Source organism: Ranitomeya imitator, chromosome 3, assembly GCF_032444005.1.
Source record: "Ranitomeya imitator isolate aRanImi1 chromosome 3, aRanImi1.pri, whole genome shotgun sequence".
Taxonomy (NCBI): domain Eukaryota; kingdom Metazoa; phylum Chordata; class Amphibia; order Anura; family Dendrobatidae; genus Ranitomeya; species Ranitomeya imitator.
This window is the reverse complement of record NC_091284.1, coordinates 709,125,286-709,232,874: the sequence shown is the minus strand read 5'-3', so window position 1 is coordinate 709,232,874 and position 107,589 is coordinate 709,125,286. Positions and strand designations below refer to the sequence as shown.

Sequence of the window (107,589 nt, the reverse complement as noted above, 5' to 3'; positions counted from 1 at the left end):
TGGATCGGAACGGCAATTTTGGAGGCTTACCGGGTCAAGAACAGAGTGCCCCCTCTTGGGATAAAGGCTCACTCTACCCGGGCAGTTGGTGCCTCCTGGGCGGTACACCACTGGGCTTCCGCCCTACAGCTTTGCAAAGCGGCAACCTGGTCTTCCATCCACACGTTCACCAAATTTTACAAGTTCCATACCTATGCTTCGGCGGACGCCAGCCTATGCAGAAGGATCTTGCAGGCTGCAGTGGTGAGTCCTCTGACCTGATGGAAGTCTGTTTTTCCCACCCCAGGGACTGCTTTGGGACGTCCCATGGTTCCTGTGTCCCCCAATGAGAGGCGATAGAGAAAACAGGATTTTTGGTTGCTTACCGTAAAATCTGTTTCTCGGAGCCTTCATTGGGGGACACAGCACCCTCCCATGTTATTCATTTCCTGTTGTTCTGTGTTCTATGACTGTTTCTCATGTTTACAGTTCTCATGTTTGTGCGCACCTCTATTTTCTACATTGTTTCTGATAAGGTCGAAACATAACCCTGAAGCTGGAAAGCGTTCATCAGCCACTCCAGACTACGGGTGCTCATTCAGAAGAAAAAAATGTATCAAACTGTAAAAAGCATGAAGAAAAAGAAGAGCACTCACCGTCCGTACAAAAGTTCCGTTCTTTATTTATTTATGGCTTCACAATAAAATAGCAGCACATGGCAGGGAGAAACAGTGGAGAAGGACGATGGCCGTTTCGCGCTCCTGCGCTTCTACGGGTTGTACGGACGGTGAGTGCTCTTCTTCTTCATGCTTTTTGTTTTCTCCTACTGCTTTCTGACTAACTGAAGTGCATTATGCCAGTCGGTGGGGTGTACACTACAGAGGAGGAGCTAACTTTTTTCGTGCATAGTGTCAGCCTCCTAGTGGTAGCAACATACACCCATGGTTCCTGTGTCCCACAATGAAGGCTCCGAGAAACAGATTTTACGGTAAGCAACCAAAAATCCTGTTATTTGCCACCTCGCACAACAAAAAAGTCAACAATATCTGCTCCCTAAACCCAAGAACATCCTTTTGCAGTAGATGCCCTGCTAATACCATGGAGGTTCTCTCTGGCCTACGCATTCCCCCCGATAGTGATGATTCCAACAGTAGTCCGGAAGATGAGAGAAGACCGAGTAAAAATAATACTCATAGCTCCATTCTGGCCAAGAAGGCCATGGTTATCCCTTTTAAGGCAGATATCCTTAACAGACCCATGGATTCTGCCTGAAATTCCGGACCAGTTAACCCAAGGACCAGTGACCCACTCTTAGGTGAAGGGCTTCCATCTGGCAGACTGGAATTTGAGAGGGCGTTACTGAGTCGCCAGGGATTCTCACCAGGGTTAGTCTCCACCCTATTGAAAAGCAGAAAGCCTATAACATCTAGAATCTACGGTAGGACATGGAAAAAGTTTCTTGACTTCCTGGGTGAACCGTTGGGGGATGTAGCTCCAGTGGGACCCATCCTAGAGTTTCTGCAGGCAGGGTTGCAACTCGGGTTAGAGACTAGCACCCTTAAGGTTCAAGTTTCAGCCTTGGGGTCCTATACAACGGCAACCTAGCATCAAATAGGTGTTTCACGATTCATAAAATCCTGTGGCAAGTCTAGGCCGGTTATTATCCCAAAAATCCCTCCTTGGGATCTAAATTTAGTCTTAGAAGCCTTAACCAAAGACCCTTTTGAGCCTTTGCAGGAGTTGTCACCTAAATTACTCACCCTGAAAACAGTTCTACAAGTAGCCTTATCATCGGCCCGTAGGGTAGGTGATTTACAGGCCCTGTTGATATGCCCTCCTTATACTCAGGTTTTTGATGACGGGATAATTCTAAGACCAGACCCGGCATATCTCCACAAGGTGGTCCTAAAATTCCATAGGAGTCGGGAGATTACTTTACCTTCGTTTTGTAATAATCCTAGAAATCCTGGGAAACAAAAGTTCCATATGTTAGATTAAGAAGATCTATGTTACAATACATGACCAGTCAGGGGAGGAAAGACCAAACCCTATTTGTAGCCTTCCAGGGTAGTAAAAAAGGGTGCGGGGTTGCTAAAAGTACCATTGCTAGATGGATCAGGGAGGCCATTAGTCTATCCTACTCTGCGAGCGGCACTGCGGTTCCTGATGGCATCAAGGCTCCCTCCACCAGAGCCGTGGCTACCTCCTGGGCAGAAAAGGCTGAGGTATCGATTGACCAAATTTGCAAGGCCGCTACCTGGTCCTCACCCTCAACTTTTTTCAAACACTACCGGCTGGACCTTTCCTCCTGCTGACCTAACCTTTGGTAGAAGGGTACTTCAAGCGGTGGTCCCTCCCTAAGGTTTCATTCTACAAAAGTCTCAGGTGTGCTTATCATGGGGGAAGGGAAAGTGCCAAGGTTACTTACCGGTAGCCGGTTTTTCCAGAACCCATGACGGCACATGTATATTCCCCCCCTTTTATCACCCCTTCGGTGTGCACTATAATGTTGGGTGTTTTTAGTTCATATGATGTGGTGATGGATTTGCCATGTGTACTAACCAGGGGGGCCTCTCATGCTCTGAAAACCTACTGAAACGACAGAGAGGTACAGCCCTTTTATTTTCAGTAGGTTTTCCTGTCCTGACTGGGCGGATCATCTCTCTCAGGTGTGCCGTCATGGGTACCCTAAAAAACGGCTACAGGTAAGTAACCTTGGTGTTTTTCATTGTTAGATCGGGTGATTCTGAACACGGCGGTACCAAATATGACCTAAAAAATTGTAGAATACACCAGTGGCTTTAACCCTTTCCCGACATGCGCCGTACTAGTACTGCTCTGCGGGAACTGAGTTCCCACAAACCGCAGTACTAGTACGGAGGCACGATCGCGCGGTCTCAGTGAGCACCGCGGCGATCGCGTGCGGGTGTCAGCTGTATGTGACAGCTGACACCCCGCAGCAATGCCAACGATCGGCGCTAGCGCCGATCGTAGGCGTTTAACCCCTCTGATGCCACTGTCAGTGGTGACAGCGACATAGAGGGGGGCATCGCGCAGGGACGGGGGCTCCCTGCGCTCTCCCACCAGAACAACGCGATGCGATTGCGTTGTTCCGGAAGGAGTCCCTGAATCCAAAATGACCACTGGGCTCCTACCGGGTCCTTCACTGAGGTGGCTTGCCGGTGCCGGAAAGCCTCCTGCACTGCCTGTCAGATCGCTGATCTGACACAGTGCTATGCAAAGTGTCAGATCAGCGATCTGATGAAATATAGTGATGTCCCACCCTGGGACAATGTAATAAAGTTAAAAAAAAATCCACAAATAAAAAAAATCCATTTATGTAAATAAAAAAACAAAACAATAAAAGTACACATTTGGTATCGCCGCGTCCGTATAACGCTCTCCCCCCCCCCTTCCCCCTAAAACAAATTCATGAATTGTTGGTTTTTGTTCATTCTGTCTCCCAAAAATCGGAATAAAAAGCGATCAAAAAGTCATGTGCCCGAAAATGGTACCAATAAAAACGTCAACTTGTCCCGCAAAAAACAAGACCTCGCATGACTCTGGGCCAAAATATGGATAAATTATAGCTCTCAAAATGTGGTGATGCAAAAACTATTTTTTGCAATAAAAAGCGTCTTTTATTGTGTGACGGCTGCCAGTCATAAAAATCCGCCAAATAAATGCTATAAAAGTAAATCAAATCCCCCTTAATCACCCCCTTAGTTATGGAAAAATAATAACATTTTAAAAAATGTATTTATTTCCATTTTCCCATTAGGGTTAGGTTTAGGGTTGGGGTTGGGGCTAAAGTTAGGGTTAGGATTACATTTACGGTTGGGATTAGGGTTAGGGTTGTGGCTAGGGTTATGGTTGGGATTAGGGTTAGGGGTGTGTTTTGGGTTAGGGTTTCAGTTGGAATTGGGGGGTTTCCACTGTTTAGGCACATCAGGGGCTCTCCAAACGTGACATGGCGTGCGATCTCAATTCCAGCCAATTCTGCGTTGAAAAAGTAAAACAGTGCACCTTCCCTTCCGAGCTCTCCTGTGAGTCCAAACGGGTTTACCCAAACATATGGGGTATCAGCATACTCAGGACAAATTGGACAACTTTTGGGGTCCAATTTCTCCTGTTACCCTTGGGAAAATACAAATCCGGGGGCTAAAATATTTTTGTGAGAAAAAAAAAAAAGATTTTTTTTTATTTTCACGGCTGTGTTATAAACTGTAGTGAAACACTTGGGGGTTCACAGTTCTCACAACACATCTAGATAAGTTCCTTGGGGGGTCTAGTTTCCATTATGGGGTCACTTGTGGGGGGTTTCTACTGTTTAGGGGATCTGCAAACACAACATGATGCCCGCAGACCATTCCATCAAAGTCCGCATTCCAAAACAGCACTCCTTCCCTTCTGAGCTCTGCCATGCGCCCAATCAGTGGTTTACCCCCCACACACGGGGTAACTTAGGACAAATTGCACAACAACGTTTGGGGTCCAATTTGTCCTATTACCCTTGAGAAAATAAAAAATTGATCATTTTTTGTGAAAAAAAATTATTTTTTTTTTACGGCTCTACATTATAAACTTCTGTGAAGCACTTGGAGGTTCAAAGTGCTCACCACACATCTAGATTAGTTCCTTAGGAGGTCTACTTTCCAAAATGGTGTCACTTGTGGGGGGTTTCCACTGTTTAGGCACATCAGAGGCTCTCCAAACGCGACATGGTGTCCGATCTCAATTCCAGCAAATTTTGCATTGAAAAGTCAAATGGCGCTCCTTCCCTTCCGAGCTCTGCCATGTACCCAAACAGTGGTTTATCCCCACATATGGGGTATTGGCTTACTCAGGACAAATTGTACGACTTTTGTGGTCCAATTTCTCCACTTACCCTTGGTAAAATAAAATAAATTGGATCGGAAGTAAAAACTTTGTGAAAAAAAAGTTACCGTAAATGTTCAATTTTTTTTAAACATTCCAAAAATTCCTGTGAAGCACCTGAAGGGTTAATAAACTTTTTGAATGTGGTTTTGAGTACCTTGAGGGGTGCAGTTTTTAGAATGGTGTCACTTTTGGGCATTTTCTGTCATAGACCCCTCAAAGTGACTTCTGTGTGAGGTGGTCCCTAAAAAAAAAAAAATGGTTTTGAAAATTTTGTTGTAAAAATGAGAAATTGCTGGTCAACTTTTAACCCTTCTAACTTCCTAACAAAAAAAATTGTTTCCAAAATTGTGTTAATGTAAAGCAGACATGTGGGTAATGTTATTTATTAACTATTTTGTATGATATGACTCTAATTTAAGGGCAAAAAAACTAAAAGTTTAAAAATTGCAAAATTTTAAAAATTTGCCAAATTTCCGTTTTTTTTTTTTTTTTACAAATAAACGCAAGTCAAATCGAAGAAATTTTACCACTATCATAAAGTACAATATGTCACAAGAAAACATTCTCAGAATCACAAGGATCGGTTGAAGCGTTTCAGAGTTATGACCTCACAAAGTGACAGTGGTCAGAATTGAAAAAAATGGCCTGGCCAGGAAGTTGAAAACAGGCTTCGGGGTGAAGGGGTTAAAAGATAGGGGACAGAATTAGGAGTGTTAAAAAGCTGCTGGCAGGCATTGGAATCTGTGTGGATTCCAATGCTGATACAACAGAAAGTAAACAGTAATTATGAAATCTGTCGTGCTAATTAGCTTTAGTTGTGAATTCCTAATAAAATGTAATAGTCATATATTAGCATATCAAATCCTATAGTGATATTGTTAAATCAATGTCCCTAAATAGCATACGAACGTCGCATTTTAATGACACCAACAAAGTTTCAGATTTAGGAAATGATATGCAAAAGATGAAATATTTGTGCCACAGGTTAAATAAAATATTATACTAAGTAGTCTTACTATTAAGTTGGAACTGAAGGTTCTTACTGCTGCTGCTGACCAGGAACTTCCGCTTCACACTCGTGTCAGGCTGATATTGAAGGTGCCCAGTGCTGCCGCTATCAGGGACGATGTAGACCAGTGGTCCCCAACTCCAGGACTCGAGGGCCGCCAACAGTGCAGGTTTTCAGGATTTCCTTAGTATTGCACAGGGGTTGGAATCATCACCTGTGCAGATGATCACATTACCACCGATGCAATACTAAAGAAATCCTGAAAACCTGCACTGTTGGCGGCCCTCGAGGCCTGGAGTTGGGGACCCCTGATGTAGACACTGAAGTTCTATATAGGCACAATGATAGCAGTGCTGTCCGTCCTACGTTCAGTCCAAGGAAGTGGGGGCTCAAATCCGCACTGCTGTACTGGAAGCGCTCTGGCCGATAGCGCTCCTGGATGCCAGGCGGGATAATGGCCGCTGGTGCTCGGAGAGAGCTTGTGATGTCACAGAAAAAGTACGGAGGCCAACAGGGATCAAAAAGTTAACCAACGCGTTTCGAGATCGCGGCTCCTTTTCCTCAGGGTGTCATAGACAACAAACATGTCTAGGTTCTTTTTTTATCTAAGTGGTCAAAAAAAAATCCAAACTTTGTTAAAAAAAAATAAAAAATAGGGCTATTTTCAAATACCCATAGAGTCTCCATATTTTGTGATGTCAGGTAGGATGAGGGCTTATTTTTTGCGTGCCGAGATGACTTTTTAATGATACTATTTTTGTGCAGACACAATCTTTTGATTGCCCGTTCTAGCATTTTAATGCAATGTCGTGGGGACCACCGTTTAGCAATCAGGTCAATTCTTTTTATTGATAGATCAGGCGATTCTGAACGCAGCGGTACCAAATATGTGTGTTTGATTTTCGTTTTATTTTGAATGGGGCGAAAGTGGGTTGGATTTAACATATATATATATATATATATATATATATATATATATATATATATATATATAATGTATATATTTATTTTTGAAACATTTTTTTTTTCACTTTTGGCATGCTTCAATAGTCTCCATGGGAGACTAGAAGCTGCCATAACCCAATCGGCTCTGCTACATCCAGGCGATGATCAGATCGCCTGCTTATAGCTGAATACCTCACCCGATGGTCGGCACTCATAGCAGTCTGGAGGTGACCATAGGTCTCCAGGAGACCTCTGGTTGTCATGCCAACCTATCGGTGACCAGCGATCATGGGGGTCAGCGGTGCATCGGCATGACAACCAGAGGTCTCCTTGAGACCTCTATGGTTGTTGATGCGATCTGAGCATCGCCTCTATGTAGCACAGCCGATGAAGTTATGGAAGCTTCTAGACTCCCATGGAGGCTATTGAAGCATGCCAAAAGTTAAAAAAAAATGATTAGAAATATGAAAAAAAAATAAAAAAAATATAAAAAGTTTAAATCACCACCTTTTCGCCCCATTCAAAATACATAAAACAATAAAAAGAAAATCAAACCTACACATATTTGGTATCGACGTATTCAGAATCGCCTGATCGATCAACAAAAAAAAGGATTAACCTGATGGTTAAACGATGTAGCGAGAAAAAATCAAAACACCAGAATTACGTTTTTTTGGTCGCTGCGACATTGCATTAAAATGCAATAACAAGCGATCAAATAATTGTATCTGCACAAAAATTGCATCATTAAAAATTTCAGCTCGGTACGCAAAAAATAAGCCCTCACCTAACCCCAGATCAGGAAAATTGGAGACGCCGCGGGGTTTTTTTTTTCACTACTTAGAAAAAAAAGAACCTAGACATGTTTGGTGTCTATGAACTCATAATGACCTGGAGAATCATAATGGCAGGTCAATTTTAGCATTTAGTGAACCTAGCAAAAAAGCCAAACAAAAACAAGTGTGGGATTGCACTTTTTTTTTTTTGCAATCTTGCCGCACTTGTAATTTTTTTCCTGTTTATGAGTACATGACATGCTAAAACCAATGGTGTCGTTCCGCAAAAAATAAGCCCTCACATGGCCATATTGATGGAAAAATAAAAAAGTTAAGGCTCTGGGAAGGAGGGGAGCGAAAAACAAAAACGAAAAAAAGCTCAGGTCATGAATGGGTTAAACTGAATGTAAACAGCGGGTGCTGAACACAACTCATCATTTTTGCCTGGTGGCGCTGATCTCAGGGAGATCAAGCGACAGTGATGAGAGCTGTCTTCAGAAGCTGGCATCTGGGAACAGCGCAAACTGTACCGCTTCTTCCCAGGCGCCGGTATGTGTCATGCTGATGACAAACAGATGTCATCCATGTGTCACCAGTGTGCAGCATGCATTTTGTTCATACTGAGCGAAAAACCTGACATGTCTGCGGATTTTTCACAGACACATGATCCATGTGAAAAAGCCGATATGTGCGCACCACTATTGAATACAATGGGTGGGTATGTCAGCATTTGTGGTCCTTAAAAAATGGACGTGTGAAGGGGCCTAAGATAAACTGAATAGCTGAGTTGTCAGTATGTGGGTCCAACCTGCTGGGGAGCAGTCGCCTTTTTTTCCTAGTTGTAATTCTTAGTATCAGCCTCCTGGTGGCAGCAACGTACACCTGTGGTTTTCTGTGTCCCCAATGAAGCGATTGAGAAAAATTAATTTAAAAAAAGTAAAACGTGTTCTAATGAATCATTTACATTTTAATGAATACATAAAAAACTATAGAATTTGTGAAATAAGAACTAAAATGCAATCTCTTGTGTACAGATATCAAATATGAATTTGCACTATAATAAAATATAATCCAGGACGAGCATGTTCTGTTCAGGCACATTTTTGCAGATGTAAAAAATGATCATGAATAAATGAAATAAAACGCTTTTTTTTTAGATTAGAATAACAAACAAAGGTCTGTCTTGTTGTACAGGGCCCTTGATCTTTATTGCCTGTAGTCTTGATGATTCTCTGCTGTTCATACATTTTACAGAAATAATGTTAAAAGCATAGCATTTATAATGCAGATCTTTATGGCACTCAGAAGACGTCTTGCATCGTGGATCCCACCGTCTATACGGTCTGCAGCGTTCGCCATTTGCATCGCAATCCAGTCTTCAAAATTTTCTACTCGTGTGTAGACACCTGGATATTTGGCCTCAGCACAACCATATCCAAAGCTTGTGATGCCAAACTGGTAGAAGCGCTGAACCTCCCCTATATAACAGACGAAAGGTCCTCCACTATCTCCCTACAATATAACAGTGAAAGTTCAGTGTTACCCCCAGTGACTGAATACTCAGGTCCTATACACAAGCAAGCAGAGCTGAACTCAGAGGACAGTGCTTCATAGTGCTTATACACACGGCAATGTCAATCACACCAAGGTGGTTTTACTGGGAAAAATAAGGTGTTCACACTAGACATGTAGGTTCCTGGCAAACCAGAGATCGCCTTGACGTTGGCTGCTGGGCAAAATTGCCCAAATGATGTGCTAAGTATCTCCATTTTTTCTTATTATCTGGAACAGTAATCCTATTCATATTTACATGCTTCAGCGCTACAGAGTACAACTTTATTTGATTGTTATGTACACGGATGGCTACGCTTTGTTTGCACCTGTGCACACCAGTTTCCTGTTTTGAAGTGCCAGTCAGTCTTTTGCTATTTATGGCTATATACAAGGTTTGCTATCTCGGAATGCAAAAAGAGTTCTCATTCACTGACATCAAACCTACATGAGACTGGTTAGGTAAAACAATTTATTTCTGCACTGACGTTACATATTGTGTGTGATCTGTCAGCAGTTTGTTGGAGTAGGTAGAGCTAAGCCGATTTGTATTATTTTCGTTTAAATGCCTCCTTTTTATATGGACAAAGCCAGTCGTTGGTCTACTTAAGTCAATCAATATCTACAGTAGTGTTCAAAATAATAGCAGTGTGTTAAAAAACATGATTTAATCACAAAATCTTAATAATGGTTTTTATTACCAGCATTGGGAACATTGCACACTGTTTTCTAATTCAAAACATGAAGAAAAATGTACATAATTTTAACTACTTTACAGAAAATAAAAAATGAACATTGGGCTGTTAAAAAAAAAAAAAAAAAATAGCAGTGTCTGCATTTGTCTTTAAAAACTCACACTATGTACTATTTTTTTGGAGGATTGAGCATTCACTAAGGCTAGGTTCCCATTGCGTTAATGGGAACGCGCTAACGGACAGCGTTGCACGGCGAAATTAACGCCGTGCAACGCGTCCGTTAGCGCGCCCATTCACGGCAATGGGAACGCGCAGCGCTAGCGCGTGCCATGTTCGGCACGCGCTAGCGACGCGCCGGTGTTTTGTGGCGCGCCGCGGACGCTGCTTGCAGTGTCCGAGGCGCGCCCGCGGTCCGTTCCCCGCTCTCGCAGATCGGGGATCTGCGAGAGCGGGGACGTTACCGCGGCCCCGGTAAAAACATTGCGTTAGCACAATCTGCTAGCGCTAAACGGATTGCACTAACGCAATGTGACCCTAGCCTAACCTAATATTTAGTTGTTACGCACAGTCTTTTAGAACTGCCTAACATCTATGTTGCAGAGAGTCGGCCAACTTCTGGCACCTGTCAGCTGTTATTCCAGCCCAGGATGCTTGGACTACATCGCACAATTTTTGGGGCATTTGTTGGCTTTGCCTCAGAAACTACATTTTTGATGTCACCTCACAAATGTTCTATCGGATTAAGGTCCGGGGATTGGGCTGGCCACTTCATTACCTCAATAAATTTGTAGGACTGGAACCAAGATTTTGCTCGTTCACAAATGTGTTTACGGTTGATATCTTCTTGAGACAGCCATTTCTAGGGCATATCCTCATCAGTGTAAGGCAACATGACCTCTTCAAGTATTTTAATATATGCAAACTGGTCCATGACCCCTGGTATGCGGTAAATAGGTCTGGCACCATAGTAAGAGAACCATGCCCATATCATGATGCTTGCTCCACCATGCGTCACTGTCTTCAGAGTGTACTTTGGCTTGAATGTAGAGTTTGGGGTCATCTGACGAACAGTCTGCGACTCTTGGACCCAAAAACAACAATTTTACTTTCATCAGTCAACAAAATGTTTCTCCATTTCTTTCTAGGCAAGGTAATGTGTTCTGTGGCAAATTTTATCCACTTCTGTGCATGCCTTTTTTTTTTTTTACACAGTGGGACTTCTTGCTAAGAGATTACCTTCACACAGGCGTCTTCTAACTGTCACAGTACTCACATTGCAAATTGAGATTCTGGTTTGGCTTAGTCATGTGACAAGGCTCGTTAAAGGGTCGACATTGACTGTTAGGATTGCTACTTTCAATAGGTGGCACTAGAGTTCTAGCCCTCTTCCTCTCTGATGAGACAATTTGCACAGTACTCACAGGTAACTTGAGACGGTCTTTCATCATCCTGGAGCTGATCACTGGCTGAGCCTTTGCCATTCTGGCTACTCTTCCATCCATTCAAATGGTAGTCTTCAGTTTTCTTCCACGTCTCTCTGGTTTGGCTTTCCATTTTAAAGCATTGGAGATCATTTTAGCTGAACAGCCCATCATTGTCTTGCACTCCTTTATAAATTTTACCCTCTCCAACTTTTTAATAAAAGAATGCTGGTCTTCTGAACAATGTCTCGAACGACCCATATTTCTCAGGCTTTCAAGGAGAAATGCATCTACAACATGTCCTGGCTTCACCCTTAACCCTGCTGTTCTGTTCGGTCTGGGGAGACCTATTTTGAACTTTGGTATTTTTTGGGGTGTTCAAGATGCGGTTCTGAAACTTGTGGTTGATTGACTTAAATGAGGATAGGTCGGTCGGCCACGGGTTTCAGAGCCGCATCTTGAATATTTTAAAGAATATTGAAGTTCAAAGTCGGTCATTTTTGACCAACAGAACAGCAGGGTTAAATAAAGACCACCTGATTCACACCTGTTACTTCACAGGATGATTGACCTCACTAATTGAACTCCATACTATTATTTTCAACATCTCACTTTCAATTAATTATTCTGATACACAGACTCAAAAACATACAGCTCATGAATGCTAAGTCTGTTGGTTTTCTTAGAATCTACTGCACCAACTGGTAAATTGTTTGAGATGTGGTAATATAATTTATACCAAGAACAGTGATTAAAATGGTTAGTCATATTGGACTGCTATTATTTTGAACTCTGCTATAAGTATTCAGTCATAGTACGCACGGGAGTCTTAAGCCACATACACATGTTGTGTATTTGGTGAGGGTTTTTTTTACCTCAGTATTTTTAAGCCAACATCAGGAGTGCAACAGTCAGAGGAAAAGTGTAGAAATGTGCACCATTTCAATATTTTTCACCCACTACTGGTTTTAGCTTTTGTAAAGGGATGGCGCAGGAGAGACCACTCAGATACCTCCACTGCTACCAATTGATTGACCAGGAGGGTCATTACTGAACCACCCACGCTGTTATCTTTTTGTCACAAACAGCCCTCTGCTGTAACCTATCGTCTGGACAATTACGCAATTGACCAACGTTTAACGGAGGAGGCTATGGCTGTTTCCACTCAGGCCGGCTATTGGGAAACTAACAGTGAGCGTATGGTTTATACACTTCCGATTCCCATGCACGGAATATGCGTATATCTACTAACTCCACGATAATCCAAGAACTACTCACTGCCACCACCGATTGTTTTTTTAAACACAGGCCGACTGGACACCTGGTTCTGGTAGTGTATGACTTCGGGGGGAGGTTTACAGAACAAAAGGAAGAGAACTATTACATTTTATTTTTAATCCAGAATGAGAGGCAGTGTTTATAAAAATATACAATAGATTTTACAAATGGGACAAAACAATACATTTTATATAAAATAAAATGGATTACGGATGGAAGAAAGGCAATTCCGAGAGCTAAACAGGAAAGGGTTATTTACAGTTAGATCAGTCAGAAGGTGGAATGCCCTACCACAAGAGGTAGTAGTGGTAGACACTATAACAGCTTTTAAAAAGGGCTGGTTGATTTCCTCAGTACACATAACATTGGGGGTTATAGTTAATTTAGTGACAAAATGAACAATTGGTGGAGAAAGGCTGAACTTGAGGACCTAGGTCTTTTTTCAACCTATGTAACTGGTCACAGAAATGGCTTAGGTAGCAGATGGAAGCAATCTGACTGAAAATGTCTGGTTAACGTGGATCAAGTCTACATTAATATATATATATATATATATATCTTCCTTGGCATTAATCACAATTCGCCTTGACCTTTTATCAGCACCTAAGTTACATCCACACACCCGCCCGTCTTGCTGACCTCACATGGGCCGGGTTGTGGGATTTTATGAAAATAAAAGCCCTTCAGGATTTTATGAAATTCCCAACATTAACAATATCTTCACTCCTGAAGTTCAAGATCGTCACCATATTTTTTATCTGGATTTTACCTTTACCCAGAGACCAAACTTGACATGGCTGTTGTCAGTGATCTGGCCACTCCTGATTTGGAGCTTATAGGCAGGTGTCACTTTTTATGAAAAAATATGCATATTCTTCACCGATTAGTCGTGAAATTGAAAATGTATCATGAAGGTATAATCTAGCTCAAAACAACAGTTCTTAGTCTTTCATGCAACTGTTGTTCGAAACGCGTCTGCCCACATTACATTCCCATATGGAGGTTGTTATTTTTTAAGATATGCAACTTTTTATGAAAGATATTTTTCTAATAAAGATTTTAAAAACATTTTTAAAGGACCTTTCTGGGCTGGATTATACCTTCATTATTCACTTATTCCTGCTACACTGCAGCTTCCTTGCTTGGATACTGGGACCGATAGATGGGTGAGCTGACTTTCTATATTTTTCTTATTGAAAATGTATGTCCCATTAATATCAGATCTATACATACCCCAATATTCAGAACTTTCCTCCAGAGACACAAAGTCTGGGGTGGAAGTTCTTTAATTATAGCAGCTCATTCTGGAGAGAGCATCCTGCCCCTTCTCTAATCAAACACCAAACTTCATCACAATAGGTATCTTGTCTTCATTACCTGTCCCCAACATGGAGTCTGGGCTTCAAAAGGAATTTTAATTAGATTTGTCACTTCCCAGCTATACGAAATTTCCTACTTCCATATGTCTATTGTGTAATTCTACAACCAGGAGGTTTAGAATGTAAGCTCTTTTTCCTACTGGAAATCTTGTGAAAGAGGAGAAGGGAGGGAGGTGAATGCCCCCTCAATAGCATGGCTTTAGGGATTTTAATGTTTTCTATGACAGCTTACAAATACTGAGGTAAGAAACTCACCAAATACTCAACGTGTTCACGTGGCCTATAGCATAAAAAAGTGGTTAGACTAAAGGCCCCTTCACATTTAGCGACGCTGCAGCGATACCGACAACGATCCGGATCGCTGCAGCGTCGCTGTTTGGTCGCTGGAGAGCTGTCACACAGACCGCTCTCCAGCGACCAACGATGCCGGTAACCAGGGTAAACATCGGGTAACTAAGCGCAGGGCCGCGCTTAGTAACCCGATGTTTACCCTGGTTACCATGCTAAAAGTAAAAAAAAACAAACACTACATACTTACCTACCGCTGTCTGTCCTCCAGCGCTGCGCTCTGCTTCTCTGCTCTCCTCTTGTACTGTCTGGGAGCCGGAAAGCAGAGCGGTGACGTCACCGCTCTGCTTTCCGGCTCACAGCCAGTACAGGAGGAGTGCAGAGCACAGCGCTGGAGGACAGACAGCGGTAGGTAAGTATGTAGTGTTTGTTTTTTTTTACTTTTAGCATGGTAACCAGGGTAAACATCGGGTTACTAAGCGCGGCCCTGCGCTTAGTTACCCGATGTTTACCCTGGTTACCAGTGAAGACATCGCTGGATCGGTGTCACACACGCCGATCCAGCGATGTCTCCAGGGAGTCCAGCGACGAAATAAAGTTCTGGACTTTATTCAGCGACCAACGATCTCCCAGCAGGGGCCTGATCGTTGGTCGCTGTCACACATAACGATTTCATTAACGATATCGTTGCTACGTCACAAATAGCAACGATATCGTTAACAATATCGTTATGTGTGAAGGTACCTTAAGGGAGCATGTAGGAGTCAGACTAGTGATGAGCGAGTGTACTCGTTGCTCGGGTTTTCCCGAGCACGCTCGGGTGACCTCCGAGTATTTATGACTGCTCGGAGATTTAGTTTTCATCGCAGCACCTGAATGATTTACAGCTATTAGCCAGGATGAGTACATGTGGGGATTCCCTAGCAACCAGGCAAATTGTTCTCGTTGTTCGGCCCAGCCAAGGTGTAAGAATTGGGTGTTCATGTAATGCTGCATGAACCGGTTGGCAGCCTAAGTATGTAACAGTACAGACATAGAGGGCTATTAAATGCATAAAGCATGTGAGAACATGATGCGAGGAACCTGGTTATAGTGAAAAAATTTGAATGGGCAACACAGGGAAACTTAGGTTAATGTGTTGAGATGGCAAGTGAGTCTGCACAAGTGAGTTTTTAGGGCACGGGAGTGGGAGGTTCTAATTATGGAGGATGCTAACCTCAGGTCATTAGCAGAATAAAGGGCATGGGTCGGGTGGTAGACTGAGACGAGGGAGGAGATGTAGTGTGGTGCTGAGCCATGGAGTGGTTTGTGGGTGAGGGTAATAAGTTTGTACTGGATTCTGGAGTGGATGGGTAACCAGTGTAATGACTGGCACAAGGTAGAGGCATCGGTGCAACGATTGGTGAGGAATATGATCCTGGCTGCAGCATTCAAGACAGATTGGAGAGGGGAGAGTTTGGTAAGAAGGAGACCAATTAGCAGAGAGTTACAATAGTCCAGACGAGAATTAATAAGAGCAACAGCGAGAGTCGAAAGTAAGAAAGGGTTGAATTCTAGAAATGTTTTTGAGGTGCAGATGAGAGCCAGTGATCAGATGTGGGGGGTAAATGAAAGCTTGGAATCAAGTATGACCCCAAGACAGAGGGCATGTTGCTAGGGAGTAATGGTGGAACCACACACGGAAATGGCAATGTCGGGCATAGGTACATTAGAAGAGGGAGGAAACACAAGGAGTTCAGTTTTTGACAGGTTCAGTTTCAGATAGAGGGAGGACATGATGTTAGAGACCACGGTAAGACAATTACTAGCGTTTTCTAAAAAGGCAGGCGTGATATCAAGAGAAGAAGTATATAATTGGGTGTCATCAGCATAAAGATGGTACTGGAAACCAAATCTACTGATTGACCAATAGGGGCAGTATACAAAGAGAAGAGAAGGGGCCCTAAACCGATCCTTGAGGAACCCCAACAGTAAGGGGAAGATGAGAGGAGCCAGCAAAATATACAGTGAAGGAGCAGTCAGAGAGATAGGAGGAGAACCAGGAGAGAACTGTGTCCTTGAGTCCGATGGAGCAGAGCATAGTGAGGAGGAGCTATTGATCCACAGTGTCGAATGCTGCAGAGAGATCCAAGAGAATTAGCAGGGAGCAGTGACCGTTAGATTAAATGTTAGTAGATCATTAGAGACTTTAGTAAGGGCAGTTTTGGGAAAGTGTAAAGAGTGGAAACCAGATTGTAGAGGGTCGAGAAGAGAGTTATCTGAGAGATAGCAGATAAGATGGTAGTGGACTAGGCGTCCCAGGAGTTTAGAGATGAAGGAAAGATTAGAGACAGGTCTATAGTTAGCAGCACAGTTTTGATCGAGGGATTTTTTTTTAGTAATGGATGTATGATGGCATGCTTAAAGGGAACCTGTCACTTGAATTTGGCGGGACCGGTTTTCGGTCATATGGGCGGAGTTTTCGGGTGTTTGATTCACCCTTTCCTTACCCGCTGGCTGCATGCTGGCCGCAATATTGGATTGAAGTTCATTCTATGTCCTCCGTAGTACACGCCTGCGCAAGGCAAGATTGTCTACTATGGAGGACAGAGAATGAACTTCAATCCAATATTGCGGCCAGCATGCAGCCAGCGGGTAAGGAAAGGGTGAATCAAACACCCGAAAACTCCGCCCATATGACCGAAAACCGGTCCCGCCAAATTCAGGTGACAGGTTCCCGTTATATGAGGGAAAGATACCAGAAGAGAGAGAGAGGTTGAATATTTTTGTTAGATGAGTGGTGACAGCAATGGAAAGAGACTGGAGGAGATGTGACGGAATAGGGTTACTGCCTGGTGCAAATGGTCGGGCTTTTAGACTGGATGCAATTTTTGAATCCTTTTTTAAGTGGTTTTGCAGAGGTTTTCGAAGTTCCTTTTTCCACATTTTTTCTGTTTCAAGTTTCAAGCTGATCTCATAAGGAAACATTAATCAAAGAATCATTTATTTTTTATTGAACGATGCAATAAAAACAAAGAATCTCACAAAAACTTACTATATAAACAGCAATTTAGATTTTCCGTTGACAAAACATTAAGTACTCAAAGAAAATCCACAGCAAAGAACTTAGTGTGAACATACCCTTAGGTTTCTATTATACAGTTTTGTTTTTATTTTGCAATCTTTTCTTTCTGGATTATAAAAACTATGATTTTTATGCATTTTTTTCTTTCACAATGGAATCCTATAAAAAATACCACCCCTAGAGCATGTTGTGTGTAGGAAAAAATGCCACTGACCCAAAAAACACAGTGAGGGCTTATTTACATGTAACATTTTGTGTTTTTCATACAAAAAAATGTGTATTTTACAGTAAGAGCAAAATAAATGAGATTTATAAAGTCTCATTTACAGAATGCATTTTTTTTTACCTTGAGATTTTTTGTGTTTTTTTTTTTAAATGCAGCATGTCAACTTTTTTTTCTATACTGCATTTATTCCTATGGAGATCAAAATGTGTTAGCACAAAAAAGTGTGCAAACTGCAAATAGAGAGGAGGAGGACTTGAACTCTAGTGCCACCTATTGGAAGTAGCAGTCCAAAGTCACAATGCAAGGCTCGTTAAAGGGGCAATACTGACTAAAGGTACCTTCACACATAACGATTTTGTTAACGACATCGTTGCTTTTTGTGACGTAACAACGATATTGTTAACGAAATCGTTATGCGTGACAGCGACCAACGATCAGGCCCCTGCTGGGAGATCGTTGGTCGCTGGGAATGATCAGGACCTTTTTTTTGGTCGCTGATCACCTGCTGTCATCGCTGGATCGGCGTGTGTGACGCCGATCCAGCGATGTGTTCACTGGTAACCAGGGTAAATATCGGGTTACTAAGCGCAGGGCCGCGCTTAGTAGCCCGATGTTTACCCTGGTTACCATTGTAAAAGTTACCAACAACCCAGCATAACCAGCCACTAGACTCTAAAACTTAACATTTAATATGTATACCTCTAAAATTATGTGTACTTTAAAAACAATTTGGTGCTCATGTTTAAACGTGCACTAGACAAGAAAAATGGCATGATCTCACCCAATTGCTGACTCTCTTCTTGTTATAGATTCCTGTGCTTATTGAGAGCACGGCATGGGACGGAGACCAATAGACCTTTTCCAATGGGGGGGGGGGAGAAAAAAAAAAAAAAAGATATAGGTAGGTGGGGGGGAAGGGTTTGAAGCTATCTTCCCTGTCGTGCCCCGTGTATAAGACTCCCGCCCTAACAAGGGCAGTCCCCAAGTTTGAGCCTACTTAGTGAAGCCCTTTAGTTAGTATAACCACCCTGGATGATATGTCCTCTTTCTCTTACCAACGCGTTTCCCTCCCCGTTATGGGGGTTCATCAGGGGAATAAAATGTCCATGTTAAATGTCCAGGTTAGTGGAGGTATTCTGCAGTGGCAGACATAACCTCATTCAGCGGTGTCCTCCATGTGAGGATAAGGCAGTCCCTTTATCCCAGGACTGCCTTATCCTCACATGGAGGACGCCGCTGAATGAGGTTATGTCTGCCACTGCAGAATACCTCCACTAACCTGGACATTTAACCTGGACATTTTATTCCCCTGATGAACCCCCGTAACGGGGAGGGAAACGCGTTGGGAAGAGAAAGAGGACATATCATCCACGGTGGTTATACTAACTAAAGGGCTTCACTAAGTAGGCTCAAACTTGGGGACTGCCCTTGTTAGGGCGGGAGTCTTATACACGGGGCACGACAGGGAAGATAGCTTCAAACCCTTCCCCCCCACCTACCTATATCTTTTTTTTTTTTTTCTCCCCCCCCCCATTGGAAAAGGTCTATTGGTCTCCGTCCCATGCCGTGCTCTCAATAAGCACAGGAATCTATAACAAGAAGAGAGTCAGCAATTGGGTGAGATCATGCCATTTTTCTTGTCTAGTGTACGTTTAAACATGAGCACCAAATTGTTTTTAAATTACACATAATTTTAGAGGTATACATATTAAATGTTAAGTTTTAGAGTCTAGTGGCTGGCTATGCTGGGTTGTTAGTTAAAAGTGGTCAGACGTGATTAGGAACGATACGTTCTGGTTTCTTTCTTTTTTCCTGCTGAATTCATACATTGTAAAAGTTAAAAAAAAAAAACAGTACATACTCACATTCCGGTGTCTGTCACGTCCCCCGGCGTCAGCTTCCCGCACTGACTGTGTCAGCGCCGGCCGGCCGTAAAGCAGAGCACAGCGGTGAAGTCACCGCTGTGCTCTGCTTTATGGCCGGCCGGCGCTGACACAGTGCAGGGAAGCTGACGCCGGGGGACGTGACAGACACCGGAATGTGAGTATGTACTGTTTGTTTTTTTTAACTTTTACAATGGTAACCACGGTAAACATCGGGTTACTAAGCGCGGCCCTGCGCTTAGTAACCCGATGTTTACCCTGGTTACCCGGGGACTTCGGCATCATTGGTCGCTGGAGAGCTGTCTGTGTGACAGCTCTCCAGCGGCTACACAACGACTTACCAATAATCACGGCCAGGCCAGGCGTTTAGTGTACGGTACCTTTAGGATTGCTACTTCCAATAAGTGGCTATTTGCATATTTAATTTCCCAGAGGAGCTTGCAAGGTGTTTAAGTCTCCTCATACTGGCTTGCCAGACCTGGCATGTCACTCTACATAAGGGGAAAACCTACCCTTTAGGTCTAAAGAAAGTGTGTAATTTACACTATGGTCTTCTGGCCAGTAGAAATACATCTAAATGTTACGAGTGAAAATACCCTAAGGCTATGTTCACACGATGAGTATTTGGCAAGTTTTTGATGTTGCAGATTTTCTTCACTATTTCTCTACCTATTGGATAAATTAAGTTACTTGTGTTTTTTTCATTGCATTTTTTCATGTGTTTTTATCATGTTTTTGACAATGAGGTTTTATTCTCTTTTTGGTATTACATGTTTTAAATAAAAAATAAACAAAAGAGGTTGTGCTCTGTAGTGCTAAAGCATGTAAATATGAAATATATGAAATATGAATAGCAATACTGCTCTGGATAATAAGAAAAAATTGAGACACCTAGCACATAGTTTGCCCAATTCATGCATGCCCAGCAGCCAAGGACAAGGCGGTGTCAGATCTGCTGGGAACCTACGTGTCTAGCATGAATACCTCTCGAGGCTGAAGTCTGATTTTTTGGGTAGATATAAATACTTCTATTTATTTCTTATTATTCAGAGCAATATTGCTATTCATTTATCTCATTTGTCCAATTCATGCATGCCCAGCAGCCATGGACAAGGTGGTCTCAGATCTGCTGGGAACCTACGTGTCTACATGCAAGTCGGATAACATTGAGTAAACAAAAAGCAGAGAGGGCATGAGATTCTATAAATCCCATCCACTTTGCTGGGACTGTAAGACACTGGACAGCGTTTTTGCTTAGCGCAAATACTTAGTGTCAAAAATGCACCAAAAACCAATCACGGTAATGTAGCCTAAATGTATGAAAAAAGCATGCAAAAAACACCTGTGTGTTTCATGAACCACAGAACATTTCTTATAACTAGTGTGTCTGCCAATGTTGATGACACATTTGCATATATACCCCACAATTTGGTATTTTTTTCAGCACTCCTGTACAACATAGAATGGGAACTTTTTCTCGGGTTAATAGGGGTTGACTTTCTTTTACTATTTGCACCAGATTTTGTCCTCTTCAAAACAATAGATCAGTGAACTTACTACTGGGGTTTTGGGGATCTGACCTCACTGCATTCTACCTACCTGGCAAGAGTCGACTCCTCCGGACTCAAAACCAGCACAAATCATATTGTTGGTAAGAAACCCTCTGTACCATCCACTACTGTTACACAGTGACATAGGAATCCTATCGATTTGTGCCTCCTGCAGAATTTCTGATGGTTTACCTGCAATGTAACACAATTAATTTACTTAAGTTACATTTAATAACATAAGGGTTCCTTTAATAAAGGGGTTGTACAGAACTAGCGCCATGCCTATTCTTTATTGGCCAGATTTTAGTGCAAGTTAGGCACATCCACGAGAACATACTTGAGTTGTAATACCAGCAGAGCATAAGGAAAAAAGCACAGCGTTATTTACTGAGGGTGGCTTTTTACACTGCATTTTTGCACCATGAATTCTGTCTTTTTTTATTTAAATTTTAAGCTGTAACATACATTAATCTGTCATATACATTACACTCCCCCCCCAACAGAATATATGGCCATGAAGAGCTTGGAATTACAAGATAATGGGTACCCCAAATGAATGGTCCTAAAGCTCCAGTGCAGAGTAATCCCATTCTGAATGTATATGCTAATGAGGAGGCGGGCTGGTATTTTTAGGCTGGGAAGGGCCCAATAACCAGCGTAAATCCCCAGATCTACATCTGGGGCAGCACGGTGGCTCAGTGGATAGCACAGCAGCCATGCAGCGCTGGAGTCCTGGGTTCTAATCCCACCCAGTACAACATCTGCAAAGAGTTTGTATGTTCTCTCCGTGTTTGTGTGGGTTTCCTCTGGGTACTCCGGTTTCCTCCCACATTCCAAAGACATACTGATAGGGATTCTACATTGTGAGCCCCATCGGGGACAGTGATGATAATGTGTGCAAACTGTAAAGCGCTGCGGAATATGTTAGCGCTATATAAAAAATAAAGATTATTATTATTACATCCTTCTAAAGAACCTAATAACTGTAAGATACAGTGTGCAGAGGCAGTATAATGCTCTCATCACGTGTATCCAGACCTCTTTTAAGGTACCCCATGATCCTGTTGGCAGCCACTGCCTGGCACAGGCTGCTCCAGGTAAGTTTATCACTAACTAGGATCCCCAAGTCCTTCTCCATGTCAGATTTACCCAGTGGTTTCCCAATTCAGCTTTCATTCTTCCCATGTGTATAACCTTACATTTATCTTTAAACCGCGTCTGCCACCTCTTGCCCCAAATTTCCAACTTATCCAGAAACATCTGTAGCAGAATAATATCTTAGGTTAATCCATGTACAATAAGCTAGACACGCAAGGCAATAGTTATGTATTTCACAGATATCTATCTACAGAATCTACCCCATATCTATCTATCTAGATCTTTGCACATCTTTAACACCTAAACATCTGTCATTTCTATTCTGTATTCTATTCCGATAGGAAACACAGAGAGCACACAGATGTCAGACTTTATGTCATCCGTTTGCACATGTGGGGTACGTATTGACATCTTTGCTGCCATAAAAAAAATGGACATGTCCACATGTCAATCACACAAGCATGTGGGCAGCCCCATAGAATATAATGGGTATGGGAGTGTGTCCCCGGTACATGTGGAAAATTACACCACTCGTATCAAAAACACAGATGTGTGAAGGGCGCATCAGTCTGTGAAAATCGGACCATATTCGGATGTCATCTGAGAATGGTCTGATTTTTTTTCACGGCCCCATAGTCTTCCATTGCTAATTTTAATCTGACCAATCAGATCAAAATCGGACATGTCTCTGCTTTCTTCTGTGGGCCATTTGATCTGAGGAAAAGAAATCGGACATGTGTATAGCCCTATAGAGTATCATAGGTACGAGTGCTATCTGTGGGTAACAATCGTTTGAGATATCAGTTGTGGGCACGAGCCCTTAATGTATTGCTACATTTGTTAGCCTTCAGGATACTCTAGGTGTGGTATTTTTTATACGCTTATTTTTTTAAACTAAACAGCAAAGTAATGTTATATGTTGCCAAACAATATACATGTACATTCTCACAGCTAGGCATGTACTGTATACCAGGCACATCCCTAAAGGATATACACAATCATTCTTGGTGCAACATTTTTTTGTGCTGGTAGGTTTTATGTGATATGAAAACTGGTTTATGTGCAATATTTAATGCTTTCATGTCTGTTGTTTATTTGAAAAAAAAAAAAAGGAAATGATAAAACCGTTTTCTGCTGCATTTTTCTTCCTAAGGAGTCATTCCCAGATGTCAATGAAGTCTGAGTTTCATCAGTGTTTTCATTAGATTCCCATCAGATTTTGGTCAGTGTTGGGCTCAACATCAGAGTTTACCATATAAAAACAACTGATAGAGGTTTCAGAAGCTTTTCCTATCAGTGTGTGAAAAGCAGACAGCACAAGGATGGCATCTGAATGCGTTCTGATTTTTTTCATGGACCCATACACTTATGTGGTGCCCCTGAGGGTCCAGTTGCCACACAAGTACTGCACCTCAGTCAGAGGTGTGGTACTCCGCTCTCGGGTAAGGAGGGGATACTACCCAGAACTCGCATCCAACACCAGAACTCTCAGGTGCAGGAAGGGATTGGGTAGAGGGTGTGGGTGCAGAGAGTGTCAGTTGTGAGGAGTTGTCAGGGAAACGAGAGGGAGGAGTTAGTCAATGAGTTAGAGAGTCAAGGAGTTAGAGCTGAGGAATCAAGGAGTTACATAGTTACATAGTTAGTAAGGCCGAAAAAAGACATTTGTCCATCCAGTTCAGCCTATATTCCATCATAATAAGTCCCCAGATCTACGTCCTTCTACAGAACCTAATAATTGTATGATACAATATTGTTCTGCTCCAGAAAGACATCCAGGCCTCTCTTGAACCCCTCGACTGAGTTCGCCATCATCAACTCCTCAGGCAAGCAATTCCAGATTCTCACTGCCCTAACAGTAAAGAATCCTCTTCTATGTTGGTGGAAAAACCTTCTCTCCTCCAGACGCAAAGAATGCCCCCTTGTGCCCGTCACCTTCCTTGGTATAAACAGATCCTCAGCGAGATATTTGTATTGTCCCCTTATATACTTATACATGGTTATTAGATCGCCCCTCAGTCGTCTTTTTTCTAGACTAAATAATCCTAATTTCGCTAATCTATCTGGGTATTGTAGTTCTCCCATCCCCTTTATTAATTTTGTTGCCCTCCTTTGTACTCTCTCTAGTTCCATTATATCCTTCCTGAGCACCGGTGCCCAAAACTGGGCACAGTACTCCATGTGCGGTCTAACTAGGGATTTGTACAGAGGCAGTATAATGCTCTCATCATGTGTATCCAGACCTCTTTTAATGCACCCCATGATCCTGTTTGCCTTGGCAGCTGCTGCCTGGCACTGGCTGCTCCAGGTAAGTTTATCATTAACTAGGATCCCCAAGTCCTTCTCCCTGTCAGATTTACCTAGTGGTTTCCCATTCAGTGTGTAATGGTGATATTGATTCCTTCTTCCCATGTGTATAACCTTACATTTATCATTGTTAAACCTCATCTGCCACCTTTCAGCCCAAGTTTCCAACTTATCCAGATCCATCTGTAGCAGAATACTATCTTCTCTTGTATTAACTGCTTTACATAGTTTTGTATCATCTGCAAATATTGATATTTTACTGTGTAAACCTTCTACCAGATCATTAATGAATATGTTGAAGAGAACAGGTCCCAATACTGACCCCTGTGGTACCCCACTGGTCACAGCGACCCAGTTAGAGACTATACCATTTATAACCACCCTCTGCTTTCTATCACTAAGCCAGTTACTAACCCATTTACACACAATTTCCCCCAGACCAAGCATTCTCATTTTGTGTACCAACCTCTTGTGCGACACGGTATCAAACGCTTTGGAAAAATCGAGATATACCACGTCCAATGACTCACCGTGGTCCAGCCTATAGCTTACCTCTTCATAAAAACTGATTAGATTGGTTTGACAGGAGTGATTTCTCATAAACCCATGCTGATATGGAGTTAAACAGTTATTCTCATTGAGATAATCCAGAATAACATCCCTCAGAAACCCTTCAAATATTTTACCACCAATAAAGGTTAGACTTACTGGCCTATAATTTCCAGGTTCACTTTTAGAGCCCTTTTTGAATATTGGCACCACATTTGCTATGCGCCAGTCCTGCGGAACAGACCCTGTCGCTATAGAGTCCCTAAAAATAAGAAATAATGGTTTATCTATTACATTACTTAGTTCTCTTAGTACTCGTGGGTGTATGCCATCCGGACCCGGAGATTTATCTATTTTAATCTTATTTAGCCAGTTTCGCACCTCTTCTTGGGTTAGATTGGTGACCCTTAATATAGAGTTTTCATTGTTTCTTGGGATTTCACCTAGCATTTCATTTTCCACCGTGAATACCGTGAAGAAGAAGGTGTTTAATATGTTAGCTTTTTCCTCGTCATCTACAACCATTCTTTCCTCACTATTTTTTAAGGGGCCTACATTTTCAGTTTTTATTCTTTTACTATTGATATAGTTGAAGAACAGTTTGGGATTCGTTTTACTCTCCTTAGCAATGTGCTTCTCTGTTTTCTTTTTGGCAGCTTTAATTAGTTTTTTAGATAAAGTATTTTTCTCCCTATAGTTTTTTAGAGCTTCAATGCTGCCATCCTGCTTTAGTAGTGCAAATGCTTTCTTTTTACTGTTAATTGACTGTCTTACTTCTTTGTTTAGCCACATTGGGTTTTTCCTATTTCTAGTCCTTTTATTCCCACAAGGTATAAACCGCTTACACTGCCTATTTAGGATGTTCTTAAGCATTTCCCATTTATTATCTGTATTCTTATTTCTGAGGATATTGTCCCAGTCTACCAGATTAAGGGCATCTCTAAGCTGGTCAAACTTTGCCTTCCTAAAGTTCAGTGTTTTTGTGACTCCCTGACAAGTCCCCCTAGTGAAAGACAGGTGAAACTGCACAATATTGTGGTCGCTATTTCCTAGATGCCCAACCACCTGCAGATTTGTTATTCTGTCAGGTCTATTAGATAATATTAGGTCTAAAAGTGCTGCTCCTCTGGTTGGATTCTGCACCAATTGTGAGAGATAATTTTTCTTGGTTATTAGCAGAAACCTGTTGCCTTTATGGGTTTCACAGGTTTCTGTTTCCCAGTTAATATCCGGGTAGTTAAAGTCCCCCATAACCAGGACCTCATTATGGGTTGCAGCTTCATCTATCTGCTTTAGAAGTAGACTTTCCATGGTTTCTGTTATATTTGGGGGTTTGTAACAGACCCCAATGAGAATTTTGTTACCATTTTTCCCTCCATGAATTTCGACCCATATGGACTCGACATCCTCATTTCCTTCGCTAATATCCTCCCTTAAAGGGGACTTTAGACAAGACTTTACATAGAGACAAACCCCTCCTCCTCTCCGATTTTTACGATCCTTTCTAAACAGACTGTAACCCTGTAAGTTAACTGCCCAGTCATAGCTTTCATCTAACCATGTCTCGGTTATTCCCACTATGTCAAAGTTACCTGTAGATATTTCTGCTTCTAGTTCTTCCATCTTGTTTGTCAGGCTTCTGGCGTTTGCGAGCATGCAGTTTAGAGGATTTTGTTTTGTTCCAATCTCCTCGCTGTGGATTGTTTTAGAAATGTTCTTACCTCCCATCTGAGTATGTTTTCCTGGGTCTTCTTTGTTCAAGTCTGTTTTTCTTCCCGTCCCCTCTTCTTCTAATTTAACGCCCTCCTGATGAGTGTAGCGAGTCTTCTGGCGAATGTGTGTTTCCCATGTTTGTTGAGGTGTAGTCCGTCTCTGGCGAGGAGTCCATCGTACCAGTAATTCACACCGTGGTCCAGGAATCCGAATCCTTGTTGTCTGCACCATCGTCTTAGCCAGTTGTTTGCATCAAGGATCCTGTTCCATCTCCTGGTGCCATGCCCGTCTACTGGAAGGATAGAAGAAAAAACTACCTGTGCATCCAGTTCCTTTACTTTCTTCCCCAACTCTTCAAAGTCTTTGCAGATTGTCGGTAGGTCCTTCCTTGCCATGTCATTGGTGCCAACATGTATCAGAAGAAATGGGTGGACGTCCTTGGAGCTGAAGAGCTTTGGTATCCTATCGGTCACATCCTTGATCATCGCACCTGGAAGGCAGCATACTTCTCTTGCAGTTATGTCTGGTCTGCAGATGGCTGCTTCTGTGCCTCCCAGTAGTGAGTCTCCCACCACCACCACTTTTCGTTGCTTCTTGGCTGTACTTTTTGCTGTCACTTGTTGCTGTGTGCCCTTTTCTTTTTTGCTTGCTGGTATTGCTTCATCCTTAGGTGTGCCATCTTCATCCTCTACAAAGATTTGATATCGGTTCTTCAGTTGTGTGGTTGGTGATTTCTCCATGGTCTTCTTGCTTCTTTTGGTCACATGCTTCCACTCATCTGCTTTTGGAGGTTCTCTGACACTTTTTTCACCCTCTGTGACCAGTAGAGATGCTTCTGTTCTGTCTAGAAAGTCTTCATTCTCTTTGATGAGTTTCAAAGTTGCTATTCTTTCTTCCAGACCCCGCACGTTTTCTTCTAAAAGGGCCACTAGTCTACACTTCTGACAGGTGAAATTTGATTCTTCTTCTGGTCGATCTGTGAACATGTAGTACATGCTGCAGCTCACCATGTAGGTTGTCACATCTGCCATGTTGCTCCTAGATCCTGCTGACTTGCTGTGCGTTTTCCTTCTTGTGTAATCTACTCAGACAAGCTCTCTTGCGTGGTTTGGTGATGCTTTCCAAGCAGCTGGTCCCGGCTGTACCCAACGATCTTCTAGCTTAGGGAGACTCTTCGCTTTTCCCAGAAGGCACCTGGAATATGCAAATTAGCCTCCTCAAGCTTGAATCCCTGGTTTGGTGATGCTTTCCAAGCAGCTGGTCCCGGCTGTACCCAACGATCTTCTAGCTTAGGGAGACTCTTCGCTTTTCCCAGAAGGCACCTGGAATATGCAAATTAGCCTCCTCAAGCTTGAATTAGTGATGGGTAGTTCGTGAGTGAGTAGTTCAAAATGAACTAATCTTCAGAGTGAACTAGTTCATCTAGTTCACCATCCTGACAGAGATTAGTTCATTATGAACTAAACAGCAAGTGGGAGGAGACAGAGAGTGATCCCTCACACAGCTCCTCACACTGAAGATCCCTGGTCTTACACTTGCTCTTTATAGCTCCTGATGCTGGAAAAGAAGGTAGTAAAACACTATACCACACATCAAATAGTAAATACAAATATAATAGTAATAATAAAAACTGAAATTGTACAGTAGACAGACACAGCTAATGTGTGTATGAGAGTGTTCTGTAGTGGTTCATGCCCCTCACCAGTCTTTGTGATAAGATCCGCCTCCTGTAGAGGATCAGCCTCAATACAGAACATCTAGTTCAGCAGTTCATATAGTTCATTTAGTACACATAGTTCATTTAGTTCACAGGTCACATGACATGATGCATTCCCTATCAGCTCCTCCCAGGATAGGGTGGAGAATTATCAGGCTGTCTAATAGAAACATTTTCTTTGCCCCATAGCAACCAATCACAGGTCAGCTTTCTGATACTGCAGTAGTGCAGTGCTCTGCCAAGTGAAATCTGAGCTGTGATTGGTTGCTATGGGCAGCAAAAGATACATTTACTGTTCGGCAGCTTGGTAAATCTGTAGTTCTGTGTAGTTTCACCACATCTCTTCCTTTTGCCACCTATTGCAGTGGTGTGAAATGAATACTGTCTGACTGCTCAGTGCTCAATACCAGAGACTGCAAGTGACCATAATGTATGCTGATAATACATTGAAGAGAAAGAAGCCAGGTATGGAATCATTTCACACTTAGGCTACGTTCACATTTGCGTTGTGCGCCGCTGCGTCGGCGACGCAACGCACATAAAAACGCACCAAAACGCATGCAAAAACGCTGCATTTTGCGACGCATGCGTCCTTTTTTGCTGAAATTTGGACGCAAGAAAAATGCAACTTGTTGCGTTTTCTGCGCCCGACGCTTGCGGAAAAAAAAACGCATGCGTCGCACAACGCATGTCCATGCGTCCCCCATGTTAAATATAGGGGCGCATGACGCATGTGTCGCCGCTGCGTCGCCCGACGCAAACACGCAAAACACTAATGTGAACGTAGCCTTAGTGGAGATCAGAAGAAAGCAAAATGTTCCTACTGCTCAAATGTGATAAGTGTAGCTTGCGGTTCTGTGGGCAATCTGTCACGCCATTTAAATAATATTAATAATAATAAATATTTCACAAAGAAAAAAAAAATTACTAACTTGAATAAATAACTTTTGAATTTTTTTTTTCTCCAGACTGAGTACCCCTTTAATAAGAGTTTGTTATGTAATGATCAGATGTATTAACTATTTCTGATCATTTTAACAAAACTATAACTCATCCTAGGAGCCACAGCTTCTGTGTAATGAACTAGAACTGATCCATCTCTTCTCAGCAGAATCCAGAGAAATACTGAACTAAATGAACTAATGAACTAATCTTTTGAACTAATCTTTTCAGTGAACTAGTTCATGGTGAACTAATCACCAAAATGAACTAGATTTCTCATCACTAGCTTGAATCCCTGGTTTGGTGATGCTTTCCAAGCAACTGGTCCCGGCTGTACCCAACGATCTTCTAGCTTAGGGAGACTCTTCGCTTTTCCCAGAAGGCACCTGGAATATGCAAATTAGCCTCCTCAAGCTTGAATCCCTGGTTTGGTGATGCTTTCCAAGCAGCTGGTCCCGGCTGTACCCAACGATCTTCTAGCTTAGGGAGACTCTTCACTTTTCCCAGAAGGCACCTGGAATATGCAAATTAGCCTCCTCAAGCTTGAATCCCTGGTTTGGTGATGCTTTCCAAGCAGCTGGTCCCGGCTGTACCCAACGATCTTCTAGCTTAGGGAGACTCTTCGCTTTTCCCAGAAGGCACCTGGAATATGCAAATTAGCCTCCTCAAGCTTGAATCCCTGGTTTGGTGATGCTTTCCAAGCAGCTGGTCCCGGCTGTACCCAACGATCTTCTAGCTTAGGGAGACTCTTCGCTTTTCCCAGAAGGCACCTGGAATATGCAAATTAGCCTCCTCAAGCTTGAATCCCTGGTTTGGTGATGCTTTCCAAGCAGCTGGTTCCGGCTGTACCCAACGATCTTCTAGCTTAGGGAGACTCTTCGCTTTTCCCAGAAGGCACCTGGAATATGCAAATTAGCCTCCTCAAGCTTGAATCCCTGGTTTGGTGATGCTTTCCAAGCAGCTGGTCCCGGCTGTACCCAACGATCTTCTAGCTTAGGGAGACTCTTCGCTTTTCCCAGAAGGCACCTGGAATATGCAAATTAGCCTCCTCAAGCTTGAATCCCTGGAGCTCGTCCTAGCACGAAAGAAGAGAAAGAGAGAGAAAGAATAAGGAAGGCAGAGAGAAGCTCCAGAGAGAGAGAGAAGGGGTCCTAGGGGCACGGGTAGGGAGGAATCCACCCGTCTGACCCATATCCACGCTGACTGTAGTTGGGTGGAGGGACCAGGTCGCAGTGGGGGAACCGGCCCCCAGACTAGTGGAGAACAACAAGGGTCAGCTAGCCAGCCGGAGGCTGTGGTATCTGTAGGTGCCACAGCCACAACCATGCACATTCGCTGAAAAGGCAGCCATATAGGTTCAAGAGGACATCACCTGACAGGATCCGAGGCTGCTGGCTTGGGACACTGGGACCAACGTAGTGAGACAGCGAGGGAAGTAACATCTGAAGGGGTTCTGACACGGTGTACCCCAAATTACCTGAGAGCTGACTGGACCACAAACCTGGAGTACACAGCACCAAGCAGGGATTGCATGAAGAACTGTGAATAAACAGTGGAAACTGCACCCTGCTGTGTCCTCTGAATTATTGCTGCGTCACCTGCCCTGCACTACGACCACCATCACATTTAACACTTTCACCGCCCTAGGGCCTAGCTTAACCCGTGGAGAGCTGTACCAACTCTGCTGTGTCACCAATGGCCTCAACTGCACCGCAGCGTCGGCCATTTTCCCTTTGCCGAACACCATGGGTGATGTCACAAACTAATTCCCCATAAACTTTATTCCCCGTTAATTTCACTTTTATTGTACGCCCAGGGCCATGGACCGGGTCAGTGCTGCCATGACTATCCCTTTAAGAACCGACGGACCCGGCCCGAGTACCCCACAGCCCTAGTGGGCGCCCCACTTACATTGGTGATTTTGATCCAAGATTCTGAGAAAAAGTGGTAATTTCTCCTTAACTCTCCATGGGCCAACCACTCTGCAAAACTACATAGACGCCCATAGACTATAATCAGTGCAAGTTCTATCTGTGAAAAACACAAATGCAACTCTTGATGGAAGAGCACTGCGGTGGGAGGTGAGTATACACAGTTCTTATTTTAATAGGGGGGTCTTTAATTAATGGACAATCCCTTAAAGATTTTACTTGCAAAGCAACAATGTAGATTAGATTCTGTACAGAAGATTGCAACACAAACTCAGTGACTACAGGCGAGTTAGGCTATATGCACACCTGCATTCTGATTTCTGTTATTCTGTACAGTATTAGGAATTTATGACATCCGTTACCTGCCGACCATCACACAGGAGACACTGGGACTGGTGTATATACATCACAAAGGAGACACTGGGACTTGGGTATAAATATCACATAGAAGACACTGGGGATGGTGTATATACATCACATAGGATACACTTGGACTGGTGTATATATATCACAAAGACACATATATATATACCAATCCCTGTGTCTCCTATGTGATATATACACCAGTAATAGCATCTCCTTTGTGATGTATGTACACCAGCCTCAATGTCTCCTTTGTGATGTATATATACCTACATCAGCCTCTATCACATATGAGACACTGAAGTTGGTGTGTATACATCACAAAAAATACACAGACTGCTCCTATTACATAGTTGACACTGTATCTGCTTTCATTGTCGGGATGGGAGTGCAGCCCCCTAACTCTGCCAACAAAGTATATCCTGATGCTGGAACTGGTCATGATCGGGACGTAATCAATTGTTGCGTGCTACGTAGTGAATTCTGCGTGCGTATACTAACTGTCCAGGGAGGAATTAAAGGGATGGCGGGGCAAAAGAGGGCTGGTGAGTTAAGAATCAGGGACTCGTTCTCTACATCATGATTGTCTCAGAAGGGTTAGCAAAAACCTGGTGACAGACTCCCTTTAATTATGCACCCACTGGGCGACCTCCCTCAATACAGACTGGTGGTGAAATACATGAAGGAGATGCTGTCCGATTCAGTCTGCATGCGTCTTACATCCAGAAAATGCCAAATCTATGGCAGGCAGGATTATTCTGTCCCCAGGGCTTGTGGCTGCAAATATGGCTGTGAGATGCTGAATCTCTTCACCCTACTTACAATTGGCGATGGTCGCAGATATATGTAAAATGTCTCATTCATGGGACATAACACTCCCCATCTGAAATCTTTAGATTTCATAATTCTTATGATGTCCTCTGGGGATGTCACTGTAGCCATGAAAAGCAAAAGGAAAATAAGCATGCAAGTAACAACAACAGTTGTAGTCCAATTGGCATGGTCCAATCTTCAGTTGGAGGTATGGAGTCCTCAACAGCAGGATAGTCCGAGTGCAAACGTAAACCCATCTTCAGATTGGGGAAGCCGCAACATGCAAACACTTCCACCAACCCAACAATCCGCTGAAGAAAGTTCAAATGTTCGAATGTTCCAACACAGCTGGAGGAATATATGGCGGTAGGCTCCCCACCGTGAGCTGTGTCCATAAACAATGACTTTCATGTGAGTTCCTCCTTTGGTAAAAGTAACAAGCTCAGTGATTGGACGGAAGAAAATACGAGTTGAACCGCCTTTCGTAACCTTCTACCTTACGGATCTTCCCGTCATTGCTTGGTGATAAGACCCATTGGCCAGACGTTGCGCTGAGCTTCTTTATCTTTAAGGAGGACGAGGTCTCCCTCTTGGAGATTAGGTTTTGCAGTCTGCCATTTATGATGGCTTTGGAGCAAGAGCAGGTATTCAGTTTTCCAGCGGTACCAAAAGACATTGGACAAGTGTTGTACCTGTTTCCACTGACATCTGTAAATGTCCCCGTCCACAAACTTACCTGGAGGGATTGCGGCAGCTCCAACCTTCTGAGTATGAAGTGTAACAGGAGAAAGGATCATTGGTGCATCAGGGTCCGATGTTACTGATACCACTTTACTGTATGTGTAGAAGATAAATGAATCAATAGCAATGTCTTATTTCATCCTTTATAGCTTCAGCTAACTCCACTGCTAGAATGGCGGCACAAAGTTCGAGTCTTGGAACAGAGTGAGCAGGTTTTGGGGTTAGTTTTGCGTTACTGAGGATGAATCCACAATGCACCTTATTTTCTTCCAATGTCTTCAGGTAGGCTACGGCAGCTATAGCGTCTGTACAAGTGTCGGAGAAAATGTGGACTTCTCTTCTGATGGCTGAAAGGGTGCCTGAGGAATAACATTGTGGGACTTGGACATGCTCTAAGACCTTCAGAGACTTCTTCCACGCCTCCCACCTTTGTTGTTTCTGGGATGGTAACAGAGTGTCCCAATCCGTACTCTCGGCAGTCAACTGTCTCAACAGTATCTTGCCTTGGTAATGGATGCGATAAACCCAAGAGGATCATAGATGCTGTTCACAACAGATAGGACTCCTCGTTTAGTGAAAGGTTTATCACAAGCTGACACCTGGAAAGTGAATGTGTTCTGCTTAATATCGCAAAGCAGACCAAGGCTACGTTGCATGGGAGGAACGTCAGAACCCAGATCAAGATCCCTTATACCAGCAGCGTGATCCTCAGATGGAAATGCTTCCATCACCTTTTTACTGTTGGAGATGTTCTTGTGGAGTCTAAGGTTTGCTGTTGACAGCATTTCCTGAGTCCTAGAGAGCATATCGATTGTCTCTTCACTTGTGGGAAGAGACTTAAGCCCATCATCTACGTAGAAGTTTCTTTCCACAGACGAGCATCAGACCCATACTTTCTCTCACCTTTCTGTGCTGTCCGTCTTAGTCCATAGAAGGCCACTGCAGGCGAGGGGCTGTTCCCGAAGACGTGCACCTTCATCCTGTAGTCTATAACCTTGTTGCGGACGTCGTTGTCTTTGTGCCATAGGAATCTGAGGTAGTTTCTGCTGTCCTCTCTCACGATAAAACAATGAAACATTTGTTGAATGTCGGCCATTACTGTGACAGGTTCTTGCCTGAAGCGAATCAGTACTCCTATAAGGCTGTTGTTTAGATTAGGCCCAGTGAGCAGCAGGCTATTTAGGGAGATGCCTTCATACTGAGCACTGGAGTCAAACACCACTCTAATTTGGTCGGGTTCGCGATGATGGCAGACACCAAAGGATGGGAGATACCAGCATTCTTCACCTTCTTTTAGTGGGGGTGCGGGTTCTGTGTGACCTCTGTTGAAGATATTCTGCATGAAGTCAACAAAATGTTTCTCCATCTCTAGCCTTCATGGCTTGCCCTCCTGAAAATCCTTCTCATCTTGATGAGGTGCAAACATTGCTGGATATTTCCTGTCCAAATAGTAATACAACACAATTGCAGGATACTGTTAGTTCAGCTCTCCCCTTTAAGGGTGGTGTAAAATCAAATTTCGTTCCCCCACTACACCAGGCAATGTTACTGATTTGTTTCATGAATTAGTAGTCAAAGATGTAGAAGCTTTGATATATCGTAACCCTACAAAAAATCTCACACATCAACAGCATAATGCTTTAAGAGAGATGCAGACCTGGAATGACGTGGTGTTCCATAATGTGGATAAAGGTGGTAATATAGTCATACTTGATAAGGCCTATTATATAGAAGAAGCAATGTGCCAAGTTAACCAAACGGAAACTTATGTACGGTTAAAAAATAATCCCACTCCTAAATACAAAAAAATTTTAAGGACATTTTTACGTAAAAATGTTGAGAATGGGATTTTAACCGTGAAAGAGGGTGAGAAATTGTTACCGGCATTTCCTTGTATTCCATATTGGTATACAATACCGAAAATACATAAGTCGCTTTCCCAACCGCCCGGACGCCCTATAGTGTCCGGTTTGAATTCTATTTTTTATCACAGAATCGCTTTCACAATATTTGGATTGGTGTTTAAAACCATTGTTACAGCAAATTCCTTCTTTTGTGCATGATTCTGGTGATTTCCTTAGAGTTTTGCAATCAGTTGAATGTCAATCTAATTATGCTTTAAAGGGACACTGTCACCTGAATTTGGAGGGAACAATCTTCAGCCATGGAGGCGGGGTTTTGGGGTTTTTGATTCACCCTTTCCTTACCCGCTGGCTGCATGCTGGCTGCAATATTGGATTGAAGTTCATTCTCAGTCATCCATAGTACACGCCTGCGCAAGGCAAGATTGCCTTGTGCAGGCATGTACTGTTGTGGATTCTGTTTTTGGGCTCCCTCTGGTGGGCTCCCTCAGTGTGTCTTGTTTCCTCTGCTTCCCGCTTCTGTATTCTTCAGGACAAGCTAAGTTTTTGATTTTCCTGTTCCACGTTTTGCTTAATTTTTGTCTTAGTCCAGCTTGCAGATATGTGATTCCTTTTTGCTGGTTGCTCTAGTGGGCTGATATTACTCCTCATGTTCCATGAGTTGGAACATGAGTTCAAGTAATTTCAGGATGTTTTTTTGTAGGGTTTTTCGCTGACCGCGCAGTTCACTTTTGTATCCTCTGCTATCTAGCTTTAGCGGGCCTCATTTTGCTGAATCTGTTTTCATAACTACGTATGTGCTTTCCTCTCATTTCACCGTCATTACATGTGGGAAGCTGCTATTTCTGTGGGGTGTTTCTCTGGAGGCAAGAGAGGTCTGTGTTTCTTCTAATAGGGAAAGTTAGTTCTTCGGCTGGTGCGAGACGTCTAGAATCATCGTAGGCACGTTCCCCGGCTACAGCTAGTTGTGTATTGAGGTTCAGGATCGCGGTCAGCTCAGTTTCCATCACCCTAGAGCTTGTTTTGTTTTTTGTGCTTGTCCTTTTGTGATCCCCTGCCATTGGGATCATGACAATGTACTACGGAGGACAGAGAATGAACTTCAATCCAATATTGCAGCCAGCATGCAGCCAGCGGGTAAGGAAAGGGTGAATCAAAAACCCCAAAACCCCGCCTCCATGGCTGAAGATTGTTCCCTCCAAATTCAGGTGACAGTGTCCCTTTAACATCCATTGACATTGATAGTCTGTACACCAGAATCCCACATATTCAGGGAATTGCTGCAGTAGAGAGGATTTTACACAACTCAAATAAATCTTCCTTGTTTATTTCTTTCATATTGGAGGGTCTTGATTTTGTCTTGACCCATAACGCATTCAAATTCCTTGACCAATGGTTTCTACAAGTGGTCGGAACCGCTATGGGTACTCCAGTAGCATGCGTTTTTGCTAACTAATTTTTGGCAGCATTTGAGGAGAAATTTATTACAAGTGAAAAAAAATCCTTTTTTGAAACATATAAAACATTACATTAGTTATGTGGATGATATTTTTATTATTTGTGATGGTGACCAATTGGAATTTGAACAATTTGTAGCATATTTAAATTTTACCAATGATGAAAATATGCGGTTTACATCATGTTATGGGTATGAAAGACTTAGTTTTTTGGACATCGATATTACAATTTGTGATGGTACTATCATAACAAAGGTACACAGAAAATCTACTGCTTCCAATTCAGTGTTACATTTTAATTCTGCTCATCCTTATTTCACGAAAAAGTTTGCCCTATAGCCAGATGTTACGATTAAGAAAAATTAATAATGACGACACCTGTTTTCAGCAGCAACTGGATGATCTAATAACGCGCTTTGTGAAAAGGGGTTATCCCCCACAGTTATTACATGAGTCTGAACAGCGTTTTAAAATGAAAACCCAGTCTGATCTTTTGAAGAAGAAAAAATCATGCTTGCTGTCGTCACGTTCAGATTTGTCTACACAGAAAAAAATTTTAAATTTCTGTTTTAAACACACTTCTTTGGATTCTGTTATCCATGCGTCAATCCGTAAAACATTGGCATATTTTGGCCACCGACAGTATTTTGAATAAACGCGGTGAAATTATTCCTCGTTTTTCTAATAAAAGAACAAACAATTTATCGGACATGTTAGTGAAACATCGCGTTTCTTAATCTAATACCAACTGGTTGACTACTAATACCCCGAAAGGGAATTATAAATGTGGGGCTTGTAACTTTTGTCAGTATCATTTAACGGGGAACTCTTTGCAGATCGGCTCTATACATCATAAAATAAGAGACTTAATTACCTGTAGAACTAAATATGTTGTGTACATTATTTTTTGTCCATGTTCATTTTGCTACACAGGTAAAACCATACGTTCTGTTTTTGTAAGATTTAGAGAACATTTTCATTCAGTTTCTACAGGCAAAGGCTCACCCAAATTCATTAAGCATATCCAAAAAAAACATGATTCGAACCCCCGCTGCCTGCGGTTTGCAGGCTTGGAAGTAGTCAAATTACCACCTAGCGGTGGGGATCATAATAAAATCCTTCTAAGGCCGGCGTCACACACAGCGTATGAAAATACGGTCCGTATATTACGGCCGTAATACGCTGAAAAGTCCCGAAAATAGTGGTCCGTAGCTCCTCCATAGGCAGGGTGTGTCACCGTTTTTTGCGCATGGCATCCTCCGTATGTAATCCGTATGGCAGCCGTAATGCGTGTTTTTAGCGCAGGCTTGCAAAACCCACATACCGCTATACAAGGGATCCATGTGTTAAAAAAAAAAACATATATACTGTCTCATATATATATATATATATATATATGTCAGTAGACACATATATGTATATATATTATTGCTTCATACAGGGCGAGATAGCAGAAAGCCGGTAATTCAATTACCGGCTTTTGCTTTCTCCTTGCTAAACCCGACATGATATGAGACCTGGTTTACATACAGTAAACCATCTCATATCACCATTTTTTTTGCATATTACACACTACTAATGTCAGTAGTGTGTCTATGCAAAATTAGGCCGTTCTAGCTAGTAAATTAAAGGGTTAAATGGCGGAAAAAATTGGCGTGGGCTCCCGTGCAATTTTCTCCGCCAGAGTAGTAAAGCCAGTGACTGAGGGCAGATATTAATAGCCTGGAGGGGGTCCATGGTTATTGCCCCCCCCTGGCTAAAAACATCTGCCCCCAGCCACCCCAGAAAAGGCACATCTGGAAGATGCGCCTATTCTGGCACTTGGCCACTTTCTTCCCATTCCCGTGTAGCGGTGGGATATGGGGTAATGAAGGGTTAATGTCACCTTGCTATTGTAAGGTGACATTAAGCCAAATTAATAATGGAGAGGCGTCAAATATGACACCTATCCATTATTAATCTAATACTAGTAAAGGGTTAAAAAACCACACACACATTATTAAAAATTAATTTATTGAAAATATCACAAAGGCTGTTGTATTAATTTATTCTACTCTCAATCCACTCACTAAAGACCCTCGATCTGTAAATTAAAAAAAAATAATAAACCAACAATATACATACCTTCCGAGGATCTGTAAGGTCCAACGATGTAGATCCATCTGAAGGGGTTAAAATATTTTGCAGACACGAGCTCCGCTAATGCAGGCTGCTCATTTCTGCAAAACTCCGGCGAATGAAGCTAAATATAGATCAATGAGCTATATTTAGCTTCATTTGCAGTGAGGCGCCCTCTGCTGGTTGTCCTCATATGAACTCGAGCCAGGGAGCTTTCAAGGAAAGTTCCCACGATCTAGGAACAGCCAGCAGAGGGCGCCTCACCGCAAATGAAGCTAAATATAGCTCATTGATCTATATTTAGCTTCATTCGCTGGGGTTTTGCAGAAATGAGCAGCCTGCATTAGCGGAGCTCGTGTCTGCAAAATATTTTAACCCCTTCAGATGGATCTACATCGTTGGACCTTACAGATCCTCGGAAGGTATGTATATTGTTGGTTTATTTTTTTTTTTTAATTTACAGATCGAGGGTCTTCAGTGAGTGGATTGAGAGTAGAATAAATTAATACAACAGCCTTTGTGATTTTTTCAATAAATTAATTTTTAATAATGTGTGTTTTTTTTAACCCTTTACTAGTATTAGATTAATAATGGATAGGTGTCATATTTGACGCCTCTCCATTATTAATTTGGCTTAATATCACCTTACAATAGCAAGGTGACATTAACCCTTCATTACCCCATATCCCACCGCTACACGGGAATGGGAAGAGAGTGGCCAAGTGCCAGAATAGGCGCATCTTCCAGATGTGCCTTTTCTGGGGTGGCTGGGGGCAGGTGTTTTTAGCCAGAGGGGGGCCAATAACCATGGACCCTCTCCAGGCTATTAATATCTGCCCTCAGTCACTGGCTTTACTACTCTGGCGGAGAAAATTGTGCGGGAGCCCACGCCAATTTTTTCCGCCATTTAACCCCTTATTTTACTAGCTAGAACGGCCAAATTTTGCATAGACACACTACTGACATTAGTAGTGTGGAATATGCAAAAAAAATGGTGATAAGAGATGGTTTACTGTATGTAAACCATGTCTCATATCATGTCGGGTTTAGGAAGGAGAAAGCAAAAGCCGGTAATTGAATTACCGGCTTTTCTCTCTAACAGCGCTGTGTATTCCTCGCAAGTCACACTGCTGGTCCGTGTGGAATCTGTATTTTTGGGGCTTCCATAGACTTTCATTGACGTTTTATTTGCGCAATACGGTGACAAACGCAGCATGCTGCGATTTTCTACGGCCGTAGAAAGCCGTATAATACGGATCAGTTTAATACGGCAGATAGGAGCAGGGGCATAGAGAATAATTGTGCCGTATTTTTTGCGAGTTTTACGGACGTAGTTTCTGCGCTCTTACGTCCGTAAAACTCGCAAGTGTGACGCCGGCCTAAGACAGGAGGCAAAATGGATCATTATCGCTAATGCGCAAGGTCCGCTTGAAGTAAATGAAAGGTTGGACTTCTCATGCTTTTTTATAGAATCTGTTGGGTTATTGCTGTCTAAATATTGTTGTCTAAGTTTTGCTGTCAACGCAATTTGTTTTAAATGTTTTGTCATTTTGTATGCATAGTTTTAATCGAATTGTTCTTTATTTTAAAACACTGTTCACCGTTCACTTCATGCAAATATTGTTACAGGTGATGTCTAATGATATGCAAATATCAACATGTTCGTTGGTTTAAAGGAAATGACATTCCATTCTCAGTATCTGGACCCGTAGAAGCGTGCATAACGTGAAATGGCCGTCGTCCGGTTCTTTGCATCATTTGCCCTGTACCTGCTTGCATTACTTTGTCCATGCAATTCGTTTGAAATAAAGGACTAAGGTTTTTTCGTCACTGGAATTTGAAGTGTTGCTGCATTTTTTTTTCTCTCTTCTATTGGATTTCCTCATGTGCATTTCATGGCATGCACCTTCAACACCGTGACTCGTATTCCTGCATTGATGCCTGTGATTCAGAGTCCACTCGACCATACCAGTGAGTCAAGCACGCTACTCAGTGCCGTTTGTCTTTTTTTCTTCTTTTCATTTATTGTATTATTGTTAGCCACTAAAAGGTATCATAACTACAAAATTATTATTTTAGTTCTCTCACTGAGAGAAATCAATCAATCACAGCTCCATGTATGACACTTTTAGTTTGTGCCATAGATGGGGTCAGATCCCTCAGCCTATAATTTCAGCAGTTTACAAGAATGATGGTAACATGCTGCCCCCTAGTGGCATCCTCATTAAGTAGCAGGAAGGGAATGTATCAATTCGTATAATACAAATGCATTATTTCTAAGGGTGGTTTCACACTTGCGTTTTTGTCTGCAGCGTTTTTTACCAAAAAAACGCATGCGTTTTTTTTCCCTATATTTAACATTGAAAACGCATGCGTTTTTTGGTGTACGCGTTTGCACGCGTTTGTGAACGCATTCGTTTTTTTACTGCATGCGTTCATTTTCTAAAATGCAACTTGTAGTATTTTGAGGGCCGTTTTTTTTCCCCAAAAAAACGCATGCGTTTACATGCGTTTTTTTTTTTTTGACAAAAAATGCTTTGGAGTCAATGGGGACGCATGCGTTTTTTTGGACATGCGTTTGCATGCTTTTTTTGACGCATGCGTTTTTTTTGGCACCATTGAATTAACTGTAGATAAGGATGTCTAGACACTGATAAGCCTCCCCCATAGCAGCAGGGTTATAAAAGGAAGGTTGGGGGAAGTTTCTGGTCACTTCTCATCAGACTCCAAAGAAGACAGCACCCTGCCCGGACGCATTGTTGGACAAGACACAGAGCAATGTAAGTATATCCTAGCCAATGCATTCATTTTCAATTTTTTGGATCTACATGTCCTAATTTCTTCAATTTTTTTCTTTCAACACGCATCAGAATGTCTTCTCCGGTTTCTTCGTCTGATGAGGAGTTCCAGCCACGGCAATCAGAAGTGGATCACGTGAGCGAGGTCATTTTTTTGTCCGTCAGCTTGGTAAGTATTGACTGTCACATCGACACATGAGGCAATTTTTTTTTTTTAATTTTATAGAGCACTTCAACTGAGGGACAGAGAGGTACTGAGCAGCGGAGTCAAGGTCCAGGTGGAAGACGGCAGCGGGTATGTATACCAGGCAGACTGTCCTTATTGTAATATTGTTTCCTTTTCTGTACCCTTGTTTTTCTTTACATTTTTCTTGTATCATCCTTTTCTGAAAGTTGTCTTTCATATTCCTGCCCTTTCTCATCTTCGTGTCTTATTTTTCCAAATGTGGTTGAGCAAATTTAAATGATTTTCTTTTAATTTTAGGTTTCACAACGGGACGACGACCGGATTGATAATGACCTGCTGATCAGTCTGGTCCAGGAGCGAGTCCCGTTGTGGGACAGCCGGGATCAACAGCACGCCGTCAATAGTGTTCTCCGTCGTTTGTGGAGTGAGGTGGCCCAAGCGTTGTGGGATGGCTGGGAGAATTCCCCGCCACGGGTCCGTAATGCATTTGGTAAGTATTGCACGGTAGTGTGAAGCAACAGACCTTGGCCATGCTCTCTTGACTGTGTGTGATGAAAGAAACTTTTCGTAGTTTCTGTCATCACACACAGTCACGAGAGCACGGCCAAAAGTCCTTATTCTGACCATTATATTTTATTGTTATTTCACAGTGGACAAAGTAAGGACACGTTGGCGTTCCATGAAGGACCGCTTCAACAAGGACCTGCGTGCAGAGAAGAGTGCAGCTAGTGGTTCCGGAGCAAGGCACCGGCTCTACAAATACCACCGTGTGTTGGCCTTCCTGAGACCGGTCCTTCTCATGAGAACGTAAGTATTTCTCACATGCCTCTGGTTTTATTGCATAGACATAATCTGTCATTTTTAATTCCACAGGATGTACCGTCTTGTTATAGTTTGGTATTAATTTTCTGTTTTCTTTTTTCACAGCACACACTGCACGACTGTCGCCACAGGTTCTGGAGCGGTCCTTCAGCCGGCAGCCACGGACCCGTCCCAGCCATCCAGCAGCGCAGCACCAGGTGGGTCTTCCACACTCACTGGAGACCAGGGGGCTGGCCCATCAGGTCTTCCCCTTTCGCAGTCCTCTTTCGCTGCACCCATTTTTGCGGGCTCATCCCGGCAGCGACAGAGGGCTTCGGATAGGTCCCTCATGCCCGAGTTTTTGCACTTGAGCTCGGTTTTACACAAAGCTATCAAGGCTTTAGGTGACAGAATGGATGTGTCCCATAACCTGTTAGAGTGCCGCATCCAGGATGTCGCCAAAAGCGTTGATCAAGTGAAAGCCGACCTCCAGAAGCCAGCTCATCATTTTTTTAATCAAATCGAACAGGGCATGTCGGAACACCTTAGCCCTGATCTCCAGCTGAGTGTGATGCAGGCCTGCAATGTTGCTTTTGTGCAGGCTATGCAGCAGTCAGAGTTGTAATGTGGCGGCATATCCAACTGTGCCGTCACTGTCACAAGTAAACACTATTCCTACCTCTGCTGCATACCACTGCACGGCCACCTCTATTCCCTCTACAGGTGTACTCCACTACAGCGCCAACACGATGACGAGTGCTGTTGGACATCCCACCGCCACCACCGTGACGACCGCTGCTCCGGCTTGGACCTCCTCCGCTCACACCACGATGACGCAGGACCCTGGCGTGGCTTATCGGCCCGGCACCCTCCCGATGCAGCAGGACCCATCCATGCAATATCGGACCGGCCCACTCCCGATGCAGCAGGACCGAGGCCTGGCATATCGGACCGGACCCACCCCGATGCAGCAGGACCGAGGCGTTGCTTTCCGGGCAGGACCCACCCCGATGCAGCAGGACCCATCCATGGCGTATCGCACCGGGCCCCCCATGATGCAGCACGACCAAGCCATACCTTTCCGGACAGGACCCACCCCGATGCAGCCCACCCCGATGCAGCAGGACCCATCCATGGCTTTATGTTCCCCCCCCCAACGATGCACCAGGAACCTGGGAGGGTGTTATGTTCCCCCCCCAACGAGGCACCAGGATCCTGGGAGGGTTTTTGTTTCCCCCCCCAACGAGGCACCAGGACCCAGGCGGGACTTTATCTTTTCCCCCATTGGACTCAGACATTGCCGAGCGCTCCACAATGGAGACTGACTGTTTAATTGTGGAGCCGGGTCCTGACGTGTCTCCCGCCTACACTTTACAACCTAGCCCCAGAAGACTTCCCCCAACCCGGAAAACCCAACGTAAAACTGGCAAAACTCATAAAAAACAAAAAACTTTGATTATTCCTCCCCCATCACCTACCGATGTGTCTCAACCTTCCAGTGTGTCTCAAGCCCCTCATGTTTTAAGCCCCATCCCCGAACTTCCAGACCCTTCAAGTTTTCTTGCCCATTCTCCTGCCACCTCTGCCTCCTCCACAGTGAGCCAGGCTTCAGTTCTGAATACCCCCCAGTTACGTCACTCAACCCCAAGCCGGCGTGGTTCAACCCGGCGCGGTACCAAAAAATAAATTGTTGTTTTTCCTCAATAAAAAAAAAAGATTATTTGCAACAATTATGTTTGGTTTATTGTGTCTTTCACCGCTCTCAATACACACCAATAAAGTTCGTCACACACTTATTCTTTTGGCCTACACATATCTCCAGTAGTATAAAATACCAGACATCTATATGTGTTTCTTTAGTATACAGATATGAGTTGGCCAAAAAAATAGCAGTTATTTCCATACTCTTATTTTTAATTTTTAACTAGTGTAGTGTCACTGTCCAAAGAGAAAATGGTGGCAATCAAGTTCAGAACTCAACTGAACCGGTCAGATGTCAAAATAGACACCTGACCTGTTTAGTTGATTACTGACTTGTATATTCACCATATTCTATATAGCACATTATGTGACAATTTTTGTCAAACTGATGGGACAATGGTTGGCACACGCAAACTATCTATCCTCACCTGGGCAGGTGTAAGAAATTTTGAATTCATGATCATGTATATGTTCATCATGAATTCATTATTTCTTACACTTGACTTGACGGGTATAGAGAGCGTGCCAGTCTTGACGCAATGACGTCAAGAAGATTACCAATAAATAAATTTAAATCTGGTTACATTATTATAAGTATGCGTGTTTATATCATTCTTTGTAAACCAAAATAGGGAGTGCAACAGAGGTCAATTATGATTAAAAAAATCTAATTATTACCTCATCAACTATCACCCACTCCTGGTTTTGGATTACAAATTATGATATACATATCTACTGCCCATCTTTGTTCAAACTTTTTTTAGAGAGGAAAAAGACAGGAGACCTGGTGAACACAAAAAAGTTTATTAATTAGAAAAATTTGTATCAGTATTTAATAATTGGTAAACATTAACATACAACAGGACATTTAAACAACATTGTCCTGCCATGAAACCCGTCCAATATCGGACACAAAATAGGCCGCAAATTGGTCCCGCATAAGACCAACGGCTGCAGTTGACCGCATCGGGTGATGCTGAAAATCTGGCAATGGGTGTGAAACTGGTTCATCAAGTTCAATGTGGGGTCGCTCCTTAGCCATTATATAATTGTGTAGAACCACACAGGCTTTGACCACCTCGTCCACAGTTTCCACTTTTAGATTGATGGCTGTTGCAAGAATGCGCCATTTAGCAACCAGAATGCCAAAGCTGCACTCTACGGTTCTTCTGGCCCTGGTCAGTCTGTAGTTGTATATTCTGCGTGTGTGGTCCAAGTCCCTACTAGAATAGGGCTTCAGGAGATTTTCACACATCTGGAAGGCCTCATCCCCAACCATAACAAATGGCAGCGGTGGGCCTTGAGTGTTGGGGAGAGGCTGTGGAGGGGGAAAATTAAAATTGTTGCCATATACCCGACGGCCCATATCCGAGCTCTTGAATGTCTGGGAATCATTGCCACGGCCAAAAGCTCCAATGTCCATGGCGATGAAGCGACACTCCGCATCCGCTATTGCCATGAGCACTACCGAAAAATATTTTTTATAATTAAAAAACTCAGATCCGGTTCTGGCAGGTTTAACAATGCGGATGTGCTTCCCGTCCACCGCCCCTAAACAGTTTGGAAAATCACACACGTTCAAAAATGTTTTTGATATTTTCCGCCACATGTCCACGGTGGGTATGGGTATAAACTCCTCACGGAGTACATTCCATAACGCACGACAGGTGTCCACAACAATTCCGGACAGGGTTGAGATTCCAAGGCGGTATTGGAAGTGCAGGGAAGATAAACTCTCTCCTGTGGCCAGAAATCTAGAAGAAAAGGAAACAAAAAAAAAATTAAAATCTGCTCTTAATGGTGTTTTTAAATAAGAAAAAGGTAAAAAAAACAACCCAAAATACATGTCAAAACCAAAAATTTGGACTGTCATTGGTTTAGTTTTGGAACGTACCGTAATGTCACTAACAGACGTTCCTCGGGTGGAATTGCTCTACGGAGCCGTGTGTCCTGTCGCCGTATGGAACCTTCTACACGAGACAGTAAATCCCGGAAAGAATCCTGAGACATTCTGGTGTAATCCTGGAATTTCTCCGGGTTGGCATTCAGCTCCGCATAGAGCGTGTGATATGCTCCACGGGTCTCACGCACTTCAATGATGGGGTGCCTCCAAAAACGCCGACGCTGTCTCCTTCTCCATCTTTGGCGGTTTCGGTCTTGCTCCCAAGCAAAAACACAGGCAAGGAAAATCTTGAAGCTGAACTCCAGTTTGAAATAAAAGTTCGCCATTGAAAGATCCATCATGACACCGGAAACAGTAGCAAGCTCTGAAAATTTCTGTTCCCCTAGGGTCTATATATTGATTGCCAATCATGTACGCCCTCTCTATTCCCATTGGTTGTGTCTGGTAACCTTTTTTTTTATTTTTTTATTTTTTTTTTAAATCCCCAAAAAAACGCAAACGCATGTAAACGCTGCGTTTTTTTGACGCACGCGTTAAACGCGTGCGTCAAAAAAACGCAGCGTTTACATGCGTTTTTGTACCATGCGTTTTTTTTTAAATACGCATGCGTTCAAAAACGCAAGTGTGAAACCAGCCTAATGAATGGATGGATTAAGCTGTGATCTGAAATTAGCTTTGGACTGGCACAAAAAGCATCATAAGTACAAGGTGATAATACAAGCTAAATAGCATCTTATGTGGACTGGAACTGTGAAATACTGGTAAAAAGAGTGGTGTGGCTTGAATGTTAAAATGGTTTTCCAGTTTCAGAAACCCCTGTGCCCTGACAGCAGATTATTTAACAAGTTATGCCTTAGTCACATTCCCCATGTTTGGCGCTGGGTCTCTGACGCTGCTTTGGATGTTTGTTATTTTCTGAATTGCTGACATCACATTGACATCACTGCAATCAGTGAGGTCAGCAACTTCATGAGTTGAGGTGCCGATAACTCATGAAGAGCCACTAACTTAGTGATTAGTGGCAGCAGTGATTAGTGATCTCAGTGATTAGTGGCAGCACTGACAATGTGACATCAGCCCTGCAGACAATAAGGCCGGAGTCACACTACAGCGAGATACGGCCGAGTCTCGCAGGTTAAAAGCAAGCTCTGGCATCGGGACTCCGGAGCGGAGCGTGCAGCTCCATGTATTGCTATGCGGCCGCACGCTCCGCTCCGGAGTACCGGAGGACTCGGCCGTATCTCGCTCTTGTGTGATCCCCCTTACAGACACTGGGAGCAATGAAGGAGACTCACCTCTGGACCCGTGGAGGGGCAGCAAAGTGCATATCTTTTTTTTAAACAAACCAGCCGTGGAACAGGGGTTTTCCGAGTTCGTAAAACCCTTTTAAGAGAATTGCAGCTGTGCCAGTTCCAGTGGTCATTCAATGTATGCCGTTAAAGAACCAGCAGAACTTTCAGAGTGTATTTTACCAAAGTGTTTGATACCGTGCCACACAAGAGGTTGGTACACAAAATGAGAATGCTGGGTCTGGGGGAAAATGTGTGTAAATGGGTAAGTAACTGGCTTTGAGATAAAAAGCAGAAGGTGGTTATAAATCAGGGGTCCTCAAACTACGGCCCACGGGCCACATGCGGCCCGCCAAGGACAGTTATCCGGCCCCTGCCGACACTGAACTTCATTACGGGCCCTGTAATCACGGGAATTCCTTGCCTGGGGAGGTGGTGATTGCAAACTCAGTCGAGGGGTTCAAGAGAGGCCTGGATGTCTTCCTGGAGCGTAACAATATTGTATCTTACGGTTATTAGGTTCTTTAGAAGGACGTAGTGTGAGCTGTCGAGTTCCCACCACCACACATGGGGGAATCTCAAACTGTGTCCTCTGCGGTCTCCCATTCTTCCCCAGCCACAGTAGAGTCTGCTCAGCAGAGACGTCGGTCCCAGCGTCTGGCTCAAGCTGATACTGTGCAGTTGGTTATGGCTGCTGCCCCAGGTTCAGCCTTTGTAACCAGTGGCGAGCAGACGTTCCAGGGACTAAGTCCTGCTTTTCCTCTACTGAGCATGCCTGTGGGACGACCTGTCATTGGAGGTCGGAGGTCACATGCTCAGGTCCTATAGCGGCTCTGATTGCACCACTAGGAAGGTCCCGGAAAGCTACATCTATAAAAGGATCGCATGGCCGCTCGGCTATGTGTTAGTATAAACCTGTAATCGTGTGTGTGTGGTTGTATGCCTGTTCTGGCGATTGCTCCTTAATCATTCCCATTCCTAGAGTTGTTGAATGTTTGCAAATGTTGGAGTTACCTAGCGCCTGACAGTGCTATCCTTAACACAAGAGCCCGATCCTTACTGCGCCTAACCAGCAGCGACCGCCAGTGCGGCGCCGTGCGCAATTAGAGTGCTTTTCTAACCCTTCTAAGGGTGGTTAGTGGCCACTAACCACATTATATTCAGTATGTAAGATTTGGGGCAGGACACTGAGGGATTAGTGACCGGCCATAAGCCATCAGCATGAATACCCAATCTGAGTACCACATGAAGACCCCCACAGGTTGCCCTGGAGCACAAGCATATCATTAACTCAAAACTGAAAATAAAGATTAAACAAGAACCACAAGACGGATTTCATCAACCAAGTATTATTATAATCAGTATAACGGCGCCGACCTGACACTGTCTGTTGGTTACTGTGCACAATCCTGCTGACAGGTTCCTTTTAACAGTCAGAACATAACTAAGGTGGTCAGAAAGCAAAAAAACTAAATCCGCCATTGACTCGTAGCAGGAGAGCAGTGAGTGTGATTAAACCCTTCAAGACATTGCCCTTTTCCACTTTTGCGTTCTCGTTTTTCGCTCCCCTCCTTCCCAGAGCCAAAACTTTTCTATTTTTCCGTCAATATGGCCATGTGAGGGCTTGTTTTTTGCGGGACAAGTTGCACTTTTGAACGACATCATTGGTTTTAACATGTCGTGTACTAGAAAATGGGAAAAAATTCCAAGTGCGGTGAAATTGCAAAAAAAAAGTGCAATTCCACACTTGTTTTTTGCTAGGTTCACTAAATGTCTAGGTTACATTTTATCTAAGTGGTAAAAAAATTCCAAACTTTGCTAAAAAAATTTAAAAAATTGTGCAATTTTCCGATACCCGCAGCATCTCCATTTTTTGTGTTCGGGTGAGGGCTTATTTTTTGCGTGCCGAGCTGACATTTTTTATGATACTATTTTGGTGCAGATACGTTCTTTTGATCGCCCGTTATTACAATTTAATGCAATGTCATGGCGACCAAAAAAAGGTAAGTCTGGCAATTCAAATTTTTTTCTCGCTACGCCGTTTAGCGATCAGGTTAATCCTTTTCTTTGATACATGAGGCGATTCTGAACGCGGCGATACCAAAATATGTGTAAGTTTGATTTTTTTTTTTTTATTGTTTTGTTTTGAATGGGGGTGATTTAAATTTTTATATTTTTTTAATTTTTTTCATGTTTTTTAAAACATTTTTATTCACATTTGCCATGCTTCAATAGCCTCCATGAGAGTCTAAAAGCTGGAATAGCCTTATCGGCTCTGCTACATAGGAGCGATCATCAGATCGCCCCTATATAGTAGATTTAATGCATTGTTATGAGTGCCGACCACAGGGTGGCACTCACAGCAATCCGCCATCAGCAACCATCCTCAGGTTGACGACCTCAGGTTGTCATGCCGGCGCATTGCTGACCCCGATCATGTGACGGGGGTTGGCGATGCATTCATTTCCGGCCCAATGGCCGGAAGCGGTAATTAAATGTCGCTGTCAACATTTGACAGTGGCATTTAACTAGTTAATAGCAGCGGGTGAATCGCGATTCCACCCGCTGCTATTGCGGGCACATGTCAGCTGTTCAAAACAGCTGACGTTCTGGATTTGATGCGGGCTGACCGCCGGAGCCCGCATCAAAGCAGGGGATCCGACATCCGCCGTAATAGTACGGCGGAGGTCAGGAAGGGATTAATGTAAAGACCCATCACTATGAGGTGCGAAAGGAACCTCTTAAGGTACCGTCACACTCAGCAACTTTGCAACGATCACGACCAGCGATACGACCTGGCCGTGATCGTTGGAAAGTCCTTGTGTGGTCGCTGGAGAGCTGTCACACAGACAGCTCTCCAGCGACCAACGATGCCGAAGTCCCTGGGTAACCAGGGTAAACATCGGGTTACTAAGCGCAGGGCCGCACTTAGTAACCGAATGTTTACCCTGGTTACCATTGTAAATGTAAAAAAAAAAAAAACACTACATACTTACATTCATGTAAGTATGTAGTGTTTTTTTTTTACATTTACAATGTAAAAAAAAAAAACACTACATACTTACACTCATGTAAGTATGTAGTGTTTTTTTTTTACATTTACAATGGTAACCAGGGTAAACATCGGGTTACTAAGCGAGGCCCTACGCTTAGTAACCCGATATTTACCTTGGTTACCAGTGAACACACGCCGATCCAGCGATGTCAGCAGGTGATCCAGCTCCGACCAGCGATGTCACAGCAGGATCCAGATCGTTGCTGCGTGTCAAACACAACGATATCGCTATCCAGGACGCTGCAACGTCACGGATCGCTATCGTTGTAATGTTGTTCAGTGTGAAGGTACCTTTAGTTAATGTATAAGTATAGTACAGTGCCTTGCGAAATTATTCGGCTCCCTGGAACTTTTCAACCTTTTCCCACATATTATGCTTCAAACCTAAAGATACCAAATGTAAATTTTGGTGAAGAATCAACAAGTGGAACACGATTGTGAAGTTGAACGAAAGTTATTGGTTATTTTAAATTTTTTCGGAAAATCAAAATCTGAAAAGTGGGGTGTGCAATATTATTTGGCCCCTTTAACTTAATACTTTGTTGCACCACCTTTTGCTGCGCTTACAGCTGCAAGTCGCTTGGGGTATGTATCTATCAATTTTGTACATCGAGAGACTGAAATTCTTGCCCATTGTTCCTTGGCAAACAGTTCAAGCTCAGTGAGGTTTGATGGAGATCGTTTGTGAACAGCAGTTTTCAGCTCTTCCATAGATTCTCGATTGGATTGAGGTCCGGACTTTGACGTGGCCATTCTAACACCTGGATACAATTATTTGTGAACCATTCCATTGTAGATTTTGCTTTATGTTTGGGATCATTGTCTTGTTGGAAGACAAATTTCCGTCCCAGTCTCAGATCTTTTTCAAGAATGGTCCTGTATTTGGCTCCATACATCTTCCCATCAATTTTAACCATCTTACCTGTCCCTGCTGAAGAAAAGCAGGCCCAAACCATGATGATGCCACCACGTTTGACAGTGGGGATGGTGTGTTCAGGGTGATGAGCTGTGTTGCCTTTACGCCACACATATCATTTGGTATTGTTGCCAAAAAGTTTGATTTTGGTTTAATCTGACCAGAGCACCTTCTTCCACGTTTAGTTTGTCTCCCAGGTGCTTGTTGCAAACTTTAACCCCTTTCTGCCATTGGACGTACTATCCCGTCCATGTGACCTGGGACTTACTATCCCGTCCATGGGAATTATGTCATAGGTGATCAGGGAGCGCAGCCCATCGCGGTCGGGTGTCAGCTGATTATCACAGCTGACATCTGCACTATGTAAACATGATCGCAGCATTCCGGTGGCATAGGGAAGCATCGCGCAGGGAGGGGGCTCCCTGTGTGCTTCCCTGAGATCCTCGGAACAACGCATTTTATCGCGTTGATCTGAGGGTCTCCTCTATTCTCCTCCCTGCAGGCCCCGAATCCAAGATGGCCACGGGGGTCCTTCAGGGAGGTGGCTTGCGAGCGCCTGCTAAGAGCAGGCGACGGCAAGCCTCCTGCACTGCCTGTTTGGGGTTAGGGGTATGGTTAGGATTGGGATTAGGGTTAGGGGCATGTTCGGGTTAGGGGTGTGGTTAGGGTTATGGTTGGGATTATGGGTGTGTTCGGGATAGGGTTGGAGTTAGAATTGGGGACTTTCAATTGTTTAGGCACATCAGAGGTCTCCAAACGCCACCTGGCATCCGATCTCAATTACAGCTAATTCTGCGTTGAAAAATTAAAACAGTGCTCCTTCCCTTCCAAGCTCTCCTGTATGCCCAAACAGGGGTTTACCCCAACGTATGGGGCAGGTATGGACTAATATTACCCTGGATGGAGGAAAGGAAGATTTTCTACAAGACCAATACACCCATGGCTGCTAGGGTAAGTGACTTTGTGCTCCATCACAACTCTTAACAGTATGGGTGGCTGGAGAACACTGATTCTGTTAACAACGTAGCAGACAAGGTGGCCCACAACCAGACAGGCCCTTCTGGCATTTGCCAGAATTGTCAGATGGCCAGTCCGGCCCTGATATGGGGTATCAGAATACTCAGGACAAATTGGAAAACTTTTGGGGTCCAATTTCTCTTGTTATCCTTGGGAAAATAAAAATTTGGGGGCTAAAAATCATTTTTGTGGGAAAAAAATATTTTTTATTTTCACGGCTCTGCTGAAACACTTGAGGGTTCAAAGTTCTCGCAACATATCTAGATAAGTTCCTTGGGGGGTCTAGTTTCCAATATGGGGTCACTTGTGGGGGTTTCTACTGTTTAGATACATCAGGGGCTCTGCAAATGCAATGTGATGCCAACAGACCATTCCATCTACCGTAAGTCTGCATTCCAAACGGCGCTCCTTCCCTTCCGAGCTCTGCCACGCGCCCAAACGGTGGTTCTTCCCCACATATTGGGTATCAGTGTACTCAGGACAAATTGGATAACAACTTTTGGGGTCCAATTTCTCCTGTTACCTTGGGAAAATACAAAACTGGGGGCTAAAATATCAGTTTTGTGGGAGAAAAAAAAAAGATTTTTTTAATTTCATGACTCTGTGTTATAAACTGTAGTGAAACTGTAGTCAAAATTCTCGCAACATTAGATAAGTTCCTTAGGGGGTCTACTTTCCAAAATGGTGTCACTGTTAGGGGGTTTCCAGTGTTTAGGCACCTCAGGGGCTCTCCAAACACGACATGGCATCCTATCTCAATTCCAGTCAATTTTGCAATGAAAAGTCAAACAGCGCTCCTTCATTTCCGAGCTCTGCCATGCGCCCAAACAGTGGTCTCCCTCCACATATAGGGTATCTGAATACTCAGGACAAATTGTACAACTTTTGGGTCGATTTTCTCCTGTTACCGTTGGTAAAATAAAACAAATTGGATCTGAAGTAAATTTTTTGTGAAAAAAGTTATATGTTCTTTTTTTTTTTAAACATTCCAAAAATTCCTGTGAAACACGTGAAGGGTTAACAAACTTCTTGATTGTGGTTTTGAGCACCTTGAGGGGTGTAGTTTTTAGAACAGTGTCACACTTGGGTGTTTTCTATCATATAGACCCCTCAAAGTGACTTCAAATGTGATGTGGTCCCTAAAAAAAAAAGGTGTTGTAAAAATGAGAAATTGCTGGTCAACTTTTAACCCTTATAACTCCCTAACAAAAAAAAAATTTGGTTCCAAAATTGTGTTGATGTAAAGTAGACATGTGGGAAATGTTACTTATTAAGTATTTTGTGTGACATATCTCTGTGATTTAAGGGAATGAAAATTCAAAGTTGGAAAATTGCAACATTTTTGCCAAATTTGTTTTTTTCACAAATAAACGCAAGTAATGTCAAGGAAATTTTACCACTAACATGAAGTACAATATGTCACAAGAAAACAGTGTCAGAATGAAGGGGATCCATGCAAGCGGTCCAGAGTTATAACCTCATAAAGGGACAGTGGTCAGAATTGTAAAAATTGGCCTGGTCATTACCATGCAAACCATCCTTGGGGTTAAGGGCTTAAACGACACTTTTTATGGATATCTTTGGCAAATGGCTTTCTTCTTGCCACTCTTTCATAAAGGCCAGATTTGTGCAGTGTACGACTGATTGTTGTCCTATGGACAGACTGTCCGACCTCAGCAGTTCATCCAGAGCATCTCTGATCAGTCTTCTCCTTGTTTAAGATGAAAGTTGAGAGGGACGGCCGGGTCTTGGTAGATTTGCAGTGGTATGATACTCCTTCCATTTCAATATGATCGCTTGCACAGTGCTCCTTAAGTTTTGGAGATCATTTTGTATCCAAATTCCGGCTTTAAACTTCTCCACAACAGTATCACGGACCTGCCTGTTGTGTTCCTTGGTCTTCATGATGCTCTCTGTGCTTCAAACAGAACCCTGAGACTATCACAGAGCAGGGGCTATCCCAAGGTGGAGGTGAATGAATTTAAAACTAGGGCTCGTAATTTATCACGTGAGAGCATTCGTAATATGCCACCAAGTAGACAGCCGTGTGAACGTATCCCCTTTGTGTCTACCTATAACTCTGCCAGTAATCAAATTGGCCGGGTTTTAAAGAGACATTGGGTCTTTCTTCAACGGGGACTTCCGTCCGTTGTAGGTTTTAGGTCGTTCCCGATGATGTCGTTTAGGAGGGGTCGGAATTTGAGCGACAGACTATTGAGGTTTGATATCGGTACTGAGAGGACCCCTACTCAGCGGTTGTTGGGCACAGCCAGGCATGGTAATTTTCCGTGCCTGGGCTGTGCCTGTTGTAACAATATGCTGAAGGGTGAATTTTTTTATCACCCCCATACTGGCAAGAACATTTTCTTGAAAGAGAGATACACCTGTTTGTCAAGCTACATGGTATATATGATTATGTGCCCATGTGGCTTGACTTATGTGGGTGAGACTACCACAGCAGTAAAGATCCGCATTAGTAAACATAAAAGCACTATAAGGACAGGCTTGACGGATCTACCGGTTCCAAAACATTTTTTAGAGATGAGGCATTCTGTGAATCAGCTTCGATTCAGGGTTATTGATAGTGTCCCCACATTGAGAAGAGGAGGGAATAGGGTGCAGATACTCAAGACAAAAGAGATGAGATGGATCTACACATTGGAGTCTTTGCAACCTAAGGGTTTGAATTTGGACTTTAATTTATTATCCTGTGTTTAACCCCTTCATGACCCAGCCTATTTTGACCTTAAAGACCTTGACGTTTTTTGCAATTCTGACCAGTGTCCCTTTATGAGGTAATAACTCAGGAACGCTTCAACGGATCCTAGCGGTTCTGAGATTGTTTTTTCGTGACATATTGGGCTTCATGTTAGTGGTAAATTTAGGTCAATAAATTCTGCGTTTATGTGTGATAAAAACGGAAATTTGGCGAAAATTTTGAAAATTTCGCAATTTTCACATTTTGAATTTTTATTCTGTTAAACCAGAGAGATATGTGACACAAAATAGTTAATAAATAACATTTCCCACATGTTCACTTTACATCAGCACAATTTTGGAAACAAAATTTTTTTTTTGTTAAGAAGTTATAAGGGTTAAAATTTGACCAGCGATTTGTCATTTTTACAACGAAATTTACAAAACCATTTTTTTTAGGGACCACCTCACATTTGAAGTCAGTTTGAGGGGTCTATATGGCTGAAAATACCCAAAAGTGACACCATTCTAAAAACTGCACCCCTCAAGGTACTCAAAACCACATTCAAAAAGTTTATTAACCCTTCAGGTGCTTCACAGCAGCAGAAGCAACATGGAAGGAAAAAATGAACATTTAACTTTTTAGTCACAAAAATTATCTTTTAGCAACAATTTTTTTATTTTCCCAATGGTAAAAGGAGAAACTGAACCACGAAAGTTGTTGTCCAATTTGTCCTGAGTACGCTGATACCTCATATGTGGGGGTAAACCACTGTTTGGGCGCACGGCAGGGCTTGGAAGGGAAGGAGCGCCATTTGACTTTTTGAATCAAAAATTGGCTCCACTCTTTAGCGGACACCATGTCACGTTTGGAGAGCCCCCGTGTGCCTAAAAATTGGAGCTCCCCCACAAGTGACCCCATTTTGGAAACTAGACGCCCCAAGGAACTTATCTAGATGCATAGTGAGCACTTTGAACCCCCAGGTGCTTCACAAATTGATCCGTAAAAATGAAAAAGTACTTTTTTTTCACAAAAAAATTCTTTTAGCCTCAATTTTTTCATTTTCACATGGGCAACAGGATAAAATGGATCCTAAAATGTGTTGGGCAATTTCTCCTGAGTACACCAATACCTCACATGTGGGGGTAAACCACTGTTTGGGCACATGGTAAGGCTCGGAAGGGAAGGAGCGCCATTTGACTTTTTGAATGAAAAATTATTTCCATCGTTAGCGGACACCATGTCGCGTTTGGATAGCTCCTGTGTGCCTAAACATTGGCGCTCCCCCATTTTGGAAACTAGACCCCCCAAGGAACTTATTTAGATGCCTAGTGAGCACTTTAAACCCTCAGGTGCTTCACAAATTGATCTGTAAAAATGAAAAAGTACTTTTTTTTCACAAAAAAATTCTTTTCGCCTCAATTTTTTCATTTTCACATGGGCAGTAGGATAAAATGGATCATAAAATTTGTTGGGCAATTTCTCCCGAGTACGTCGATACCTCATATGTGGGGGTAAACCACTGTTTGGGCACTCGGCAGGGCTCGGAAGGGAAGGCGCGCCATTTGACTTTTTGAATGGAAAATTAGCTCCAATTGTTAGCGGACACCATGTCGCGTTTGGAGAGCCCCTGTGTGCCTAAACATTGGAGCTCCCCCACAAGTGACCCCATTTTGTAAACTAGACCCCCCAAGGAACTTATCTAGATGCATATTGAGCACTTTAAACCCCCAGGTGCTTCACAGAAGTTTATAACGCAGAGCCATGAAAATAAAAAATAATTTTTCTTTCCTCAAAAATGATTTTTTAGCCTGGAATTTCCTATTTTGCCAAGGATAATAGGAGAAATTGGACCCCAAATATTGTTGTCCAGTTTGTCCTGAGTACGCTGATACCCCATATGTGGGGGTAAACCACTGTTTGGGTGCACGGCAGGGCTCGGAAGGGATGGCACGCCATTTGGCTTTTTAAATGGAAAATTAGCTCCAATCATTAGCGGACACCATGTCACGTTTGGAGAGCCCCTGTGTGCCTAAACATTGGAGATCCCCCAGAAATGACACCATTTTGGAAACTAGACCCCCAAAGGAACTAATCTAGATGTGTGGTGAGGACTTTGAACCCCCAAGTGCTTCACAGAAGTTTATAACGCAGAGCCATGAAAATAAAAAAAAAAAATTATTTTCTCAAAAATGATCTTTTAGCCTGCAATTTTTTATTTTCCCAAGGGAAACAGGAGAAATTTGACCCCAACAGTTGTTGTCCAGTTTCTCCTGAGTACGCTGATACCCCATATGTGGGGGTAAATCACTGTTTGGGCACATGCCGGGGCTCGGAAGTGAAGTAGTGACGTTTTGAAATGCAGACTTTGATGGAATGCTCTGTGGGCGTCACGTTGCGTTTGCAGAGCCCCTGATGTGGCTTAACAGTAGAAACCCCCCACAAGTGACCCCATTTTGGAAACTAGACCCCGAAAGGAACTTATCTAGATGTGTGGTGAGCACTTTGAACCCCCAAGCGCTTCATAGAAGTTTATAATGCAGAGCCGTGAAAATAATAAATACGTTTTCTTTCCTCAAAAATAATTATTTAGCCCAGAATTTTTTAATTTTCCCAAGGGTAACAGGAGAAATTTGACCCCAATATTTGTTGTCCAGTTTCTCCTGAGTACGGTGATACCCCATATGTGGGGGTAAACTACTGTTTGGGCACATGCTGGGGCTTGGAATTGAAGTAGTGACGTTTTGAAATGCAGACTTTGATGGAATGCTCTGCGGGCGTCACGTTGCGTTTGCAGAGCCCCTGATGTGCCTAAACAGTAGAAACCCCCCACAAGTGACCCCATTTTGGAAACTAGACCCCAAAAGGAACTTATCTAGATGTGTGGTGAGCACTTTGAACCTTCAAGTGCTTCATAGAAGTTTATAATGCAGAGCCGTGAAAATAATAAATACGTTTTCTTTCCTCAAAAATAATTATTTAGCCCAGAATTTTTTATTTTCCCAAGGGTTACAGGAGAAATTGGACCCCAAAAGTTGTTGTCCAGTTTCTCCTGAGTACGCTGATACCCCATGAGTGGGGGTAAACCACTGTTTGGGCACACGTCGGGGCTCAGAAGGGAAGTAGTGACTTTTGAAATGCAGACTTTGATGGAATGGTCTGCGGGTGTCACGTTGCGTTTGCAGAGCCCCTGGTGTGCCTAAACAGTAGAAACCCCCACAAGTGACCCCATTTTAGAAACTAGACCCCCCAAGGAACTTATCTAGATATGTGGTGAGCACTTTGAACCCCCAAGTGCTTCACAGACGTTTACAACGCAGAGCCGTGAAAATAAAAAATCATTTTTCTTTCCTCAAAAATTATGTTTTAGCAAGCATTTTTTTAGATTCACAAGGGTATCAGGAAATATTGGACCCCAGTAATTGTTGCGCAGTTTATCTTGAGTACACTGATACCCCATATGTGGGGGTAAACCACTGTTTGGGCACACGTCAGGGCTCGGAAGTGAGGGAGCACCATTTGACTTTTTGAATACGAGATTGGCTGGAATCAATGGTGGCGCCATGTTGCGTTTGGAGACCCCTGATGTGCCTAAACAGTGGTAACCCCTCAATTCTAACTCCAACACTAACCCCCCCCACACCCCTAACCCTAATCCCAACTGTAGCCATAACCCTAATCACAACCCTAACCACAACCCTAATTCCAACCCTAACCCTAAGGCTATGTGCCCACGTTGCGGATTCGTGTGAGATATTTCTGCACCATTTTTGAAAAATCCGCGGGTAAAAGGCACTGCGTTTTACCTGCGGATTTTCCGCGGATTTCCAGTGTTTTTTGTGCGGATTTCACCTGCGGATTCCTATTGAGGAACAGGTGTAAAACGCTGCGGAATCCGCACAAAGAATTGACATGCTGCGGAAAATACAACGCAGCGTTTCCGCGCTGTATTTTCCGCACCATGGGCACAGCGGATTTGGTTTTTCATATGTTTACATGGTACTGTAAACCTGATGGAACACTGCTGCAGTCAAATCCGCACCGTGTGCACATAGCCTAATTCTAAAGGTATGTGCACACGCTGAGGAAAACGCTGCGGATCCGCAGCAGTTTCCCATGAGTTTACAGTTCAATGTAAACCTACGGGAAACAAAAATCGCTGTACACATGCTGCGGAAAAACTGCACGGAAACGCAGCGGTTTACATTCCGCAGCATGTCACTTCTTTGTGCGGATTCCGCAGCGGTTTTACAACTGCTCCAATAGAAAATCGCAGTTGTAAAACCGCAGTGAAATGCGCAGAAAAACCGCGGTAAATCCGCCATAAATCCGCAGCGGTTTAGCACTGCGGATTTATCAAATCCGCAGCGGAAAAATCCGCAGAGGACCAGAATATGTGTGCACATACCGAAACCCTAACCCTAGCCCTAACCCTAGCCCTAACCCTAACCCTACCCCTAACCCTAACGCTACCCCTAACCCTACCCCTACCCCTAACCCTACCCCTAACCCTAGCCCTAACCCTACCCCTAACCCTACCCCTAACCCTATTCTAACATAAGTGGAAAAAAAAAATTTCTTTATTTTTTTATTGTCCCTACCTATGGGGGTGACAAAGGGGGGGGTCATTTATTATTTTTTTTATTTTGATCACTGAGATATAATCTATCTCAGTGATCAAAATGCACTTTGGAACGAATCTGCTGGCCGGCAGATTCGGCGGGCGCACAGCGCATGCGACCGCCATTTTGGAAGATGGCGGCGCCCAGGGAGAAGACGGACGGGACCCCGGCTGGATCGGTAAGTATGATGGGGTGGGGGGGGCCACAGGGGGGGGATCGGAGCACGGGGGAGGGGGAATCGGAGCGCGGGAGGGGTGGAACGGAGCACGGGGGCGTGGAACGGAGCACGGGGGGCTGGAATGGAGCACGGGGGGGTGGAACGGAGCACCGGGGGGGTGGATCGGAGTGCAGGGGGGGTGATTGGAGCACGGGGGGAGCGGACAAGAGCACGGGGGGGAGCGGAGCACTGGACGGAGGGGAGCCGGAGCAGTGTACCGGCCAGATCGGGGGGCTGGGGGGGCGATCGGTGGGGTGGGGGCACATTAGTATTTCCAGCCATGGCCGATGATATTTCAGCATCGGCCATGGCTGGATTGTAATATTTCACCCGTTATAATAGGTGAAATATTACAAATCGCTCTGATTGGCAGTTTCACTTTCAACAGCCAATCAGAGCGATCGTAGCCACGAGGGGGTGAAGCCACCCCCCCCTGGGCTAAACTACCACTCCCCCTGTCCCTGCAGATCGGGTGAAATGGGAGTTAACCCTTTCACCCGATCTGCAGGGACGCGATCTTTCCATGACGCCACATAGGCGTCATGGGTCGGATTGGCACCGACTTTCATGACGCCTACGTGGCGTCATGGGTCGGGAAGGGGTTAATATGATCTATACCCCTCAGGGCAGCAGGATCATCAGTGTTTGTTTGTTATTATTCTGACATTGGATTTGATTACTTTTTTTAATGTCGTGTTTTTATTTTTTTGCAGGTACTATGGGACAGTCGGTGGCTGGATGGGATGGACTCGATATTGGATAGAGGATTTTTTTATCCCATAGAATTGATTAATGAATAGATGTTTATTGATATTTTCTTCTCCTTCTATGCCGTCCGACTGTCTCATTGTACTGTAAATATGTAATATGTTTTGTTTTTTCACTTCTTTGCCGGTTTTTTGTCTTTGCAATTTACCGTATTTCGTGGGGGTCATAGGTTTTTTCTATATGTTTTATTGGCATAATGTTAATAGGGATGGAGCTCTCTTTTATATACATGTGCGCCCTCTTTGGGTGGACGGGTGAAGCCTGCGGTGTCTGCGCTCGCGCGTCTATGCCTTAGGAGGAGCCCCCTTTCTTTTTGGGTCTTATCCTGGCTTTGATGCGCCTGCGCATCAGCGCAGCAGCTCCCTGTGCACTTTCTATTAGGGCGCTGGATAGTTTGGGAGGTTGCGCCTGCGCGTTGGTTTACGGGGGTGGGCCGGCACTTCAGTCCTGCGGTGGTGGCTCGTCCCGGGCGTGGTGCACCTGCGCGCCTCTACGGCGCCTATACACTGGGTGGCCGGGAGGGTGCGCGTGCGCCCGATGTCGTGGGGGTGGGCCCCGGCTGCGGTCATGTGGTGGGGGCTCGCCTTGTGTTCTATGCGCCTGCGCTCCCCCATGCCTCTTTGGGTGAACCTTATTGACCCGGAAGTAGTATACGGGGATTAGGATTATTTAGAATGTAGAGCACTCTGGATTGGGCGGTTTTTGCGGGATAACATGTACCGGATGGTGTGATAGGGTGTTTTTTCCCTTTGGCGCAATGTACCGGGATTGGATACTGGGATGGTCTGAGGCGGCCGATTGGCTGAGTGTTCCCATGGTGACAGAGATGCAGGAAGCAGCGGCTCGCCGATCCAGGAAGAATATAAGAAGATCTGTGCATATATATGGTGAAGAGTGGTTTTTTATCTATTATATGGGTATATGTTTATAATGCTATTGTATGTAGATTACCGATGTCTGTTTTTTTATGTGATATTTATTGTCTTGTGTGGGCGGCATCTGGTGGTGATTGGTGCACTGTGTGGCATCCACACTACTTAAGACAGCCCCCTATGCTGTATTGTATGCTTGACAAAGACCAAGTGGTGGTCGAAACGTTGCTGTGTCATGGCTTAATAAAGCTTATTTTCAAGATTTCTACACCTGGATGGAGCGCTGTTCATTCTACATTGATTGGTTTGGCTATATCCGGGACGGTTCCCTGGATGTTGAACGGGCGCCCCAGTACTGAGAGTGCTGTCAGCTTTTGCTCTTTCTATTGGACTATTGGAACCTGGACTGACGTGCACCCTGGACATAAATATGGAGGCGAGTGCCAATCTAGAGGTTGGTGATCTAGAGAATGCCATGATTTTTTCATACACTGAGAGTGCTGTCAGCTCTTGCTCTTTCTACTGACGAAAGAGGGCCCTTGTGCAAGCACAGTATATGAAGTCTGTAATTACAATAGCTCATTAAAATGCAAAATTCCACCTGCCTTGAAGTTAGAAATGAGCCCTCCTACCTATTGGGCTCCTGTGCGGCTGCACAAGTTGCACCAATGATATGTCCGCCCATGCAGAGATCCATAATGAATTTCTGGAGTGAGTTTGCTGCACTGAAAAGGGCCGAATAATATTGCACGCCCCACTTTTAAGTTTTTGAATTTCCCAAAAAATTGAAAATAACCAATAAATTTCGTTCAACTTCACAATTGTGTTCCACTTGTTGTTGATTCTTCACCTTTATGTTTGAAGCATGATATGTGGGAAAAGGTTGAAAAGTTCCAGGGAGCCGAATACTTTCGCAAGGCACTGTAAATACCGCAGGCCTCATTCACACTTATTTCACTTACCAGTACCATTTTTTCACGTACGTATTTAAACAGGGACAAGGCCTAAGGCCGGGATCACACATACGCGAAATACGGCCGAGTCTCGCAGGTGAAAACCCAGCTCTGGCGTTGGCACTCCGGAGTGGAGCATGCAGCCACACTGCAATACATGGAGCTGCACGCTTCGCTCCGGAGTGCCGGCGCCAGAGCTGGGTTTTCACCTGCGAGACTCGGCCGTATCTCGCGTATGTGTGATCCCGGCCTAAAGATGTTACTAGCACCTAGATAAAAATGTAGACCTTTATACAGTTATGAGTATTAAAAAAAAAGGTTAAAAGATTAACCGCTTCCTGTCGTGGACAAATTTTTAGTTTTGCAATTTATTTTTTTTCTCCCTTTCAGCATTTTTTTAAATTTTCTATTGACATAGCCATATGTAGACTTGTTTTTTTGTGAGATAAGTTATTGTTTTGAATGGCACTGTTCATTTTATTATATATTATACTAGCATACGGAAATAAGATTCCAAGGGAGGTGAAATGGTAAAAATAGCAATGTCAATTTTCTAATTTGACACATTACTGCATTTATGGCGATGCCAAAATTGCAGATTTATTTTTGCTGATTGGAGCTGTGTAAGGGACTGTTTATTTGTGGCAAACTGATGTTCTTATTGATATAATTTTGGAGTTCATATAACGTTTTGATTTTATTGCATTATAATAGTGAGGCACGGTGGCTGAAAAAAAAATTGCTTTGGATTTTTTTTTCTCTCTACAGTGCTTACTGTATTGGACTTTTATAGACACAACAGTTGATTCAAATGTTATACATTTTTTACAAATAGTTTTAGAAACTTTTTTTTTATTTTCTTTTTAGCCCCCATAGACTGCTTTTTCTATATACTACAATTCTACTCTGCGTCAGATTAGGATTGAGACGACAACCCTGGAGGTCCCCCGGCTGTCAGACAACTCATTGGCACCCGGCAATCATGTCGCAAGCGAGGGGGAGGGGACGATGGGAGTCGGTGCACATGTCATTTGAATGTGCTGTCAGTGATTTACAGTGGCATTTAAATAGTTAAAACAGCAGCAATGGGATCGAGCTCTGACCACTGCTGTTACAAGCAAATGTATTGACTTAGCACCTGCATCTGCTCCATACATGGAGCCCTTGCAAAAGACACAGTATTACTCTATACATCGGGAAGGCATTAAAGGGGTACTGGAGGGCTGTTGACGTGACATCTACTGATACATGCCAGGACATCTGCGATCGCACATATTGCCTTTTTTGATAGGGTACCCTCATATGAGGCGGTGCAGTGAGACACCCAGTCTGTGCATGTGTTATATGGTTGATTGTTTTATATGACTTCTGCAGCTAGACCCACTGCGATCCGCTGATTGTCACCGACTTCTATCTGGAAAAGGGTGATCGCCACAAAAATTTAGGATGTAAGCAATAACACATTAATGCAAAATGAGGTTTCAGACCTTGACCATAAACTGTATTTCACTTTAATAAACTAGTAGAAGAGATTACCTCCAGCAGACGTTGTCCCCCAGCCGGTGATAAAGCATTTTGCCAAAGGGTCTATCGGTATTGCCTGTGTTGCCAGGCAGACGGGTTGGACATAATCTGTGTATTTAACTGAATGTTGTAGTTCCAACAAAACAAGATCACTATCCATAGTCGCAAAGACAAAGTCTCCGTGAATTATAATACGTTTGATTTGGGATATTTGCCTTGTAGCATCTGGTTTGGATACATCATGTAATCCAAAAACTGCTCTCCAATACCTGTGATTTCTACAAGAGGAAAGGATTATGGTATCAGTACAGATTAAACATATGTGACCTCTGAGTAGTAAACTTCTGCAGAACGCACGTCCATGGTGTACACATGGACATGCATTTGTATGTGTTTGCATGCTTTAGTGTACGCATGCGTTTTTTCGCGGTGTGCAGCGGGGCACGGTGAACGCAACATGTTGCATTTTTAGAACCATCAAAAATCAGTCAAATATGCGCAGGCATGCGCATCAGTACGTTAAAAAACACATAACTATCTATGGGAATGCATGCCTATGCAAGTACATGCGTACGCATGATTTCAATGCGCTTGCGTACTTCAGACTGTGCATGTCCAAGAACTGTTTTGAGACACGCCCACTGAGACATGCCCACCCAGAAATATCGAACGCATGCACATAAAAAACGCAAACGCAAGCAAAAACGCATGCAAGCGCTGTTTGTTTGCCATCATGCGTAAGCTGATGCGGATAAAAAACGCTGCGTTAGCATGCGTTTTTGCATGCATTTGCGGTAGCGGATGATACGCTGTGCACATAGACGCAAATGTGAAACTAGCCTTATTGAATGTGTATGCAATGTTTTTTTCAGACGTGCAAATCTACCAAGTTTTCCAACAGAAACAAGCTTTAGGAAACACCAGTGTTCTTTTGATCAGTTCCTGAGCAGTTTTATGTCCTTGATGGCCATCTGCATTTTTTTTAGCCTTCCCATTGCCTTGTAGAGAACTTTCAGAATGGATGACACCTGAAGAAGAGTCAGCTCACTTCTTTTAAAGGGAACCTGTCACCAGAAAACACCAACATTACTTACCAGTAGCCGTTTTTTCCAGAACCCATGACAACACATCTGAGAGAGGGATCAGCCCAGCAAGGGCAGGTAACCTACTGACATAAAAGGGTGGTAGTTCTCCCCCGTATCAGTTGGGTTACAGAGCATGAGAGGACCTCCAGGTTAATTTACATACATAACCAACACCACATTATAAAAAACACCCAATCTATAGTGCACACCCATATGGTGATAAGAGGGTAGGGGGATACACAGGTGCTGTCATGGGATATGGAAAAAAAGGCTACCGGTAAGTAACCTTGGTGTTTTCCTTTCATCCATGACAGCACACCTGAAAGATTTTTGGAGAATTGAAATACCTTAGGGAGGGACCACCGCTTGCAACACCCTTCTACCAAAGGTTAAGTCAGCAGAGGATAGATCCCACTTGCCTAAAGAAGGTGGATGTTGAGGACAAGATAGCGACCTTACAAATTTGATCAATCGATACCTCCGCTTTCTCTGCCCAGGTAGGCACAGCTCTGGTGGAATGAACCTTGATACCGTCAAGGATTGGAAAACAACTAGCAGAATAGGCTCAACTAATGGCTTCCCTAATCCACCTGGCAATAGTACCTTTTGTTAGCCCGTAACCCTTCCTATTACCCAGGAAGTCTACAAATATGGACTGGGCTTTCCACCACTGGCTAGTCATAGATTTATACTGCAACTGTGCCCTTCTGACGTCAAGATCATGAAATTTCTCCTGCCCTCAAATTCTTTGTGTTATAACAGAAGGAGGGCAGGATGATCTCTTGATTCCAATGAAATGTTGATGCTACCTTAGGAAGATAAGCCGGATCAGGTCTTAACACGACTCTTTCCTTATTTATCTGCATATAAGGAGGGTATGTAGAAAAGGCATGTAAGTCGCTTATCCTACGGGCTGATGTCAATGCTACTAATATGATTGTTTTGAGTTATTTGGCTGAAAACTTCTGCAAAGGTTCAAACAGTGCTTTGGTCAATGCCTCTAGTACCAGGTTCAGATCCCATGGGGGAACCCTAGGGATTGGGACTGGCCTATACCTATCACAGGATTTTTTGAATCTTGATATCCATCAATTGGCTGCAATGTTACAACTATATAATGTCCCTAAAGCTGATACTTGGACCTTAAGGGTACTAGTAGCCAATCCTAGTTTGAGCCCCATCTAAAGCAACTGATTGGAGTCTTTTGACTTAAGGGCTTCCCTAAAAAGTCCAGGAATTTTTTCCATGTCCTGCCATAAATTTTCATTGTTGTGGGTTTCCAATTCTTAGTAAGTTGGAAACTACCCCTGGCGAAATCCCCTTGTTACTCAGTATTGTCCTTTCAAATTCCACGCTGCTAGATGGAAGCCCTTAGCTTGAGTGTGGAATACTGTCCCCTGCATAAGAAGGTTTGTGATCCCTGGGAGAACCCAAGGATTTGACAATTACATTACTCTTAGCAGGGAAAACCATGGCCTTTTTGGCCAGAAAGGGGTAATCAAAATCACTCTCGCCTGATCCTCTCTGATCTTTTTCACGACTGCTGGTATCATCTCTATCGGAGGAAAGGCATAAGCAATCCTGAAGTCCGAGTGAATCTGAAGGGCATCTACTGTATACGAGATTTCCTTTAGGTCCAGTGAACAGAATTTAATTAACTTTCTGTTGTGTCTGTCGGCAAACAAATCTATTTCCGGAAACACTGATAAGTTTAGGGCCCATTCCCCCAGTTTCAGCTTGTTGTAGCTTAGAAAGTCTGCCCTGGTATTTTCTGACAGTAATTTTCCTGGTATTTCGCCTTGCAGCTTCAACAGGGGGCACTGTCACTTTACCTATAGGATCCTGACATTTGAGCAGTTTCCATTTGGAGGTTTTTTGCCATCTATATATGATTGGTTTGCCTATATCTAATGCATATTTTTTGATTAGATAGGTGCTCTATGTATTTGAGTACTTGTGTGTATTCATGCCTATGTGCTTGTTTTTTCTACTGTCCTCGGGTGTTTCATGTGATTTTCCCTTGGTTTAATTTTTACTTTTTCTATACAATAAATTATTAAATTTTATATTGTCTGGTTTATTTTTTGGCTAATGCCTCTGAATCTCCCATCCTTGTTGGGGGATGATGATTGGTTATAATTGGTGAGAGGTGGTGCCTCACATATTGGATTTTGGTATGTACTGTACTTTGAAGTTCAGACAAGGCTCAGGAAGGTCTGTACCCTTAAGGGTCTTGATTTTTGAGAGCTCACCATCCAGCCCAGATTTTGTAAGATGGCTGTAACCTCTTTCAACTGAGTGGCACAGTGGTCCTCCGATCTTCCTACTATGAGGATGTTGTTGAGATAAGTAACAATGACTGTGTTCCAGATATGTAGGAAGGCTGTCATCTCTGCTATCACTTTGGTGAACACCCTCGGATCTGCGTTAAACTCACTGAGCTGGACTGTGGTGAACTCACTGACATTTTCTCACGGTGCTAAGTTTCCCGCAGTTCAGCCCGGCTTTGAACGCAGCCTCAGTGACCTCTCATTCATCTGTGGCTCTCAGGCTGGACAGTCACATCTTGGCACCATCCAGGTTGAAAAAGTTTATCCTCAGACATGGATTACAGCTTGGGCCAGAACAACGGAGAGGTGAGGGATATGGTCATTTTTTATTTTTGTTTTATTACAGGAGACGAGGGCTTCAATGGAACTGGCATTAGGGAAGTATAACTGTGTTTGTTATTTTTTTTTTTATAAAAAGGATAAGGGTATGTGCACACGGTGCGGATTTTGCTGCGGATCCGCAGCATTTCTGCAGCTGCGGATCCGCAGCAGTTTCTCATGAGTTTACAGTTCAATGTAAACCTATGGGAAACCGAAAACGCTGTGCACATGCTGCGGAAAAAAACGCGCGGGAACGCAGCAGTTTACAATCCGCAGCATGTCACTTCTTTTGTGCAGAATCGCGGCGATTCTGCACACATAGGAATGCATTGATCCGCTTACTTCCCGCATGGGGCTATGCCCACCATGCGGGAAATAAGTGGATCATGTGCGGATGGTACCCGGGATGGAGGAGAGGAGACTCTCCTCTAGGCCCTGGGAACCATATTTGTGTAAAAAAAAAAATTTAACTAAAAAATAATGATATACTCACCTCTCAGTGCTGCACGCGGCCGTCCGGTCGCAGGGTTGCTGTGCGAGCAGGGCCTGTGATGATGTCGCGGTCACATGACCGTGACGTCACGAAGGTCCAGCATCAATAGTAGGAGTAACCCGCAGCGGAAACCGCAAGACAAACCGCGATAAATCTGCAGGGATAACCGCAGCGGGTTTGCCCTGCAGATTTATCAAATCCGCTGCGGGAGAACCCGCAGAGGACCCTCCCTACGTGTGCACATAGCCTAAAGGTACCTTCACACATAACGATTTAGTTGCAACATCACGCTTTTGTGACGTAGCAACGATCCCGCTAACGATCTCGTTATGTGTGACAGCGACCAACGATCAGGCCCCTGCTGGGAGATCGTTGGTCGCTGGGGAATGATCAGGACCTTTTTTTGGTCGCTGATCACCTGCTGTCATCGCTGGATCGGCGTGTGTGACGCCGATCCAGCGATGTGTTCACTTGTAACCAGAGTAAACATCGGGTTACTAAGCGCAGGGCCGCGCTTAGTAACCCGGTATTTACCCTGGTTACCATTGTAAAAGTAAAAAAAAAAAAACAGTACATACTCACATTCCGATGTCTGTCACGTCCCCCGCCGTCAGCTTCCCTGCACTGACTGTCAGCGCTGGCCGTAAAGCAGAGCACAGCGGTGACGTCACCGCTGTGCTCTGCTTTACGGCCGGCGCTGACACAGTCAGTGCGGGAAGCTGACGGCGGGGGACGTGACAGACATCGGAATGCGAGTATGTACTTTTTTTTTTTAACTTTTACAATGGTAACCAGGGTAAATATCGGGTTACTAAGCGCGGCCCTGCGCTTAGTAACCCGATATTTACCCTGGTTACCCGGGGACTTCGGCATCGTTGAAGACAGTTTCAACGATGCCGAAGTCTTTCTCCTGATCATTAGTCGCTGGAGAGAGCTGTCTGTGTGACAGCTCCCCAGCGACCACACAACGACTTACCAACGATCACGGCCAGGTCGTATGGCTGGTCGTGATCGTTGGTAAGTCGTTTAGTGTAGCGGTACCTTAAGTGTGTTTTGTTTTTATTTGAAATAAAGGACTTTAAACTTGCTGTGTGTTTACTTACAATTCAACTATAGGATTAATAATAGAGAGGCGTCTTCTAAACTGTGGGCTTGGTGTCACCTGACAATACAAACGCGACATCAACCAACCAGATATGAACCCCACTTGCCATCGCCACAGGGCAAGAGACGAGCATAGCGCCAGAAATGGCGCATCTAATAGATGTGCCTATTCTGGGATGCTGCGAGCTGCTGTTTTTAGGCTGGGGGGGCCAATATCAATGGCCCCTTACTAGACTGAGAATACTAGCCCCCAGCTGTTTGCTTTAGCTTGGCTGGTTGTCAAAAATGGGGGGGACCCCATGCCGTTATTAAAATGATTTAAAAAATGGTGTGGTGACCCCTCTATTCTTGATAACCAGCCTTGCTAAAGCTGACAGCTGAGGGTTGCAGCCTGCAGCTGTCAGTTTTGCCTGGTTGGTTATAAAAAATACAGGGGAACCCTACATTTTGTTTTTTTATAGCAATTTTTTTTATACTCACATCAGCAACCGCCTGCTCTCACTGTTATCAGATGAATTCAACTCTCAACATTCTCCCCTACTAGCGCTGATCGCCATGAGAGCAGAGGAGAATGATGAGAGCTGTCTTCAACACCTGATGCCGGGGAACAGCACTAACAGTACCGCTGCTTCACAGGTGCCGATACGTGTGATACTGATGTAGCACATGGGAAGCACACGGTTGTCAAACGTATGCCACAAGTATTACATACAGGGACACTAATATCTCTGGTACTGGTACATGTGAAAAAGCCCTAACATGGTGCCTGCAGATTGGACTGCATTTTTCTGGTGACAGGTTCCCTTTAACCACTTGATGTCTTAGAAAATGAGAAGAGGTTAAAAGACTCTCAAAAGACTAAACATCTGCACAACAAATGTTTTGACATAGAAATACATATGTTCATTTGTTTGAGCTTTTTAGTTAGCACTTTTTCAGATGGGTTTTGGAGCGGATCTGCCTGAAAAAGACATCACAACACAAGCACATAACCTCTAGGGCAGTGATCCCCAAGTCCAGTCCTCAAGAGCCACCAACAGGTCATGTTTTCAGGATTTCCTTAGTATTGCACAGGTGATGGAATTATTGCCCGTGCAGGTGATGCAATTATCACCTGTGTAATACTAAGGAAATCCTGAAAACATGACTTGTTGGTGGCTCTTGAGGACCGGACTTGGGGAACACTCCTCTAGGGTATGTGCTAATACCACTGTGGAATTTGTTGTGGAAATGGAGGGGAATATCCACACCTTTCACCCTTTTCATTGCAAAGTATTGTAAATCTGCCAGCCAGTCATTTTATGCTGCAGATTTTCTCTGAAACGTGCAGATGAGATTTTGAATAATACACAGCAATTGCTGTCCACACTGAAAATTAGTGACATATACACCTAGTGACATATACACCCCATCTGCTCATACAGTCATGGCCAAAAGTATTGACACCCCTGCAATTCTGTCAGATAATACTCAGTTTCTTCCTGAAAATGATTGCAATCACAAATTCTTTGGTATTATTATCTTCATTTAATTTGTCTTAAATGAAAAAACACAAAAGAGAATGAAGCAAAAAGCAAAACATTGATCATTTCACACAAAACTCCAAAAATGGGCCAGACAAAAGTATTGGCACCCTCGGTCTAATACTTGGTTGCACAACCTTTAGCCAAAATATCTACGACCAACCACTTCCGGTAACCATCAATGCGTTTCTTACAATGCTCTGCTGGAATTTTAGACCATTCTTCTTTGCCAAACTGCTCCAGGTCCCTGATATTTGAAGGGTGCCTTCTCCGAACTGCCATTTTTAGATATCTCCACAGGTGTTCTATGGGATTCAGGTCTGGACTCATTGCTGGCCACCTTAGAAGTCTCCAGTGCTTTCTCTCAAACCATTTTCTAGTGCTTTTTGAAGTGTGTTTTAGGTCATTGTCCTGCTGGAAGACCCATGACCTCTGAGGGAGACCCAGCTTTTTCACACTGGGCCCTACATTATGCTGCAAAATTTGTTGGTAGTCTTCAGACTTCATAAAGCCATGCACACGGTCAAGCAGTCCAGTGCCAGAGGCAGCAAAGCAACCCCAAAACATCAGGGTAGCTCTGCCATGTTTGACTGTAGGGACCATGTTCTTTTCTTTGAATGCCTCTTTTTTCTCCTGTAAACTCTATGTTGATGCCTTTGCCCAAAAAGCTCTACTTTTGTCTCATCTGACCAGAGAACATTCTTCCAAAACGTTTTAGGCTTTTTCAGGCAAGTTTTGGCAAACTCCAGCCTGGCTTTTTTATGTCTCGGGGTAAGAAGTGGGGTCTTCATGGGTCTCCTACCATACAGTCCCTTTTCATTCAGACGCCGACGGATAGTACAGGTTGACACTGTTGTACCCTCGGACTGCAGGGCAGCTTGAACTTGTTTGGATGTTAGTCGAGGTTCTTTATCCAACATCAGCACAATCTTGTGTTGAAATCTCTTGTCAATTTTTCTTTTCTGTCCACATCTAGGGAGATTAGCCACAGTGCCATGGGCTTTAAACTTCTTGATGACACTGCGCACGGTAGACACAGGAACATTCAGGTCTTTGGAGATGGACTTGTAGCCTTGAGATTGCTCATGGTTCCTCACAATTTGGTTTCTCAAGTCCTCAGACAGTTCTTTGGTCTTCTTTATTTTCTCCATGCTCAATGTGGTACACACAAGGACACAGGACAGAGGTTGAGTCAACTTTAATCCCTGTCAACTGGCTGCAAGTGTGATTTAGTTATTGCCAACACCTGTTAGGTGCCACAGGTAAGTTACAGGTGCTGTTAATTACACAAATTACAGAAGCATCACATGATTTTTCGAACGGTGCCAATACTTTTGTCCACCCCCTTTTTTATATTTGGTGTGGAATTATATCCAATTTGGCTTTAGGACAATTCTTTTTGTGTTTTTTCATTTAAGACAAATTAAATGAAGATAATAATACCAAAGAATTTGTGATTGCAATCATTTTCAGGAAGAAACTGAGTATGATCTGATAGAATTGCAGGGGTGTTAATACTTTTGGCCATGACTGTATATTCTAAGAGGCATTGGGGATAAAGGAATCAGAGAACAATTCCTTTAGATGCAGGGCTGCTTTTTAGGGGTCAGTTCACACAAGGCAAATTCATTGCAGAAATTTCAGTGACTGGAATGATTTCTATTTATCTCAATGGAGCGGTTTCTAAAGCATGTACAGTATTTCTAGACACATACAATGGCATAGTTAAAAAAAATGTCTGCAACAAATCTGCCATGTATAAATACATCCTCCGAAAGATGAGGATTACATTTTGAAGCAATAGTTAAAGGGAACCTGTCACCCCGTTTTTTCAGTAGGAGATAAAAATATCGTTAAATAGGGCCTGAGCTGTGCTTTACAATAGGGTATTTTTTGTCCCCTGATTCCCTACCTATGCTGCCGAAATACCTTACAAAAGTGTCCTTTTTTGCCTGTCAATCAGGCTGGTCAGGTCAGATGGGCGTGGTCACAGCGCTGTTTCTCCCCCACATCTTGCTTATGTTCCCGTTGGTGGTGTAGTGCTTCTCGCATGCGCAAGTGCCGAATGCACTGCGCAGCTGTAGAAAAAGAGCGCGCTCGCCGCTATTCAGCGGTTTCTCGGTGGGCGCGGCCATCTTCCTGAGGCCGCGCGTGCGCAGATGGAGTCTCCTGCTTCCTGGGGCTTCAGGAAAATGGCCGCGGGATGCCGCGCGTGCGCAGATGGACATCGCGGCGGCCATTTTCTTGAAGCCGAGTTCGAATATCGGCTTCAGGAAAATGGCCACCACGATGTCCATTTGCGCACGTGCGGCATCCCGCGGCCATTTTCCTGAAGCCCTGGGAAGCAGGAGACTCCATCTGCGCACGCGCGGCCTCAGGAAGATGGCCGCGCCCACCGAGAAACCGCTGAATAGCGGCGAGCGCGCTCTTTTTCTACAGCTGCGCAGTGCATTCGGCACTTGCGCATGCGAGAAGCACTACGCCACCAACGGGAACATAAGCAAGATGTGGGGGAGAAACAGCGCTGTGACCACGCCCATCTGACCTGACCAGCCTGATTGACAGGCGAAAAAGGACACTTTTGTAAGGTATTTCGGCAGCATAGGTAGGGAATCAGGGGACAAAAAATACCCTATTGTAAAGCACAGCTCAGGCCCTATTTAACGGTATTTTTATCTCCTACTGAAAAAACGGGGTGACAGGTTCCCTTTAATATCTGCAGTCTGCCTTATGTAGACAATCCAGAACTAGGACCGCTCAACACTGACATATTGTAAATGGTATTTTAAAAACCAGGTTTCTTGTCAGTACTTTAACCAGGTGGATGTTCTAATTAGGCAGCATCCATTAGGGTCAGAGAGGCTGAAACAGTGTAAAACAGTATACAAATTTATTTATCTTAAAACGCAGTCTATATACTCACAAATCGCATTTTGATACTTAGTACATCAATCAGAAGAACCACATCAGAACCATAAGCTTAACTTTCGGCCCAACCCTTGGTTTCACACATTTGGCTTTTTCCAGGGGCATGTCATTCTCTAAATGAAGAAAGTGTGAAACCCTGGATCAGGCAGGAAACTGAGCTTATGGCTCCTTTTCCTGATTTGCATTTTATTGATTTGTTGATTATCTTGAGTGTTTTTTGAGTGTGTCGGCTGCATTTTAAAATAAAGATACAAGTGCTTCTCACTAAATTAGAATATTATTAAAACGTGAATTAATTTCAGTTCTTCAATACAAAAAGTGAAACTCATATATTATATAGAGTCATTACAGAGTCATCTATTTCAAATGTTTATTTCTGTTTATGTTGATGATTATGGCTTACAGCGAATAAAAACCCAAAAGTCACTATCTCAGTATATTAGAATTAACAAAAAACACCTGCAAAGGCTTCCTATGCGTTTAAAAATGTCCCTTAATCTGTTTCAGTAGGCTCCACAATCATGGGGAAGACTGCTGCTGTCCAGAAAGCAATCAATGACACACTCCACAAGGAGGGTAAGCCACAAAAGGTCATTGCTAAAGGCATATTAATGGAAAGTTGACTGGAAGGAAAAAAGTGTGGTAGAAAAAGGTGCACAAGCAACTGGGAAAACCGCAGCCTTGAAAGGATTGTTAAGAAAAGGCCATTGAAAAATTTGGGGGAGATTCACAAGGAGTTGACTACTGCTGCAGTCATTGTTTTAAGAGCCACCACACACAGATGTATCCAGGACATGGGCTACAAGTGTCGCATTCCTTGTGTCAAGCCACTCATGACCAATAGACAACCCCAGAAGCGTCTTACCTGGGTCAAGGAGAAAAAGAACTGGACTGTTTCTCAGTGGTCCAAGGTGTTGTTTTCAGATTAAAGTAAATTTTGCATTTAATTTGGAAATCAAGGTCCCAGAGTCTGGAGGAAGAGTGGAGAGGAACACGATCCAAGCTGCTTGAGATCTAGCATGAAGTTTCCACAATCAGTGATTGTTTGGGGATTCATGTCATCTGCCAGTGTAGGTCCGCTGTGTTTTATCAAGACCAAAGTCATTGCAGCCATCTACCAGGAAATTTTAGAGCACTTCATGCTTCACTCTGCTGACTAGCTTTTTGGAGATGGAAATTTCATTCTTCAGCAGGACTTGGCACCTGTCCAGACTGTCAAAAGTACCAATACCTGATTTAAAAACAACAGTAACACTGTGTTTGATCGGCCAGCAAACTCGTCTGACCTTATGGGGTATTGTCAAGAGGAAGACACCAGACCCAAGAATGCAGACGAGCTGAAGGCTGCTATCAAAGCAACCTGGGCTTCCATAACATCTCAGCAGTGCCTCAGGCTGATCGTCTCCATGTCATGCTGCATTGTTGCAGTAACTGATGCAAAAGGAGCCCCAACCAAGTACTGAGTGCATTTACTGAGCATACATTTCAGTAGGCCAACATTTCGGATTTTAAAATAATTTTTCAAGCTGGTTTTATAAAGTATTCTGATTTACTGAGATAATGACTTTTGTGTTTTCATTAGCTGTCAGCCCTAATCATCAACATTAACAGAAATAAACACTTGAAATAGATCACTGTTTGTAATGACCCTATATGTGAGTTTCACTTTTTGTATTGAAGAACTGAGATAAATTAATTTGTTGATGATATTCTAATTTAGTGAGAAGCACTTGTATTTGTGTCCAGTTTTCCAGTATGATTTTTAGATATCAACAGTATTTATTCAGTGTGGGACATCTTGAGAGCTGAGAACAAGTGCCAAGTGTGTAGCCACAATCACTAATGGATGCTGCCTGATTATAAGATTCGCCTGGTTAAGTACTGACAAGTGAGCTGGCGATCTGTGGGGTTTTAGGATACCATTCAGACTGTCAGTATTGAGCATTCCTCCTAGTTGTTTTTTTTTTCCATTTGTTACTTTCTACATTCTTTGTGGACTTCCAGCTTCAATATAGAACCAGCTCCACATAGAATTTATATAGAGACTACATAAGTGTAATATTTTGGTCTTTTATTTGGACTTTGTTCTTAAAGATTTTTGGAACCGTTTTTAGTGTGCTTCGATAAGGCAGATTATTAAACCATAATAAAGTTATGTGCCAAAAACACAAAGTATCTAGTCCTGCCCTGAACATGCAAAAGAACTAGACAATATCCCCACCTCAATGTCAGACAGACTTGTACGATTATAGGACTTTATAATAATACATACCGTTTATCTATGAAGCAGTGGGCAGCAGTCATCACCCATATACTGTTGATAACAGATCCTCCACATAAGTGTCTATAGCCAAATCCAAAATTGTAGTATTGAAGACTGACCTGCCATGGCCAGGCACCTGGAAGTGCATCATGGCCTCCTACAATGCGGGACCCAATTGATTCTGACAGTGGACCCTTACCACAATCTGAAGGCATAAGAAGTTATCAGAAAGGTATTACCAGATTAAAGGGGTTCTATCAGCTTCTTAAATGGGTAAAATTGCAAAAGTGCTGGTTAAAACAGGTAACTTTGCAATTTACCTCTTGTTAAAAATACTCTCCATTCCTATGAGTAGGAATTTTTATTTTATAGTTTACAACTCAATGCCTAATTATCAGCCACCTCCGATTTCGTGCGCAAGGAGCAAAGAGCTTGTATGCTCTGATATAGAGCCTTCCATGCTGCTCTTAAAGGGACACTGTCACCTGAATTTGGAGGGAACAATCTTCAGCCATTGAGGCGGGGTTTTGGGGTTTTTGATTCACCCTTTCCTTACCCGCTGGCTGCATGCTGGCTGCAATATTGGATTGAAGTTCATTCTCTGTCCTCCGTAGTACATGCCTGCACCAGACAATCTTGCCTTGCGCAGGCGTGTACTACGGAGGACAGAGAATGAACTTCAATCCAATATTGCAGCCAGCATGCAGCCAGCGGATAAGGAAAGGGTGAATCAAAACCTCCAAAACCCCGCCTCCATGGCTGAAGATTGTTCCCTCCAAATTCAGGTGACAGTTTCCCTTTAAGCTGCATTCAGCTTCAGTGCCCCTGTGCTCCTTCGATGCTGCATAGGCAAACCTGTCTCCCAACATGGGAGAAGGCACAGTTAGGGCTAGCAGCTCAGCGAAGCCTCAGGTCTGACCTGGCAATCAGCAGAAGCATGGACGGACATACCGCCGGTTCAACCGGTGTGGCTGCACCGGGGCCCGGAGGCTTCAGGGGGCCCCTGCAGGGTGTCTAATAATGAGGGCAATCTGGTCAGTTTATCTGGCCCCGAGGATCCGGGAGGCCACTGGCCAGATTGTCCTCATGTGTGGCGGGCAGGGAGCAATCCCTGCAGCTCCGCTGCCTGCAAGGAATGGATCCGTCCTGCTTCCTGCCCGCACTTCCTGTCTCACACGCAGCAGCTGAATGACATAATCATTCAGCGCTGCGGCTGTGGGAGACAGGAAACTGCCGGCAATGGTGCGACTTCAGGATAACGTGCGCAGAGGTGAGATAAGGTGAGGTGTGTGTGTATGTATGTATAGAGGTGAATGGTGCTGTGTCTGTCTATGTATGTGGAGGAGAGGGCAATGATGGGGGTGATGGGGCAGAAGGCAATGATTGGGTTGACGGAGAGGGCAATGAGGGTAATGGGGCAGAAGGCAATGATTGGGTTGACAGCGAGGGCAATGATGGGGGTGAAGGGGCAGAAGGCAATGATTGGGTTGATGGAGAGGGCAATGATAGGGGTGGTGGGGGAGAAAACAATGATGGGGTGCTGGAAAGGGCAATAATGGGGTGGTGGGGGAGGAGGAAATGATGGAGGAGGTGAATGGGCAATAGTGGGGGTGGTGGGGAGGAGTGTTATGAACTGGTGGTTTAGAACCACAATGGACCTGGTGGTTAAGAGCACACAAAGTGACCTGATAGTTACTAATAACATAGGACGAGCTCTGAGACGTGGGAACTCTGCTGACCGCAATCCCTAATCCTATCACACCACACTAGAAGTAGCCGTGGAGCGCTCCTGACCAGACCTAGGCGCCTCGGCACAGCCTAAGAAACTAGCTAGCCCTGAAGATAGAAAAATAAGCCTACCTTGCCTCAGAGAAATTCCCCAAAGGAAAAGGCAGCCCCCCACATATAATGACTGTGAGTAAAGATGAAAATACAAACACAGAGATGAAATAGATTTTAGCAAAGTGAGGCCCGACTTACTGAATAGACCGAGGATAGGAAAGATAGCTTTGCGGTCAGCACAAAAACCTACAAACAACCACGCAGAGGGCGCAAAAAGACCCTCCGCACCGACTAACGGTACGGAGGTGCTCCCTCTGCGTCCCAGAGCTTCCAGCAAGCAAGACAAACCAAAGTAGCAAGCTGGACAGAAAAAATAGCAAACAAAAGAAACACAAGCAGAACTTAGCTTATGCAGGGAAGTCAGGTCACAAGAACGATCCAGGAGAGAGCAAGACCAATACTGGAACATAGACTGGAGGCAAGGAGCAAAGAACTAGGTGGAGTTAAATAGAGCAGCACCTAACGACTTAACCTCGTCACCTGAGGAAGGAAACTCAGAAGCCGCAGCCCCACTCACATCCACCAGAGGAAGCCCATGGACAGAACCAGCCGAAGTACCACTCATGACCACAGGAGGGAGCTTGACCACAGAATTCACAACAGTACCCCCCCTTGAGGAGGGGTCACCGAACCCTCACCAGAGCCCCCAGGCCGACCAGGATGAGCCAAATGAAAGGCACGAACCAGATCGGCAGCATGAACATCAGATGCAAAGACCCAGGAATTATCTTCCTGACCATAACCCTTCCACTTAACCAGGTACTGGAGTTTCCGTCTCGAAATACGAGAATCCAAAATCTTCTCCACCACATACTCCAACACCCCTCAACCAAAACCGGGGCAGGAGGATCAACGGATGGAACCACAGGTGCCACGTATCTCCGCAACAATGACCTATGGAATACATTATGGATGGAAAAAGAAGCTGGAAGGGTCAAACGAAACGACACAGGATTAAGAACCTCAGAAATCCTATACGGACCAATGAAACGAGGCTTAAACTTAGGAGAGGAAACCTTCATAGGAATATAACGAGACGACAACCAAACCAAATCCCCAACACGAAGTCGGGGACCCACACAGCGCCTGCGGTTAGCGAAACGTTGAGCCTTCTCCTGGGACAATGTCAAATTGTCCACTACATGAGTCCAAATCTGCTGCAACCTATCCACCACAGTATCCACACCAGGACAGTCCGAAGACTCAACCTGCCCTGAAGAGAAACGAGGATGGAAACCAGAATTGCAGAAAAACGGCAAAACCAGAGTAGCCGAGCTGGCCCGATTATTAAGGGCGAACTCAGCCAAAGGCAAAAAGGACACCCAATCATCCTGATCAGCAGAAACAAAGCATCTCAGATATGTTTCCAAGGTCTGATTGGTTCGTTCAGTTTGGCCATTTGTCTGAGGATGGAAAGCCGAGGAAAAAGACAAATCAATGCCCATCCTAGCACAAAAGGCTCGCCAAAACCTCGAAACAAACTGGGAACCTCTGTCAGAAACGATGTTCTCCGGAATGCCATGTAAACGAACCACATGCTGGAAAAACAATGGCACCAAATCAGAGGAGGAAGGCAATTTAGACAAGGGTACCAAATGGACCATCTTAGAGAAGCGATCACAAACCACCCAAATGACCGACATCTTTTGAGAGACAGGGTGATCCGAAATGAAATCCATAGAGATATGTGTCCAGGGCCTCTTCGGGACCGGCAAGGGCAAAAGCAACCCACTGGCACGAGAACAGCAGGGCTTAGCCCGAGCACAAGTCCCACAGGACTGCACAAACGAACGCACATCCCGCCACAGAGACGGCCACCAAAAGGATCTAGCCACCAAATCTCTGGTACCAAAGATTCCAGGATGACCAGCCAACACCAAACAATGAACCTCAGAGATAACTCTACTCGTCCATTTATCAGGGACAAACAGTTTCTCCGCTGGGCAACGGTCAGGTCTATTAGCCTGAAATTTTTGCAGCACCCGCCGCCAATCAGGGGAGATGGCAGACAAAATTACCCCCTCTTTGAGAATACCCGCCGGCTCAGGCAAACCCGGAGAGTCGGGCACAAAACTCCTAGACAGGGCATCCGCCTTCACATTCTTAGAGCCCGGAAGGTACGAAACCACAAAGTCAAAACGGGAGAAAAACAGCGACCAACGAGCCTGTCTAGGATTCAACCGTTTGGCAGACTCGAGATAAGTCAAGTTCTTGTGATCAGTCAAGACCACCACGCGATGCTTAGCTCCTTCAAGCCAATGACGCCACTCCTCGAATGCCCACTTCATGGCCAGCAACTCTCGATTGCCAACATCATAATTACGCTCAGCAGGCGAAAACTTCCTGGAAAAGAAGGCACATGGTTTCATCACCGAGCCATCAGAACTTCTTTGTGACAAAACAGCCCCTGCTCCAATCTCAGAAGCATCAACCTCGACCTGGAACGGGAGCGAAACATCTGGCTGGCACAATACAGGGGCAGAAGAAAAACGACGCTTCAACTCCTGAAAAGCTTCCACAGCAGCAGAAGACCAATTGACCACATCAGCACCCTTCTTGGCTAAATCAGTCAACGGTTTAGCAATACTAGAAAAATTATTGATGAAGCGACGATAAAAATTAGCAAAGCCCAGGAACTTTTGCAGACTCTTCAGAGATGTCGGCTGAGTCCAATCACAAATGGCCTGAACTTTAACAGGGTCCATCTCGATAGTAGAAGGGGAAAAAATGAAACCCAAAAATGAAACCTTCTGAACACCAAAGAGACACTTTGACCCCTTCACAAACAAAGAATTCGCACGCAGGACCTGGAACACCGTTCTAACCTGCTTCACGTGAGACTCCCAATCATCCGAGAAGACCAAAATATCATCCAAGTATACAATCAGGAATTTATCCAGGTACTCTCGGAAGATGTCATGCATAAAGGACTGAAATACTGATGGAGCATTGGAAAGCCCGAATGGCATAACCAGGTACTCAAAATGGCCCTCGGGCGTATTAAATGCTGTTTTCCATTCATCGCCCTGTTTAATACGCACAAGATTATACGCACCACGAAGATCTATCTTGGTGAACCAACTAGCCCCCTTAATCCGAGCAAACAAATCAGACAGCAGCGGCAAGGGGTACTGAAATTTGACTGTGATTTTATTAACAAGGCGGTAATCAATACAAGGTCTCAACGAACCATCCTTCTTGGCCACAAAAAAGAACCCCGCTCCCAATGGCGACGACGACGGGCGAATATGACCCTTCTCCAAGGATTCCTTTACGTAACTCCGCATAGCGGCGTGCTCAGGCACAGACAAATTAAACAGTCGACCTTTAGGAAACTTACTACCAGGAATCAAATCGATAGCACAATCACAATCCCTATGCGGAGGTAGGGCACTGGATTTGGGCTCATCAAATACATCCCGGTAATCCGACAAGAACTCTGGAACCTCAGAAGGGGTGGATGATGAAATAGACAGAAATGGAACATCACCATGTACCCCCTGACAACCCCAGCTGGACACAGACATAGATTTCCAATCCAATACTGGGTTATGGACCTGTAGCCATGGCAACCCCAACACGACCACATCATGCAGATTATGCAACACCAAAAAGCGAATATCCTCCTGATGCGCAGGAGCCATGCACATGGTCAGTTGGGTCCAGTACTGAGGCTTATTCTTGGCCAAAGGCGTAGCATCAATTCCTCTCAATGGAATAGGATACTGCAAGGGCTCCAAGAAAAACCCACAGCGCCTAGCAAACTCCAAGTCCATCAAATTCAGGGCAGCGCCTGAATCCACAAATGCCATGACAGAATAGGATGACAAAGAGCAGATCAAAGTAACGAACAAAAGAAATTTCGACTGTACCGTACCAATGGTGGCAGACCTAGCGAAACGCCTGGTGCGCTTAGGAAAATCGGAGATAGCATGAGTGGAATCACCACAGTAAAAACACAGCCCATTCCGACGTCTGTGCCCTTGCCGTTCAGCTCTGGTCAAAGTCCTATCACATTGCATAGGCTCAGGTTTATGCTCAGATAATACCGCCCAATGGTGCACAGTTTTACGCTCACGTAAGCGTCGATCGATCTGAATGGCCAAAGACATAGACTCATTCAGACCAGCAGGCATAGGAAATCCCACCATGACATCCTTAAGGGCTTCAGAGAGACCCTTTCTGAAAATTGCTGCCAGAGCATATTCATTCCATTGAGTGAGCACAGACCATTTCCTAAACTTCTGACAATATATCTCTACCTCATCCTGACCCTGACACAGAGCCAGCAAGATTTTCTCTGCCTGATCCACTGAATTAGGTTCATCATAAAGCAATCCGAGCGCCAGAAAAAACGCATCAATATCACATAATGCAGGATCTCCTGGCGCAAGGGAAAATGCCCAGTCTTGAGGGTCACCACGTAATAAAGAAATAATGATCTTTACTTGTTGAACTGGGTCACCAGAGGAGCAGGGTTTCAAAGCCAGAAACAGTTTACAATTATTTGTGAAACTCAGAAACTTAGCTCTATCTCCAGAAAACAAATCAGGAATAGGAATTCTAGGTTCTAACATAGAATTCTGAACCACAAAGTCTTGAATACTTTACTCTTGCAGTGAGATGATCCACACAAGAAGACAGACCTTTAATGTCCATCACTACACCTGTGTCCTGAACCACCCAAATGTCTAGGGGAAAAGAAAGACAAAACACAGTGCAGAGAAAAAAAAAATGGTCTCAGAACTTCTCTTTTCCCTCTATTGAGAAGCATTAGTACTTTGGGCCTCCAGTACTGTTATGAACTGGTGGTTTAGAACCACAATGGACCTGGTGGTTAAGAGCGCACAAAGTGACCTGATAGTTACTAATAACATAGGACGAGCTCTGAGACGTGGGAACTCTGCTGACCGCAATCCCTAATCCTATCACACCACACTAGAAGTAGCCGTGGAGCGCTCCTGACCAGACCTAGGCGCCTCGGCACAGCCTAAGAAACTAGCTAGCCCTGAAGATAGAAAAATAAGCCTACCTTGCCTCAGAGAAATTCCCCAAAGGAAAAGGCAGCCCCCCACATATGACTGTGAGTAAAGATGAAAATACAAACACAGAGATGAAATAGATTTTAGCAAAGTGAGGCCCGACTTACTGAATAAACCGAGGATAGGAAAGATAGCTTTACGGTCAGCACAAAAACCTACAAACAACCACGCAGAGGGCGCAAAAAGACCCTCCGCACCGACTAACGGTAAGGAGGTGCTCCCTCTGCGTCCCAGAGCTTCCAGCAAGCAAGACAAACCAAAGTAGCAAGCTGGACAGAAAAAATAGCAAACAAAAGAAACACAAGCAGAACTTAGCTAATGCAGGGAAGTCAGGTCACAAGAACGATCCAGGAGAGAGCAAGACCAATACTGGAACATAGACTGGAGGCAAGGAGCAAAGAACTAGGTGGAGTTAAATAGAGCAGCACCTAACGACTTAACCTCGTCACCTGAGGAAGGAAACTCAGAAGCCGCAGCCCCACTCACATCCACCAGAGGAAGCCCATGGACAGAACCAGCCGAAGTACCACTCATGACCACAGGAGGGAGCTTGACCACAGAATTCACAACAGAGGAGGAAATGATGGAGGCGATGTAATGGGCAATGATGGGGGTGGTGGGGGAAAAGACAATGATGGTGGTGGTGGAGGAAAGGGCAATGACGGGGATGGTGGGGGAGGAAATGATGGAGGTCGTGGAATAGGTAATGATGGGGAGAAGACAATAATGATGGCAGTGGAAAGGATGATGATGGGGTGCTGAGGAGGAGACAATGATGGACGTGGTGAAATGGGTAATGATGGGGTGGTGAGGAGGAGGAAATGATGGAGGTCATGGAATGGGTAATCATGGGGGTGGTGAGGGAGAAGACAATGATGATGGCATTGGAAAGGACAATTATGGGGATGATGGGGAGGAGGCAATGATGGAGGTGGTGGAATGGGCAATAATGGGGTGGTGGGGAGAAAGCAATGGTGGTGAAGAGGGCAATCATGGGGGTGGGGGAGAGGGCAATAATGGGATGCGGGGGGAGGAAGACAATGAGAGGTGTGAGGGATTGGAGGAAGGGGGATTTATAATGGATTTAGGAGCAGGGGGAAGTAGAGGAAGATGTTATTATCGATTTTTATGTCTAACACAGTCCCTTAGTATATAGTGCACTCACTTATGTATAGCACATTCCCTTAGTGTATAGTGTACTCAATTATTATGTATAACATCATCCTTAGTTTCCTCTTTTGTTATGCATAACACCGTCCCTTATTACGTACCATCCTTTCTAGTTATATATGATGCCCTCCCTTATTATATAGCTTCCTCTCCTGTTATGTACAGTGCTGTCTCTTACAGTTTATTCTTGTCATTTTTGTTATTCACAGTGCCCTTTTTTATTACATAGTCCCCTCTCTTGTTAGATATATAAAATGACTACTGATGGAGGAGCCTGTGACCAGACTAGCAGTCCATCAGCTCCTCCTTTAGAAAAGCTTTCCCATGCTCCATCAGCCATCATTGCATTATACAGCTAACAAGACAGCCCGGTATGTAATAAAAAACAGGGCTCTATAAAATCCAAAATGTAAGGAACGGTGCTGTACATAACAAAAGAGAGCACTGCATAATAAGGGACGGCAACATACATAATAAAGGAGACTATGTAATATATATGTAGCTTTGTCGCCTTAAAAGGAGGGGGGCCCAAACACATTTACTGCAAAGGGGCCCCAAGCTGTCTGTGTCCGCCCCTGATCAGAAGTATGCCGCCCATTGCAGGAGACAGGGGGGTGAGCTGCTCCTGAAGTTGAGACAACCCCTTTATTATATGAGCTTTATAAGATTAGCCAGTCTCAAAATAGTGCAAAGATTTAACCAAAAAGTTAACAGTAGTGAATAGAGCAGAAATCAAGCATTGGAACCACTGCTACATTGTGGGTCACTGTAGGACCCCCATTATTGTAATTGGTGGGGGTATCAGTAGTCAGACCCCAGCGATCAGCTTTATAACTGGGTGGTAGAGGTGCTGAGACAACCATCCAGCACTAAGCAAGTATCGTGTGTGGATCTCAATGGCTAGAACAGACATTTGCCAGGTGTCAGACTCAGCATGCACTATCGTCCCTCCATGTACGATGAATATACCTCTATGTTCCCACTAAAGAACCCTTTCCAATGCTGATTTTGTCTGTGTCCTCCCCCAGTGCTGCCTCCTGTCTGCTATACAATTTCATATGGAAAGAATTTATTTAGACCAAGAAACAGTAAATTGATTATTTGACAAGTAAGATATGTCTCTGGTATCTAGTAATGTAATGGTGTGAATCCTATCACTGCTCGGGAAGCGGAGGTATCTCATCACACTGATATCCACTCTTATGTGGAGCACTCTGACATCATCTACTGATATGGGGCACTCTGACATCATCTACTGATATGGGGCACTCTGACATCATCTACTGATATGGGGCACTCTGACATCATCTACTGATATGGAGACACTCTGACATCATCTACTGATATGAGGGCACTCTGACACCATCCACTGTTATGAGGCACTCTGACATCATCTACTGATATGGGGCACTCTGACATCATCTACTGATATGGAGACACTCTGACACCATCCACTGTTATGAGGCACTCTGACAACATCTACTGTTATGGGGCACTCTGACATCATCTACTGATATGGAGACACTCTGACACCATCCACTGTTATGAGGGCACTCTGACATAATCTGTTATGGGGCACTCTGACATCATCCACTGTTATGAGGGCACTCTGACATAATCTGTTATGGGGCACTCTGACATCATCCACTGTTATGGGCCACTCTGACACCATCCACTGTTATGAGGGCACTCTGACATAATCTGTTATGGGGCACTCTGACATCTTCCACTGTTATGAGGGCACGCTGAGATATTCTGTTATGGGCCACTCTGACACCATCCACTGTTATGAGGCATGCTGACATAATCTGTTATGGGCGCACTCTGACATCATCCACTCTTATGAGGGCACTCTGACATAATCTGTTATGGGGCACTCTGACATCATCCACTCTTATGAGGGAACTCTGACAACATCCACTGCAATGAGGACACTCTGACATATTCCACTGTTATGTGGGCGTTCTGACATAATTCACTGTTATGGGGGCACATCGACATCATGCACTGTTATGGGGGCACTCTGACATCATCCATTGTTATGGAGGCACTCTAACATCCACTGTTATGAGGGGAACTATGACATCATCCACTGTTATGAGGGAACTATGACATCATCCACTGTTATGAGGGAACTATGACATCATCCACTGTTATGGGGCACTCTGACATCATCCATTGTTATGGAGGCACTCTAACATCCAGTTATACGGGCACTCTGACATCATCCACTGTTATGCGGGCACTCTGACATCCACTGTTATGTGGACACTCTGACATCCACTGTTATGCGGGCACTCTCACATCATCCACTGTTATGGGGACATTCTGACATCATCCATTGTTACGGGGACACTCTGACATCATCCATTGTTATGGAGGCACTCTAACATCCACTGTTATTGGGCCACTGCTACATCTGCTGTTATGGGGTCACTCTCATATCTATTGCTATGTGGGCACTCTAAAGTCTTCTGCTAAGAGAACATCCAGACTTACACAGTTATGGGGGTACTATCATATCCGATGTTATCCAGTACACCCTTACATCTTGTGTTATGGAGACACTATGAAAGCCACTGTTATGAGAGCACCCTCACAGCCACTGTTACAGCTCCTCTCTCACACTCACTCATATCCAATGTTGGGGAGGCACTCACATTCAATGTTTTGGGGGCACTACCACATCCAATGTTATGGGCCACTATCACATCCAATGCTAAGGGGCAATGTCACATCCAATGTTATGGGGCACTCATATTCACTGATATCGGGGCACTCATATCCAATGTTTTGGGGGAACTCATATCCAATGTTATGGGGGCACTCATCCAATGTTATTGGGGCACTCTGACATCCAATGTTATGGGGGCACTCATATCCAATGTTATAGGGGCACTCATCCAATGTTATTGGGGCACTCTGACATCCAATGTTATGGGGCACTCATATCCAATGTTATGGGGGCACTCATCCAATGTTATTGGGGCACTCTCACATCCAATGTTATGGGGGCACTCATATCCAATGTTATGGGGTTATGGGGGCACTCATATCCAATGTTATGGGGGCACTCATATCCAATGCTATGGGGCACTTATATCCAATGTTATGGGGGCACTCATCATATCCAATGTTATGGGGGAACTCATCATATCCAATGTTATGGGGGCACTCATATCCAATGTTATGGGGGCACTCATATCCAATGTTATGGGGCATTCATATCCAATGTTATGGGGGGCACTCATATCCAATGTTATGGGGGCACTCATATCCAATGTTATGGGGGCACTCATATCCAATGCTATGGGGCACTTATATCCAATGTTATGGGGGCACTCATCATATCCAATGTTATGGGGGCACTCATCATATCCAATGTTATTGGGCACTCATATCCAATGTTATGGGGGCACTCATCATATCCAATGTTATTGGGCATTCATATCCAATGTTATTGGGCACTCATATCCAATGTTATGGGGGCACTCATATCCAATGCTATGGGGCACTCATATCCAATGTTATGGGGGCACTCATCATATCCAATGTTATTGGGCACTCATATCCAATGTTATGGGGCATTCATATCCAATGTTATTGGGCATTCATATCCAATGTTATTGGGCACTCATATCCAATGTTATGGGGGCACTCATATCCAATGCTATGGGGCACTCATATCCAATGTTATGGGGGCACTCATCATATCCAATGTTATTGGGCACTCATATCCAATGTTATGGGGCATTCATATCCAATGCTATGGGGCACTTATATCCAATGTTATTATTATTATTTATTATTATAGCGCCATTTATTCCATGGCGCTTTACATGTGAGGAGGGGTATACATAATAAAACAAGTACAGTAATCTTGAAAAATACAAGTCACAACTGGTACAGGAGGAGAGAGGACCCTGCCCGCGAGGGCTCACAATCTACAAGGGATGGGTGAGGATACAGTAGGTGAGGGTAGAGCTGGCCGTGCAGCGGTTTGGTCAATCGGTGGTTACTGCAGGTTGTAGGCTTGTCATGTTATGGGGGCACTCATCATATCCAATGTTATGGGGGCACTCATCATATCCAATGTTATTGGGCACTCATATCCAATGTTATTGGGCACTCATATCCAATGTTATGGGGCATTCATATCCAATGTTATTGGGCACTCATATCCAATGTTATGGGGGCACTCATAGCCAAGTTATGGGGGCATAAACACTCTGGCGGTACACTGTTCAGCGATGCCTGCATTTAGGGTCGGGTTAGTGTAAAACTATTGTGTGCAGATAACCTGACCTGTGCCTCTACATTGCCCACCGTGCTATATATACACAGTAGGGGTAAGGCGCAGAGCTGATGCTTGCTGTAGGTGACTGTTCCCACACCTACCAACTGCCTCGTCTCCCAGAGCAACTGCCGCCCACAACAATAGTAGCGCTCCGCTCAGGACGGGGTCCATGTTATTGTCTCACAGGGAGCGCTACTCCGGACCAGCAGGCGGCGCCAGAGGAAAGAGAATCGTACCCGCGTCTGCCGTGACGTCATATAGCCCGTGGTTTAGACGTGTTCACAGTGTGTGAAGTCTGTAGTGTCGCTGTTCTCCTCAGCGCCCCCTGCCGGCAGTCTTCCTCAGCGCCCCCTGCCGGCAGTCCTCCTCAGCGCCCCCTGCCGGCAGTCCTCCTCAGGGCATAACTACTGTGACGAGGCGTTTACTGCAGCCATAGTGAATAAAGGAGCAGGAAACAAGGGAGCCTTTATGTATAGCAGGGCCTAGTGCAGCTGGTGCAGCCCTGCAAGAGTCCTAAGAGCAGGGACCTGAGGTGCACTTGAGGCCTGTTGCAGGGACAAAACATCAGCACTATGTACATGGAGAAAAGGTGGCCTCTGCCTCTGGGGGGAGTTTTCAGCCTCTTCAGCCGTTTTCTCAGGTTCGATAGTTTCCATTGAGGGAATATAGAATAAAGCGTACAATTATCCACTATTCTTTCTGTATTAGCGTTCCTGAGGAGTCACATTATTGTCTTATGCGCTATATAATAGCAAAACTTGTCAGTAAAACTTCACTTTTAGACAAAACCAAACTATACAAAAGACCAAACATGGTTCTTGTAAAAACACAGTATAGTATACTAGATGGTGGCCCGATTCTAACGCATCGGGTATTCTAGAATATGCATGTCCACGTAGTATATTGCCCAGCTACGTAGTATATTGCCCAGCCACGAAGTATATTGCCCAGCCACGAAGTATATTGCCCAGCCACGTAGTATATTGCCCAGCCACGTAGTATATTGCCCAGCCACGTAGTATATTGCCCAGCCACGTAGTATATTGCACAGCCACGTAGTATATTGCACAGCCACGTAGTATATTGCCCAGTCACGTAGTATATTGCCCAGCCACGTAGTATATTGCACAGCCTCGTAGTATATTGCACAGCCACGTAGTATATTGCCCAGCCACGTAGTATATTGCCCAGTCACGTAGTATATTGCCCAGCCACGTAGTATATTGCACAGCCACGTAGTATATTGCCCAACCACGTAGTATATTGCCCAGCCACGAAGTATATTGCCCAGCTACGTAGTATATTGCCCAGCCACGTAGTATATTGCCCAGTGACGTAGTATATTGCCCAGCCACGTAGTATTTTGCACAGTCACGTAGTATATTGCCCAGCCACGTAGTATATTGCACAGCCACGTAGTATATTGCACAGCCACGTAGTATATTGCCCAGCCACGAAGTATATTGCCCAGCCACGTAGTATATTGCCCAGCCACGAAGTATATTGCCCAGCTACGTAGTATATTGCCCAGCCACGTAGTATATTGCCCAGTGACGTAGTATATTGCCCATTTACGTAGTATATTGCACAGCAACGTAGTATATTGCACAGCAACGTAGTATACAGCACAGAGCCACGTAGTATATTGCACAGCGATGTATACAACACAGAGCCACGTAGTATATTGCACAGCGACGTAGTATACAGCACAAAGCCACGTAGTATATTGCACAGCGACGTAGTATACAGCACAAAGCCACGTAGTATATTGCACAGTGACGTAGTATACAGCACAGAGCCACGTAGTATATTGCACTTTGACATAGTATACAGCACAGAGCCACATAGTATATTGCACAGTGACGTAGTATACAGCACAGAGCCACATAGTATATTGCACAGCGACGTAGTATACAGCACAGAGCCACATAGTATATTGCACAGTGACGTAGTATACAGCACAGAGCCACGTAGTATATTGCACAGTCACGTAGTATACAGCACAGAGCCACGTAGTATATTGCACAGTCACGTAGTATACAGCACAGAGCCACATAGTATATTGCACAGTGACGTAGTATACAGCACAGAGCCACATAGTATATTGCACAGCGACGTAGTATACAGCACAGAGCCACATAGTATATTGCACAGTGACGTAGTATACAGCACAGAGCCACGTAGTATATTGCACAGTCACGTAGTATACAGCACAGAGCCACATAGTATATTGCACAGTGACGTAGTATACAGCACAGAGCCACGTAGTATATTGCACAGTCACGTAGTATATTGCCCAATGACGTAGTATATTACCGAGCCACGTATATCACAGGTTAAAAAAATAAAAAATAAACATATTCACTTAACGATCCGAGGGCCCCTTGTAGTTTAACATACTCACCATTCTGGTCGCTGCTCCTCAGCGTCGCGTCTCTCCGCCTCCAACGGATCCAACGGCGGGCACTGTGCAGATGGGCGCGCGGCTGCCGCCATCTTGCGTTCCCAGGATGCTTTGCGAAATTACCCATATGACTTAGCGGTCTCGCGAGACCGCTAGGTCTTCTAGGTAATTTCGCAAAGCATCTTTGGGAAAGGAAGATGGCGGCAGGCGTGAGCGGCTCAGCGGACAACGGAGGGTGAGTATAGCAGGTTTTTTTTTTTTTAATTATTTTTAACATTACTTTTTTTATTATTGATGCCGCATAGGCAGCATCAATAGTAAAAGGTTGGGGACACACAGGGTCAATAGCGGCGGTAACTGAATGCGTTACCCGCGGCATAACGCAGTCCGTTACGGCCGGCATTAACCCTGTGTTAGCGGTGACCGGAGGGGAGTATGGAGCGGACGCGGGGGACACTGACTGCGGGGAGTAAGGAGCGGAGCGCCGGGGACACTGACTGCGGGGAGCAGAGCGCCGGGGACACTGACTGCGGGGAGTATGGAGCGGAGCGTCGGGGACACTGCGAGGAGTATGAAGCGGAGCGCCGGGGACACTGTGGGGAGCGGGGAGTATGGAGCGGGCACCGGCCACTGACTGCGGGGAGTATGGAGTGGCCATTTTCTTCCAGACTGTGCCCGTTGCTGATTGGTCGTGGCAAAACAGCCACGACCAATCAGCGACTTGAATTTCCATGACTGACAGAGGCCGCGACCAATGAATATCTGTGACAGACAGAAGGACAGAAAGACAGACAGAAAGACGGAAGTGACCCTTAGACAATTATATAGTAGATAATATGGGGTAAGGCTAGGTTCACATTTGTGGTTGAGTCCGCAGCGTATCGTCCGCAAATGCATGATAATGCAGCGTTTTTTATCCGCATCAGCTAACGCATGACGGCAAAAAACGCAGCATTTGCATGCATTTGCGTTTTTGCATGTGTTTGTGCTTTTTATGCGCATACATTCGATATTTTCAGGAGAGTGTGTCTCAATGGGCGTGTCTAAATAAGTTCCTGGACATGCGCAGTCCGAAGTACGCAAGCGCATCGAACGCATGCGTATGCAAAGACATAAGTATGCATGCGTTCCCATAGACAATAATGCGTTTTTAACGCACTCATGCGCATGCCAGCGCATGTTTGACAGAAATTTGACGCCTCAAAAATTGCAACATAGTGCCTTAGCACCTGCATCTACAATGTTAAATATATGAAATCAAGACGCATGCGGATGTATGCGTCAGAAACACTGCGGACACAACCGCAAATTTGAAACCAGCCTAATATAGCCAGGTGACGAATATTACAGGGTGACAATAAGAGGCAATGTGGACGAGATCTATAGGGTTACAACCTGTTACTTCCACGAATGTGCAGGTTCCGCCAGGGAACCATATTACATTTCTTAGGCTGGGGTCACACGAGTGCAATGCGAGAAACTCGCACTAGTCTCTTGCATCAATACCCGTCACCGAAGTGTGAGCCTGCATGTATTTTTTTTATTTTCACAAGGGTGTCAGCAGAAAGTGGACCACAAAATTTGTTGTTTAATGTCACCTGAGTACGCCAACACCCCGTATCTGGGGGAAAGCCACTATTTGGGTGCATGGCAGGGCTCAGAAGGGAGAGAGCACCGTCTGACTTTTTGAACACAAAATTGGCTGGAATCAATGGCGACATGTCACGTTTGGAAAGCCCCTGATGTACCTAAATAGTGGAACCCCCCAATTCTAACTCCAAACCTAACCCCAACACACCTCAAACCCTAATCCCAACCATAACCCTAACCACAACCCTAACCCCAACACACCCCTAACCCTAATCCCTACCATAACCCTAACCACAACCCTAACCCAAACACATGCCTAACCCTAATCCCAACCCTAACCGTAATCCCAACCATAACCACCACCACCTATCCCTAACCATAGCTCAAACCTAACTTTAGCCCAACCCTAACTTTAGGCCAACCCTAGCCCTGCCGTAATCCTAGCCCCAACCCTAACCTAGCCCAACCGTAACTTTAGCCCAACCCTAACCCTAACTTTAGCCTAACCCTAACTTTAGCCCAACCCTAACCCTAATGGAAAAATGGAAATAAATACATTTTGTTTTCATTTTATTATTTTTATCTAATTAAGGGTGTGATAATTTGCTTTTTTTTACTTTGATCACTGTGACAGGGTCCATCACAGTGATCAAAATGAAGTAATAGGAAAAATTTCCTATTGTTGCCAGGTGCCGGCCGGCAGACCTCTCAGTGCCGTTAAAAATCGGCGCTGAGGCATAAGTACCCTTAACTGCCACCTTTAAAAGGCTTATCGGTGGTTGTTAAGGGGTTAACAAGTAGAAAAAAAACAAGTAAAGATGGATCGCCTCGTCAGGCCAGCGGGGTACTCGGTATTGGTTCCTGCGGTTCACTGGGGGATGTCACGGTGGCTGACCCGGTCCGTGGCCCTGGGAAGTCCGTATTAAAGGGAAAGGTCTTTAAAGGGGAAATGTTTGTGACGCCACCTATGATATTCGGTCAGGGTGACAGAAGCTGCTTTAAGGGGTCCACTGGGGTGATGTTATGGCAGCTAGATGGTATACCTTCCCACAGGTGAAGTGTATCCCCAGGGCTTCCCGGTGTGTAGATAGTGAATGGTGAATGGCGCAGTGAAGAATGAGGGCACAAGGTTGCAGTCTCTTTACCTTTACTGAAGACTTCCGCATCCACAGTCCAGGGCACCAGATCACAGGGCAGGCAGAGTCCAGCCGGTATGGAGGCAAGTCCAGAGTCCCCTTTGTCCATGTGGAAATCAGTAGCCTTCCTCTAGCGCCGCAGTGTTGTAGTCCCTTACTGCTAAGCTTCTCATAAGGTCCTCACAACTGTTGTAGATGTTATGTCTCTTTCTCTGTCCCCCGGATAGGATAGGACAAACCCGTATGACTGGTGGCTTGAGGCGGTTTATAAGGACTCTATCATGCCCCAGCCTTTAAGGGGTGCCACCGTGCCTCCTGGGTGTAGGGCGGACAGGTAACGTGAAATTAGCTGTCCTGCCGGTCTCTGGAGCAAGGAATAAAGGGTCATTGCTCCCTCGGTGTTCCAGCTACCGGGATTCTGCGCCTCAGAAGGAGTCAGTCTGTGTAGGGCTGGTCCCCTCCTGATATCCATTCCTTTCTACGACTTCTTTGCACGCTCGCTGCAATACAGTTCTGCCTTCGATATCTCTTTCTAGGAGCTGCAGCTCTGAGGGCATGCACAGCTCCATATACTTCTCTCTCGATTTCTGACAGGATCCCACCCCTGCCAGAGACCAACTACCTGAGCGAAGATCAGCCAGCAACTCACTCGCTTTCCCTACAGGTCACCAGTTTTACCTAAGTGTGGGGAGTGACCTAATAAATAGGAGCATAGCTCCCCCTGGTGGCCTGGAGTGTGAAATGTGTTGCATGTTTGTGATACCTGGATGCAGTTGTCCTTCTTTGCCTCCAAATGTAACATCAGCCTCCCCTAAAAGAGAATGATATTACTGCAACGACCAGGACCCTGGGGCGCTGCATACTCACCTTGCTTCCGCTCTCCCGCCTTGCGGCGTTCTCTTCTGAAGCCGTCAGCATGCAAGCAATGGGAGTGCATGACATGTCTGCCATGTGCCACCAGTCAAGTGCATGACAATGTCATCTGCTGACACCTTATTGGCTGACAGCATATATTGCCGCGCATGGTCTGCCAGAGAAAGATGAGTGCTGAACTTGACTATTTCCGTCAGTCTCATTGACAATGAATGGAGTGGATGCTGAGCGTTCAAGGGGCTGCTTAGCCGTACTCTTGGGCACAAATGCAATTATAAAAGTCCCATACTGTGTTTTTAAGCTTCAAACAATAAAGGTAGGAAGTGTTTAAAAGAAATCTGTACAGAAAATAAAGTTTAATGTTTTGTTATTTTAAAAGGACCTGTCACTTGCCATAAAGGAGCTCGTGCAGATGGCAGTATATTCTCTCTTCTGAGAGAATTGGGCTGATTATGCAAATGACACTCTGAACAAACGCTGATCAGAGATTGTTCAGAGTGTGATTTGATTCACTCAGAAGAGGAGAAGATGGTTTCTCCATTGTGTCAGTCCGATGGTTTCTATCGCTGCAATTTTTTTCCCTGGCCTGGCTCTGTGCGAGGAAAAAATCAGACATGTGCATGGCACTATAGTATAACATTGGTCCGAGTGCTATCCAATGTTTTGTCGGATAGCACTCTGACCAATAATACAGCCGTCTGCATGAGCCCTAAGAAAAGGGAGAAGCACTTATGAGGGCTGCACTGTACTCTATGGACTTTGTCCAGCAGTAATCATTAACAGACATGGAGAGTGACATTAACCTTTAATTCACACTTAGGACGATTCAGCCACAATTAGCTTTTCACATCTACCTCAGGAAAGCTATATAGACAAGATGCACAGACCAAAACTCCCTTCACAAGAACGCTGAAAAAAATGTATGTGTGAGACCGTTTTTACTATCCGTGTAGTTTTCTGTTGACCGTTCATGTGTATGTGTGTGCCATCTGTGTGACACATACCGGAATAGAATGCAGAATTGATTATAGAATACAGAATAGAATACAGATTATTATGAATTAAACATGTGCAGATAGATAATAGACAGATGAATAGATATCTGTGATATACAGTATATATACCGTATTTTTCGGACTATAAGACGCACCGGACTATAAGGCGCACCCAGGTTTTAGAGGTGGAAAATAGGGAAAAAAATATTTGAAGCAAAAAAATGTGGTAAAATATTTAATAACATACTATTATATATAATAACACCACATATAATAGTATGTTATTATATTGGAAGCTGCGGGACCAGTATGGTGTCTGTGAAGTACTATATGAAGATGCTGGAGGGTGAGTATAAGAATGGGGGCACAGGGCTTATATTGAAAGCACCACTCCAGCACTGCAAAATAACACTGGAGTGCTGCTTTAAAATCCCATGGGAGAACTATAACTCCCAGCATGTCCTGCAGATCCTATGACCTGCTGGGAGTTATAGTTCACTAAAGTGACAGAGTGCTTTATTGTGTTTTGGAAAGACTAACCTCTTAATTGTGGCAGCCAGCCACACTGTGGTGAGGTAAAAGCATCCCATGACTGCACACAGAGCCTTCCCTCTTGTTGCCTTTCCACAGCACAGGAAATGGAAGCCAGCAGATTCTAGTGTTGGAGTCTGAAGGACCTGTGGTGATGTCAAGAAGAGTGAGGGCTCTGAGCTGCCATGTGATGCTCCAGCCCGCCCACTTCTGACATCATCACAGGTCCTCCTTGTGCACACTGCACAGCACTCAGCTCCAGCCCAGGAAGGTAAGCAGCGATCTCCTCTCCCCTGGCCCCTGCTGCTGCTGCCTCCTCCTCCCCCGGACACACAGATCTCCTCAGCTGCTGCAGGAATCAGCGCTGGGGAAGCCATGTGTGTTGCTGCTTAAGTGCAGTATTCATCTGCCTCTCCTGGCTCACTGCTCAGCTGATAGGTGGGCGGGGAGTAGCTAATGAATATTCACTGCACTTAATCATCAGGACCACATGGTTTCCCCAGCACTGATTCCCTGCAGTGGGGACATTTTTCTGCCTCCTGAAGTGGGATAACAGTGCAATCCCACTCCCTGCTGCCCCCCTCCCCACATGCTACATCCCTACCATAAGACGCACCCACACTTTCCTCCCAAATTTGAAGGAAAAAAAGTGCGTCTTATGGTCAGAAAAATACGGTAATTTGTGCCTTGCATGTGTATCTTACTGCTTTAACTAGAAATGGGCGAAGCTTTCAAGGTTCAGTTCGGTTCAGATTGACGAACATCCTGATGTTCACCGAACAGTTCGTCAAACATATCCGAACCCCGTTGAATTCAATGTTAGGTAAAACCAAACGCATAGACAACAACTTCGAGGGGGGACACTGCCAAAACAGCTTAAATTAGGGACAGACAACAGGAAAAGTGCCATCAATCGACCCAAAGTACAAATAGTATAATTGTGCAGCATGGATGCATGGGACAGGGCTTGTGACAGGGCTTGGACCAGCATTTCTAGCTTAAACATTGAACATTAATAAGTGGACAAGTGACAGGTGTAGGCCTGATGATCTGAGAGCCCTGCCAAATTCAGGCAACACACATGAAGGACACCCAACACACATGAAGGATACCCAACTTGGAGTCCAAACATTTCCAAAAATTAGGGGCAGATACCAGGAAAATGGCATCAATTGACCCACAGTAGATATTTTGTAATGGCACAGCAGCAGTCAGGCATGGGCCATGCATGAGCCAGGATCTGGGCTAGCATTTACAGCTTTGAATTTAAATTCAAATTAAGAGGTGGGTGAGGGACTGGTGTAAGCCTGCTGTGCTGATACCTCATGCAACAGCTCAAACTGCTTTTCTGCTCAGCCACACTCAAGTGCCACAAACATCAGTTTCATACAGTACTATTGGTAGAAAAATGTAAGGACAGTTCCACAGGTACAGTAGTTGACTGAAGGTAAGTGCGGGCCTGCCGGTCTGGGAGCCCTACTGCTACAGGCAACACACATGAAGCAGACCCAACTTGGAGTCCAAACATTTCCAAAAATTAGGGGCAGATACCAGGAAAATGGCATCAATTGACCCACAGTAGATATTTTATAATGGCACAGCATCAGTCAGGCATGGGCCATGCATGAGCCAGGATCTGGGCTAGCATTTACAGCTTTGAATTTAAGTTCAAATTAAGAGGTGGGTGAGGGACTGGTGTAAGCCTGCTGTGCTGATACCTCATGCAACAGCTCAAACTGCTTTTCTGCTCAGCCACACTCAAGTGCCACAAACATCAGTTTCATACAGTACTATTGGTAGAAAAATGTAAGGACAGTTCCACAGGTACAGTAGTTGACTGAAGGTAAGTGCGGGCCTGCCGGTCTGGGAGCCCTACTGCTACAGGCAACACACATGAAGCAGACCCAACTTGGAGTCCAAACATTTCCAAAAATTAGGGGCAGGCACCACTAAAGTGGCATTAAGTTCTCCAGAGTAGAAATAGTATTATCGGGCTCTGACACCCCTTCCACTACAGGCAACCCACCAGATGGAGACACAACTTGGAGTCTCCACATTTCAAAAAAGATTTTGCCACACACCGCTAAAGTGGCATCAATTTTCCCAGAGTAGAAATTGAATAATTGGGCAGCATTTTCACAACTTCTGTTACTGGATGGGCTACTCAACTCCCTTTCTTTGACAGACGCACAGCGGTATTATTTATTGTTATAGTGCCATTTACTCCATGGCGCTTTACATGTGAAAATTGGTATACATAATAAAAACAAATACAATAATCTTAAAAAATACAAGTCACCCACTTGTACAGGAGGAGAGAGGACCCTGCCCTTGAGGGCTCACCATCTACAAGGGATGGGTGAGAATACAGTAGGTGAGGATAGAGATGGTTGTGCAGCAGTATGGTGGAATGATGGTATTGTAGATTGTATGTATGGAGGAGACAGGTTACGGATGGCTTTGTATGCCATGGTTTTAAAACAGGAGTCTCTGGGTAATCGGGAGCCAGTGAAAGGATTAACAGAGAGGAGTGGCCGGGGAATAGCGATGGATAGGTGCATTAGTCAGGCAGCAGAGTTTAAGATAGCTTAGGGGTGCAAGACTGTTGGAAGAGAGGCCACAAAGCAGGAGGTTGCAGTAGTCAAGGCATGAGATGATGAATGCATGGACTTGTGTTTTTGCAGAATCTTGATTAAGGAATGTACAGATCTGGGAAATATTTTGGAATTGTAGTTGTCAGGAAGTGGAAAGAGCATGGATATGTGTTTTGAAGGAGAGATCAGAGTCCAGGTTTACTCCGAGGCAGTGATCTTGAGGGATGCCCTCATTTACACTTCCGCTGTTCGCACCCTGTGGTCATCGACTTGCATCGCTACAGAGGTCTTTTGGGCTACCGGTTAACCAGCTGATCCGCTATGTGCCGATACAGTGGAATTCCACTCTGCACATGTTGCAGCGACTGTGGCAATAGCGACGAGCCCTGGTGCAGTACATCATTTTGCATAGCCTGGGCTAATGCAGTACGGACGTGATGCAAATCACTCTTGTGGAGTGGGCACAGATGAAGGACCTCTGCACCCTTCTGCACAGTTTTAAAATGGCTATGAAGATGGTTAGCGCTGATCATACCCTCATCAGCATCACTATTTCGGTCATCAGCATGTAGTACACTTTCAATAATCTGCAGGAGGAGGTGGTGGTCCAAGAGGAAGAAGCAGGTGAGGGTGCGGAAGGGATAACAATATCTCTAAGTTCCAGACTGTCGTCGCAGAGGCGGGTGCCATGGGAGGGTGGATTACAGCGATCGAGGGGGCTCATGGTACCAGACAAGCTGTTAGTGAAGGTGCAGGAGTAGAGGAACAAATAGAGGAGGAAGAGGTGATAGGCCCCTGATGTGCCTAAACAATGGAAACCCCCACAAGTGATCCCATTTTGGAAATTTCACCCATCAAGGTGCTTATCTAGAGGTCTGGTGAGCACATTGAACCCACAGGTGTTTCACAGAATTTTATATTGTTGAGCTATGGAAATTAAAAAATGCATTTTTCCCACTAAATTGTTAATTTAGCCCCAAATATTTAATTTCCGCAAGGGTAACAGGAGAAAATGGACTATGCAATATATTGTGCAATTTCTCCTGAGTATACCAATACTACATATGTGGTGGAAAACTAAAGTTTGGATGCACAGCTGGGTTCAGAAGGAAAGGAGCGCCAATTGACTTTTGGAACCCAAAATTGTCTGGAATAGATAGCAGATGCCATGTTGTGTTTACAGAGTCCCTGATGTGCCTAAATAGTGGAAACAAACGCCCCACAAGTGACCCCGATTTTGGAAACATGACCCCTCAAGGAACTTATCTAGAGGTGTGGTAAGCACCTTGAACCCACAAGTGCTTCACAGAATTATACTGTTGCGCTGTGAAAATTAAAAAAATAAATTTTTCCCACAAAAATATAGCTTTAGCCCCAATTTCTTCATTTTAACAAGGGTAACAGGAGAAGATTTACCATACAATTTGATGCGCAATTTGTTCTGAGTATGCTAATACCCCGTATGTGGTGGAAAACTACTGTTTTGGCTTGGAAGGGAAGGAGCAGCAATTGAATTCTGTAGCGCGACTGGAACAGATTGCGAATGCCCCTGACATGACAAAACAGCAGAAATCCCCACATGTGATCCCATTTTGGAAACTACACATCTTGAAAAATTCATCTAGCAGTGTAGTGAGCATTTTTAATCTTCAAGCGATTCACAGAATTGTGTAACATTGGGCTGAGTCAATGGAAAATTACCATTGCTTTGCAATTACCATTATTTTCCACTGAAATGTTACGTTGCCCTCATGTTTTAAATTTTCAAAAGAGATAATAGGTGAAAATGGAACACAAAATATGTTACGCAATTTCTCCTTAGTACCCCAATACCCCATATGTGTTTGAAAACTTCCTTTAAGGCACAGTGCAAAGCTCTGAAGGAAAGAAGCGCATATTGTAGTACACATCTTGCTGGAATGATTTAAGGGTGCCATGTCACATTAACAGAGCCCCTGAAGTGTTATAACAGCAGAACTCCCCATAAGTGACCTAATTTTTCAAACTACACCTCTCGATGAATTCATCTGGGGGCGCAGTGATCACATTGACACCACGGGTGTCTCACAGACCTTTACACCATTGCGCAGTGAAGAAAAAATAAGTCCATTTTTACCACAAAAAAATTGTTTTTGACCCAGATTTTACATTGTCACACAGTCACACAATGTGTTCTGAACGTGGCCATACTCCATATGTGGCTGTGTTGTACTGCTTAGCCACAAGGCGAGACTCGGGAGGGAAGAAGTGCTATTTGGCCCTTCTGCCATAAGTTCCAGAAGAGCAAAATCCCCCCTCAAGTGACCCAATTTTGGAAATTACACCCCTCTGGGAATTTATCTACATTTTTGTGTAGTGACGATTTTGACTCCATGGGCTTTTGCAAAAAACAAGCATTAGTGAATGTTGCTGAGTGAAAATTGCAAATCTGGCAGTGTAGTGCCCATATATTGCAGTGCCCAGAATATTGTAGTGCCCGTACATTGTGCCCAGGTTGTGCTTCTGGAGACATGCACCTGAAAATTAAGTTGGTTCTCTGTCATGTTGTGATGGTCTTCGGTAAAGAAGGGGGGCCTCAAGCTGTCCCTGGAACTGCGACCCTAAAGGTACCGTCACACTAGACGATATCGCTAGCGATCCGTGACATTGCAGCGTCCTCGCTAGCGATATCGTCCATTGTGACAGGCAGCAGCGATCAGGCCCCTGCTGTGCTGTCGCTGGTCGGGGAAGAAAGTCCAGAACTTTGTTTCGTCGCTGGACTCCCCGCAGACATCGCTGAATCGGCGTGTGTGACACTGATTCAGCGATGTCTTCGCTGGTAACCAGGGTAAACATCGGGTTACTAAGCGCAGGGCCGCGCTTAGTAACCCGATGTTTACCCTGGTTACCATCGTTAAAGTAAAAAAAACAACCGCTACATACTTACCTACCGCTGTCTGTCCTCGGCGCTCTGCTTCTCTGGTCTGGCTGTGAGCACAGCGGCCGGAAAGCAGAGCGGACCAGAGAAGCAGAGCGCCGAGGACAGACAGCGGTAGGTAAGTATGTAGCGGTTGTTTTTTTTACTTTAACGATGGTAACCAGGGTAAACATCGGGTTACTAAGCGCGGCCCTGCGCTTAGTAACCCGATGTTTACCCTGGTTACCGGGGACCTCGGGATCGTTGGTCGCTGGAGAGCTGTCTGTGTGACAGCTCTCCAGCGACCAAACAGCGACGCTGCAGCGATCCGGATCGTTGTCGGTATCGCTGCAGCGTCGCTTAGTGTGACGGTACCTTAAGTAACCCTGTCCCGGAGGTACTCTTGAAGGTAGAGAGGCCCAAGTCTCTTATCTTGCTATGCTCCTGTTAAACCCTCATCTGTCCCCTCTACCAGCCCACAATGCATGGGACAGAAATGTAAGGTAAAAAAGGCACAAAAACAAAACAGGGATAACAGAAAATCTCTATCATACAAAAGCACTAACCAAAAATAGGGAGAACGATAGGGACAGGGAGGAATAAACTAAATGGGAACAAGGACCATGAAATAAACAAACACGTACTAGAGCAAACCACAGAACACTACTTTTTATAGGAGGACGTAATGACCGGATCAGAAGCAGCTGAAATGGAGCTGCATGTTTCTGGCCAGCATAGAAAGGGTGTTTAACATCTTTAGCATCAGAGGAAACTCAATCCATTAACTATGGGACAGAAATCACACTATCTCTAAAGGAGACCTGCGATTCATTACCCGACGTAACCATCTAACTCCAGGTTTTCCAGGTTGACGTGACACTCTAGTGATAGTAACCTTTCTTCTATGAGGGGCCACTGGACCCTCGGGACAGGGTTTATACTGAAGGGCCACATGGAAGGACTGAATGAGTTTACTGTAATTAACGCCAGATTTCAGTACTCACATCCCCTCCTCCTGGGAGCTTTCTAGGTAAGTTCCCACGATCTATGAACAGCCAGCAGAGGGCGCCTCACCGCAAATGAAGCTAAATATAGCTCATTGATCTATATTTAGACTCATTCCCCGAGGTTTTGCAGCGAGGAGTAGCATTGCATTAGCAAAGCTCCTTGCTGCAAAATGTTTTAACCCCTTCAGAAGGATTTACATCGTTGGACGTTACAGATCTGCGGAGGGTAAGTATATTGTTGGTTTATTATGTTTTTTCTTTCACAGAACGAGGGTCTTCAGTGACTGGATTGGGCGTAGAATAAAATACTGCAACAACCATTGTTTTTATTTCATTAAAATAATTTTAAATAATGTGTTTGTGTTTTATTTAACCCTTTACTACAATTGGATTAATAATGGATAGGTGTCATAATTGACGCCTCTCCATTATTAATTAGGCTTAATGTCACCTCACAATAGCAAGGTGGCATTAACCCTTCATTACCCCATATCCCACCGCTACACGGGAATGGGAAGAGAGTGGCCAAGTGCCAGAATAGGCGCATCTTCCAGATGTGCCTTTTCTGGGGTGGCTGGGGGCAGATGTTTTTAGCCAGGGGGGGCCAATAACCGTGGACCCTCTCCAGGCTATTAATATCTGCCCTCAGTCACTGGCTTTACTACTCTGGCGGAGAAAATTGCGCGGGAGCCCACGCCAATTTTTTCCGCCATTTAACCCTTTATTTTAAGAGCTAGAACGGCCAAATTTTGCAGATACACACTACTGACATTAGTAGTGTGGAATCTGCAAAAAAAATGGAGAGAAGACATGGTTTACTGTATGTAAACCATGTCTCAAATCATGTCGGGTTTTAGGAAGGAGAAAGAAAAAGCCGGTAATTGAATTACCGGCTTTCAAGCTGTATAGCGCTGGAATAAATATTAATATATATACATATATGTGTCTCACTGACATATATATATATATATATATATACCTATTCTATGTGTACACATTTATTCTACCTATTCTACTGTAAGCTGTCAGTGTGATTTTACTGTACACCGCACTGAATTACCGGCTTTTCTCTCTAACAGCGCTGCGTATTTCTCGCAAGTCACACTGCTTGTCCGTGTGTAATCCGTATTTTTCACGCTTCCATAGACTTTCATTGGCGTATTTCTTGCGCAGTATGGTGACAAACGCAGCATGCTGCGATTTTGTACGGCCGTAGAAAGCCGTATAATACTGATCAGTAAAATACGGCAGATAGGAGCAGGGGCATAGAGAATAATTGTGCCGTATTTTTTGCGAGTTTTACGGACGTAGTTTCTGCGCTCTTACGTCCGTAAAACTCGCAAGTGTGAAGCCGGCCTTAGAGGAAGCTCAAGACGAAAGGCCTCAGGATTAAATACTTTGACCACCTTGTAAGGACCAAATTTGGACTATTACCAAATTTCCAGAAAGGAACTTCCAGTTTAATATTTCTGATAGACAGCCATACTAAATCATTCACACCCAGGTCCGGACCTGACAACCATTTCTTATCAGCCTTGTGTTTGTATCTGTCCCCCATGATCTTTAAGTTGTTCTGAACCCCTTGTGAGTCACACGCTAGAGCATGGGGTACTCGGTACCGGGTTCAGTCGCAATTAAAGGGGTGGTCACAATGGCAGCGACCCAGTCCGTGGCCCTGGGCGCCCAAGTATAAGGGGAAAGGTCTTTAAAGGGTTTTAATAAAGTTTGTGTTCGTGACGCCACTTGTGGTTCTTAAAGGGGTCCTCTGGGGCAATGTTACTGCAGCAAAGATGGCGACGCTTCCCACAGGTGAAGCGGGGTCCCCAGGGCTCCCGGTGTGCTGGGCAGGGATGGTGTATGCCGGCAAATAAATGGAGGACACAGAGTTGCAACGTCTTTACCTGGTTTACTGGTTGTAGGCAGCCGCAGTCCAGGGTACAAGGGTGGTGTTATGGTCCGGCCGGCCTGGAGGCAATAGTGATCCCTCTCCTAGGTGAGTTTTGTAAGCCTTCCTACTCATGCTCGTATGCGAGGTCCTTGCTGCCTGTGGAAGGGTGATCTCATTTTACACCATGTTCCAAATTATTATGCAAATGACGTTTTTCTCGGATTTTCCTTAATGGCCGGTGCAAATTACAGTCAGTCTAATAAAAGTCATCACCTGTTAGCGTATACATCGAATTTTATTGAAGAAACCTCCCAATCATAACAGTATAATCTCCAAAATGAATAAAAACTCAAAATGCACTGTTCCAAATTATTAGGCACAGTAGAATTTCTAAGCATTTAATGTTTTAAAGAACTGAAAATGCTCATTTGTGGAATTTGCAGCATTAGGAGGTCACATTCACTGAACAAAAAAGCTATTTAAAGGGAACCTGTCACCCCGAAAATCGCGGGTGAGGTAAGCCCACCGGCATCAGGGGCTTATCTACAACATTCTGTAATGCTGTAGATAAGCCCCCGATGTTACCTGAAAGAGGAGAAAAAGACATTATATTATACTCACACTGGTCCGGTCAGATGGGTGTCTCTGGTCCGCTGTGGCGCCTCCCATCTTCATTCCAAGACATCCTCTTCTGATCGTCAGCTCCGGCTCCGGCGTACTTTGTCTGCCCTGTTGAGGGCAGAGCAAAGTACTGCAGTGCGCAGGCGCCGGAAAGGTCAGAGAGGCCCGGCGCCTGCGCACTGCAGTACTTTGCTCTGCCCTCAACAGGGCAGACAAAGTATGCCTGCGCCGGAGCCGTGGCTGAAGATCAGAAGAGGACGTCTTGGAATGAAGATGGGAGGCGCCGCAGCGGACCAGAGACGCCCATCCGACCGGACCAGCAGCGGGACCGCCCCTGGATGAGTATAATCTAACGTCTTTTTCTCCTCTTTCAGGTAACATCGGGGGCTTATCTACAGCATTACAGAATGCTGTAGATAAGCCCCTGATGCCGGTGGGCTTACCTCACCCGCGATTTTCGGGGTGACAGGTTCCCTTTAACTCCAAAACATCCTAACAGGCCAAGTTACACGTTAACATAGGACCCCTTCTTTGATATCACCTTCACAATTCTTGCATCCATTGAACTTGTGAGTTTTTGGAGAGTTTCTGCTTGTATTTCTTTGCTTGATGTCAGAATAGCCTCCCAGAGCTGCTGTTTTGATGTGAACTGCCTCCCACCCTCATAGATCTTTTACTTGATGATACTCCATAGGGTTGAGGTCAGGGGAAGATGGTGGCCACACCATGAGTTTATCTCCTTTTATGCCCATAGCAGCCAATGACTCAGAGGTATTCTTTGCATCATGAGATGGTGAGATGGGATGAGATAGTGCATTGTCATGCATGAAGATGATTCTGCAGCTGGAGGCACCCTTCTGCTTTTTATACCATGGAAGAAAGTTGTCAGTCAGAAACTCTGTATACTTTGCAGAGGTCATTTTCACACCTTCAGGGACTTTAAAGGGAACCTGTCACCCCGTTTTTTCAAGATGAGCTAAAAATAGCGTTAAATAGGGGCAGAGCTGTGCTTTACATTAGTGTATTTTGTGAGCCTTTATTCCCCACCTATGCTGCCGAAATACCTTTGTAAAGTCGCCGTTTTGAGCTGTCACTCACGCTGGTCTGGTCAGGTGGGCGTGGTGACAGCGCTGTTTCTCCCCCAGATCTCTGTTGGTGGCGTAGTGGTGTGCGCATGTCCAACTGGCGAATCCACTGCGCAGCTTGAAGGAAAAGAGCGTGATCTGCGCTATTCAGCCGTTTATCGGTGGGTGCGGCCATCTTCTAAGGCCGCGCGTGCGCAGATGGTTCTCGGCTTCCCGGGGCTTCAGGAAAATGGCCGCGGGATGCCGCGCGTACGCAGATGGCGATCGCGGCTGCCATTTTCCTGCAGCCGAGATGCGAACTCGGCTTCTATACCGTGTGCAGAATTATTAGGCAAGTTGTATTTTAGAAGATTATTTTTATTATTGATCAACAACTATGTTCTCAATCAACCCAAAAGACTCATAAATATCAAAGCTTAATATTTTTGGAAGTTGGAGTGTTTTTTTTTAGATTTGGCTATCTTAGGAAGCTATCTGTTTGTGCAGGTAACTATTACTGTGCAGAATTATTAGGCAACTTAATAAAAACCAAATATATTCCCATCTCATGTGTTTATTTTCACCAGGTAAATCAATATAACTGCACAAAATTTAGAAATAAATTTCTGACATGCAAAAGCAACCGCCCCAAAATTAGTGACCAATACAGCCACCTTTCTTTATGATGACACTCAACAGCCTTCCATCCATAGATTCTGTCAGTTGCTTGATCAGCCTCCCAGACACTGTTCCGAGAGGTGGACTGTTTTCCCTCCCTGTAGATCTCACATTTTATGAGGGACCACAGGTTCTCTATGGGGATCAAATCAGGTGAACAAGGGGGCCATGTCATTATTTTTTCTTCTTTGAGACCTTTACTGGCCAGCCACGCTGTGGAGTAGTTGGAGGCATGGGATTGTCCTGCATGAAAATCATGTTTTTCTTGAACGATACCGACTTCTACCATATACCAGTACCACACCTCCACCTTGCTGGTGTCTGAGTCGGAGTGGAGCTCTCTGCCCTTTACTGATCCAGCCTCTGGCCCATCAAGAGTCACTCTCATTTCATCAGTCCATAAAACCTTTGAAAAGTCAGTCTTAGGCTATGTGCACACGATGCAGATTTGGTGCAGAAAAATCTGCTGCAGTTCTGCACTAAATCTGCATCTCCTGGCAGAATCTGCAGGTGCGTTTTTTATGCGTTTTTGATGCGTTTTTTGAGCACAAATCTGCACAAAAAACGCATCAAAAACGCATCAAAAACGCACCTGCAGATTTCTATTATGGAGGGGTGCAGAAAAGAAGTGACATGCACTTCTTTGAAATCTGCAGCGTTTCTGCGCAGATTTTTCTGCACCATGTGCACAGCTTTTTTTTTTCACATTGATTTACATTGTACTGTGATCACAGTGCAGTTCTGCAGCGTTTCTGCTGCAGAAAAATCTGCTGTAGTTCTGCACTAAATCTGCATCGTGTGCACATACCCTTAAGATATTTCTTGGCCCAGTCTTGACATTTCATCTTGTTTTTTATTGAAAGGTGGTCGTTTTTCAGCCTTCCTTTCCTTGGCCATGTCCATGAGTATCGCACACCTTGTGCTTTTTGTTACTCCTTTAACATTGCAGCTCTGAAATATGGCAAAACTGGTGGCAAATGGCATCTTGGCAGCTTCACACTTGATTTTCCGCCTTTTTTGCCCAACAGGCTTCTTGCGACCCTGTTGGCTATTTGCCATG

At 44.4% G+C, this 107,589-nt stretch overlaps 1 protein-coding gene across 1 annotated transcript; it reads right to left on the bottom strand.

Moving 5' to 3' along the window:
- Positions 1 to 8,773: 8,773 nt before the first annotated feature.
- On the bottom strand, positions 8,774 to 88,446 carry TMPRSS12 (transmembrane serine protease 12). The gene is made up of 9 exons (XM_069759884.1): positions 88,354 to 88,446; positions 75,911 to 76,106; positions 63,867 to 64,132; positions 62,404 to 62,599; positions 33,092 to 33,189; positions 32,852 to 32,982; positions 22,125 to 22,185; positions 20,975 to 21,117; positions 8,774 to 9,102 (listed from the first exon to the last, which is right to left on the bottom strand). Exons 1-9 carry the CDS (start codon positions 88,421 to 88,423, stop codon positions 8,839 to 8,841), a joined length of 1,425 nt encoding a protein of 474 aa, XP_069615985.1. The 5' UTR covers positions 88,424 to 88,446; the 3' UTR covers positions 8,774 to 8,838.
- Positions 88,447 to 107,589: the final 19,143 nt, after the last annotated feature.

Coding starts and splice junctions, on each gene's coding strand:
- TMPRSS12 (XM_069759884.1), bottom strand. CDS start 88,423: ATGGACCCCGTCCTGAGCGGAGCGCTACTATTGTTGTGGGCGGCAGTT. Junction 22,186..32,851: donor ATGACGGGAAGATCCGTAAG/GTAGAAGGTTAC, acceptor ATTCTGCTACAG/ATGTTTCTGGATAAGTTGGA. Junction 21,118..22,124: donor GACGCGGTTTAAAGATAAAT/GTAAGGTTATAC, acceptor GTTACATTGCAG/GTAAACCATCAGAAATTCTG.